This window comes from Pieris brassicae, chromosome 4 (assembly GCF_905147105.1).
Source record: "Pieris brassicae chromosome 4, ilPieBrab1.1, whole genome shotgun sequence".
Lineage (NCBI taxonomy): Eukaryota > Metazoa > Arthropoda > Insecta > Lepidoptera > Pieridae > Pieris > Pieris brassicae.
The window spans coordinates 22,180,304-22,289,345 of NC_059668.1; the positions used below are offsets into that span (position 1 = coordinate 22,180,304).

General features: G+C 33.2%; 10 protein-coding genes and 1 long non-coding RNA gene across 13 annotated transcripts; 7 read left to right on the forward strand and 4 right to left on the reverse strand.

Annotated features, from left to right (window-relative positions):
- Positions 1-818: 818 nt before the first annotated feature.
- LOC123708757 lies at positions 819-31,869 on the forward strand. Of its 3 annotated transcripts, none has more exons than XM_045659622.1 (5): positions 819-939; positions 26,090-26,163; positions 29,203-29,387; positions 29,876-30,224; positions 30,823-31,869. In XM_045659622.1, exons 2-5 carry the CDS (start codon positions 26,140-26,142, stop codon positions 30,877-30,879), a joined length of 615 nt encoding a protein of 204 aa, XP_045515578.1. In that variant the 5' UTR covers positions 819-939; positions 26,090-26,139; the 3' UTR covers positions 30,880-31,869. The 3 variants fall into 3 exon arrangements, with proteins under 3 accessions (XP_045515578.1, XP_045515580.1, XP_045515579.1); XM_045659624.1 differs by having other exon boundaries at positions 853-939; positions 26,095-26,163; XM_045659623.1 differs by lacking the exon at positions 819-939 and adding an exon at positions 2,077-2,094.
- A 13,273-nt stretch (positions 31,870-45,142) lies between these two features.
- LOC123708552 (cuticle protein 7-like) lies at positions 45,143-50,204 on the forward strand. Its single transcript, XM_045659322.1, has 4 exons — positions 45,143-45,191; positions 47,843-47,989; positions 49,717-49,813; positions 49,981-50,204. Exons 1-4 carry the CDS (start codon positions 45,177-45,179, stop codon positions 50,139-50,141), a joined length of 420 nt encoding a protein of 139 aa, XP_045515278.1. The 5' UTR covers positions 45,143-45,176; the 3' UTR covers positions 50,142-50,204.
- Positions 50,205-54,075: 3,871 nt separating this feature from the next.
- Positions 54,076-57,499, reverse strand: LOC123708861. The gene is made up of 3 exons (XR_006753661.1): positions 57,022-57,499; positions 55,901-56,082; positions 54,076-54,175 (listed from the first exon to the last, which is right to left on the reverse strand). It is a non-coding gene; the product is annotated as an uncharacterized LOC123708861 (long non-coding RNA).
- A 3,817-nt stretch (positions 57,500-61,316) lies between these two features.
- On the forward strand, positions 61,317-65,239 carry LOC123708569. Its single transcript, XM_045659343.1, has 4 exons — positions 61,317-61,677; positions 61,761-61,838; positions 64,050-64,146; positions 64,217-65,239. Exons 1-4 carry the CDS (start codon positions 61,654-61,656, stop codon positions 65,203-65,205), a joined length of 1,188 nt encoding a protein of 395 aa, XP_045515299.1. The 5' UTR covers positions 61,317-61,653; the 3' UTR covers positions 65,206-65,239.
- Positions 65,240-71,189: 5,950 nt separating this feature from the next.
- Positions 71,190-73,159, forward strand: LOC123708414 (cuticle protein 19-like). Its single transcript, XM_045659107.1, has 5 exons — positions 71,190-71,201; positions 71,381-71,537; positions 71,725-71,801; positions 72,392-72,558; positions 73,048-73,159. Exons 1-5 carry the CDS (start codon positions 71,190-71,192, stop codon positions 73,157-73,159), a joined length of 525 nt encoding a protein of 174 aa, XP_045515063.1.
- A 474-nt stretch (positions 73,160-73,633) lies between these two features.
- On the forward strand, positions 73,634-74,827 carry LOC123708416 (cuticle protein 8-like). Its single transcript, XM_045659110.1, has 5 exons — positions 73,634-73,651; positions 73,723-74,067; positions 74,107-74,136; positions 74,206-74,372; positions 74,608-74,827. Exons 1-5 carry the CDS (start codon positions 73,640-73,642, stop codon positions 74,825-74,827), a joined length of 774 nt encoding a protein of 257 aa, XP_045515066.1. The 5' UTR covers positions 73,634-73,639.
- A 2,517-nt stretch (positions 74,828-77,344) lies between these two features.
- Positions 77,345-78,581, reverse strand: LOC123708151 (G-box-binding factor-like). The gene is made up of 4 exons (XM_045658690.1): positions 78,561-78,581; positions 78,048-78,488; positions 77,751-77,917; positions 77,345-77,459 (listed from the first exon to the last, which is right to left on the reverse strand). Exons 1-4 carry the CDS (start codon positions 78,567-78,569, stop codon positions 77,390-77,392), a joined length of 687 nt encoding a protein of 228 aa, XP_045514646.1. The 5' UTR covers positions 78,570-78,581; the 3' UTR covers positions 77,345-77,389.
- Positions 78,582-82,337: 3,756 nt separating this feature from the next.
- LOC123708417 (cuticle protein 19-like) lies at positions 82,338-84,731 on the forward strand. The gene is made up of 4 exons (XM_045659111.1): positions 82,338-82,469; positions 82,958-83,119; positions 83,987-84,153; positions 84,665-84,731. Exons 1-4 carry the CDS (start codon positions 82,338-82,340, stop codon positions 84,729-84,731), a joined length of 528 nt encoding a protein of 175 aa, XP_045515067.1.
- Positions 84,732-85,243: 512 nt separating this feature from the next.
- On the reverse strand, positions 85,244-85,965 carry LOC123708165 (cuticle protein 7-like). Its single transcript, XM_045658706.1, has 4 exons — positions 85,940-85,965; positions 85,615-85,758; positions 85,376-85,542; positions 85,244-85,307 (listed from the first exon to the last, which is right to left on the reverse strand). The coding sequence occupies exons 1-4, from the start codon at positions 85,949-85,951 to the stop codon at positions 85,244-85,246; spliced, it is 387 nt and encodes a 128-aa protein (XP_045514662.1). The 5' UTR covers positions 85,952-85,965.
- Positions 85,966-88,972: 3,007 nt separating this feature from the next.
- Positions 88,973-90,726, reverse strand: LOC123708164 (cuticle protein 7-like). The gene is made up of 4 exons (XM_045658705.1): positions 90,677-90,726; positions 89,584-89,727; positions 89,332-89,498; positions 88,973-89,062 (listed from the first exon to the last, which is right to left on the reverse strand). The coding sequence occupies exons 1-4, from the start codon at positions 90,686-90,688 to the stop codon at positions 89,002-89,004; spliced, it is 384 nt and encodes a 127-aa protein (XP_045514661.1). The 5' UTR covers positions 90,689-90,726; the 3' UTR covers positions 88,973-89,001.
- A 1,782-nt stretch (positions 90,727-92,508) lies between these two features.
- LOC123708419 (histidine-rich glycoprotein-like) lies at positions 92,509-104,459 on the forward strand. The gene is made up of 10 exons (XM_045659115.1): positions 92,509-92,530; positions 92,694-92,837; positions 92,910-93,076; positions 93,352-93,388; positions 96,014-96,157; positions 96,230-96,396; positions 96,611-96,668; positions 101,315-101,458; positions 101,526-101,692; positions 104,399-104,459. Exons 1-10 carry the CDS (start codon positions 92,519-92,521, stop codon positions 104,457-104,459), a joined length of 1,101 nt encoding a protein of 366 aa, XP_045515071.1. The 5' UTR covers positions 92,509-92,518.
- The last annotated feature ends 4,583 nt before the right edge of the window (positions 104,460-109,042 follow it).

A 109,042-nucleotide genomic window follows, 5' to 3' on the forward strand; every position in this document is an offset into this window, starting at 1 on the left:
TACGGTTGTCATCTTTTCAAAGTAGACGGGGCGTGAAGATCTCTTAGCGTTGCAAATTAAATGTGATCAAAACGCGATTCGACTGTTTTATGGAAGGTCTCATCTTGCAAAAAAAAAAAGAAAAAAAAAATATTAAAAATATACACTAATTCAAAATGATGATGTCAAGATTATGAATACTCAAATATTAAAATGCGTTCGTTATTTTATAGATTTCAAATGATGTTTTTGCAATTTAACAGAAGCTAAAGATGAAATAAGGAGCAGTGTTGGTCAAGTGGCTTCAGCGTGCGACTCTCATCCCTGAGGTCGTAGGTTCGATCCCCGACAGTGCACCAATGGATTTTCTTTCTATGTGCGCATTTAACATTAGCTCGAACGGTGAAGGAAAACATCGTGAGGAAACCGGCTTGCCTTAGACCCATAAAGTCGACGGCGTGCGTCAGGCACAGAAGGCTGATCACCTACTTGCCTATTCGATATGCAAATGCTCATGAAACAGATACAGAAATCTGGATTCAATCTGGAAATCAGGATCTGGCGCCATAAGGAATTCTAAGGACTAATACGTGTTATCTATAATACCTAATATTTCCTAAAGAACACCACTCAACAAAGTCTAATTACAAAATATATTTACGAGAGCTAACTAAAATATACCAAAACGAAAAAAGAATATTCCCCAAAATTTATCTATTTTTCATACATCGCAAGCCCTCTAAAATTGAGATTAACGTTCATAGGACGCACCTTTCTTGATTATCTGACCCTGGTCTTGCATTTATAGCTTATTGTTTCGTAAATCTTTATCGGTTATCACGCGAATGGCAAAGTATGCGCGATGGACAAACAGTTTACAGTTGATGCTCGCGCGTCGAGGAAGACACATTCGTTGCTAGTCCAGTGTACTTGTGATTTGTGTTTCGCCGGTGTTTAAGGGTGCGTCGAGTTTTTCTTACTATGAAGCTTATAATTGAAATGCTTAATTCGCTGTCTGTGACGTATTTGATGAGTGGAAGTATGTCGATTTATTGTGGTAATTGAGGATTTAAATTGACGGTAGTTTTAGGCGTAATTCGAATTTCGAATCAAACGAAATTTAATGTTAGACGTATTCATTTCGAATGTCTAATACCGTAATACGATATTCTCAAGAACAAATTATAGCAGCTCATGCATGGGTTTTGCGTTTCTTTAATGTTAAGACATTTTTTATGCCTCTAAAAATTATTTCACTTATAATCAAAAAAATCGTTGTTAGCAATTTTTGAATTTCGAACTTAATGTTTAACTATATTTTTATTTCTCGTAAAACAATTTATTCAGTACTACTCACCTTAATTAAAGTTATTGTGTGTGATGCACGAATAACAGACACATACAGGTAATCTAGGATTTTATTTCCCTACACACAGTATACTTATACACGATTATAAGTATACTGTGATATTTATACACGAGATTATCGTAAGAGCCGGCTTCTTTGATATTTGCACACTAATACGTGACTAGACTATTGTTACGTTTACATAAAAATATCTTTTATCTAGACAAATACCAGTAGCTGCATAAGCTCAATCATAAAATACAGTGTACTTGAGAATGCTTGACCGTCTTATAATTTTTTGTTCGTAGATTTTTGCAACGAATTGGTCTATTACAGTGAACCTGCTAGTATAAATTATAATCAAAATATCAGAAGTTATTTTAAAGTAAAAAAAACATTAATTTATTACCATGTAACCGGTGTATTAAAGTATCCGTATCAGTCTACACTATTATATCTCGAAGCATTTATAATATTAGCTTACGGAAAAAAACAACATCAAAAAATCCTTTAGCAACCTAGTTATATAAGATTAAATTTATTTATATGTGTTTATTTAAATTTAGAATATTTTAACCACTGTGTAACAGAGCAAAAAGTCATGTAATTAATAGTTTTTGTCATCGCTCATCCTCCGCATCAAGGAAGTAATTAAGGGTTTTTTCTGAAGCACATAAAACAATGTAATTACCTAGGACCTATGTATATAATGTATTGTTTGACTGACATAGTAACTGTAGTGTAATCCTAGCAGTTGCAGAATACACGTGAGTTATTTCAGATTCAAACAACAATTATCACAAAAGATTTTTAAATATAGTGTTGAAATGTAGATTGAAAATTAACATACATTAGAGTTACGAGTTACAAACTCATTAAAATAATTGTTAAATAAAAAAAGTAATAGAAAAATCTTGCGTATTAGTATATAGTCAAAATATGACCTGGCAATACATTAAATTTTGAAATGGTCCTTATAAGCAGTCGTGATATCTGTTGTATGTATGTTTTTTTAGAATAGCAGTACTTAAATTGCCTGTTTAGAATGTCCGGACTTTCAAATTTATTAACAAATCTGCATTTTAAAATAGAAATTAATGTAAAGCTATTAACATTTAGTAAATTGCGAAAATCCGAGTTCTTTAAATGTTTTATCAATTTGTTAAATCACTCTTTCTCTTAACTTTGAAATAAATAAGCTTACGTTCATCATAAGATTTTTATATGATAATCTGTATAAATCTCATTACTGAACGTTAATAAATGAAAAAATAACCTACCATTACAGATTACTACAACGTGGCAATTACTTACATTTATATCACATACAAACAATACATACACGTAGAAAAATCAACATAACATTAAACCGGAGTAGAATAGAATATTGAAGTTCATGCTTCTGTCAGTTCACTCAACGGACAATTATAACGTCTGTCAATGTCATGTGTGCCTTATTGATTTATTTCAAAAAAGTTCTTATATGTCTTCTCCGGTAATCTAATTAGTAAATATTTTTCTGATACACGCAATCTATAGATAATCTTTTACTACGATGATTTTTAATTTATGGTGATTAATGAAATTAACGAACGTCTTGTTGTATCTTAAATATCAGCTACCTTTTTGCTAATTAAAAACTCGACAAGTAAAAACTGAATATAATATATTTATAAAACTGGTATTGGCCAATGAACTGTAGATTACTTGTAGACATACATATCTTAAACACACACGCCTTTTGTTTTACCACACTCTCACTAATAGTGTGTGGTAAAACTACGCATTTCTGTAGTTTAAAAGATTTTAATATGTTCGACAAGAAGAGACTAATTAGTTTAATTTAGAGTTGTCTAGTTTAATTATTCTACCTTTTGATTGTTACGATTCGTATATTTGTTACGTTCATAATGCAGACACAAAGGGATTAGTTTAAACAGGATTTTACTCGCAATTTCTTATCTTTCATTCTTGTATCTTTAAATATTTTATTTAATAAGCCTAACAGGATAAATAAGCATCCATTCCGTATTGAGATTATAGGATATTTTCCCAAAAACTTTTTGTGTGACGTCCAACATTTCAAGACGCACATAATGTCAGAGTATTATGATATTACTCATTAATAGAATATCAATAAATTTAAACTACTCATCGGTCTTTTTTCATCACAGCGTAAACATAATTTAACAGAAAGAGACGAATGACTACTGTATTGAGTGCATGATTTATTTACGCGTAAAAACATCAGAAAATGAATAAATATCAACGCAAATGATAGTGGGTTATTTTTTTAATTGTAATACAATAAACGAATGATACATCAAGATTTCCTGGAACTTTCGAAATAATTTTAAAGAACCTTGGTAATTATATAATTTAGCTAAAATAATACACATAATTGTTAACAGAAGCCGATAGCGTTATTCAATACATCCTAATACTATAATATTACGAAGAACCTTCTATAAATGACACGGTCTAGATATTGAGAAACAAAGTGATCAAATTTTGACATTTGATTCAACGATAATAATAACGTATGCAATCTATTATTCAATTAATAGACTCTTTTAGGCTACATTGTGTCCCGGGATTCCCTAAATGACGTCTATTTTGTTGATCATAGATTTTAGGGGCAAAATTTACTTGATAATAAGTTCGTAAACTATAGTGACAGGTAAAATCAATATGACAACTATTTAAACAAATAAGCTAAACTTCCGTCTATTCAAACAAGGAACATCTAAATACGTTCACCGCTGTCAAATCCTTTGTTCATATCTCACGTTTAGCATCTACCATTTATGGGAAGAAAGCTTTTCCCTGTAATGGGAAAGTATCCTAGCCAATGTTATTTAAATGAGGAACAAGATAGTGCGTTAGTTACGTCAACAAGTAGATAAAGACATGACGTTGGACAACGTTGTCGGGATCCTGGAATTGGTACACTTTCACTGAATACACTTTGTAGGAGAATTGTGGACATTCTCATACATATAATGGTGATGGCATTTTTACTTTTATGACAACATACGACGATAACATATACGTATACTAGTACTTCCTAGATATTCATTACCCGGTCGATTGGTTGGAATTTGGATTGGTTACACAAAAAATTAACGAATTGTAAATTCTTTTGTTTAATCACGAATTTATTTATCGCAATTAGCCAATTTTAAGGTGACTGACAAAACATTTTTACAATGGTATTCTTAAGCAGTACTTGATACCAGGTTTGCTACGAAATTGATCTACTTTAATATATAAACCCTCGGTTTAGTATAAGAATTAACGAACACTTATTATATTATGTGTCTCTCAACACCTATTATAAATAATATTTAATTTCATATTATCTATTTTCGTCGATATATTTATATGAAATCATATTTTTATAGATTGTGGGTATAATGGGTTGACTTTTTATATAGGACAAGGTCAGGAGTCTTACAAGTTGTTAACTGGCGTCACCGTACATGGACACAATGCCAGAAGGCTCGCAAAGGCGTTGGGTTTTTAAAATTGGGACGCATATTTCTCGACAAACTTGACCCTAAAGTAAGTTAACTTCAGTGATACATGGCGCGAAACGTTGTGAATAAGTGTACAACGTATTTAGTATGTACATTCTACATACATATTTCTTTATAGCTAGGATATAAAACTATCCGTATTTTTATATAACTGAATAATTTGTTTGTTTAAACGCGGTACCGAGTAACAAGCAATTAGCTGGTTGAACCGCTACGCCACGCAAATACATTTAAAGGATTTCACATGGTTATTGACAATTTAATAGACCACATAAATATGCTAAACAGATACACCTTAAATTTGTAACAAGTGAAATAGTATTGGCTAATCTAATTCCTCGGTTACACCTTACTTAATTTCAACACAAGTCTTCCCAAGCCCACGACGTATAATAATATTAAATCATGATTTAGCAACATTGTAGGGGCAATAAATTTATAAAGATTCATCGACGTATGCAACTCAGATGTTATGTTATAGTTATGATATAAATTATTAATTAAAACCTGCGTTTAAGTTCGTATAAAATTACGGAAATTCTGTAATTCCCGGCGAATAAACCATTGTGATTCGGACACAGCGAATTCCATTTGAACTTACAGAAATTCAATTACAAATATCCGTCCAAGCTTCATCGGATTAGCTAGACAAGAACATATAAAAAAATCAAGCATAAGTAAGAATACATTTTCGTAATGATGGTAAAAACTTAATGGTTTTCGTTTATGTTAAATCGAAAATCAAGAGAACGTTGCACGACAAAATATAAGATATTTATTTTAGTATACCCTCATGTTTTGTAGGCGAGTATTTGATCAGTGAAAATTCGTTATTGGAATATATTTCCTACATTTGGATTAATACTTGCAGCTGATTTTAATAATAGGACCTCAAGGCAGATTACGAAATAACACCCGTTAAGAACATGTACGGTTGTGTCAAATAACTATATGCTATGGATAGTGTATATCTTATAGAGATTTTTTTTATATTAGACATATACAATGAATAAAACAGGAAACTCCTGAGTCACGTCCTGTCCAGTTACTGAGATATCATCTGCATTCTACATCAAGTAATTCTTTAATAGCTCGCTTAAGATAATACGTTGTAAATAAATGTTTTAAATACGTAAATAGTCATAGACATTTTTTTCATTTCAAATAAAAAAAAATACTGCCTTTGTTGCTTAGGTTGAGCGTGACGGACCACGTGAAACTTTTGGTGCGATTTCCGGTGAAATAATATTTGTTTTGGCTTGTTGAAGACACCAAACAGTTATGTACCACAAATAACGCTCGGTGGCCCTCGATACACAATCTAATACTAGAATAATAAGTCCTGAGTACATACCTCGTTACAAAATCTTCTTACCAGGCAGAAAGGCACACATTTTATCAGCCGTAAGGATTTGGAGAAATTCTATTAGTTTGGGAACAAAGAGAGGTTGGACTGATATTAGCCAATACTGTGCCTAACGATAGTTCTCAAAGACGTAACTATTATCAATTATAATTAGCAAAAAGTATATATCTAAATAAAAATGTGTCAATAACGTAACCCGAGTAAATCTCAACAATGACACAACTAATAAATGTGACGATCGGCCGAGGAAAAAATATTTGGGATCACCCTCATCAAAAATTATTAAATCGAAATTATGTATTTCGAATAGCCAGACTGGTCAGGTACATTTTTTTTAATCTGGGGGATAAACTTTCCAATTATTTTTTTACGATTTAAATGCCCATATTTTTTTTGTAGATAGTACTCACTAAAATAAAAGGGTTTTGCATAGTTTTAGGTTGCGCAAACTTACGGTTCATGAGATACATTTTTTTAAACTTTTCATAGAAATTAATAATAATAATAATAATAATCTTTATTTCTTCTCTCACATATACATACATAGAAGGTTATTATGATTAAACTAAGATGATAACATTTGGATGTGTATGTGAGAGACTGGTCTCTGTAACAGGAGACACCAAACACCAAGAGAATTGATAAATAACACGCAATTACAAAATATATTTGACAAATAATTGATGTCAAACGTCAATCACTTAGGGTTCCGACAATTTTGAAAGTATCGATACTACTCAGGTATCGACGATAAACTTTCTAATATGGATCATCGATTTAAATGCCCATATTTTTTTTGAAGAATTTTGATAAATCATTTGGATGCATACGAAGAACTACTAACTGCGATTAAATATTTATATAAAATATAATAAATTTATTTCATTGTTTGTAAATTTCTGTATTATCTAATTCTTACTACAATTAAGTGTTTACTTATTCAATATCCAAAAAGTACCCAAAACCGAATCAGAGCACCCCGCTATCCACGTGGTCTTGTCTGCCCTACCCCTAGATTGTATATAAAAGCTCGGAGCGCGCAGGAAGAGGAGGCAAGGGTGGAGGGGCTGCATTTCCCGTAGCGCCGGAGCAGTTCAAAAACCAATTATTATCTATTGTTCGGTTAGGTTAGGTTAGTATATTAATATTTTTTTTAATAACTGTTTCTGGCGCGTGAGAGTGGTATGGGGTTATTATTCTAAAACTTTAAAGTTCAAAAATTAGGAAATAATCGGTAAATATAAAAAAATCGATTTTACATGCTAAAATTCAACGATTTATTAAAAAAACGGTTTTTATGTAGAATGTCACATCTCTAATAACCGATAGAAAAGTAGAAGATGTACGGTTTGTTTACGAATTTGAATACATCACACAAAATTTTAAATCATTTTTTTTTTAATACTTAGACGCAACTCTGGCAGCAAAAATCACGTGGAGGTGTTCCAATCAAGGTACAGAGTATCTACATAATCAGTATCATCGAATTTGGGCAACGGTTTCTAAATCCCCCCTCCCCCCTAAAACCTCAAATATCGACGGTCCATATTGGAAAGTTTAACCGTAAACTTTTAATTACTAATTACTAACTCTTTGCATATTTTGATACAGATACCGCCAAACTTTTTGAGCATTAAGCAAGGGGTGGGGGAAAGTATGCGCATCGTACACTTGTACACATACAAACACACAAACGTACCAACTGATTTATACGTCACTCTCCCGCCGCCGCGCCGAAGCGATACCTAAAAATCGCAGGTGATGACATTTATTCAATATGTTTGCCAGTACCTATACATTGATTTACTTAGGTGCTTATATATAATTATCTACGAGATACTTACCATAATGGTAAATTTGTCGAATCAAGGCTCCACCTTAAAACAGCTCAAAAAAAGGAGGTGCATGGCTTTGGTCTACATATGAGAACAAAAAAATTCATCACGAGCAAAAACATCGATCTATACTTAATTTTTTGGCAAGTTTAGGGTCGTTGACCTTGGTGACTTGTAAGGACGTTTTTTTTACTAATTACTATTTACCAACTTTAATTACGAAGTTAGAGCTCAATTCACTGGAAAATTTCTAATACTGTTATGCTGTTATGAATGTAAACTTGTCTTTAGATAATTATAATTACCCTTACTGTAACTGAAACAAGGAAGTCGAATGTCGAATGAGCCGTGTTATTGTATAACGTATAACCCTGAGCAATAATATTAACGATGTTTATTTAAACACACTTAAATTATAGAAACAAACAAAACAAACTATACATTGACACTAAATTAATGAACATTCAGCTGGTGTATATGTCGCAGTAAAATAGTTAAATCAGAGAGTTAATTGAATCTCTAGACAGTTACTTAAATGTCGATATTCAATCAAGTCGCTAGCATCTTGATTTAAATAAAGCAGCGTCGAAAACGTTTAACTATCTGTCTGACGGAAAGCCAGCGTGTTGATTAACAACGTTAAACAAGACTCTGCCATGATTATGTTATTTCGGTGTGATCGTGTAGAACTGAGAGCTTGGATATTCCGTGTTTTGCTTTATTGTAAATGGTTAGGTTAGGTTAGTCTTGTTGCCTAGTAACGTTTAGGAAACTCGTTAAACATTTCGTTCACTCACTTGTCTGATGACACTTTAGCGACTTGATTGAATATCGATCTTTAACTAACTGTCTAGAGATTCAATTAACTCTCTGATTTAACTACTTTACTGCGACATATACACAACGTGCACTTTAGTTAGAAAAAAAATACGTAACCAAATACATAGAATCTACCTACAATCAGAACCGAAGACGGTGTATATGAACCGAGTCTTTACAAGAACTTGTCTCCTGAGATACGGGAACTAGTAGGCCGTTTCGAATACGCCTGCGAAGTTATGGTAGATGGACTCTAATCTAATAACAGCGTACGATGCTCGACGGTGGTGTGATATGTTTTACTTTTTATGTATATAGTTTTCTTATGTAACATATGTGTTTCAAAGACAATAAACTTCTTTATACCTTTGTATTTATGCTGGTGGCCAGTACTGGTGATTTTACTTTTCACCAGAAAGAGGCTTTACCTTAAATTAGAATTATATATTTGTCTATCTGTTCTTTGGCGTGTGCCCAACACTGAGTCATACGCTGACTATTTGTATTATAATGCTGGAAACCGGTAAGAAAAAGAGAAGATAAATATTTTCAATGAGTTAAAATTATACATAAAAACATACATGTTTCCACCGGCACGCTTTTAATATTTTTGTATGTTCACCAATTTGTTTATTTGTATCATGTGTTTGTCCTGACCTTGTGGTTCAAATAAAAAAAAGCTAGCCGAGCAAGAGAACTTGATACATATACAGATCCTAGCGTTAGAACCGATCTACTAGAAGCCCTTTGTGTGTTCGTTTCCGTGCCTAACGCGTGTCTAATCTAGTTATAAAAACTGTAATAAATAAGAATTATACACTATTGGGAAAATTATCTACATTGATTTGATTTGTAAATAGTGTACGATGTCCAAAGTATTACTTAATAATTATGTTCAAATCAACGGCGCTCTAATTCTTGTATTGCGCAGAATGCCTCAAGTATCCATTATATGCTAATTGGAAGACGACACGCAAAATTGCTCAAACTTTGTATTGCTAAGGTCTATTAAATCAAATAAATTCCTCATTACGTTTTAACTATTACAATATCCTAGTAAAACATAATATTTTAAATCTATTTGGGTCTAAGGCATGACTACTATATATAAGAAAGATATATACTATATATCAACATGCTTTCCTTCATCGCTCAACCAAATGTTAAATGCGCACATAGAAATTAAGTCCAATATTTAAACACATGTGTTTTCTGTGTAAAAAAATACTGAATGGTTAAATTGTAATCATTTCATAAAACAAACAGAAGCTATACTATATATATGTATATAACTACTCTATAGTTTTCTGTTTCACATTCTTAGTCCCCAGACAATATTTGTCAAATATTACTTCAACTAACTGCCAATGGCATATTAACTCTAAAAATACATTTGTATGCATCGTAATTTATTATAAGCTAATAAATAATATTAAAATGCTTTTATCATGCGTTGCTATATAAAGTCTATTATAACTATGGATTGTTTTAATTATATAATTGTACATTTAGTTCAACGCACTTGTATCATAGTATCTAAACTGCAAAAAAGTATGCTCACACGCATCGTCATAGTATTTGAAAAAGTTATTTTGTGTCCAAATGTTAATTCCCTTTTTGTGTTATATGTACTGTATTATGCTATTATTATTATAACTGTACGAATATTAATTCCCAAATTAATATAGATTTAATGATTGGAAAATTCGCTTCAAAACATCGACAATATGTCATAAACGAATTGTGTTTCGATGCCCTTCGATCTTTCACATAACTTTCTTTTGTTTCTGAAATCTATTGCGCAAGTCTTTATCACGATAAACTTTTAGCCCCAAATATAAGTCATTGCGTAAAGCCAGAAGAGGAACGTGTGGCGAATCTTAAGCCCAGATTGCGTCGTAATGCAATATAGTGATTTATTTAAACGCGATAGACATAACATATCGTAAAACGTTAAGCGGGAAATACTTGTTTATTTCAGGTATCGAATCGATAAATTTGGATGATATTGGTAATGGGTACGTCTTAATTCATTTAACAAACAATAGATGGTGTATAAAACGCGATAGGAAGTCCTAGAAACACATAGTCCACGCCTTACGTCCAGGCCGAGCTCCGCGTCTCACAGGACGCCTCTCACAGGACTCACGCCCTTGTGCTTGTCGCGAAAAACACCCCTTTCCGGAGCTATGTTCGCCAATCAGCCCGAGCTAAAATAATTAATTAATTAAGTAAAATAATTCGATATACCGTATGTGTCCTTCTTTTCGGTTACTATAATTTTATTTATGTTGTTTTCGTTTAAACATAAGGACTTCCAATCACATATATTATATTATTAGTTACACAGCGATCCAAACATACGTATAGGTATAGAAACGCGTAACTTGTATTTACTAAAAATATTCTAAGAAAACAAAATCCGATCACAGATTTTAAACCTATTTGTAATTCCGCGTTCATTTCGTAAGAATTCAAGTGTCGTGATAGGTTCGGGATGAGTTAAAGTCATGCAATACATTTAAGCATTCTCTTAGGTATAATATTACAAAACACGGATAATTGAGCCTATACGATTGCAAATCTATTTGACCTTTGGCCCGTAGATGGAGATAGCGTGAAATATTTACTAAGTGCTGGAGAGCGGCCGCACTACGATTCTTTGCAGCAATTAAACGCGAATTGTATTATTGTTCAGGTTAAATGTCAAAGTTAAATTTTTCAACCATTGATCGTTAACGATCGTCCGGTTACGGCTATTCTATAACGTCTATCCACGAGCTTTATTCAAATTTAAAATAATTTATTCATATAGGTATCACAATGTACACTTATGAACGTCAAAAATGAAATGTATATGAAATGCTTCTAATTTTACATTTACTGCCAGTTCTCAAATTAAGAGCGATCAAGAGAAAAACTAGCAATAAACTCTCCGCCACTCTTTTTAATCGCCAAGTTTTTTCTTTAAGCCAACTCAATACAAATATATTTTTGTATGGAAGACTTAAAAGTGTTTCATCAATCATATGCTTGAGAAAAACTGTAAAATTTTAATTAAAAAATGTATTAGAGGGCAATCTTCATTTCGCCTTACTATACTAAGCCTACCTTTTTAATAGACTACATACCAACATATGGTACATTTTGCTATGCTATTCCATAGAGACCGTCTACTTCCGAAACAAATTAAAACAAATTTTATATTTTCTAAATATCTCTCCATAAAAACCAACCTTCATAAAAATACTCGAATTGGTCCATCCGTCTTCTAGTTTTGCGATTCATTTTTACTTTGGTTTTTAATTTATTTCGAGCAGACCACTACTAAGTTAGATTGTGACTAAAATGCCTGGACCGTAGTGCGTACTCAGCATAGCATACATTGCACAATTTTATAAGGAGCGAGAGCCTTTAATTAAAGCGAGGTAAGTGATGAGTCGGCATGTTAGTGAACATGTTTCGTCGTGTTCGATACCGTTAAATAATAAACAATCGTGCTTGGACGACACGTAATGTTACTTGACCTCTATGACCAAATAATTACGTAATATTCTGAATTGAATAATACTTATTTACTCCGCTGGCTTTACGGTCTCCAGCTGCAACAGATCCTCCTCCACTCTGTCGATCCAGCGGTACTTAGGCCGACCAGTACTCCGACCACTAGCCTTTTTAAGGATTAATCGGTTGTCTGTGCCTTATACTATACGTTTTAGGTTGTTTTCCCGGTAACAGTCGAATCACTTGACTTAAAGTCCTTTGTCCCCCAAGTGGGGCAGAGGTCTAGCGTAGAAAACCTGCCTGATCGGTCCTGGGCAACTCTCTTAATTTCCACGTCATTCCAGGTCGATTATGGGCGGCCACGTTTCGGCCCGGTTACACACATATATTTTACAACCATCTTCCAATTTACCATAACTTTGTTTATCATGCTCTTAATGAGGTTTAAGTTTCTATTTAGTTTTAGTTATTTATTTTTATATTTTGTGGTTGCTTGTTTAATTTATTCCCTTGCTAGCTTGCTAACGTTCTGACATAATTGACCTGTATGTGTGTAAAATTTGTGATCTCATATTTTCTTGTATAATTTTATGCATAGACATTGTTTTGAACTTCTATATAAATAAATAATGCAACCATGCCTTCATCACAATAGTGCATTGTTAAAACAAAACATAGAATAACCACCTGGTGTTGAGTGGTAACGTCGCTCATGGACACTAGCCCTGCCACTAGCCCGGCCTATTAAGATGTAGTACGCTCTTTTCTTGAAGGACCCTGAATCGAATGGGTTCGGAAATACTTTACTGGGCAGATAGTTCTTAATAGTGGTGGTGCGCGCCAAAAATGTCCTTCGAATGTCAAGGTGATACGGATGGTATTTTGTATTCTGCCTTGAGGTCCGAGGATGAAACTCTGCTGCATGTATTAGTCCAAACAACTCCACTGAACACTCCATGGTAAATGCGGTAGAAGATTTATCATTGCAAAGATTTGTAAATATTATAGTCTGCAAATAAATTTAATATGAACTCAATTATAAATATGGCTATCACAAAGAAGTCAAAAAGAGCAGAGCATAGACAATTGTAGATTTACGCAATTCACGGTTATTCATCAGTCATTGACCTCCACCTTCTTCATCAATTAAATAACATTAAAATTATTTGCATAATATATACAATATGCAAACTAGTACAACTATTCTGTCTTTCCATGAATATCCATGTTCCATAAAAATAAAAACAAAACAAAATCATTTAGGTAACACAATGTACACTTATGAATGTCGAAAACCGAAATGTATATGAAATGCTTCTAATGTTAAATTTACTGCCAGTTCTCCAATCAAGGGCGTAGAACGGAAGAGAAGAACTGGCAATAAACTCAAACTCAAACAAAAACATAACTTGTAAAATACCAATATCGAATTATTAAAAATCTGAGATGAACGTCGGTTAATTTATTCCGTCTTAATTTATAAACTAAACTCTGATTGTTTTCTAAATATTAAGCCTCTACGTCTGCTAGAAATGCCTTAGAGTTTCGATAATCAGTCAGTGAGTGACAATATTAAGAAATTTTACTAGTTATAAGTCTAACATTAATGAAATTTTAAATATACCGTATTTATATAGTGTTAAGGGACTAAATAATAATAATCAATGGCGCTACAACCTTTTTCGGTCTGGGCCTCAGATATCTGTATCTGTTTAATGATCGTTTGTTAATCGAATATGCAAGTAGGTGATCAGCCTTCTGTGCCTGACGCACGCTGTCGACTTTTTGGGTCTAAGGCAAGCCGGTTTCCTCACGATGTTTTCCTTCGCCGTTCGAGCTAATGATAAATGCGCACATAAAACAAAAATCCATTGGTGCACAGCCGGGGATCGAACCTACGACCTCAGGGATGAGAGTCGCATGCTGGAGCCACTAGGCCAACACTGCTCAGTTAAGTTCAGGGACTAAGGCTTATCATTTTACCCACAATGAAGTTGTAGGTGGTCATAAATGTCCTGAACTACTTGGATGATACATTACACTGATTTTACTTATTGCATTTACTGCAAATTTTGATTTGTGCGCATTTAACACTTTCTAGGGCAAAGACAAACTAACTAATAACTATAAACGTAACTAATAACGAAAAGACGGCAACGCACTCGCTAGCCCTCTGGTATTGAGCCTGCTGACCGTTGGCAAGATAAACATGTGAGGGCTGTATCATTTACTATTTTATTAATATTTACTTATAAGATGAAATTGTCCTTTGCAATCTTGATACATTATGCACCACATTCAGATTCAAGGCGATTATGTATCACAATTGTTTTTACATAACAACAAGGCAATATTTATTATTTATACAAGACAAGTTGTATATTACAATGCTAATTTAACATATAAGTACTGGAATGTATACTATTCCTGTCTAATATTGGTCATAACACAAGAACATTAATTAATTAAAATTGTGATTTTTAAAACAGTGAGTGAGCGTGAGTGAAACAGATTTGTTTTTGAAAAAATATGTATTTATTCTTTATAACAATTATGTGTAAGATTTGGGAGATTAAAGTAAAATATCCTATACATAATGTCTACAGTATAGAACTGTTATTTAAACATAAAATGATTTAAATATAAATACTATACTCAAATGCTGTTTACATACTAACTATTACATGCGATGGCCTGATTCCTATGAAGATGTACCAATAGCCCTCGTATAATTCCTCTTGACGTTAGGCGGTGAACTCAAAAAACGAATAATATTGTGGAAATAGCTATATAGATGATTAATGTTTATTTTATTCACGGAATCACGGTCAGCGAGTCTTCTAAATGTATATTTTGCCCTTGCTATGTGAATCTAAACGTCTTGTTTTAAATGATGTCATGAAGTACAGTTTTTTTATAGTTTGATTAAAACAAAAAACTCCCTTGAGCTTTTTGTTATAGCATTAAAAGTGGGTATGTTGGCGGTTATAAATAGCGTACATATGAATTAGACTAACGTAATAATGTGATGTATAAGTGTGTGAACGTTTTTAAAACAAACTACGTCGTGTGAGTGACGAAGCGTTTCTTACTAGTTCTCGTCTGTTCTGTAATGTGACACCTGATATTCAATGTAAATATAGAATATTGTTTTTACACACTCATAAGTTAACAATAAGTTACCTAGATTAAAAAATATATTTTGATTTTGATTGTTATTGCGATTTACTAGAGAATTGTTGGCCTAGTGGCGTCCATGTGTGACTCTCATCCCTGAGGTCGTTGTTTCGATCCCCCAGCTGTGTCCCAATGGACTTTTTATCTATGTGCGCATTTAACATTCGCTCGAACGGTGAAGGAAAACATCGTGAGGAAACCGGTTTGCCATAGACCAAAAATTCGGTGTGTGTCAGGCACAGGAGGCTGTTCACCTACTTGCCTATTAGATTGACAAATGATCATGAAGCAGATACAGAAATCTGAGACCCAGACCTATATAGACAGGGTTGTAGCGCCACTGATTTATATTATTTTATAAACTATTAATAAGATACATGTACAGTTAGAAATAAATAAACTTATAAACGAAAAACTATTGAAGTTTTAAGCAGTGCAATAAATAATCCAATTAACGTGTGGTATCACTTGTGACCTTAATGAAAAGTGCTATAATTATGTAATTATAGCTGGTTTGAGGCGTTGACATTATTTATGAGTAACATTTGATATTTAATGTTAAGTTGAATTTTAATTATTTAAACCAATTATAGTAAATGGTGGACTTTTATCTAAAGTTACAGCCAAGTTTTGAAGTTTATTATATATACATCACCGGTAAACCTAAACAAATTACCTATTTACCTGGGAAGAGAAGATAAAATAAATAGTGGGGAACTAACCTAGTAATACGAGTACGGGGGTATACCTAGTATACCCCCGTACTCATCAAAAATGAGTCTTCGTTCTAGAACGAGTTGCGGAACTATAGAATTCGAGAGCAAGCGTGGAAGGAGAGAGTCACGATATACTTTTTGCGAGTACCAAGTACAGATACCGGCAAACTTCTTGAGCATTAAACAAGAAAGCGGGGGAAAGTTTGCGCAGCGCGGGGCACAAACGACAACTGACTGCGGGACTCAAACCAATGACGCGATCGACGCGTCACTCTCCCGCCGCCGCGAAACACTGCCCCCCGAACCCCTCCCAATGCCGTGACACCTAAACATCGCTTCTGCACACGCAAGGGTATTCGTTCAAGATGTTTGCCGGTATCTATACCAAACCAAATTTTTCCTTTCGGCTGCTTTAATATTGATCCTAAAAATACATAACATAACGTTATGTTTTAGTAGAATATTAAAAAATGCACTTTAATTCCGTACTATAACAATTACAACTCATATCGGGCCTTAACCTTGGGTTAACCCTCCTGAACTTTCCATATGTTCTTTGCTTCCTCTAACCATTGCTACCCAGAAACTTTTAGGATGTCAGCTCCTCGCATTTTTCGGTCTTTGAAAAACATTTTTTTTCCCGTCCGGATTCCGGCGGTCCATATTTCGTCTGTGTAATCTTAGTTCGACACCTGATCTGGTAACTTCGTATTTTGTATATCGTTTTAAATGTGAGGACACTCCGCTCCATTACTCTCTGTGCACTAGTCAGGGTTTAGTAGTGATGGAAAGTTGGAGGTCAAAATCCAAATATTACTTAACCAAAACAAAGAATTTGCTTGTCAGATAAGTTATAGATAATCTTTGTATACAGTATTTTATATAGTATTTGCAAGTAGGTTTACTTTCAAGTATAAAAAAATATATATATATTCAATATTCAAGTACAGTATAGTATGTATGTATTACATTAAGTTTATGTTATATTTAATCCACAATCTCCGACGGAGTGGTGCCTCCTCCAAATTCTTCCATTTGTCTATCATCTTCTAAATATATACTAATATTTGTTAAGGCTTCTACTTTTAAGCTGCAGTAAAACTATTGTGTTTACTGGCTACATCTTACTCGCACGATTTTAAAGACAAGAAAACAATATTCATGGCGTGTAATTTAGTAAACCCATCCTCCCGAATCTCTCTGTTCGTAGTTTCAAATATATAAACATACAAACGGTGGAAAATGAATACATAGAAGTAGAGCTCGCAACTCTATAAAGCGCAAATTCGGCCCCACATGGAGTTGGCACCAGGTCTGGACAGGAGCGCGCCATGCCCCCGCTTGAGTGTATACAATAAAATTCGAATCATTTTGACGTCAGTCTTTCCAACTGAGCATTTCTTAAGACAATCTTTGCTGCACCTCTGCACCACCGCTGTCCATTGAAGTATTTCCAAACCAATTCGACTTAGGTTCAAGAAAAAGCGTACCAGTTCTTAAAAGTCTGGCAACGCTCTTGCGAGTCTTGATCAATTACTTATATACACTAACAGTTAAAATATTGTGCTTACAATTGTTAGGAAGGAAACGTTATTTAAAGTGTTGATATTTTTTTTGTTATTATAATCATCCATTCTGAATCTCTACTTCTATAAATCTAAATAGCATCAAAATCTGTTGCGCAATTGATGTGTAGATAATGCATACGACAACGGAACCATATGCTTTTGTGTATAACTATGGATTCTGAGATAGTCAAACTCTCCAGATACAAACTCACACATACATAAAAATTACGTTAGTCCAATCGGATTTCGAATCTACAAAGCCTATTATGAACTCGCAGCTATAGAACTCTCGAATAAATACCCACAAATACCCATTCACATACTCAACATTCACACATACTTAATATCTCGTATACGACTTGTGTTTTGATTAGTTGTACCAAGACCTACTTTTTCTTTTGTTTTAAACATGCACCATGCACCACGGAATAATTATCAAGTTACCCATAACACACGCTTCCTAGTGTGGGGACTAGCGATGTATGCGATATTATGTATCATAGAAGAAGTTCATAAAAAATGCAAAGACACGTACGTGTTACAAATTAGCAAATTATTTATGATTTCGTTTTCCTAATTCCTTGCAAAAAGCGCCAACATAATGTACAATCTGATTTCTACAAAAGTGCAGCAAAAACTGTGAACACAAATTTATTAAGTGGCAATTTGTAATTGCACTTGTCCAATGACCAGTTCATTATCTACGATTTAAATGTATAATGTAAATATCAATGCTTTTAGCGTCTTGCGGTTTTTGTTGGTTGGCATTTTGTATTTCCTGGAATTGATGATGTTTGGTCAATAATTATTGAAGGTTAAGAAGCATTAGATGATGTGTAATACAAATGAATACAACCAACTTCTATTAAAAGCCACAGGCTTAAGTGGTATATTATAATGTTTATATCAGAATGCCTGTAGGTTTTGCTAAACCTAGTGGCATAAAAAACAGGGCCTGCATTGGTGGATTGGATTTACCAAGTATCTGTATGCAAGTATATCCATTTTCGGAAACTTATACTAATAATTGCGATCTTGTACACAATTTTTCTGTGACTATGTGAAGTTGGTATGCCTAAGTTCTTTTTTGTTATCAATTAGTCTTACAATACAAATCATCAGCTGTATTCTAACGCGTGCAATGTGGTATGTGTGAAAAAGTCTTTAAGTTTATTAGTAGTAGCAGAATACTGCCCCTGGAAACCGAATCACGTAAGGCCCATAAAGGGGCAGCACAATTACTTCTATTTGCTACAAATGATATGTATAATTAACAACGTAAATGCAATGTAAATATAATTGGTAGTAAGTAAGTCTTTGACTGTACTCTGTGATTACGTGGAATAATAACTACGTACAAGACATTATTCTAGACCCAACTTAAGAAATAAAGACTATTTCAAACTGTGGAGATTGTATATGTTAGAAGAGTCTACTTATTCTTGTTTATTTAGTCCGTAAATCCTACAGCTAACATATGTGATATTTCATAAAGATACAATTATACTAGAACTAATTAAAGATGTGATGAATATGGAATACACATATGAACAAAAAGTTTGAAATATTAACAAAAGGAAATAAAAAAAAATGTGTGCGTGTACACACGTGAGAAGTGAAACTTCTTTAAGATCTTATTTTTCGAAAAATGATCTACTATTTGTAACTTTACAGAAATTGGTTAGATAAACTTTAACAAAAGGCTTTTATTAGACATGAATGCAAATAATTATTATAGCAAAGATTATTACAGAATTTCATTAATTGTAATAGAATTATTACTATCATTGTTATCGTTATTATATACTTATGTTATTAATGGCTTCGAATATCTACGAATCAACCGTAGTAGGTAAAGAAGATGGCGCGTAACCGAAAAATGTGACGGTAATTTTTTTTCCAACGCCGATAATGAAGTTTCACTTCCAAATACTATACAAAAAATAAAAATTATTAATTACAATTAAACTAATATGATAACTCATATGGCTATGTTGTAGGATATTGTAAAAGAGTAGGTGTGTACGTGTGGGGTGTGTAATAAATAAAATATAATGTCATCTAGTGGCAATAAATCGTATTATTTTCGTCGAGGGTATGTTAATATAATGATAAGGAAGTTTGATAAGATTAAGAGAAAAATGGTCAAGATAGAGACATTCGGCAATTGGATGAGGTGTTATTTATTTATTTATAATAATTTCTGTATACATTTTTTGATGTGTATATTTTGTAAAGATGGATGAAAGTTTCAAGAAATACATGAGGCTTAATTATTGTTAATGTTAATGCAAACTTAACTAAGCGTTTTCTAGGACAGTTGGCTACGCAGCACCACAATGCCCACTGAAATATTTTAAACCAATTTGACTTAAGGTCCATAAATGGTAATGCTCTACAATTCCTAACCAATAAAAATAAAAATAAATAAAATTAATTAATGGCGCTAAACAGAAATCTGAGGCCCAGACCTAAGGGCCTCACATGTCTTTATCTGTTTCATGATCATTTGGTAATCTTATAGGCAAGCAGCTGATCAGCTTTCTGCGTCTGACGCACGCCGTCGATCTTTTGAGTCAGGCAAGCTGGTTTCACCACGTTTTCCTTCACTCTTCGAGGGAATGTTAAATGCGCACATAGAAAGTCCATTGGTGAACAACCGGGCTCGAACCTACGACCTCAGGAATGAGAGCCGCACGCTGAAGCCACTAGGCCAACACTGCTTCCTAAACAATATTCCGGAAACATTCTGTTCATGGGAATTTGTATCATCTACCATCGGGTGTCATTTTTGCCCATTTGACTATTGCATAATATATGTTGCTCTATTATCTAACATTATAATACATGTATAATGGACATTACCATACTGGTTGCTATTTAAATCAACAATTATAATTAATTCGTAGAAATGCGTATTGTAGGTGTAAAAAATGCGTTCATTTTGTGACAAAGAATGTATGATCACGTGATACTTGAAGGTTAACTCTTCTTGTTACACAAGTAAATTTCTTAAGGTAGCTCTCGCCGCGCACCACCACTATGTGGAACCAGATCCCCACTGAATTTCCAAACCAATTCGACTTAGGGTCCTTCACGAGCGTACCAATTCTGATAAGGCAATTGCCAGCTTTCAGGCAATGTCAGTGTCCCTGGGCGGCGGTATCTCTTAACATCAGATGAGCCTGCCCGTTTGCCTCTTGTTACCTCAAAAAATAAAGCTAGAAAGTAAACACTTGATATTGTCATTTTGAAAGTGCTGCCAAAGTGATGATTTTACACAATAATACAAAAGTAACAGGAATTCAAAACAATTGGTAGGAAAACAGCAGCTGTCCCTTCCATTATTGCGATTCCTGAAGAACGCTCCACTACACTAAGCCAGTACATAAAATCCAAAACGTTTTTTACCTATGATCCCATATGTCACAGCCGAAAATTAAGCTAAAATATTCGGCTTTAAATTGACGTATTTATTTGGTCCACAACACTTACATACATAATGAAAAATGCTCACTTAAAATATGCCAACAATATTATTACACAATAAACTGCATATAAGCCCCCGAATATTCAAACAGTACACGTTCGTTCCCTTGGAAAACATGTGAATTAGTTGGCATCAAAAAGAATTTCACAACGCAAATACATTACCGACATATGATATTTATTACACACGCAGCAAGAATGTAAGAATTCGATTCCTTCCACGTTTAGGGCATATGGCAGAGCAACATCTGCATGTAAAGAGTGTGCAATAATTTCGATTATCATTAATTATGATTTCGATTCGTATCTAATATGGCATAGCCAGCCAATTAGATCTCCTACGTCCTATTTCACATCATTAAAGTCATATTTCTGTCCTCACGAAGGCTACGGAATGTGGTATTTATTTGGAGACCTAATGTTTCGGAATGCTGTGAACTCCTTAAGCGTGGTATGGAACTTTTTGAATATTTTCTGTTGTCACGTGACAGTGTCTCTTGTCCTTCAGGTCGTAGGTTCGATCCCCGGTTGTGCAATGGGCTTTCCTTCTATGTGCGCATTTAACGTTCGCTCGAACGGTGATGGGCAACGTCGTGAGAAAATCGGCTTGGCTTAGACCCAAAAAATTTGACAAATAACCATGAAACAGATAGAGAAAGTTTTGTTTATTGGCACAGTTGTGAAGTGCAAGCACAGTTCTTCATTGGCCTCTGATGATAACTATAAAAATAAGATATATTAATTATTATACTCTGGGGACGGAACAGCGACATGAATCAAGAAATCGAAATCAGGAGGAACGCGTTATTGTTTTGTTGAATCTTATTTATAGTTACGCAAGCAGTGTTTATGTACAGTTAAATTATTTAATGTTAAAATCATCTTAACTGCCATCATTACAAAATATCTCATATAAAACCGCATTATATAATTTAGAACAGCTTAGTTAAAAGCTGTTTATGTGTTATTAATTCCTTTATGATAATTATGAACATATTTAGACTACTTCTAAGTAATTAATTTTAGTTCCTCTCACCGTATTAACATGTCTTAATGGGTATTTCAATAATATGATAGTAGAAAACTTCGTTGCTTATTACAAACATAGTTCATTATAATGTAATACATATACATGTGTGTAGTCCATCCCCTATAACGCGTCTAAATCTACTTATGGATCCCTGTAGATACCTTTTTATGTTCATGGATTGTTGCAGGCAAAATCATTTTCAACAAACACAAATACCTCAAATCATTCCTTGAACTGAACTGTATAAAAAAGGTGTCAAACGCGATATCTGTTCAAATGACGCCATTTTTGTCTTACACCCGTTGAACTAGGCATTGTTTAAGCATTGTACAAGTCTTCATACTAACAAATCACTTGTTATAACATCCGTAATGGACTAATTAAGGATTTATTTAGGAATTATTAGTAAAAAATGAAAAGCTTATACGATGTGCATAAATCTTTATTAGTAAGACTAATAGTATTTATTACAATATAATAATTGTTATAATGTTTTAGTTTCACAAAAAAACGCTTTAGTACCGATACAGCTTGTCCCAAGACTTAACATAAAGCTATTTTTCAAAAGTCGTCTTCGGCTATAAATAAATAATAATATGTCCGGACAACTCACACAGATTGCTATTTCTTGAAATTTGACGCAAACATTTAACGTTTTTCCTATCTTTCAAAATACTATGTTACTTAAGAAACATTATTATTTATTGTCTATCCTCTCGATTGGGATAAAACAAAAGAGAAAAATTCACATTTGAGTCGGTTCGATTCCCAGAAGAGACAAGTTATTCTTAGAAAATATTTGAATGCGGTAATACTGACTTATCAAAATAAAATAAAGACTTCTTACAGCAAAAGATCTTATCTACGATATATATGCTACTTTCCCTTTATATCCCATAGTTTTGAGACGGCCTGTAAATAGCACACATAAGGATATCTTCAAATTATAACAATGCTCCGAGGGTCTGCATGGGATGAAGCCCGTTTGACCAAGTATTTAATTTATTATAAATTAAAAATAGTAGAGTTGTCCTAGTGGCTATAGCATGATCCCTGAGGTCGTAGGTTCGATTCCCAGCCTTTGTTAATGTGCGCATTAAACATTCGCTCGAACGGTGAATGCATCGGAATCAAATATTAGCTAATCACAAAGCGATATTCAATTGCTTACCGATTTGGAATAACAAATCGTTGACACAGTTAACTATTATATTGGAAACAACATTAACGTTATAATTTAATAGTTTTGATCAAGATAATAATACAATGCACCATCAAACTTTGTCATTGCCAAGTATTTATAACGCATCTGAGGAGCGGAGATTATATGTCACAATAATAATTCTTGAGAAACAATAAATTTAAAGGGCCCTTAATAAGCGATTATAAGATGCACGATTCATAGTTAAATATACATTAATTATTAATAAATCAGTGGCGCTTCAACCTTAGCTCTGGGCCTCAGATTGCTGTATCTGTTTCATGGTCACTTGTCAATCTAATAGGCAAGTAGGCGATCAGCCTCTTGTATATGACACAGCCGTCGTCTTTTTAGATATAAGGCAGCCTCATATTGTTTTCCTTCATTGTTTGAGCGAATGTTGAATGCGCATAAGTCAATTGGTGCACAGCCGGGTATGGAACCTACGACCTTACGGTTGAGAGTCGCACGCTGAAGCCACTAGGTCCCACACTTAGACGGAACAGTTATACTTGAACATATATATATATATATATATATTTGTGTTTTGTATATATTGGTTGGGACTGAAAAAGTCTATGTTTAATTTATTAACAAAAACATACATCTATTTTCCCCCATTTGTGTTTTTCCGTTTATTTGTTAGCACTATCTGCCAATCTGATCTTCAATAAATCACTGAAGTTTTTAGAGTTTATTTCTTATTTTATAAAAAAATAAAAAATCACCATTAGATCGTCTAACAAGCATGCAGACTTTAACAAGTTAATACGCGTTACTTCAACTGAATAATAACGTCGCTATTTATGACTTTTGCATTCATATACAAATGAGTTACTATAAAATGATAATTAATTCGATCAGAGGCATAGTTTCAACACAAGTTTAATGTATGCAAACAGACGTCCTTCAAAGCCATCTTTAAAGCCTTTATTTGATGCGAAAGTCAGGTATATTGCATAAGTTCTTGTCATCTTTAAAATAGTACTCCTGTCGATTTCTACATATAATGTACCTATAAAAATTAACTATGACGATAAAATATATAGCATCAGTATAATAAAGGTATTATAACACTATGTTTACTAATTTTTATAACCGTTTAGGTAATAGTTTCGTTTTGAAATTGTTTAATATATGTATAAATGTCTGTTGTAATGATGTACAGACGTATTAATAAACATTTTTAAAATGTGTTAAATTCGTTTAAAAACCAAAGTGTCGTGTAATCTTCTATGTCCGCGTATTATGCTAACAACAAAAGTTGAATTAGCCAGTGTTCTCAATTCGATAACAATACATTTAAATGTCAAACAGTGTAATGTTATATTCCGGTGTATGTCAATCTAAAAATACTACTGAGGGACTGGCTTATGACCACACCTTACGCAGTGTTTACGCAGCTGCCTCTGAGACATAGTATGTAGTTACAAACTTTATTCATTCTCCCACTGAATCACTCACTCACTCACACATTTGCACCCACACGCTCGCACACAAGCGTGTTGATAACAGTTGAAAAATCATGTGTACTTAAATGAATAAACACAGTTTTATTTATTTCTTTATGAAGCTTTCTTTACTGATTATGTCAGTTAGACTAATTCATTATATTACAACTATACAAAAGTTTATAATGAGCTTCTAGCAATTAAGTCAAACAATAACATATTTAGCAAGATCAGTACCTAAACATAATTGACGAAATAATCGTTATACTGGAAGTTTTTTAACATCATCTATCGAGAAAACGCAAATCCAATGTAGTTATTATGATGTCTATAACGCTTATATTACGTGGTACATAAAATGCATTAGAATTGGGATTTCAATTGATGTTGCGGTTACGCAGCTATATATCTATTTTCTTTTAGTCTCTGTAAATATATATAAGACTTTTTCTATGTAGAATACTGCACAAGGTTTGTAACATGAGTTATTTTTATGATTTAGATTCCACTTATATACATTAATAACGGATATTTTGTTCCAAAGGCATTAAAATAAAAAATAAATGGTTTATGGAACACAAGATACGGGTATCATTTATTCCACGTCATTAAATTTGAATCGGTGGACATCTCTTCTCATCGGCAAAGAAGACAGACGGTGTATACCGAGAGAAAAAGAGGGCGTAAAAAATTCTCGATACTCTTTTAATATAGCAAATCATCATGCAAAATGACTACGGCATTGACACAACTATTTGTAGTGTGAATAATTTGTAATTTTTATATAATTCTAAAGTCTATGGCTAAATAATTCTAAATTAAAGAAACTTGCAATAATGCAACTGTCAAAACCTTTCAACAACTTCGTGACTGGTGGCTGACTAGTTGTAGACAATTATGACAGCGGATAACACTTTTAGTGACAAGCCGTATGATTAAGAATAATGCAATATATAATGAAGAATGTCTATAAATATATTTATAAAGTTCTGTGGAAAAACTGTATTTTAAATTTTATTTAGTGTTTAACTGTACTAATAATAATATATTGTTTTCATTTGTTTCAGGACAGGTCAAGTATTTAATGAAGCGGTAATCTAAGGAAGCAAAATAAAATATGCAGTCATCTTTAAAATTGCAGGTAATATGCATATAAGTAATGCCGTAACATAGACGTTATAAGATTCGACTATTTAGAATAAGATATTTTGCTTAGATGATATCGCTCTTTGTTACACGGCATTTTATATTGAATACCCTCACGTAATTACTACAAACGTGGATTATTATATAGAAAACGATAACCACTGAAAATAGCATCCTTTTGACGACTAATCCCAAATTTAACTTCGAATATTTAGTTGACTAGAAGCGCGACGAACCCTGAGGTCTTGGGTTTTCACCCTTGCTTGTGTCTGCAATTAACACATTCTTAAATAAATATTATCAACGCCAAGTAAACGCCAAATATTTTTTTAAGCCCGTAAATAAAGATCTCTGATGAATACACCTGTGATGCATTGTTTTCTTAATTCTATTCAAGAAGATATAAACAACTTATCGTAAACAAAGGTAATATTATTTGCAAGAAAAGTTACCTCTATTTAGTACATGTGAATTTGAATGCAACGAATCACCACATCAAATTAATTATGAATAGAGAAACCCATTTCCACAGAATAAAATTTGGCAACGCACTATTAGATAACCTAATAGATTCATCAAGATTTAGATAAAATGTTGAATTTAATAACGTCGTTACAAATCCACAATTCTCCTCGGATGTGCTAACTACACAACAACAATGGTGATTGTTGTTCTATCTATGTATCTATAAGAATATATACAGTCTGTACATAGATTTTTTTAATTTAGTACAAGCTGGCACTAATATTGCCCTTACATGGGTCTTTGCAAATTTAATATACTTTAAAGCTTACCTACTAATTGAATATTTAGGACTTATGATTATCTGCTTAAAAAAAATATTTTTTTATTTGTTATCTCTGACCAATAAAAGAGTTTCTTTTAATAAATAAAATACATATTAAGTAGTTTTTAGTGCAATTACTCGATCAGTACATGCAATTTCTTGTTGTTTTGTACCTGACATCAATAATATAAATATGCATTTAGTAGTTACACAAGTAATTATATTGATAATTCATCTTTATAAGCAGATAATCAGCGTTCTACAAACACACATAGTCAATTTGGCCGATTTCCTTTTGCGTATATATAGAAATTCCCCTGTACACGGGCTGCAAATGCACCACCTCTTGGTCCATATGCGTTTACTTCTACGATAACAACATCAAACAGTGTATAACCAAAATACCGCGAAGTTTTTCGTAACCAGAGAATAGACCATAAATTTAAGCAATATTTTATTAAATCTACCGTTAAATAACCACTTTGAATGCGTTTTAATAATTGGCAAGATAACTGAGATTTGACCTTTTGTTTTGAATAGATATTTTTCAAGTCGATTGTTTAAAAGCAACATTTAGTTTCTGTCTAGAAAATGTATTTCAACGTGTTGCGAATTAATATTGGGCTATCTTGGTAATTTGTACAGTTTATCTTTTGTGAGTGATCTGGAACTATGACCAAATTGTTATATTCCTATATTTGTTAGTTAATAAATTGATAAACAATTGTGTAGAGTCCATTACTGACTTTGTTTTTGTTTCAATTGTAAACATCGTTTATTTTATTATAATGTCCTCCATTCCTGTAGACTGTAGTTCTGGCAGATCATACATATAATTTTGATATGTAGAAAACCAATAAATATATATAATATACATGTACTTTTACCGTATCTATTCATGGTACCTTCTGACTCCTGAACATTACATAAATTTACATCTAATGGCGTCAAAAGTTCTAAGAGAAATAGAAGAAAGTTTTGATGTTTCCTTTATTTATAACTATACAACTTTCTGAATAATTACAACTAATGCGATAGTTGTCTATCTTTTAAAAAATACATTTACAATGCTAAACATTTACAACTTAACATAATTTATATACCGCATTTAATGTCGGGTTTGCGAATTTCGCGAGAACATCTATTTTTTCGGAACCAGTATAACGTCGTTGCTGAGGGGGCCTGGTGCCTACTGCTCGACACTAATACATTTTTATATTATTAATTAAGGACAGTATTCTTTATTAAAGACTAACATATCCCGTAAATCAATATTATAGTTTTATATTACTATACAAATTACGCCGACAAATTGCTCTATTCACACGCGCTTGTTGAAATAAATTTAATAGACACACAGTTTTTTACACACACAGTTGTCCCAATATTTAATGTTGTTTATTTTATTTTGGGGGTTTTATGTGGTCGGACATCGAGGCAGAACACGAAATACCACTCGATCGTTCCACATCTGAGCCTTTTTAAGGCAGTTTTTGCCACGCACCACCACTATGTGGAACCACTGAAGTATTTTCAAACCTATTCGACTTCAGGTCCTCCAATCTGTAATAATTTAACTGAGCGAACCAATTCCTAAAAGGCCGACAACGCACTTGCGAGCCCTGTGACATTCAGATTATTAATGGTTCATATCACTTAACATCAGGTGTCACTCCTGCCCGTTTCTATAAAAAATGGTAACCCTTTGTCTATATATACATTACGCTTACGTGTCCACATATTACGGCACCTTTTTGCTAATTTTGTAGCCTTAAAACAATGATGCGTATTTAAAATATATGTATGTAGACTGATTAGCTGAACTTAATTTAAGATTAAAATAAAGTAATACAATATGTACAAAATGAATGATACGTTGTACATTTAATTAGCTTAATTTATTTTCTTTAATTTCTAGAAATAAATATTTGACAATCCTTTTCCATTAGTGACATTTTTGTACATTTTTTAATTACGTCAATCGAAAATTGTGAATTTATCTTGTCGAAGCGTACTCTTTATTTAAATACGTATGGACGGGTTGGACATTAATGTTTGACAATAAAACCTTAGAACATTTTGCATAGTGTTCTTTTTAATTCTGTTGTTTTGAGAACTTTCCAATGTTTTCATATGTATTCTTCTATTCGGGACTAAGAAAATGTCAAACAAAATAAATGAAATCTTTACAGCCTAGTTATAAGTGTTCGACTGGTTTTCTATATTAACATTTAGCATATGTTACAGTTGTTGACTTGCCTGGCATTGTACGCGTGTAGCGTACAGGCGATCATGGTTAAGTTCGGCACGAAGGGTGGTCCCATAGAACCTCCCACGCCGGAGCCACAAATCGCTGCGCCTCGGGTCTTCCATGCCCCAGCGCCAGTCTGGGAGGAACGAACTAATGACACACCGGATCCTAACGCTCATTGGTATTATATTCATTACACACATATGTAAAGTAAATACTATTATAATGTTAATATATTCCTGACATTTACATTAAGTGAGAAATTACGTTTAGGAAGAAACGCGTTAAAAAAAAGTCTTATAAATGTTGGCATAGTAATTGCAGCAGCCTGCCGCTATCAACACTGGGGTCGTAGAGTCGACTCCCAGCTGTGCACCAATGGACTTTGTCTATGTACCCATTTAACACTCGCTCGTACGGTGAAGGAAAACATCGTGAGGAAGCCGGCATGCCTTTGACCCAAAAAGTCGACGGCGTGTCAGGTACAGAAGGTACCTGCTTGCCTATTAGAAATTAAAGAAATAAATCTGAAGCCCAAACCTAAAAGATTGTAGCGACCTTGGTTGGACAATTTTTTATATGCCTGTAAATTATCGAGTATTTGAGCTACGTCGTCAATTAATTAGACTTGCCATTGGTTTATTTATTTATATAATTAACTATTTGCAGGCGACCCTTCATCCCCAAACAGACATACACTCAGGTTCTGTTTAACGCACCAACGACTCAGCAACCAATCAACAACGCGCAACGCTTTGTGAACTTGTATGCAGCCAGCCAACCTAAAACAAATGAATTCAACCCTTCTCAAGTATTAAGCTCTCAAGGTCTTCCCGGATTGGGTCTTCGGTACTTTGTGCCCACCTATGATTGGCAGAAGAAAGACTACAGGCAAGAAGACGCAAGACATAATCAGGTGGAAACAAACCACGTGGAAAGTTCGAGAGATTCATCAAGCGATTTGTTGTGGAAATATGAAAAGGATGCCGTGAGGAGAACTCTTAGGAATGCTTTGGAGGTATGTTGTTAATGAAAAAATTTACAAGAATTATTCGATTCAAAGATACTTTAGTTCAGAAAAACTGAAGTATTGGTTAGTTGTGGACATCGTGTTGTCAAATTATTTAAAAATAAGCTACATATAAGAAAAATATTAGTGGTGGTTTTACAATTATAATTATTTTTTTAATATTTCCATACAAATCGGATCCGATTATTTCTTACTAAACAATGAAGGATATATGTTTAGAGATGTTTATGTTATATGAAGAATGATGTTTATTTCAAACAGTATTTACAATATGCCTAATCTCCATAGTTATAATAATTAATAAATAGGAAATTAAAACACATTTAAAAAGTTTGGTCCCTGTGGCAGTGTCCTTTAACAATGTCAGAATTTCCACCAGTTTTCGATCTGTTCTTCTCAAATTTTCTTTTACATAACAATAACAGTAGTCCTGATGTCGCTGTAGCTACCGTCATTATAAACCGATTACCAAACGTTACCGTTTCTCTCCAAAAACAATTCAAATAGGAAGTTAACAATTTACTTCGTTTTTCAGCAAATAATTAGCCATAATGGTAATAAACTAATAACTTATTGTTTTCTTTAGTCAACAGTTCCTGTGTACCAGTGGCAATGGCCGGCGTATGTTCAACCTCGACATTAATAATACCTTAAACTTTTAAGCTTCATTGCATTATCCTCGCATTCCGTCATTTTGAAACAGGATAAAATATATGCTTTCAAATATAGTTGTATGTATAAAAAGTGTTTTAGACGATTGCGAAATCCATATTCAATACATAATATATGTTGTTCGTGTTGTTACGTTCTATAATGTTCGAGTACAAAAATACAATCACTTTAATAAGATTAAATTGTCATGCAACAAGGTGTTAACATAGCTGATAGAACAATAGATAATATCGCCAAAACGAGTATGATTTTTTTTAAATCAGTGAAGACTCTGGCAAGAAATGTTTTCTAGAAATTAAATTAATCGTGTCGTATGTGTAATAGATTAGACAAACGTTATAAATTTCGTAATTTTCGAGCCACACGTTTAAAACGTAATAGCGTTATACAAAAAATACATTCTCAAAATATTATGGTAAAGTAATTTGGGGAATGGAAAAATAGAATTTTAAGTACTGTGATGATGTAGACTATTTAGCGTAAAAAAGAGTGCCAGATAGTAAAATTAATCATTAACTAAATTTTAAATATATCCAAGCATTTTTGTCATATAAAAACTAATTCGTAAGCAACAATCCGTTGAAGTAGAAATTTTGTGTTTTAATAAGTTAGGATTTGTTTATATATTTTTAATAATGGGTACATGCGAAAAAAACAAATAAGATAGGAAGGGCCTCCGGACCTGTGATACAGTTAAACATTTATAAAGTTATGATCATGTTACTTGGGGCGCGCATGCGCATATAGGCAATATTATTCTTCGTTTATCTGTTCGGTAACAATCGGTACATGTCTATTACGAATACGTTAATAATACTTAAGATAAATCAATTAATGAACTGTTGTCGTTAATTTCACGCCTATTTTTATATGTAGCCGGGAAATTCAAGCAATTTTTTTATTTTGGCATTGAATAAACTGACTATAAATGACAACAAAAAATATATACAAAGTTATATGCGATTACAAAAACATAATTAAAATTATTTCAAAATTCTACTCATTTTAATTATGTAACAATGTAATAGTAATGATGTTCCGTAATAGCCATAGAAAATTTCTACAATTGACGAAAAATATGTCATTACCGAAATGATGTATTGTTGAGTTTGATCACGAACCGTATCAAATTCTAGTATAATGTTCTCGTTTAAAATACATTTGTAAAAGTTATTCAATGTTTAAGTTTATTCCCTTAGTTATTGTGATATTTACGATAGATTTATGGAATGTTTATAATTTAAGATATTGTAAATATGTATAATAAATTTTTATGTCTTATAAAAGATTTTTTTATTTTTTATAATTAATACCAATGAGGTATGCCTTTCACAATTTCTGTAAAGCATTTGACAGGAGAAAATTTCCTTTCCTTAGAAAGTTTTTTTTGTAATTTAAAAAGAGCATATATATCATTTAGAACACTCATTGTTTCATCAATTGAAAGACTTTTAGTCCCCAAAACTACACACTGTTATAAAAGACGCGCAAAAACCGGTGGTAACAGGTTGCCTGATACAGATGTTTCTGACCACGACGCGAAGACATGAGCTACCGACTGAAGCGAGAGATCAAACTCAATCTTAAAATAACTTTATTCATATAAGTAAACAAGTATACTTATGAACGTCAGAAAAGAACTTAAAATTATTGATTTACAATACTAAATTACATTTACTAACAGTTCGCAAGTCAAGAGCGTAGAGCGGGCAAGAAGAACTGGCAAACAACTTTCCGTCACTCTTTTTAATCGCTAAGTTTTGAGTCAGCCACTCTTTTTAATCGCTAAGTTTTGACTCAGCCACTCTTTTTAATCGCTAAGTTTTGACTCAGCCACTCTTTTTAATCGCTAAGTTTTGAGTCAGCCACTCTTTTTAATCGCTAAGTTTTGAGTCAGCCACTCTTTTTAATCGCTAAGTTTTCAGTCAGCCACTCTTTTTAACCGCTAAGTTTTGAGTCAGCCACTCGTTTTAATCGCTAAGTTTTGAGTCAGCCACTCTTTTTAATCGCTAAGTTTTGAGTCAGCCACTCTTTTTAATCGCTAAGTTTTGAGTCAGCCACTCTTTTTAACCGCTAAGTTTTGAGTCAGCCACTCTTTTTAATCCCTAAGTTTTGAGTCAGCCACTCTTTTTAATCGCTAAGTTTTGAGTCAGCCACTCGTTTTATTCGCTAAGTTTTGAGTCAGCCACTCTTTTTAATCGCTAAGTTTTGAGTCGTACAAATTGGTCGAACTGGAGCAAATCAAACCCAAGGGTTTTTGACCATTTAAGTATTCGTGAAATATATAAAAAGCTTTATTTATTAAAATTAATATCATTAAATGATCTTTAGACGTATTTACGTTTAGTTGGATACTCGAAACTCAACCACTAAAGTTCGCACTCGAATTTGTATGTTTATTGATGTTCTAGAAAATGGGTCTAAGTGGTCACTCCTAAGTGAATTAATTATCTAAAATCAATTTGGATCCTGATATATCATAGTACTATGAACAAATTTACAGAATCGTGCAATTATTTTATACCTATAAATTATTAATTAACGATTCCTAATAACCAATTACACTATTTGGCGCGAGCCGAAGCAGAAAGGTCAAGTGAGCACAAGTATAGAACATAAATTACTACATACAGAAGTGATAAATTATTTCAAATAACTGGTCATTATATATAATTATTAAATCTATTAACGATTTGCAGGTCCGAAGTATTTAGAATTATTCCCGGATTCGGTTTCCCACGCTCGCTATTTTATTAGATAACTAAGCTATACAGCTCCTTAATTAATGATAAAAAGAAGGTTATACTGGTCTAAAACCAGTATGTTGGAATTGGAATATATTTGAATACGATGATCTATTTAGGTGTCCAATCAGATTTGATACATTTCGTGTCTGTCTAATGATTTTTACAAATAAAAAAAAGCACTCGATTAGGCAGATCTATGACCTGCCTAGGAAAGGCTTCGCGAGTAGAAGCGAACTACTCTGGTAATATCCTCATGCTAATTATAGAGTTGTAGTTACCTCTTGGGCTATTTATCTTTCTGACGTATTTGAAGATTTTATGGCAGTATTAAGTGTCAGAGAATTAGTAGAATTTCTAGTTTATTCTATGATTTAAGAGAACATTTCGGTTTTAGAGACAAAGAAAAGTTAGCTTTCTCTTTCTACATAAACACAATACCCACAATTATATGGTAACTTGATCCATGTAATAGGAAGACACTATTTATGACACATGGACTTTAGCTCAAAAATATTTATTTTCTCTTTCACCGCACACACTATACAGATTTTAACAAGATGATATTACCGTTTTGTTGAATTTTAATGATGCCAAAATTTTATAGTATAATTGTGATAAAATTAATGTTGAAAATAATAATATCGTTATTTCTATTTGAAGTATATATTTTTATAGGTCACGTAGAGATTACACACGATTGGCCCATGCCATGACCAGTCCCACCTTGGGTTTTGTTAAGCTTAGAGAGATTTATCAGTGCAGTGTCAAACTAAAGTGACTGAACTAAGTTCTTTTGTTTATTGACCACGACGTAATGACGGTTGACGGATTATGAAGGCTCTTGTCTTTGTTACCAACTTCCGGAAATCATAACAAAATACATCGTTACAACCTTTTTAAGTCTGGACCTCAGATGTCTGAATCTTTTTTATGATTGTTAATATAATAGGCAAGCTGACCAGCCTCCAGTCAGGCACAAGTGGCTTTCCACATGTTTTGTTCTCATGTTTTCCTTCACGGTTCGAGCGAATGTTAATTGTGCACATAGAAGTCCATTGGTGCACAGCTGGGGATCGAACTTACGACCTGGATGAGACTCTCACGCTTAAGCCAACACGGCTCGTCGTAATCTATGATATCAGTAGTCCTAGCATTTAACTGAACAAAACATGTAACAGGATCCCGACTGATACAATAACTACAAAGAAATTACGAACAAAAGCTTGGTGTATACCACATCTCGTATTATGCAAAGCGAACTGAAACGCTTAAGGTGTCGAAGATAATTAAGGCTCAACTAGGTACATATATCTTTCAACCGGAAACAATTAAAGTTATGTCAAGTAGAATCTAGACAGCATAACAAGGTTTGGGGCTACACAGCCCCAAACCTTGTTATGCTGCATTGAAGTCGAAAGCCAGCACAGATACACATCTGTGCTGGCTTTCGACTTCAATATAGAGTTGTGTGTGTGTGTGAGTGTCGCGCGAACCCTTAGTTAAATACGAGGCATTTTGAGAATTACGAGATATTTCGATTACATAGACGCTGTATTTAAATGCTGATCATAGATAATGATTTAACTTCTCCGCGATGCACACGTCCTTGTTGTTGTAAATTTAAAAATTGATTAAAAGATTTACAAGTTTCATTTTTTATTAATTAATTTAAAAGTCACGCAACTTATGATAAAAATCGTTTTTGTATTGTTTTGTTGAAATCGCGTGTATTGAAGGGATCCCACGAATTATCACGCTTCTTAATTGGTAATCTATATGATGACCTGCTAGTAATTAGATAATTTAAGTTGCCATTTATATATTAATGCATATAGAGGCCAAACTCTGTGGGTTTGAAAATAGCTTACGTATCTACAAAAATATTCTTGGATTGATTTCAATGCTTCTGAGATTTCTACTATATTTATACTATATCAGTAGGAAATCATGTTTCACTTTCATATATTCACTTTCGATAAATGTAAACGCTCTTGTCCTACCTCAAATATGATAATTAACAGTTACAATATTTTTTCCTCCAAAATTTATATAACTTCTTCAATACAAGAGTGACCTCGTGAGTTGTGTCCTGTGAGTTGTGGTCTACTCGATTGTGTGGTAGACGGTTCAGTTGGTGATTGTGCTGGTTAGAAGCATGGATCAGGTTAGCACTGCGCCTTCTAAAGTTCTCATATTAATTTCACACATGTGTCACTTTTTGTAATATATTCATAAGTATTGTCCTCTTCCAGTTGTAATATGTATGATTTTAGGAGAAAATGTAAAATATTGCACAGGTTTTAAAGATTTTCCTCTACTTAACATTTCTCATAACAGTAATATAATTGCATCTTTTATTTGTAAACTAAAACTACAATGTTTAAATGAACCACCGGAGCCCAGCAATTATATCTCAAAGGATAAAGTTCTATCGTTGTTAACTTTCATTTATTTTACTTAAAAGCAATAACAATCTTGTGATTCCTCTAAAAAAACTCATAATACGAATGTGTGAAATATGTTATTGTATTTTAGAATATAAAAAAAATATTTTATTCGCGGTCACGTAGGTGTATTCAATAGAAAAGAGTACAAGGTCTATTGTGGCATCGCATTAATTGCATAATAAAGCGATCAGCGTTGACAACTTAACGCTATAAGGAATCTCTAACACAACTTACGTTAAAATATCTATAAACAGTCAATAAAAAAAATACGAATGAGTGTCGCCTACAACCTTTTTACGTCTGGGCCTTAGATTGCTGTATCTGTTCCATGATCTTTTAATAGGCAACTAGGTGGTCAGCCTCCTGTGCCTGATGTTTTCCTTCACCGTTCGAGCGAATGGAATGCAAATGGAATGAGTCAATTGGAGATCGAATCTACGACTTCAGGGATGAAGGTCGCACTCTTATGCCAATAGGCCAACACTGTTTAAATCAATAAAAATACCATATAAAAACCTTTGAAATTTGGTACTTCTTACAATGACATAATTAATAACCAATTTAAAAAATCCAAGCGGCTTTTTTATATTTTTACTTGAATGGATAATTGAACTTTGATGTCACGTAATTCTCTATTATTTAGCTACAGCAAAAAAAAACAATATTAAGTTTTAATATTATACACACTAATGAATGAATTATTAACAAATTTTGTAACTATTCAAATAGTAAATACATGTCATATTTATTTTCAATCATCCTAAATCTGTTGAAAATTCTACTGCAGAACTGGGAGTAGGAGGAGGAGCAGTGCTGGGACTGCTTGCTGGACTCGTGAGATCTACTTAGTATATCAGACTTAACAGAACTACGTGTAAATGTTATGGTAACCATCAACCAGCCAGTGAAATTGCCACAGTGTTTTATTAATTTTTAATTATTTTTTATAATAATTACTTTTTCTTGACAAACGAGTGAGCAGTTCTTTTGTGTTGCTGAAGGTCCAGCAAAACTATTGAGGTTAATAAAATTGATTATAGTTTAAACTTTAATCAATTAAACAAATTACATTAGAATGTGAAGTGGTAAAATTGCGTCAATTTCAAAGTAAAAGGAATCGATTTCACGACACATGACTAGACTTTATCCCATATTTGACTGATCCGTCTAATTATGCAGTCTTATGTCATCAAAATAGGCTTTTATGGTAAATTAGCCTTTTAGATCCGTGTAGCTAGGATGTGGTTTCTAATCGTTTTACTAAGTAACTTTTATTGCGTAATGTTTAGCAAAAAATCGAAAAATACATTTTTATATGTAAAATCCAGATATCTGATACAACTTCTGATTACATCTGTATTTAAGTTTTTTATACCTAACTTAATATCAATAATTTAACTGTTACCTCCTGGAAGCTTGCTCAAGTGCGATAGCCGAATCGACTCTACTAACTATCGAACAATTTCGGTAACCTCTGTTCCTTGCAAGATTGTGGAGCATTTATTGAATAATATTCAGAAGAAAAAGCGATATGTTGTGTGTAATCGATCTAGTGACCTTCAGACACGCATCTATCCTACTGGAGGAGGCCTTGGGATGCCATTTGCTATATCCCTTGACATTACTAAGGTCTTCGATGAATTTTGGCTCGCAACCCTCTTACGCAAGCTGTAATCATTTTGGTTACTCAATGCTTTCTGAAAATGGATTACAGATTTCTTGTAGGAGCGCTTACTTAAGGTGATCATCGAAGGCTGCTCTTCTGATCTAGTGGCTGATATGCTGGTACCATAAGGATCTTGTCGTTCTGCGACTCTCTGAAATTTCTGAAATCAAATATCTTCGGCTATGTAAATCACGAAACTATCGTTGAAAGAGATCTGTCAAACACTGGAGCGCAGAGAAACTATTGCATTCTGAAAGAGAGGCTGTGGTGGAACGCAAAAATTGAAACTTAAATGAGGTTTCGGATTGAGGTGATGAGGACCTACTTTAATACAAATAAAACGGAGGCCAATCTAACGAGTTGTAAAAAATTTTTTTGGAAGTTAGTCCAGCCTTCCGGGGTATAACTTTGGAAAAAGCTGACCGTCTCAAGTCGCTTGGCATTACCCTGACGTTCAATCTATTGGAGCTTTGGACGTTTTATTCACTCTATAGGCAGGCAAAACCCTTGATATTTTGTCACAGTTCTTTTCACCGTAACACCTTCTTAATCTTTGTCAAGCTCAAGTCCATTCGTGTCTGAAGTCCTCTCTGGGCCACTGCTGCCAGATGTCATCTGAGTTCCTTGGATGTAGGAGAGGCATGCTAAGCGAATAATAGACGACGATTTACATCCATCTTCCCTAGACAGTTTAATATGGGTTAATTCTTCAAACAGTTTATATGAGGTATAACATTATATATTATAATACAATGGTTCAAACTAAGATATTTGGGGATTAATTAATACATAGTCGTCGTGATTACTATAACAACCCTTTTAGGGTCAGAAAAAATTATAAGGTTTTTCTAACAGTAAAGTTTTGTTGAAATTAGAATTGTTTTACTAAGTTAAAGGATTTGCTTGCATTCATCACTTTGGTTAGTTTATAGTTAAACAATATTATTGGTTACTAATAATTAAGCTTATAAGTTGAAATTTCATATTAAAATAGAAATGCTGATTAATTGTTAATTAAAATTATGAATTTATGTACAATCTCATTCACCTTTAATGCCACAATGGTATTATTACTTGCAATTAAGTATCATTACAAATTACATATAGATACAAGGATACATATAGGTAGGATACAAGAAGCTTAAGGTGTAAAATTGTGATTGAACTTTTATAAAATGGAAAGAGCAATGGAAAAATTTATATTTTACAGTGAAACATTAACCATTAATATTGGTATTCAGCTGTTGAAAATATTATTAATACAGCCATTCACGAATTTCCGGTAAATATTAGCTCCTTATAGATGAAATTGCGTTTTGACGTACTGGTCACACAAAAATTAACTCTGATGGGGCAGTCGAAACCGCCTTCAAGGATTTTATTTATTTCCGTCCGAATGTTTTTTTTTGTAAAGGAAACAATGAACTGATAGGATCGCAACCGTGCATAGATAGCAATGGTACATACGTTTTTTGTTTACAACAGCGAATGAACTTTGGGTGTATTCCATCATATTTTTCCATTATCTGACGGAGTAGGAAGATCTGATCAATAGCACTGTGACTTCGCCTATATATACAGTGAAAGTACCAAAAGATTTTTTCCACAAATGGTTCAAATCCTGTTCGAGAGTATATGTTACAGAATTGTTTATGCCGTTGGGAGCAAAAAAAGTTTTTACATCTCTTACCTAGAAATAATTAACTTTAAACTGCCATGCCATGGCTAATGGCACAATTGAAAAAAAATTCTATAAAAGCAGCGCAATAGTTGTCAGTGAAATATGTTATTTATCCGAACTTAATTTCAGTTACATCAACAAACACAAACGATCTGATTTGTTAGATACGAATGCTTCCGGTGAACGAATGTTTTTTTAATTTAGCCCGAATTAACATATTTCTTATGTTAAATGAATTAATAAGTGATAAATATAAAATGCATGAGCCAATCTGTTGTAAGTATTGCATCATTTGACCATATATTATTACGGTACAATTTGTCAGGCCAAAAAGGGGTTTTGTCCGAAAGCACAAGATGAAAAAATAAATTGAAGGTAACGTCACAAGCTAATAATTTTTTAATTTTATTGACTCGTTTCCGTTTATATCAATGAAAATATTATTAACTTTGAATATACTTACTTATAAAATGTAATTTAATTTGAACTTTCTTCGATATAGGAAATCAACAAAACAGTCTTTCTTCCTTGATTTTAGACGATATTTGGCTCTCCTATAATTGTATTCACATTCGTTCAGGTTACAAAATTCAAACAGTCATAAATAAATTTTAATTGACTTGACTCGTATAGATTGGTACATATCGACAATAAAAATAAACATTATTAATAAAAAAACATTTAGAACAAGTCTTTTTAAGATCTAGGTGAGATTAGCATTGATGAATATTTCTATTTGATTATGTATGTCTTCCAAAAATATATTTATTATTTATACTTTGCCGCGAGGTTTCGAAATTATGTATTTCGAACAATAAGATACACACTTAATTCATAATCAAATCAATATACCGATTATACTTTACAACTAATAAATATCTAATACATTTTTAAATTCGTAACATCATTTACGTAGATTATCCGACATTAGTAATTTAAAAATACTCTACAGGTATAGCAAAAATTTGAAAATTCTTGAGTTCAAGTAGGTAATGAATTTTTTTTTAATTAGGCCAGGAATTATTAGCTTGATTATTGTTTTGTTTAAAATGAAAAAATACACAGCATTCTTCTATAATATTTAAGATTTATATTTAGAAGTTCAGTGTCTAGCCACTATACTTGACGTAGTTTTGTTGTGTGGCAGCAACATAATTTCATATTTTGGAGTTCCGACTCGGTCAGGACAACATACAATTACCCATGGGTAAAACATTATTTTTGTAGTAATACAAAATTTTTTTGTTCTATCATCAATAGTTTTCACAGTGCAGGTGATGACAGATTTGTTATGGATGATTTTTGTATTGAAAAATATAATATATTCTATGTCAATCAATAAAGACTGTGCTGTCTAATGGTAAACTAATATTTGTTCCTCTTTATAATATTAGTATAGGTATAAATAATGTTGGGTGGCGACATCTCTACAAACATCTGTAAAACTGTATGAACAATCTTATAAAATGTACCTACGAGTTTTGCCCTCAGCGTGTTATTCAATCAGAAATAGTTTGGTAGATGGAAGATAGATGGCGGTAATAACAATTCTAAAAAAAGGTGTATGTTTTGAAATTTATTTTCATATTTCAGTACATCATTTTCTAGATTTGATAATAGGCATAACTTTATTTCAACAAACATCCTTACACTTTGCGGTTCACGTATATTTATATATTTTATCATAGCAAGACATGTTTTAAAGTGGTTCAACATGTTTTACCTTGTATGTGAACAAATGATATATCTATGGACACAGTAATATTTCATAGTCAGCGTTAAAATGTTTAACAAAATGAAAATATTCTGCCGGCAGGTTAAACCCGTCATTAAAACATCCAAAGATAATATTTAATTATTTTTTACATAAAATATTTCTACTATATAAGAGAAAATAGTTAAAAACATAACTCGTTTCAAGTACACAGCAGTCGTAGTTAACGAGTTTCTTCTGTTATTGAAACAAATGTGTATCACTCACGTGAACCTAATTCAGCATTATATCATTGTATTGTAAGTCATGTTCTTGCTTCTTATACAAATAGGCAATTAGCGATTCTGCTTTGATTTATTGGATATTTCGTTCGTAGGATCATCAACCGTCTTAATATTCCAGTAACATACGTTTGATATGTTTTATATACACCCTCACGGACATACTCTCACTTTCATACCATCACACAAAACAGCCGAACTAGGTATTACTTAGTAAAATGTATTGAATAATAATTATTGATATTTCTAGTTGTACAATAACGCATCTTTGAAGATATAACATCTTTAGTATAATTTGTTTCTTGTTACATATAATTTTTGTTATCCTACCGGATTGCTAAATAAATAAATGTGTTGTTTTCGCGAAAAGCAAGGATATTTTTGCTAATTACATAACCAGTCTTCAGAAAAGATGTTTGTTGCGTACTTTATTAGCACTGTCCATTGAAAGTAGGGCGGTGGTACTAAGTTGGTATATTCACACGGTCGGCACTAAAATTTGACCTTGTGTTGTATGGTAATTACTGAATCACTGTATGGGATACTTGATGAATGATATAAAAAATATAGACCTATGATTTAATAAACATTATAAATAGTTTTGATTAAGTAAACGTTGTTTTTATACAAATGTACAACGTATAAATTAAACACGTATCCACAAAATTTTATCACAGGCCCATGGACTCAGATTTCTGCATATGTTGAATTGATTATTAGGTTTTTACCGACAAATAGGTCTTCATTGCTTGACCTACGTATCTGATTTTGAAGTGTGATAAATCGCCTTACATTATGACCAACACCACTGTTTACTTTTCTTCTACAATTATAAAATTTTCAGAAAACTGTTTGCGTCAGAAATAAAACCTGAATTCAGAAAACCTGATAAAATTGTTTGTTAAAAGACAGATTGTGTTAGTTTGATGTTTAGTAACAAATTTTGAAAATATATATTATAAATGGACTTTAGAACTTGCGTCCTGTGCCAGATCCTTCCAGCTGAGGGTAACGCTTAATAAAGTCAAAGTCAAAAATCATTTATTCATATAGGTAACACAATGTACACTTATGAACGTCAATAAATAAAAATACATTAAATGCTTCTAATTGTACATTTACTACCAGTTCTCAAATCAAGGGCGTAGAACGGAAGAGAAGAACTGGCAATAAACTCTCCGCCACTCTTTTTTTCAAGTTTTTTTTTGTATTACACAACGTTTGTAAGGAGCTGTAACCATCACACCGTGTTCCACACAAGAAACGCGTCCTGCATTAAAAGTATAACGCCACAGGGATCAAACTTTTTAAATTTATTTTAAGGATATTAATAATATAAATACTTTATTATATGACTAAAGAAACTTCCACTATCAATGGAGTTGTATAAAGCTCTTAATTTAGAAATGATTTCATTACTGAAATGTATATGATTGACCTTTGTTCAGTAAACTTTTGGATATTACTAGCAAAAGCATTGCTGAAAAACCTATATAGAATGCTATTAAAATGATCCAATTCTATGTCAAAGGCAAGTAATTCACTCCAGTCTATGTCATTAAGTATATAACGTAACGACAAAAAAATCCTTTATAAAATTTCACGGGTTTTACAGTTCACGGGTTGGCGCAGGTAGGTAAACATTTTTAAACAAAAGTCACTTTCAAGGGTGGACGACCGTCAATTCGGGACAACTCATCACCTGAATCTTCCGCTAACACGTTTACTCTTCTGTAACTCGACTCTTCACCGGTAATGACTGCATCTAATAACTTCCCGATTTTCATTATCTTATTGTATGGGCCATTATACAAGGCCTGCATTATTTAAGGGCATACTTATTTATTTATTTATTGTATAAGTGTTCTTAATATAAAGGAAGTTGGTGTGGTGGAAACACAAACTGTACACAGTTTTTCTATCCAACAGGACGTCGAACATATTTAAATCATTAACATATATATATATACTAAGGCCAGTGACATATAAACTGTAAATTTATAACAATCAAACCATTCAAACGATTTAAAATTGCACGTAAAACGTCACTTAGAGAGGATTTATGGATAGCAAAGGATTCTGTTGAAATTTGGCCATGTTAATAAATTAATAAGCCTAATTAAGTACTTAGATATGTTGATGGGCTTTCAATTTGGCTTGGCTTGGCTATGTTCAGATAGAGAATTCTGATGATCGAGCGAAAACTGGATATCCATAGTTGCGCGCATCACACTTTGAAATCACTTCTCCTTCAGTTTTTTTTATAATTTATGAATCGGTTTTTGTTCTCTTCGTGCTTATATTATTCATTCTTGTATTAAGTATTTCTTAAGTACAAATAGTTCGATGGAATTTAAAAAAACAAGCTTTATAGTCAAATAGAGCTTGTTCCTGATACGAAAATACATATATTTCCTCTCTTTGTAATAATAAATAAAGGATTTTGATGTGAAACATCTATAGCTATACGATGTTATATATATACAGTGTATATGCAGTAGTGTGTACGGTGTGGCGACGTGTGTGTGTATCTATAATATTTTTAATTTGTATTTAATGAAAATAAATGTTTATTCATTAAATAGTCATCGATATCTGGAAAAAAATCGTAATATTTTATTTTATCATTATGACATATTTAGTTCCTATCACAATATGTTCTTTTCCGCATATTACTTTTACAAAATAATGTCGATGTTTCACATCTGCCAGGCGTCCCGTGACGGCTCATATTTTTTTTTTCTCGACTGTATACACACCTATATATTTCATCTGAAAAACTAAATATGACAACACAAGGTTTGTGAGATATTGCGTATGCATGAATTATTTAAAACGTGATGTCTTTGGTTTTTTGTTAGCTTCTGCAACTGTAAGGCTAGCCATTGAACCAGGCTGTTTTTTGCTTCTCATAGCAACACCGATTTGTATTAGGAGAGTTGTGTAAAAAGTTTCGATAAAGCTTTCGACAACACTACACCTGCACAATTGGCTTTTAATATTTTTTTTAATAATAATAATATATAGCAAAATAATAATAATAACATTTCACCCATTATCAATTCATGATTTAAGCCTAAAATTATAATCATATTCATCTCTATACTAGCAAAAATCTTCCACTTTCCACCACTTAGTTTGTTTAGAATGATTTTCTCTAGACATCGAAACAAGTATGACACCTTAAACAGAACATGCAATGGCAAGAATATTATACGACTATTAGCTGAAAAAACAATGGCGCTACAACTACTACAGCTACAACCTTTTAGATCTAGACCTCACATTTGTGTATCTGTTTCTCGACCATTTGTTTTCTATAATAGGCAAGTAGGTGACCAGGGCTGACCAGCCCTCTGTGTCTAACGCATCTTTACCGTACGAGCAGACACATTGGTACACAGAAGTGATTCGAACCTACGACCTCATGGATGAAATTCGCACGCTGAAGCCACACACTGCTCGTTAGCTTCGTATTACCTTATGAATAATATACAATTTAAATGTAAAGAAACAATTCGTTTGTAATAACATCAATTATTTTATCTTAATATTATTTATTGCAAACAATTTTTACCTGGTACTTTGATTTGCGTTAAAAACTACCAATTTACGAATGAGTAAGCTACTATGTGTGGTGTAATCAGTACCTTATATAAACTGTGCTACGGATCTTTTATTATCAGTATTATTTCTACTCCCAGTGCTACTGAAGACGAAATCAGTGTTACAATGCTTAGTGTTCAAGTAAGTGTAGTGTGAACTCTTGTTTATTAGTAGTTTTGTTGTAAAATTAAATAAAAACATGATCAGGTACAAACGTTAAAATTAAAAATAAATATAGGTCTTTACAAGAGATAATAAAGATGCATCTGTGTCATTGGTAATTTTATCTTTAAATAAGTAAGTGATAATGTTTTTTTTATATTAAATAAAACCTACAACACGCCGAGCTTAATAACGTTTGAACTGACTACTCTTGTAGAGTGGAATGAACAAAAATCGTAACTTTGGAATTAGTTGACTATATAAATCACAAAATATATATTTAAGACAACATCTAAAAAATAAATAAACAATAATAATATTACAAAACCACCGCATTTTAACCGCGTATACTTATTTGAAGAAGTAGCATTGGCACTTGGTAAGAACAAGGTAAGAACTGGCATTTAAAGCAATCATTATCAACATCTTGTGTCTACTAACTACGACTCTATCTATCTATCTAACTATCTAGAGTCTGTACGAAAAGAGAAACGGCTTGGAAGTGTTACGAACAAAAGTATTTTTTTATTTATTAATTGCACAAACAATTACTTAAAACGGGTAAAAATCTTGCTTACAAAATGTTTTATGTTCTTAATATGGCGTTTGAGAATTTTTCATATCCTTGAAATTTATTTGTACAAATTTAAAGTATATATAATAATAGTTAAACTAACATTTATAGAAATCATATTCATCATAAAGTATGTACGAAGTGGCGTGGGAGATACACGAACTAATATTTTGTGGTTAATAATTGGTCAAAAAAACATAGGCTTACAAAAACGTTGTACCCGTAATAAAATGGTTGTAATGTAATACTTTTACTAAAAAATAACACACCATGAATACTATTAAATTAAACTTAACTATAAGCAGTAGTTAGAGTTAACTATAAAGGTAACATTTTACAAAATTCAAAATGTCAAAACACAATTTAGAACTACTAATACAATATAAATTATTTGCAGAGATGTCGAATAAATGTCAATAAAATTTTTATCTGCCACATCATTTCATTTATTTACGTTTAAGTTCTTCATATTGGTAATATATAATACATAAAGACGGTCACTGTCAAACTATAAGAACGTAAAAGTGTTGTAGTGTTCCTATTTTTTTTGTATAGACTTTGGTGGCGCTTTAACGATTTGTTTGATAAGTAAGTAGGTTTCTGTGCTTGACACACGCTGTTAACTTCAAAGACAGTCCCAATAGCAGACTAGTACTAAGTAGCAAAACCGTATTTGATTAATCATCTAAACAAGTACTGATTTTAGAATAAAATACATTGGTGCATAGGAAGAGTACGCCCAAATTCCAGGTTAAAAGTCGCTTAAATTACAATGCTCTGAATTAAACTGAAAACAATAGATCTACTATGCTTTGATATGGATAGGTCGTTACTCTAATCTTATATGACATATATCTGGAATTTTTACACACGCAACAATAGCAAAGTGCAAGTGTCTTGATTAGCGGAAGTCGATCACATTTATCATTTATTACCTATACACTTCCTGCGTTTGTTTTTTGTGAGCCATTGTTATATTTCAAATCTTAAACGTAACATAAACTGCATTTTGAGACGCATTGTTTTGTTGTATAGCAATTATTAGTGACCTTACTCTTTATATTTAACTTGTACATTACACGGCTTTGTCTGTATTACGTGATTTCGAATAGAAAAACTGGATGAAACGTTTAAAGAACTTTTCATTACAAAATGATAATTTTTGTTTATATGAGTTACTCAATATTTATTAATTTACTTATTTTCTAACATTACCTAACCTAATACAATAGAAAACTTATTTATGCAAAAATGTAACTAAAAACATAATATGAAGAAAACAAGAATACATAAAACTTTAACATTTTTATAACTAATATATACTTATAAATAATGCAATTCTTGTGAATCCAGCCAGTGTGCAACTTAAAATATCCGTCTCACCTGGAATAATATTTTGGGTGCGCAAGACACGTGTAAATGTCGCTTCTCTGATATTAAATATTATGACTATATACAATACGAACAAAATGCTTTCTGGGTATCATTCTAATTTTTATTAAGGCCCCGTAAAATTAATTAATAATACTAAAGCCCGTTAAATTTTTAAATTATTTTATTTATTTAGAACCTATATCATAGCTACCTTTAATAGCGTGGATCGGAACCCTTCACCCTTCAAGGCCTCCTTCAGCTTTTTCCAACTTACTCTGTCATTAAATTACATTCCAGTTAGTTAATGCTACACCCTCCCTCGCGAGGGGGATGTTTTATCCTGTTCGGGGCGTATGCCCCCTTCAGGTGGTGTTTTTGTTCGCGCCCTGCTGATACAGAGCGGTACGGGGGCGGGCATATAGCCCTTGGTGAGGGCTGCGGCGCGCAGCCGTCATTAAATTGGTCAAACACGCTAGATTTGGTATTTCCTAAAATTAGTTTCCTACACAAATTTAGGTCTTTCATTAAAAACTACTCATCACAAAAGGACGATCTCTGTACGCGACTTAACATTTTAAATTAAATTATTTTATAGAGTTTGAAATTTCATTTATATACCTGTATAAATGTATTATTTTTATGTTATTAAGTAAATTCCTAATATTGTAATTTTTTATTTCAGGTTGTTGGCCTTTTTGTTTTGTGTGCAGTTGTTCACTCTGGCTATATTGGCAGAGCGAGTAGGAGGGGATATAGAGTAGCGGACATTCAAAGCTATCCAGAGTATAACCAAGTAGCAGTTCCAGTCACTTCAGCTGGATCTTACAACGTAAGACATCAAACAATATATTTTATATTCATTAAATGCGAACATTCCAATATTTATATCACGATAATGAGATAATCTATCCCGATTGTATAAAAAGCAAACAAATTCTTTAAAAAAAGTGCTTGCGTACAAAGTACACATGTCAGAAAAAAAAACCCCATAGATGACTCCATGTGTTTGAAAATCTATATTCACACTGTATACGTGCTAATGATAATATAAGTAAATAAAAAATCTGCGTTTACTGCACAAGACGTTATGCGACAGAATTGCCATCTAAAGTTCTAATATGTTACTGAATACATCAACTAATATCGTGTATTTTTTCTCAATCCCCCTTTCTCACTCTCTCTCAATCGGTCTCAATCGCTCTCTACCTTTCCTACCTTCGACACGCTGCACATCTTCGTGACGTTTTATCCGTAAAAAACATACCGAAAGAAGTTTCACTTCAAAAGCGTGCAACGCGCACGCAAGCCCTCTGGCATGGTGTGTCTGCGCGGCGAGCAAACGTTGATAACTTGACATCAGGTGAGCCACCTGCCCGTTCTATAAAAAAAAAATGGCATATATTGAGACACAAACTCTGTCAATACGTGTTCTTACCGAAATTAACGAACCTTAATAACGAAAAACAGAATTGAAGAAATTGAAGATTTTTTGTTATTGTATGGCAAACAAAATCCTATTTTATCTAAAATTATTTGGAATTTGAATTCCAGTTTTTCATTGTTTTGAAATTTATTTATTGTATTATATATTCGTTAACAATTAATTAGTGTTTTTTTTCCTAAAACCTATTATTTAAATTTTTGACGAAAATGGTTAGAAAACACTGTTCTATAACCTATTCCACATTAATAAAAACGGGTATAAATAAATTCAGGACAGCAAAATATCACACACCGTGACGTAGTTTGCATCACTGTTAATATGCGTAGCTCCATAGACCGTAGCAATTATCGTGTTGACAAACTTTATGCAAGGTCGGAAAATACCAATTACAGTGCTATGGAATCGAAATACTTTTATTGTCAACATATCAATCATGCTTAAGATCCCCGAATAGGAGAATAATTAAAAAATCGTCTATGCCTTAAGATAGGAAATTGGTAATTGCGTATCTGCAAACATACTTGTGAATGACTTTTACCAATTATTGTGCGTTACACCCATAAGACCATGAATGCACTTTCACTTATGTTTAATTACTTATGTATATATAATGTTTATGTATAAAAGTGGTGTTACTTTTGAGTGAAAGATATGTTCTTAAAACTAATAAGTTTACGGATATGCGGCCTATTGAAAATACACATAGTTTAACCACTACTTGAAGATTGACTCTTGCATGCTTGATGACGCGTTTTAATAGAGATAATGGTTAATTGTATGTTTGTTTGATTACATGCTATGTATCTATAATATGACTTTTGATTTCTAATGATTCATATTTATGATTCATTTAATTATCTCTTTGTTCATCACATTAAAACTGATTCACATAGTTTTTACATATAACTTTAATTTGAATATTTTTTTAATATGAAAGATTCTATTGCGAAATAACATAATAGAGAGAGAAGAGAACAATCGTTTATTATATATTAAATGTTATGTAAGTAATTATTGCATAGACAGAAGAAATCATCAACAATTTTCCTATACGTACAAACTCTTATGAATTATACATTTATTAAATCGGTATCTTCATGTTTACATTTCAGTCTCCTCCTAAATACCAGTATGATTACTCAGTTAGTGACCCCCACACCGGAGACCACAAAGCGCAATGGGAGACTCGAGATGGTGATGTTGTTAGAGGTAAGAGATATCGATAAACTGTACTCCTGTAAAAAAAAAATGTAATAGGAGGCTAACGGCCAGGAAGCTCACAAAGAAGAAGGCAGCATTTCGACATTGAAATATATAGCGCCATCTATTGAAATCCACATTAAAGTACTTTCTAAATCAACTCACTGTCTTTACAGGCGCATATTCGCTAGCGGAACCAGATGGCAGCACTCGCATAGTAGAGTACACGGCAGACAAAATCCATGGTTTCAGAGCAGTCGTTCGGAAAATTGGTTTCGCGCCACATCCGCAAGGTTACAAGGAATTGAATTCAGTTGATTATTACGGTTTCCACTAGATGGCGTTATTTTGCTGTAACTTTTATTTAAGATTAAGTATTTATTTATGGTAGTTCAATAAAGGTTTCAATTTCAATAAGTGTTTATAAATTTAAAGCAAATGATAATTGCGCTACATCATTCGATCAAACCAAACTTTGTTACGGGTATTTCAACGAGTATGAGTTTGTAACTTTAGGGTGTTTTGGTTTAGGTTGATTGGTCCTTATTTGGTTAAAATAAAATTTCCTAATAATTCGTTGAGAAGAGGTGAAGATGGAATGTGGAATGTGTTTAATTTTTAAAAACTGTAGATTTATATACAAAAGTTACCCTACACTGGCCACTAGTGGTAACATGTGGTACCAGGATGCGAAGGGTGCGTAAACGATAAAATCGCGGCGCGGCAAAAAGTTGTCCTTTCCTATATACATCTCGCCTAGCGCGGTGTTTAGGGCTGCGCGCTCTTTGAAGGCGCTCAAAGCCCCAGGGCCCGACGGCATCCCAAACCTAGCCCTGCGACACCTATCCAAAAGGATGCTTGCCTCGTTGGCACGCCTATATACCGCCATCGCACGCCACACGCACTTCCCCGAATCCTGGAAGGTAGTAAAGGTCAATCTCCTCCCGAAACAGGGTAAGAACATCCTGCTCCCAAGCAGCTACAGGCCCATCTCCCTGCTGTCGACGCAGTGCAAACTGTTTGAGGGACTCATGCTGCCACACATACATAAGCATTTCACGCCGCGCCCTGAGCAATTCGGCTTCCGAGCGGAGCACTCGACTACACTCCAACTCACGAAGGTACTGCAGGACTTCACCACAGCCCTAAACAAAAAATGTGCAGTAACGGCCGTGTTCCTAGACATGGAAAAGGCCTTCGACAGAGTCTGGCACGCCGGGTTACTAGAAAAAGTGAAGACTCTGGAACTACCACGGAGGCTTAGAGCCCTGATATGCTCCTATCTCCGAAAGATCGTTCTTCGTCTCGGTCGAAGACGCCCGCTCCTCTCAACGCCCCATCGCAGCAGGAGTACCGCAAGGCAGTTGCCTAGCGCCGACACTCTACTCAATCTACACCGACGACATCCCCGCCACGGGAGGGGCGTCGGTCGCCCTGTACGCAGACGACACCGCATATTACGGCAGCTCCCTTCACGAGCGACACGCCGCGACAAAGGTACAGAGGGCGCTGGACGCTCTCCCTCAGTGGTTGGACGACTGGAGGCTGGCCGTCAACGCAAATAAGACCCAGGCGACCAGCTTCCCGCCTGGCAAGAAACCACCACCTCTTCAGCTGCTTGGAGTCGAGATCCCATGGTCCACGGAGGCTTAATACCTAGGCATAACGCTAGACAGAGGCCTGCGCTTTAACGCGCACATCAACAAATCAACCGGGCGCGCAAAGGCCGCGGCCGCCCGCCTACGCCCTCTGTTCAGCTCTACAATGCCAACCCAGAGGAAAGTGGTCCTCTACAAATCCTACGTACGCTCGCACCTAACGTACGCGTCTCCGGCCTGGTACGCACTCACCTCGGACACCCAGAAGAAGCGCCTACACGCCGTGCAAAACAAAACGCTGCGACGAATTGTCAACGCCCCGTGGTGCGTGCGTAACACTACCATCGCCAGAGACCTTCGCATAGAGGATTTGCACACACACATACAACGCCTGTCCAGGGGCATGTTCGACAGAGCGGACCACTCCCGAGTGACGCACCCAAACCAGCGCCCATCACACCCTACCGGTTGTTTAAAAAAAAATAAAAAATAATAATAATAATATAAAAGCAACCGGCTCAACCTGAGCCCCGCCCAACCCCGACACCACCTCATCTTAGTGAGGTGCGAAAAAATGAAACTCCGCGAAAGGAGGCAACTCCCACGCGGCACCCCGTGCAAACTACGACGCGGGATTGATATCCAATAGTAGTTGTCCTTTTCTGCGCGCAACCGTCGAAGGGTACGAACGTGTTCTTCTCAGAACAGTTCAATACCGTGGTCTTACGATAACGCCAATTAACTGTTCTTTACAGAACAAATTATTGTTTCATGACGATAACGTTTACAACTGTCCTTGTCAGGACACATCACTGTTTCATTACGACACGTACTAATCACCTACATAACTATTCTACCACAAGTTCTTTAACATTTTAGCAGTTCTTGTACATTTATGACTCGTCTGTAATTTTCGATATCTTCATGTATCGGTAATATGTACTTCTTTCGTCTTGTTTGGAAAGATACCTTTTGAAAAAGAGCAATTGTAACAGATATCAATAGGAATACCGAGTGCGGCAAGTTACCACAGACTCTCTCAGATCTCTTTTTGAGGAGGTAGATTAAAGCCTCATATTTTTTTGACACAATCGGTAAACTTCTAAAGAATAGTTCAAACTGTTATAATGCTTTGTCGTGAAGTATGGTCAAAAGTATTTAGGATTTTTTTGCATTAAACTTTGTACTTCATTTATGTAGATAGTAATTGTAGGTATTTCTTTGAATAACTGTTTTTCAACAAAATAACCTCATAGTAGTGTCGATTTCAATTTTCTGTAAGAATTAAATTTTATGTTTTTAGTGTATGTAACAGGCTCTCGTCTGAGGAAGATTATTTGATATAGATAACGTTACTGCTTCATTTATAGTGTTGTGCGTGAAGTCGGATCAATTTTTAAATTGATAGGAAAATGGATGGTTAGTACAAACTTCTTAAGGGGAAATAGGGTTATATTACTAAACTTAGTAGTGGAAAATAATATATAATTTTAGTGTCCATATCCAAATTGGTCGACTTCATTAGCAATGAGAATTGCAAATCTAATTGAGCGCATTCATTAAAGAAATGCATTTTAAGATTAAATAACATTTTAGTATGAGTAGGTGAATAAAATAAAATAATTGTATAATATTGATGCGACGAGTCGGGTTCAAGTCTGAAATGAGTTGGGCCAAAATCCTTGTATCTACTCCGTACCGTCTTTAATTGAAGTATGATAGTTTAAGCTTGAAAATTGAAAAAGCGCGGTACTATTTTTTTTTCTAAAATAATACTTTAATTAAAATAAAGATTATTTCTTTGTAAATAACAGTATTAATAGACAAATTAAATATAAACATAGTGTATAAATAATAAAAATGGAAGGAAACGAGGGGGGCGGGCTTGACCCGCCCAACTCAAAAAAGGCACCACGACGGCGGCTCGAAGATCCCCAAAATGTTTCTGATGCTGGCGGTGAGAAAGACTCGTATATCCCATATCTCAAGCCTAATTAGAAAATAGTATATCCTAAAAATTCTATTAATATGGAATTTAAGGTTTTTATTGAAAACAAAAATATTCAGGACAGGCTGGGAAATAAAAGCCCAATATATTTAAACCACATATTCTCCGAAATTAAAGGCGTGGTGGCAATAAGGCGAATTAGCGCAAATAAAATTATTGTGATATTTAAACAACATAATACAGCTAATAACTTGATACACAATATAAGTTTTCTTGAGAAACATGATATGAAAGCATACATTCCAGCAGCTCAAATTGAAAAAACTGGTATTATCAGATTTGTGCCTGCAAGTATATCAAATAAAGAACTATTTACTAAAGTAACTTCTACAAATTAAATAATTGCAGTTAGGAGATTTATGAAAAAAATTGGCAATGAATTAGTCGGAACACAAACTGTTAGTATCACATTTTTGGCAAACTCTTTACCTGAGAGTGTCCAATATGATTTATTTTTTTACAGAGTGTTTGAATATATACCTCCTCTCCAACAATGTTTCAAATGTATGAAATTTAATCATTATGCTAGAATTTGTAATGGCAAACAGCGTTGCTTTATTTGTTCAGGTGAACATTCTTATAAAGACTGCAATAAACAAAATGAGACTTGCTGTGAAAATTGCAGTGGACCTCATTTAGCAATATCCAAAATGTGTCTGATAAAAATGAATAAAATCCTAGAAAAGAAAAATAAAATAACATATGCAAGCATTGCCAGCACAAAAGATAACAATGAGTTCCCTCCCCTTCCACCACGCTCCAACCCTGTAAATAAAAAAGTGTTTCGTGTAAATAATGCACCCAAACATGTAAATAAATCTGTAAATATTAAGCCTGTCTCGCAGGCTGTAAGTATTAATGATATAAAATCACAAATAATTGCAAACAGTGATGTACTTATGGCCCTGGTACAAACACTGGTTCAAATAGGTAATAAGAATGATAATGATCCTATAACTACAACATTTATTAAAGATATACTTATTAAAAATTTGTCAATATAATGGATACACAACCATATACAACATCGTTTCTACGTATTGCGCAATTTAATGTTCAAGGTGCAAATCATAAAAAACATCTTACAAAATTCTTAAATGAAAATAATATTGATATTTGTTTACTAAATGAGACATGGTTAAAAGACCATCAATCTTTTTATATTTCCGGTTATAATTTCTACAATAGAAATTCAAAAAATCCTCGTAATGGTGTAGGAATATTAATTAAACCATATTTGAAACACAATGTTATAAATACTACTTTTTATGAAGATATACAAACTATAGCCATAAGTATATACACAGAAAATACTACACTGTCTATTCGTGTGTAATGTCCTCCGTCACTTAGGAGTATAAGAATGAATAGATTGCACAATATTATAAGAGAATTACGAAAGCCTCTTTTTGTAAGTGGTGATTTCAATGCACATCATATTGCTTTTGGATGTATGTCTACGAAAAGTCGAGGGAATAACTTATATAATATAATTGATGAATGTGATTTATGTATTTTGAATAATGGTAGCTTTACTACAGTAAATTATCCTACACGCAACCCCTCAGCAATAGATGTAAGCTTTGTTAGTCCATGTGTGGCTCCTCTATGTGAATGGTCAGTACATGATGATGCTATGGGTAGTTATCATTATCCAACCATAGCAAACATTACAATGTGCATTGAAAGATACACAATTAATAAACATGTTGACAGATTTTTATATAATGAAACAGATTGGACAAAGTATAGTGAATTGTCTGGTTTGGTCTTCCATGACATGATGGTTAGCGAAGAGAGTCCAATGAAATCTTATGATGAGTTTTGTAACCGGCTCAATAAACTCCAACTCATGGCAGTTCCTAGATTCACTAGGACTAACTTTAGGAGTAGACCACCAGCCCCTTGGTGGAACAGTATATGTGAACAAGCCGTAATACAATCTTACAAAGCCTTGAAATTGTATAGAAATGATTCAACAGAATATAATTACATCAACTATAAAAGATATAGATGCTTTAAAAAAACGCACTATAAAGGAGCAAAAAATAATCAGTTGGAATGGTTTTTGCATTAGTTTCAATAGAACTACACCCATCAGTAAAATTTGTAATCTCAATAAAAAGTTTAAGGGTATCAGAATTGGTAATAAATCATATAGGGATGAATTTGTAGAGCCACTTTTAGATAAGTTATCAGATAGTAACAATTTACTTGACCCAAATTCATTAGACAATTATTTTAATATTAACAATGAAAATCCTCAATCTCAATTTTTATTGGATTCTTTTTCATGGTCTGAACTTTTAATGAGTATACAATCTAGAAGAAATACTAGTCCTGGTTTAGATGATTTTCCATATTTATTAATAAAAGATCTATCTGAATCTGTACAAAAGCTATTTTTGGATGTTCTTAATAATAAAAAACTCATACCAAGTTCATGGCAAATTCAATGTGTAATACCTATATTAAAACCAGATAAGTCACCTGAACAGATCAGTTCTTATCATCCAATCTCGTTATCATCATGTATTGGAAAAATATTTGAAAATATGGTGAAATCTCGACTTGACTGGTATGCAGAATCCAATAATGTCATTCCACACATTCAATATGGATTTCGCAGAGGAAGAAGTTGTGTTGATAGCTTCATTTCTCTCATATCGGATCTGAAAAATGCAAAAAACAATAAATTACACACAGTTTGTGTATTTCTAGATGTGCAAGGTGCATTTGACAGTGTGGATCCTGGCATACTGGTGAAGGTACTCAGTAATTCTGGTATACCTGGACAATTATGTAAATGGATTTATGATTTCCTTAATAACAGAATACTATATGTTAGGCATAACAATATCTTATATGGACCTAGAACTGCATCAAAAGGTACTATACAAGGTGCCACATTATCACCATTGTTGTATAATTTGTATACTTGTGAGATATGTAAATATGTTAATATTAAAAATGTAAATATACTTCAATTTGCAGATGATTTAGTGTTGTATAGTTCAGATGTAAATTTAACAGTAGCCATTGAAAATGTTAACACTGCCTTAAGGCAGTTAAATAATTATTATCAACACACATTAAAATTGAAAATAAATGCTGGCAAAAGTAATTTAATGCTATTTGGAAAGGACAAACCAATAGTGGATGTTGTCTATAATGGTGATGTCATTCAAAGAGTCACCTCACAATTTTTTTTAGGTATTATCATTGACCAGAAATTGTCATTTGAAGAACATATTAAATATGTATCTAGAAATGCATTAAATGGTGTTAACATTTTAAGATGTCTAGCAGGTGTTACATGGGGTGCAGATACCAAAATACTTTCATTATTATATAAATCTATTGTAAGAAGTCATTTTGATTACAGTTCTTTAGCTTATTTAAACAGCACTCATGTACATAAATTGGATATATTGCAGAACAGTGCTTTGAGGATCATATCAGGAGCAATGTGTTCGACTCCCATAAGGGCCATGGAAGTCGAAACAAATATTATGCCATTGATATTGAGACGACTTATGCTTGCAGAAAGATACTGCCTGAAACTATTATCATCAAATAATACCCAAATTATAAATAGGATAATACCTCACCCAATCAATATAGATGGTCCACTCACTTCTCCAAATGATCTCCTGAGAGGTACATCTCCAACTCTGTGCCAGATCTTCTTAGAAATACAATCTCATTATTCGAACATCAAAAAACTTTCACACTGGTCGTGTTACAATCATTCATACAGTTGTATCACTCATCCTATTACGATTTTATCAAATTCAATCGAAAATAATTCAGATTTACTGGCTTTTATAGAAGAAAATAACAAGTATTATACAATCTACACTGGTGGCAGTAAAGGCAATGATTTTGTGAGAAGTGCGGTATATGATTCCCAAAAAGATGTTGCTCAAAGCTTTGCTCTCGATAAAAAGTGCTCCATATTTACAGCAGAGGCATATGCAGTTTTTGCCGCCTTAAAATCTATAATTTCTATAAATAATTGTAAATATTTTCTAATTTTGACAGACTCTTTGAGTCTTTTAAATAGCCTTAAGCATTCTTATATTAATAATTTTAAAACTAATTATATTATTTATTTAATTAAAGATACTGTCTTGCGGTTGCATAAAAAAGATATAACTATTGCCTTTATGTGGGTACCCTCACATAAAGGTATTACTGGTAACGAAAAAGCAGACAAAGCTGCATATGAAGGCATTAACACTCTTAATGTCAGAAATGTGGTACAGGTTCCTATGACTGATTATTATTATTATGTCAATAACTCGATAAAAAAATTATGGACAACATTATGGGAAGAAGATCAAAAATTGAAAGGAAAATGGTATGGTAGTATACAGGAAAATTTACATATAAGACCCTGGTATGATGAGTTTAATTTTTGTGTCAAATTCTCCCCTGTGTTTTTAAGTATATATTAGTAGTGTGATTTGATTCTGATAGAGTGATTTTTATTACACTAAGCCACTGTATTCAACTTCTTCTAGACGTCTATGTGCGCTTTAAACACTTGCTTATACGGTGAACGATATCATCATGAAGAAATCACCATGCTTTAGATACAAAAAGTCGGGGTGTGACAGCCACAGGTTTGATTTTGGCAAGGCCTATGAGGTAATGCCAATGGTGTTTTTAGCTATTTACACATTTTGGAAGGTCGGTATGTCACTCAGAATCATTTATCTACACAAAAATATAGGTTTTTACGCTACGTGCGTATTCGATTGACATGTCGTTAAAATAACAAAAAGGAAACAACAAGGAGTATTCATTAATCAATACATTTTAGTAAAACTAGGTAAATTAGCAATTGCAAATTTAAATTAGTTTTAAAACACGCTAATAAATTATGATGAAATTTTTTTGTGGATTACGATTACGTCGCTCCGTATCGCCAACAATGTCTATGCATTTGATCAAGGAAATTAAAACGATCACTACTAGGCATATTGATTGATAATGCTGTCATCATAAATTCTTACCGCTACAATTAATTTAACTTAATGAATCGTTATAAACATTATTCAGTAGTTCCAATGCATGTTTGTACCATTTTAATTATAGGATTATTAATAATTTAATGTAGATGAATACTTGGGACTGTAATTGCATTTTTAATATAATATTATAAACAGCTAATGTCCTGTACCTCTTATATACATGCGATATTCCTGAACTAGAAGATAACATAATCGCGACCTTTGATTATACTGCAATCATATCTACGTTGGCTACTGAAAAGAAGGCGATGGTAAAACTACAAAAGGCTATAAATACCATTAGCTTGTCAACCAAAAAATAGCGGTTGAGACTAAATCAATTCACATAAACACGTAATAAGAACTAGTGATTTAGTGATAGTGTACGTTAAAAAATATTCAGTGCTAAACAGTGAGTGAAAAAATAGAACACAAGAACAGAGTGTCTTCCCTTTAATTGAGACAGTAAGTAGTGTTTTTGGACACTTACTTATGATAACAATCAAAATCAAAAGTTTTTATTTCAAATAGGCCTTTGCAGGCTCTTATGAAACGTCTAGTTGCACGGTTCCAAAAAGTGGGTCTCATGGAGAAGAACCGGCAAGAAACTCCATGGACACTCTTTTCAACAATGGTTTAGCTTACAAAGACTCGGTTACAATAGTAATAATCGGCTGAGAAGTTTATATAATGCAAGGTATACAGAGATTCTATACAATGCAAAAGAAAATTGAGTTTTTACTATTAGTGTAAAATGAGATACACACACTTGCACAGCGCAAGTTGCCAGGGAAGCCGCACATGCAGAGATGAATTAGCGCCATACATCTTTATCGTCAACATAGTCTTGGATTTTATAATACGTTTTTTTAATTAGGATTCCTTTGATGACGTTTTTGAACTTTTTAGTTGTAAGATCAGTTACACACTTCGGTAGCCTGTTGTAGAATCTGACACAATTACCAAGAAACGATTTATTCGATTTTGTTAATCTGTATTTTGGGACTACTATTTTATGCTTATTCCTGGTATTTATAGAATGAATAACACTTTTGACAGTGAATTGATGCAAGTTTTTACGAACAAACATGATATTCTCTAGAATGTTAAGGGAAGGCAACGTGAGTATATTAATTTCTTTAAATAATTCTCTCAGAGACTCGCGGGGGCCAAGATTGTAAAAATCTTTTTAGTAAAGTAGCTTAGACTTTAATGACTTATTAGGCATAATTTAGGTTAGATCGTAATGTTCCATGATGTAGTAAAGACACATGTTAAAAACAATAAACAGCTAATGTGTTCTAATAGATAATATTTGTATAGGTACTAAATCACAAAAAGTTATCTCTGTCTCAAATTGTGTTCACCCTTTGACAAAAACGATACTTAATTCAAAAGGTGCGGTTAGACTGCTTTTTAATGAATAAATTAATTATTCAGAGTTCAAGAGACATTGTTTATTCTATAATCTGAGTTCAAACGCACATCACACAAGAAGCACACAATGTTGTGTGTAGATGCTCAAATGCGCATTAAATCACAGTAGATTCAATTGAAACCTGAATAAAGTGTAGTGAACGATAAACTTAATTTCACTAAATAAACTAAATTTTCTCTGTCAATTTGAATTTGTATCGATTTGTATCGAAAAGTTGTATCGATTTAGTTGTTGATGCGTATATCAAATCTAACGTCGTGCGTTAAATTACTGCAATTGGTTTTCGTAGTGTGAAGGTACATCTTGAGCCAATATTGGGCCTTGAATGACTTGTCTATTATCGAAGACACAAATGTAATCTGTGGGAGCTATAGATCATAGTACCACTTGTATTTATTTAAGGATCAAATAGATTTATAACAAAAAGCGAATAGCTAATAATATTTGAGGATTCATTAATATTCATACGAATAATGAATCGTTGCAGACTCAGTTCAATTATTTTCCTCATGTTTATTCAGTGGTTTCTATTAAATTGCCTAAAACGTGATACGATCAGTTCTGATATATCCGTATTTATCACATCATAATTCGTACTTATTGGCTACTTGTTCCGTCTTTTGTTTGACTTATGTTTTTTATTATAAAAAATCCTACCTATGACAATTTATTGCCCATATCGGATTTAAGAATAAATAGATAAATAAAAACATATATTCCAATTGTGATTACATATTTAGTCATTTCTATGCACACTATGCGCTCTTGTTCTCTACATTAAATTTCCTCTTATGCATAGACGTAGCAATCGGCATAACAATTACTATACGTTGTAGGTAGAAAGTAGCTAAGAATTTTATTGTGTTATGTAAAATTATTTAAAAAAATACAATTCGGTAGTCAAATACTTTAATTGAACATATAATTCAGCTCGATTCGATCCCCAACTGTGTACCGATGGACTTTTTTTCTATGTACGCACTCGCATTCGCTCAAAATCTAAAGGAAAACATCATGAGGAAATCGGCTTGCCTCAGACTAGAAGTCGACGGCGTGTGTCAGGCACGGGAGGCTGATCACCTACTTGCCTATTAGATTGACATTATCATGAAGCAGATACAGAAATTTAAGGCACAGACAATCCAAAAATATATATTTAACTATATTCACTCACACAATTAAACATTTATTGCTTCAACTTCCACCACCAGGCATTGGAGTAAGAACAAAAGTGAAAAGCTACTAAAATTAACAAAAAAAAATTATATAAAGGTGTTACCAAAAAATATAAAATATTTCAGATAAGCTGTTCCAGCCTCATTTAGATATTTATTTCATACAATATATTCGTTATAAGAGATTATAAACTTCTCTAAGCGTGAATTAATTTTTGCTATTCCAATATTTTATTTTATTTTATTATAAATATTTGCAACATTAAAAATCTTCTCATTATAATGATAGATTAACATTTAATGTTGAATTGCGTTAAAATCATTGATTAACTAAATGATATTATCAATTGGGAAGCGTCTTTCATCCGGGGTTGGATAACATTGTGATTCTAGACAATAAAATAATTATTCTAGCCACCCTCTAGTGATTTTTATTGTTGTGTGCGTAGACGCACGTGAAGTCAACGATGTGTGAGTTTATAAATAGGTAAGTGGTGGACATCGGTGGCCATCTTCACGTTCAACCTTGGATAATGGACAGGTTTATGTTGATTTTCGCGAAGAAATAAATTTGTGACTGTGAATGTTAAATCTTAAAGTGATTTTGTGATTATGGCGAATCTAATTCATTTCTTGGTAAGTGATAATAATGGAGATATATTTTTTTATTCATAAAAAAAATAAGTATAGATTGTATTGGGATATTATTTTTATTACAGGTACTTTTTGGATGTATACTTGTGTGTATATGCCAGGATTACGATGTACAAGAAACCTTAAGCCCAGAACAAAGTGAAGTGAGTATTTTAAGTGTTTCAATTTAATTCCCGTATTATCCCTTAGGATATTGTATACAAAGAAAAATACTTTGTTTAAAACTAAAAGTTTTAACGTCAAGAAAGATACTTAGTTCACATAATTGATAATCATGAAAATTCAATTCTAGTAAAAAAAAATTGAATTTTTTATCCATTAAAAATATTTATTTAACAAAAATAAATAATACACTTTGAGATTGATTTGAGAGTGATGACCATAATTTTTAAACCCATGCCGTGTATTTGAACCCTAATCGTGTGTATTTTTCGTACTAAGTATATATGAACACGCTCACACGTCAAAGAAAAACAAACTAAAATATAGACCTCTAATAAATTTGCCGATAAAGGAAGAATGAAACAGACGAATTGTGTCCTATGTCTTTGGCATAATTTACGGGAATTCATTTCGTATTGGTATATTAACAAACTCACAATATTAAAATAAACCCTACGTAATAATATGTCGTGCTTTAAATGCCTAACGAAAGTAAGTCAGTGTTGAAACATTCAACCAGTTGGTGTTGTTCACCCACTTTTCTCTTTACCACATGTATTCACTATTAAATGAAACCACTTACATTACTGCAATATATATTTTCGATACAGGTACAATGCTATGTGTAGTCTGGCTAAGCTTCTTCGAAAACCTTCTCTAACTCGAAAGTTATAGCTCAATTTGTAATTTAATGTCCGTCTCTGAGGGTTTGTGAGGTGTCTTGGATCATCTCACCTAATACCCCATCATACCCTCTATGTACGGTGATTTTCTATGGGCATTACTGACATATATAATTACGTATAGCTATCGTATGCCAGGGATCTTCAGGTAGAATGGCCAGAATCTCGAGAGGTTCCTACGAAAACATTTTTACGTTAAATAGGTTTAGAAGGACTTAAAGGGTGGTAACGCAAGAGATATGTATAATATTGTTGATTTTTCACGTTCCTCACATCAACACGAACTATGCAAAAAAACTCAGTTTTATCGTTTAGCCCGGACATACAATTACCAATATTTAAGCGGTGATTTGTTTAAGCTATCGCGGCATATTGTTAATACTCCCTGTATTAAGAATATGTATAGAAGTTAATCACCTGCACCATGAGCACATATACACCCTCACTGTCACAGCCGAATTAGGTATTACTTTTTTATATATTGTATATAATATGTATTGAATCATTGGCTATATCTTTAGTATAATGATAAACGTTATGATTTCTCCACTAAGAAAAAGAGAGTGCAGTAATCTGTCATATTAATTGGACTGCTATAAAATTGTTGCATAATTCACGCCTAATAAATACGTATGAAATTGAAAGTCAACGATCCGCTGTCATTGACATTGAATTACGATGCGCACGCATCGCTCATCTTGAACTTGGGGATCGCGACTTGTAAACGTGTTTGCAAACATAGTAACTAGTTTTTATGTGTAATTAAACCTTAAAATGACGTACCCGTATTCGGCAAATAAGTATTAGGTGATGATTGGTTAAATATAGTTAGTATGATGCTTAAAATTTTGGCTTCAATTTTAATGCGGTTTTTGTACGGTCAAAATTGTGGTTCTAAACAGAATATACATAAAATACTACTCACGTAATGTGCTTATTATTGCCATTATATTTAAATAATAAGTATTTGGCGTGACAAAATTGAAAGTGTCGAAAGTGTTGCCTATTACACTAATGAAATTGACAGTGATATTCACATCAAAGCACTTATATTACAATTTTATTGAGATGATTAATAAGCAGTTAATTATTCATTTTATTCAACAGCCATTACACATGCGATGAATGTCAAAACGTAAATACGGGATTGTACACGCGATGTCTTACGTATTTTCCTTTTCATAGTCTATAATTAATTTATTTTATAGGGAAATCTAAAGCGGTGTTGGCCGAGTGAATTCAATGTGCAACTTTCATCAGGTCGTAGGTTCAATCTTCGGCTATGCACCAATGGACTTTCTTTCTTTCTATGCGCGCATTTAAGATTTCGAACGGTAAAGAAAAGTATCGTGAGGAAACCAAAAAGTCGACGGCAAGTGTCAGACACAGGAAACTGATTACATACTTACCTATTACAGTGGCAAATGAGCATGAAACAGATCCAGAAATCTGAGGCCCATACCTAAAATGTTGTAGAGCCACTGATATATTTTTATTTTTATTTTCTAGGTAAATCCAAGCTATTCGTTTGGTTATGGAGTCTCCGATGCGCAAACCGGTGATGTTAAGACTGTATGGGAATCAAAAGACGGTGACACTTTTAAAGGTAATAAACATATTTTTTACTGGTATGACAAACGCTATAGGAGTAAAAAAATATTGTATTTTTTATTCAGGTCACTACAGTGTGATAGAACCAGACGGTTCTATGAGGACTGTAGAATATTCAGCGGGACCTGATACAGGTTTTACAGCTCTCAACAATGATGCTAACCAAAAAGAAGCACTGGATTCTCCACTACCAAATCCAGATTTAATGGAAGACAAGGCACTCCGAGATTACGACAGATACTATGATTTCTCTGAAGACGCAGATCTCGACCCACCTTATAAAACGAATGAAAAGAAAAGAAAAAGATATCCATATGAAACCCAATATAACGATTATTCTTTTGGTAAGCGTCCCAAACATCCTACAGACTTAGATGCAAGTGAATATACTCACAGCATTAATATTAAGCATCCTCGCGATGATGGATTGGACTCCCCTCATAGTCACATGGGATATAACACAGATCCAAACTGTCATAAAAAACATAAGCCGGAAAGTAATTACTACGGGAATATAGCAGATTTAGATTTTAGAAAACAAAAATATCCCCCTTACCAAGAGCCGACCAAATATGATAGTGACAAATACAAGTCTGAGGCGTCATCCATAGATTCCGAGAAATATATCAATAGCTACAGACATGGTTTCAAACCTCAGAAACCTGATGAATATAATGAACCACAAACAAAGTATGGATATCAAAACCTTCACGATTTGCCACCACCAGACAGTTATTCTGATTATTTGCCTCCTCGGCCCAAGAAAAAGTTTAGGCCACACAGAGTTCCGGATTCCTACGATCCTGAGAACTTGGACGATTATGTTCTGGTTCCAAAAAGGAAATTGAAAAAACCTCAGCGTATAGTCGACGATTACCAACCAGAACCTGAGGAAGATTTCGACCATCGGATACCATACTCAGCCTATGATGATGAATATGAAGACGAACGGTACCAACGACCATCACGAGGACCCCAAAAGGAAGAGAAAGTTGTGAAAAAAATAGTGAAAAAGAAACCAGTTATAAATATCTTAGACATATTTGACTTATAATACAAATTAGGTTAAGGTCTTTGACTGTGTGAGTGTATGTGATCCTATTTATATTATATACAAGTTATTCTTACTTAGTAATAAAATTGTTTGCTTTATGAAATAAGTTATCTTAATTATTCTTGTTTTAATTATGCATACAGACTGATTTCTTATATTAGTAAAACGATTATTATTGGTGTGTGTTTTTAATTGAAATGCATTTCGCCATAATAATTATTACATTGGTATCATTATACAATTAATCTCTAAAACAATACTAATTTGCATAATATACGTTACTGAACAACTTTTTACAAACTACAAAATTTAATACGGTTTAAAATAAGATGTAATAATACCTGGATATCTTATATCAAAAATTAAAGTGTTTTTAGGTCCAATGAACAAAATGAAGGCTGCAGTAATTTACATAACATATGGTCTGAATTGCGTATCAGATTACAATTGTGTCGAATGATTAAACAGTATACACCAATTTGTTGCCTTTAAGCGCAAAATCATTTTTTTGTTAATCTAAATAAACTTTAATAATATCTGAACAAATATCTAGTAAGAATTATCAGATTTTATATCTAAGCTAATTAATAGATTTTTTTTAATTTAATTACAATTATATTGTTATATTTGATACAATGTAAGGACCTTTTTATATACTCTACTAAGACTATTAAAAACTTATCATGTAAATAAAATATTTTAATTATTTTTAGTATTTTATTTTTGTTTTACTTCAAACATCACAAATTTTACAAGATATTTATGAAAAAATGTTATAGAATGAATATACACGTGTGAAAATGACATGAGAATATTAAGAAGGCGCAGCGCTAGCCAGATCTAACTTTCTAACAATCGACTAGTCCGCAATATGGCTGCACACAACTCACGAGGGCGCACGTGTCAACCAAGCATCTGCAGAAAATAAAAATAATGTCAAATAACTTAACACAGCAAGGTTTATAAAATAAAAATGTTACAGAAGGCAAACGGGCAGGAGGCTTACCTGATGTTAGGTAAGGCTCGCAAGTTCGTTGCCGACCTTTTAAGAATTGGTTAAAGGACTTGGCGAAATATCTACATGGAGTTGCTGCAAATGTTCACCGAGTAATTTTTTAACATAGTTTTATTGTAAATCCTTTATAAAAAATAAAAATAAATAGATTTATTATTAAATATAAATATGTGTGGACAAAAACGGACATATTTTTCGTTTCTTTAGCTAATTTTTTTCTCAGCCTTTTATAATAAAGAGTACATATACTTTGGTAATCACAGCTTAACAGTACTAAAGAAGTCATCGCGTCAGTCAAACATCAATTACAAATATTAATTAAAATTTGACGAGCGCTTGCGCAAGCTCACAATGATAGTGAAAGTTACGAAACTGGAACAAGCGGGAGTGTTGCTCTCGTTTCGCTTGACAAGGACGTTTGGGTTATTTCTGATACATTTTTATCAGTTAGGTCGATATAACGGTAAAACGTTTTTATCAGAACATTTTTTTGTACATTTGTTTTATTAATAAAGCGTGTCAACTTAGTTCCTAATTATATTAGCAAACCATACGTAGAAATGAGACATGCTTTGTGTGGGTTACAGATCTTCAAATAAATAAGGACCTGTAATATAAAAACAATACATATGTCGAATACCGTCATTAAATGCAGCTCTAAATCTTATCGTTTTATAAGCCAAATACGATAAAATTCGACACAATATCTCACGAATGTTTGTACGTAATGTATTATTGAACACATGCGACATTCACTTGTGGGCGCGCCCGTGACACCGCTATTGTCGCAATACACATGTGCAAACGCCGCTCTTTGCTCTCAATAAACCCTTTGTTTAAAATTCATATGGAATGTGGCGCTAATGTATGTTACATTAATATGAATGTAAGGCTTTATATTGCAAATTAACATACAAAATATTACTCTTAAAGTTTTGAAATGTGAATGAATATCTGTCGGAAAGCTTGAAAAAGAGATTTCTGCAATACTAGCAAATTTTGCCTAAAGTTAAAATCTTACACAAAGTCAATCAGCAAGTCTCAAATATAAATAAAAAAATGGTGTTCATAAAAATATCGACCAAGGCCGGCGTAATGTTGCAACAACCTTACGGATATAGACATAACAGTTCATTTCATGGTCTGTGTATTGGTTATAATCTGGGCTACACATTGTTAACGATAAATCTCCAAATTAAGAAAATTACGCGAATATTTTTTCACGTAAACTTTTTCACTTTAACACCATCACACAACACAGCCAAATTAGATATTGCTGGTTAACTGTATTGAATATCTTTATTGTTTTTTCCTGTTTGTACCTTTTTGTATACATTATGTACGTATTTCATCTTTGACTATAGTATAATTATTTTTGTAATACTATATGTTTAGGATTACGAAATAAAAAGTAAAGCGAATTATATAGAAAATAAAAGTGAGTTGTATGAAGTTGTGTGAATATTCTTCTGCAACATAAACTATACCAATGTAACGCAGGGGTAACAAATTTACTTTCGTATAATAACTACGTTCGTATCATTTGCAAGAAGCACCTGTCACGAGCAAGTGTAACACTTTTGCAATTTCATAACCGGTTCTAATATTAATTTGACATGTTTACATAATCAACGACTATACTGATATATGGTATAGATATGTGGCTTTGCCTGGGTAGAATTTAAAAGTTATATTAGTTATTATTATATATTATCCCACAGGCAGATGTATTTTTAAGTATTGCAATACATCGAGGTAATGCTGCCAGCGTTGAAGATAACTGGCACAGATACCAAACTTGTAAAATTTGTCTTAATTTTCTAATTATTTTTATTACTATGTAAGTTAAGAATATAGTAATTTTTGTGTTGGAAATAAATATAAATATTAGTTATTAATTGGAGTTTTATCGGCAACTTCTTAGCCTCTTTATAAAACCTAAACTACTTGGTGTCTTCCTCTCAAATGTAAATTCTATGTCATGTCATGACAAGATACAATGGAGTACTTTAGTCAACACGACGCCATTGCACTATATGTTTCTTAGTAAGAGGGTTATTTTCCTTACCGTCGTGGAAAAGTACAAAACAGAACGAGGCTGGGAACTTAACCTAAATTTAAAAAAAATTGTATATGTTAATACGTTAATGTAAATGAGCTGTCAATATAACTCAAATAAATTTTTATTTGAGTAGAATACGATTATTTTATTAAAATATAGCTTTGTAACATACACTCTAGATTTAGCATTATGTACGATGAGTAGAACTTTAATAAAAAAATTAAATAATAATGACGTTAATCAGAACCAGCTGCAACACGAAATAGAGTCGGTCTGAAAAACATAAAACCCAGATTGTAGCCTGATATGACATTAACTGAATTAATATAGTATAGGATAAATCATAAAAAAATGGAACCTTAGTTTAGGGGTTTAACTATATATACAGACAAACTTTCTCATTTGTAATATTATGATTGGGACCTTGCAAATAAATTTGAATTCGAAATTAATTTATGACTTTCCGTGTTATGTATTAAGCGTTATTAGTTTTCATTCTACTTATGTAATATGTTATTTCGTTAGACTAAGTTTAACCCTAACAGTAACGCTCTGGATGTTTTTGGAACTCCAGGATGCAATTGTTAATACTAAGTTTAACAGGACCTTTTCTATCCTAATCCTAAACTTTTTGTATTTAATTCGCGTTTACAAAACTGGGCTGAAAGTTGTTAGATCAATTATATAATTTAATACGATTCCAATTTAGTTTCGATTCATAAATCTAAGCTAGCATTTAATTTAACTTGGTTTATTTAATTTTGATTTAAAATTAGTTTAAACATAATATTTGATTCCTAGATCTACTGCATAGTGAGTCTCTTCTTTATTATTCAAACAGAGCTTAATTTAATTTTATTACTGAATTAGAATAATATTATAAATTCTGTATATATTTTTGTGTTATTTGTTGAATTACGTCTTTAATGTTGTTGTTTCTTAGTTTTTTTTTATCTTCTCTTTCTTTGTTGTGTTGTGTAACTGTTAAAAATTGTAATTGCTGCATTTTCAAGTCAAGTTTTCTGTTTCTTGCCTGATGTTGTACTTTATATACTATTTTATTATACAATTAACTAATAAGCATCAAGTATTATTTTTATTTGACAGCGATTGTTGCAATTCTTAATGAACGAAATAAACATCTTAAACCATAGATATTTACAAATTACTATAATAACGTACGAAAAACTATCTCTGTATCGTGGCGGATCGATATTTTGATACAAGTTGGATCACAATGGGTTTTAAGTCTTAATAAAAGGTTCCTTAACACATTTAATTTTACGGCTCTTGGCATTAATACCATATTGATACAATACTCGATATCACAAGACCATAGACAGAAAATCCACCAAAATGGATAAACGAAGATGCAAAAATCATTAATAACTAGAACTTTACTGTAACTTACAGAAGCGTTTGATTGTGATTTTCCCGGCTTTTTATATCTAATATTTACAATTTTATATTGATTATATTAAAAAAGTTAATGTAAAAATTATACTCTATTTCTTCAAATTATTTTTGTCAATACAGCGAGGAAAAGATACAATAAATGCCGTCCACATTAAAGGTGCCATAAGGATCAATCATTTTAAATTTGTTTTAATTTTATATTTATCAAACTTTATTTATTATTAGTAGGTTAAGAATATTGAATATTTGTGTGTTGGAAATAAATAAAAATAGTAATTTATAAGTACATCCATTTCATAATCTGTAATATAGTTAAAACATAAATCACTCAAATCTAACCTGGTTTTGTGTCTAAATACCTTATCAAGGGTGGAAATTAATTGGCTTTTAAAACTTCAATAAATAAACTATAGACAATAAATGCGAGCAAAAAGCTAGTTGACGGCAACTATAGGTTTAATTTATTCGGAATTCTGTTTTCGTGTGTGCATTGGACAATATGAAAAGTAATTCTTGGCTAAATTGTCCTCGCGTTGAACATAGCGTGGATATGGCTATGAGGGTTATAACTTAGACTTGAACAAAATAAATGATAATACATCCACTGAGACCAGTTCGTGTGATATATTGTGTCGATCATCGTGCGAGAAAACATTAATTTTGCGCATCCAACGTGTCCTATACAACAAATATGATAAAAATAGCATCATCATCATCATTGTTTATGCAGCCCTTTGTGGCCCACAAGTACACTTCGTCATCGCAATGGATGGTGGTGACAGATGATAGACAGTGGCCAACATCGAACCACTATTGTTTCGAGGTCCTTGACAACTCCATCCCACCAACATAGTCTCGGTCTACCGGGTTTTCTCTTGGGTTGTGAGTTCAGTAAGGACCTTGGGGTCCATCGTCTTCGCAAACAGGATCAAAGTTTCTTCGAAGAATCTTCCATTCGAATATTAGGAGAGAAATCTCGTCTGTCTTGCTAAGGGGCCAGGTTTCAGAAGCATAAGTGAGCACTGGTCGCAGTAGAGTTTTGTACAGAACAAACTTGGAATTCTATCTGAGAAGTCGTGATCGGAAATAACTATGAAAGCCAAATGATAAAAATAGCAATCACAAAAATATATACCATAATAACTAAATTATTTGTGATATTTTTTTAATTAAAAAGTTTTTACTTCAGAAACTCCTGTTCTGAAATATTTGTATAGGGACGGCATTTGATACTTTCAAATCATTTATATTCAACACGGTTTTGTCTTCTGTTTAATCTATGTAATATTAGATTGGACCATATCCTTAAAATCGAATGGTTTAGGTCCCAGCATTGGAAACTATGATACCATTGGCGATCCAAGGTACGTACCTATAAACATATGTCCCTATAGCACTAATCTAGTCTAGTATATAAGGGCCAGTAATCAGACATTTAGGCACATATCCAGTCCTAGCTTTCTAGATCAACGTCTAAGTTAGAAAAACAAAATGTTTGCGAAGGTATTTTAAAAGATAACATGTTTCCGTCGATATTTGTAATTATTAAAATGTTCTATATTTTTATAACTCAGATAAATTATATAAGTTCCAAGACAAAACAATAATTGTTTCTCACGAAAATCGAACCTGGTTAACAAAAAGTGTAAGCGGTAAACAAATTAATGTGTTTTTTTTTTCAGGCCATAGTTGCATGTGCGCTGCTGGTGGTGGCGCAAGGAGGTTTGATAGCTTCCCCTCATGGCGCCATCTCATCTCAAAGCATTGTCTTGGGCCACCCAGCACCAGCTGTAGCTGCTGCACCAGCTTATGGATATGGTGGTCTTGGCTATGGACTAGGTCTAGGTAATATATGAGAAGAAAAGGCCATATTGACTGACAATTAATATCATCAGACATATAACTTTTATGTACGAATATAAATTGTTTGCAACTTCACTGATCAATATTTAAATAACTTATTCTATTGGATGGGCAACGATGTGTCTAGTTTACCTGCCTTACCTATTTTCAAGGTCGGTTACAGGTCACGGAGCCGTGGTTGCGCACGCACCGATTGTCCATGCACCTTTGGCCCACGCCGTTGCCCCTGTTGAAGTATATGTATGTATTTTTTACTAACCGAGAATGTCAATGGAAACCATTACAATTATATGACTACCAATATTTAAAAGGGGGAACAAATCAGGTTAAAGGCTGTGTGCCGAAGTTTTAAACATATATCAAGGCAGAATACATAATACTTATCACCTCGACGTCCGTCGTTCCACGACGTTTCTACTATGTGGAACCAGCTGTCAAATGAAGAATTTCCGAAAAAAATTGACTTAGCATCAAGAAAAGAGCGTAGCAATTCTTAAAAAGCTAGCAGCAGCTTCTGATAATATGGGCGGCGTATCACATAACATTAGGTAATTCCTGTCCGTTTGCCTCCTGGTACATAAAAAAATGCATAGGTGATAAAAATTAACTTATAATATACATTTCTAATTAAAATAATACGTTACATTTCCTACCACTATAAAAATCTTAGATTGGCATATTGGCACGTAGATGGCCATCGGTTATTTGTTCAACCACGTTCTATACTAAGGAGTCTTTGGGTTACCATGATGTTGTAATCGCGATGAGTAAGATAGATACATAGATAAAATTACACATTTGAAATAAAACATTTGACAATATCACAACAGGCCCACCCCCGCTACCAATTCAATTACGGTGTAGCCGACGGCCACACTGGTGACCAAAAGAGCCAATGGGAATCACGGGATGGAGACGTGGTCAAGGGTCAGTACCAGCTAGTGGAACCTGATGGTACCATCCGCACTGTCAACTACTCCGCTGATGACCACAATGGGTGAGTCCAATAAATATCTCCAATAATCCTCTAGGCTTATACGGAATGTACGTGTACAAAATTTACTATTTTGAATTGTTTATAATATTTAATCAAAAAAATTGGAAAAAATCTGACTTACATTTACTCGTGTTCTAATTAGAACCGATACATATAAAAATATAAATAAAACGAAAAATCTAAAAGTTAATATGAATATTTATTCTTCAAAAAGACGTATATAGTTACCTGTTTCAAGCGTTAGAATTACCTGGAGATTAGCTCCTACTTAGACTTAGATTAGTACATACTTACGCTTAACATTAATAGATAGTGTTTTAGGTTACCTACGACGAAATTAAAATGGTATATTATATATTCATAAAAAGCAACGTAGTTGCATGTTTATTACTAGGGTTTATATATAAGCATAATATATACTCCTTTTTATTGTATTGGTTGTACGAAAAAAAACTCTAAACCTAATGATTTATTAATATATAATTCCAGATTCAACGCGGTGGTGAGCAGACAAGGACACGCAGCGCATCCTGGACCTGCAGTCGCTGTAGCGCACGCTCCCCTCGCATATGCCGGTCATGGCGGTCTTCTTCATGGATAGACGACTTAATCTACTTAGGATAAGCTTCTAACGATAAATGTATGCTTGGTTATGGTACAACGAACGCTTAAAGGCACAGCGTTTCATAAGGTGTATCTTCTGGGACGTAGGCCCAAAGTCATATCGCTCCATTCGAGTCTTGACTATTGTATTATATTTTCTAGTAGTTTGTAAGCTTTCATGTTTTTTATTGTTATACATTTTATGAAACGTTAGACATTGCCTACGGGGTGCTGAGGAGACTCCGGTTAATACTCGGTGTTAAATATATTTTTTTCATACATACTTTCGTTTTTGTCTCGAAGTGTGCTTTCATAAAGTTTGAAGCAACTATCTCGAAAATTAAACCCGTTTCGTACCCTACATTACGTGAGGACTGTATGTAATATCGCCTTAAATGAATAATATAAAAGCTCAGGGCTTTTTAAAAACGGTATCAGTTCTCCTTCAAAATCCTTCAGCAATTATCAAGAACACAACATGATATCGAAAGTAAGTATTTATTTTTAAAATTGATGATCTATGAAACAAAAGATATATGTAAAGCAATAATTAATTTACAGGTGTTTCTTCTCGCCGCTGCATTCATTGCAGTGAATGCACAAGACCACTATTCGTATGGACACGCTACATCCTCTCAATCCATAATTCGTCATGACAATTCGCAAAACCACAGATACAACCAACCAATAGCGATCAACGCTCCAGTATACCAATCTACCCCCCTTCAATCTGCTTTAACTGTACATCATGCCTCTCCCATAATTTCTCAGGCTGCCCCTCTCATTTCTCACTCAGCCCCTGTAATTTCATCTCATGCACCTATCATTTCTCATTCTTCCCCTTACATTACTCACGCTGCACCAATTGCCCAACATGCCATTCCTACTCGCACCTACGCTTCCCCTGTTCTTACTCTTCAACATGGATCTGGTCTTTACAACCAGCAATACGCACAGGGTCACCAGGAATATAACGTGAGTTATCAATTTTAAAGGATTTATATAATTTTATCAGGCAAGTAATTTAAATATATCTTCTTCCAGAGCTACCCAAGATATGAATTTTCATACGGCGTGAACGACCCTCATACTGGTGATATTAAGTCTCAGCACGAGGCCCGTGATGGCGACCACGTCACTGGCTCTTACAGCCTTCATGAAGCTGATGGCTCCGTGAGAACAGTACACTACAATGCTGATGCACACAGCGGGTATGTTTTTTTAGCTTAGCTGTTTATAATGTAAATGATTCATATTTTCATCATAAAATAACAGTTGTGAGACAATAATACCCTTTTACTGCGTGAAAATCTGTCTCTTAGTCTCTCTGCCTGAAAGTCTCTTTTATCTCTTATATTGTATCTTTCCTAAGTGTATATTGTAATTTTCACAAAACATACTCAATATATAGTTTCATTTTCTTAACATACTAATTTTTTTTTTCAGATTTAACGCTCAAGTCCAAAACTCTCAGCCGTCCAGACATGCTACTCCAGTTGTCTCTCATGCATCGCCTATTTCTCATGCTGCACCTGTCATTGCCCATGCTGCTCCCATTATCTCACACGCTGCCCCAGTTATCACTCACGCTGCCCCTCTATATACTCATGCTGCACCAGTCTTAACTCATTCCGCGCCCATTGCTCAATATTCCTCCTACCATTAATCTAGCAAAATACTTTTTAACTTCAATAAATCTAGTCTTGTTATATTATTTTTTTTCTTTTATTTCTTTCTATGTGTTTTTGCTATTTCCTATAACATAATACCTAATGAAATCATGTATTTTTTGTTTATTAATTATTTGAACTTTATTTGAACTTATAAACATCAATCATATTACCAGATCAATGTCACACACAATATCACACATACTACCTACTGAAATCATGTATTTTTTGTTTATTAATTATTTGAACTTTATTTGAACTTATAAACATCAATCATTTTACCAGATCAATGTCACACACAATATCACACATACTACCTACTGAAATCATGTATTTTTTGTTTATTAATTATTTAAACTTTATTTGAACTTATAAACATCAATCATATTACCAGATCAATGTCACACACAATATCACACATACTACCTACTGAAATCATGTATTTTTTGTTTATTAATTATTTGAACTTTATTTGAACTTATAAACATCAATCATATTACCAGATCAATGTCACACACAATATCACACATACTACCTACTGAAATCATGTATTTTTTGTTTATTAATTATTTGAACTTATAAACATCAATCATATTACCAGATCAATGTCACACACAATATCACACATACTACCTACTGAAATCATGTATTTTTTGTTTATTAATTATTTAAACTTTATTTGAACTTATAAACATCAATCATATTACCAGATCAATGTCACACACAATATCACACATACTACCTACTGAAATCATGTATTTTTTGTTTATTAATTATTTAAACTTTATTTGAACTTATAAACATCAATCATATTACCAGATCAATGTCACACACAATATCACACATACTACCTACTGAAATCATGTATTTTTTGTTTATTAATTATTTGAACTTATAAACATCAATCATATTACCAGATCAATGTCACACACAATATCACACATACTACCTACTGAAATCATGTATTTTTTGTTTATTAATTATTTAAACTTTATTTGAACTTATAAACATCAATCATATTACCAGATCAATGTCACACACAATATCACACATACTACCTACTGAAATCATGTATTTTTTGTTTATTAATTATTTGAACTTTATTTGAACTTATAAACATCAATCATTTTACCAGATCAATGTCACACACAATATCACACATACTACCTACTGAAATAATGTATTTTTTGTTTATTTATTATTTTACTTTATTTGAACTTTTAAACATCAATCATATTACCAGATCAATGCAATGCAATTTCCTCTCAATCGAGTAGTTTGCGACATATATATATGCTCAGCACATAACTCACGAGAGGACTATTTGTATTGAAGAAGTCGCCCGAAGAAGTGGTTCCGTCAAGCAACCGCGAGTGAACGCTGTAAATACATAATTATACAGGAATAAAAAAATAATAGCAAATAAATTAACACGAATCTAAAACGACTCGGCAATAAGTCTCGATGGAGTTGCTGAACTTGAAGCACTCTTGTTCTTAGTAGCAACATATACATACTTATATTGAACGCGTCACGCCTATGGCGAAACTAAACAATACTTATCTAACCGTAAGAAATTCTGCATAGAGTGATGTATACGTCAGCGCGGTTTGTTAAATACGGTCTCGTGTGCGTTAACCTCGTTGGACTGTATCGGCTTCCGCGTCTTCTCCTTTCACCACATTCCTTTAATTAATTTGTGAAAACATACGCAACGAATTATGCGTATGTTTTACATATTTGACGATTAGTTTTATAAGTTGACTAATGATCTGTGCACTTCGATGTTGAAATGATATTTGTTCAAGTTACATAAAGTCAATTACTTTGATTGTAGTAGACTTTTTCTTTATCAATCAACAAGTACATTTGAAATTTGTTTCAAAATGCGTTATCAATCTTGAATAAAAGTTTCATTTGGTTTTCATTTTATGATGAGGAAACAAAAGCTATTAACATAACATAAAACGGTTCCTGAAACCGCACTCAAATAGATGGATTTTTGTAAAAAAAGTACACTAATTTTTATCACTCTCATACAACAAAATAATAAATTTATAAGGAATTAATTAAAATTCGGTGCTTTGCTAATTAATGCTGAAGAAAGTGCCTATGTCTGGCTATACTTGGAAGATTTAGATAGCTACGCTTATTAAATAAAGAAAAACTGAGGGACTGAAATGTACAGCCTTGTACATAGGTCTATAACTTAGTCACATTTAATTAGTCAGTGAATTAAGGAAGTTTAATTAAAAAATATTCTGATTGGATTTAAAGTGAACTTACAAAACTTTTTACTAAGTGGTATAAATAACCATTAATTTCTAATTAGCTACCATAAGCACAGCCGTTTTTGTGTTTATATTGGATGATATATAAGTAGAAGAAAAAAAAAATCTGTTAAGTACTCTTTGTTCTAGCGTATTGTTATTTCAAAGAATAATATGAGTTAAAATAATAGACCCAAATTTATTATATATGCTCTATATTAAAACACTAATAAATTACACATGTATCAACAATTAAATAATAGGCAAAAAAAGTTATAGCTAAAATTATCAGTTCTGATGATGAGTTTCGATGTGGACATGTTGACCTGGAGCCGAGTGTTTCACAACTGCATTAAATCTGAAATGACATAAAAAAATGATATAAAAACCTTTTTGCATTCATAAAACAAAATTATATTTAAAAATTGCATATAATTGTTATATAACCAATGCTACGGGGTTTATTATCTTGTCCACGGATTATTAAAATTGGTATAATATTTTTTTTTATTATTCATTTAACAGTATTGACAAATTGTATTATTGAATTTTAGAAAACCAACTGAAATGTCGAGTTATTTAATCATAATGAATTCCCTTTGATAATCGAATTTTTTACATAATAAATATAATTATAGTATTTGCTTACCCATGATGTTTGTCTGAGCTGTATTCGACGGTTCTCACAGACCCATCAGCTTCGTGAAGAGAATAAACTCCCTTGACACTGTCGCCATCTCTCACCTCATGCTGGAACTTATTGTCTCCAGTGTGAGGGTCCTCTACTTTGTACTCATACTGATACTTTGGGTAAGCCTGTAAATAGATACGATAATCTAATTTGGTATTAAAATATATGAAGTGTGAAGTGTGATACGAATGAAATGAATGGAAAGTTTTAAATGAGAGGCGGATATCCGTATACGAAATATCGAATCAAACTTACGTAATAGTCGATAGGCTCGTCATGAGAATGGGCTTGGGTTTGATGGTAGACAGGTGTTTCCTGTTCCTCCTGGGAAGGGTACTGTTGGACAGGGACATGAACGTATTTGATCTGTGGCTGGTGCTGGGGTGCTGGATAGTGAGCGTGAACGCTTTTGTGGGCTTCCTGTGCGTGTTCATTAGCCTGGTAATACTGCTTGTATACTGGTCCTGGTGTCACGTATTCATAGGCTTCCTGTGATTGAGATTCTTCTGTCACAGCTGGATAGTGCACAACGCTCTGTGAGGAAAGTGGATGGCCATGTTCTGCTTGTGCTTCTTCGCGTATCGGTGCCGGTTCATTGGCATGTTGAGGGTATCTATACTCTGCATGTACTGGTCTATATCTGTAACCATGTTCCTCGGCGAAACAGGCCGCAATAATTGACGAAACAACTAAGATCTGTAATAATTATAATAGGTTAGAATTATTTTAAAAATATTAATTAAATTATTTTAAATGGTTTAGACGTACTTTGAACATTTTGAACCTTCTTCTTAGACCTCGGCAGTGAAACTGTTGAATTAGCATAGTTTTAAACCTCAATATATAGTGGAGACGTTACGAGAGAGAATTGTATCAATCTAACTGCTTGGGGCGTCAAATTTGTAACGCGCAGCACGCTTTGAGTCTACATGACGTAATTTACGTAATCAATGTGAAGGTTGTACAGCGGATGTTCTGAACAATGATCCTTATAATTAAATGAATTGGATTAAGTTCATTTCCTGTTGAATTACTTTTTTTTAAACAACTTTATTTTTTGATCTTTTAGCATAACGATGATTACGAACCGCATTTATTGCATTAAATTATTGTAGGCTTTATAATGACAAGTATATAACATAGTCTCATAGTATGTACTATGTTATATGATTTCGGATGAAACGTGAAGCATTTTTTCTATTAAGTATTGGTTGAAATTCAGGTTGAAGTTTTTGAATTAAATACCTTTAATTGTAATGATGAATGAACAAGGAAGTTAAAGTGTTGTCATACAAAAAAAACATCCACTATATAGGTATTTAATTCAAGTTTTTCTTAGAATTAAAATATATTTTTTTCCTAAAATTACGTATTTAAAAGAATATTTAATTATGCTTATGTAATTTTACTTTTATATATTTTATTATACTTAAAATACATATTTCTACCAGGTTAGATTTACGTATATGATTGCATAATGAATAATTAATCTTAAATATAACAGCTGTTCTTGTAAGGCATAAATTGTATTAGCCATTACATTTCAAAAAGAAAGTAAACACAATACTTTAGTTAATTTATCTCCTATAAATTAGCTTCTGTCCGCAGTTTTATCAGCCATCAATATTTCATTTAAATCGATTAACAATTGATTGACATTAAAAATAACACACAATTTAACTCACTAGTGACTTATGTGAGAATGATATAAGAAAGTATTTCATTAAAAAAATTGAGTAAATTAAGTAAAAAACAGTTAATAAATATAATTTATAAATAATATTACAATTTTACTAGGCTACACAATATACAGACGTCGTCAGGAAGTCATTTTATTTGTCACCGTCTGATGTAGCACTTGGCGGAAACTTCATTTATTTATTTAAAGAAGAATACATACAGGAGTTGCTGTAAAGTTTCAAATAAAATGCGACTAATATATGTGTAGGTAGTGTGTATGATCTTAAATCATGTGTTTGAGGTATCGATTTATTTTGCTTATCTGCCTACAGGTTTAACCGCGTAGAGGCGGAATAATTGAAGCGGAAAGATTAAAGATATCAATTAAAGAGTGTTATGAAAATTTGAATTACGCGTTGCCATATTATTTGCTTACGTATCTGTAGTTTCACAAAGTAAAAAACAAGTCCAAAGAACAAGTCAGAGATGTTTGAATAAAACTATTTTTGTTATTATATAATGTATGTATTTTGCATTATATAATATATATTTTGTGAATGTGTTTATTTCGTGTCATTTGACTAATGTCAACGAATAGTATGTATGTACTACAAACCAAACTAAAGAAAACTTAATTACGGGCTAATTTTATTATTAACAGACCAGCGTTGTGTGCATTGTGGCTTCATCCCCGGATGTGGACCAAGGGACTTTTTTTTCTATGTGCGCTTTTAAAATTCGCTCGAACGGTGAAGGAAAAAAGGCGGCGTGTGTTAGGCACAGAAGACTGATCAATTACTTGCCTATTAGATTGGCAAATGTTCATGAAACAGATACCTGAGGCCCAGACCTAAAAAGGTTGCAGCACCATATGTTTATTTATTTGTAAACGTTTTAATAAATTTGCGTTTATATCCGTTAAAGTTAATATAAGTAATACAAACTGAATTTTGTACAATTTAGACAATTATGAATATATAAGTGTGATTTAGAAATTGCGTAATATTTTCCGACAAGCAAAATGCAAACCCCAAGCTTTAGTGCTCATTATTAGTATTCAGAGCAGATTGAAATCTAGTTTTCTATCTAAATACAGCGGAAGATACACTATGCATTTTGAATTAAACAAACGTTACAATAATAAACGACGCTAACCGTTTAGAATATATTTAGAAAATACTTAGCATTTTTTATATCTTGATTGTGTGAATAAATTCAGACCACATATTTCGTATGGTAAACTCTTCCTTTAAACCGTTCAGTAACATTCAATTTTCTTAATTTAATATTAGCTGTAGACAGTGATCATAAAATATATAAAAAATACATTGTTATAATAAAGTTTTTATTATTTAATGACGCAATGACTACTAAGTCATGGACATTAAAAAATCTTTTGCAATTGTTTATATAATTTATTTTCATATACTGCTATAACAAGCAAGCTATAACTCCCATTTTAGTAAAGTAAACTAACTTTTAAATTTATCTTAGGAGGTGTTGGGTTCGATCGCAAGATTTATTATTTCGGGTTAGCAGGCACATACAACAACCTATTTCAAGTATAACAAATACTAACAAATATAAACTAAAATAGCATTTTATTTGCATTCTATCATAGATATTCTCCTTCTCCGCCAATGCGCTATGCAAAAACCAGCTCTGGGATACCACAAAAAATTTCGATTGAGATGTATAAAAACTAACCATGTCATTGCCATGACGTTCTCAATAACTACGCGACAATTCATTGACCCCATAATTTGAATACTTTAAAGTATTGATATTGTTTTACACTTCTGTAAAAACTAGTACCAGAGGCTGATATATTAAGCACATAGATAGGAAGATACTTAACTTCTAACAAATATTTCATAACAATTCTAGATGATTGTGAGCTTGAGAAGAGTGAATATTTTAATGGAATCTTGTTGTTAGTCTGAACGGCCTTTCGCGAAACAGCTCCTACTGAGCTGTTTCGCGAACGGCTGGAATAGGCTTTTTCTGCTACTAACGCGAGGGTGGCTCCTTTGAGACTTAGGCGTCAGCTTGGGCCTCCGTGGGGTGGTCAATTGCAGGCCAGAACCAAAGTTCACTGGAGAGAGCGAAGTGCAAAGTAAGGGTGTTGGCTCTGCCTCAATGATTTTAATGTGTCACTACTGTAGGAAGAGTGAGAAAAAGAAAATTTTTAAATGAATGCATAGGTACATACCTAGTTCAAGTTGAAGACTACGGGGCTTTATACTCCAAAAGCTTTTGTAATAGATACCAAAGAAGTTATTAAATTTTATAATAATCAATCTTAGAGATATTGTTACGTTAAAATTAGTTATTAAGTGTTGCCAAACAAATGTTGGCGACGTGTTTTGCAACGTCATACAATGTAAGTTGCAAATTTTTCGTCACTGTTACAGTAACAAAATAACTAAATAATTGTATATAGTCTACAGTCTGTCTGAAATGAAAATATTTTCATATGTCGAATAAATCAGTTTCAGATAAAAAGGTTAAATCGTCTGTATGTAATTATATAATAACTTTAAATTATTTAGCAGGAAAACTTAATGGTAAAGTCCTGGAAGCTGCTGTTTTTCAAGGATTATTGGTATCCTGTTAGGTAGACTAGGTTTTTTGACTTTTTAGGGTGTGTAAATTTTTGTTTTACACACATGACCCACCTATTAAATTTTATAATTCGAGTAAATTATAGATGTTATGAATCTTTCCCTACAAATATTGTTGGCTATAAATAATCTTTCTATACATAAACAGCTAAGGAAACAAACATGTCCATACTAACTCGGTTACAGGTGAAAAATTGACTTTCGGCAGTTTGTTATCAATGCATCCTGAGTTTATTTGGTGATGCAGAGATCCAGAAAGTTTAGAAAAACATATCATGACTGGCCGAGTGGAGGGCTGCAATACTCGCTGGACGGAACAAATAAATGCCCTTACATGTCTTACCATCATCCAGGCGCAGAAGTCGAAGACAGGGTACAGTGGAGGAAGTTGTGCGGCGCCACTAACGAGACCTTCAGAAATGAAATATACAAAATCATAGTATTGTAGTTGACAAAAAACGACAGTGTTTGAGTTAATGATACATTATCAATATCGCCTTAAAAGTCATATGATTAGTATCCAAAAAACTATTAAAATTTTGCCGCGTTTTTGCAAATATTCATTGGTAAGCTTTCTTATTATTCAAGTGGTGCCTGTATAGAGTTGTTCAAGCCAGAGCAATCACTAGTTAAGAATGCAAGAGTAAACATTAGTGAAATCAATATCACCTTGATCGATACCTTTTTATTAATATAAAAGACAAATTCTATGTCAACTGCATCAGTTCACAGTTGACTTTGGCCGTTTAAATTAACTAAAATGTTTTCCAAGGTATATAGCTAATATTTTTTACATCAATTACTGACATAAATTTGCTAAATCTGGCAATCCTGGCATTGACATAAAACTAAACATTTCAGATAATCCTCGCTGCTCTGGTAGCTGTGGCGGCATGTTACGAGCATGGTCATGCACCAGCATACTCCTCGCAGCATATTTCGAGACACGACGGCCCAGCTGAAGTGGTTCATGTAAAGGGATACGATCACGGCAAGGGGCGTTATGACACGGTTGACTACCACGTAAGTATCGTTTACATTCTCTTTGGTGTTTAAAAGATTCTTAAAGGCAAATATATTTAAATTAAGTCGGTACAGAAATAAGACGCCTTAAGAGAACTGCCTTTTAAGTTAACATACCTAGTGTAGTGCAAGTGCGGTATCACATGGACATAGTGTCAAAACATTATTGAAAACTAAGACTGTTAATAAACATTACCTTAATTTAGGCCATTCACTAGTATCGTATTGTCAACATAATATTACTCATAAGACATAATTATTGTATAGGCTAGAATGTCGAACACTCTTTTGTGAATTTTACAGTTGGAAAAAAAGTCCCGTGCGACAGGATTACAGTGAATTGGCATTTGTCGCATCTTCTTTGATAATATGACAAAAGTATAAATAAATTCAGGAATAAACGAAAAAAGAACTGTGTATTTCTATTGTAATACAGTTTTGGGATTGTACTTGTTGTGATCTAAGTTTTTCCAGCACTGCGTTCTTTCCTTCTGTAACTTCTGATTCTGGCGTATGCAAGTTCCAATGAACTTTAGTTTGCTCGCCACATTGGGATCAGTGCCAGTATTAGTGGTATTAAAACAAATATCGACTCAGAATCCGTCCTAGGCGTCATAACAATTTTATAAGAGTAGCTTCAGGCTTTGAATAAATCTTTTAAATATTTTTTTATTTGGTGGACCAGGCCCAAATAACTTTGTAGAAGTAGCTTTAGAAAATGATAGCCTTTACATAATTTTACATTGTATTAAGTAATAAGTTACTTAGTAAACGAATTACGCTTGTATATTAATTCACGTTGCAGTAGATCTTTCAAATTAATAAAAATAAATGAATACATAAAACTGATAAAATCATTGATTCCAGGCATACCCAAAATATGCGTTCGACTACAAAGTAGAAGACCACCACACAGGAGATATCAAGTCCCAGCACGAGGTTCGTGATGGAGATGTTGTGAAGGGAGTGTATGCTCTGCACCAGCCCGATGGCTCTGAGAGAGTCGTACACTACCACGGAGACAAACACACTGGGTAACTATAACTCATAATAATACAATCGCTATATATCTAAAACGTTTCTATTTTCTACTATTCAATTGATAACAAAACATTTTTCGACCGTACCCTCAACAAACGTTCGTCGGACCACACTTTTCCACTTTCTTATAGTTGTCTGTTATGAATTCAAACTTCAACTTTAGCTGCAATTATATTAAACTTTATTGGAAGTAGTTTGAGCGGTGTTGGCCTAGTGGCTTCGGCGTGTGAGTTTCATCTCTGAGATCGTTTGTCCCATCTGCGCACTAATGGATTTACTTTCTATCTGCGCATTTAACACTCGCGTACGTTGAAGGAAACACTATGAGGCTTGCCTCAGATCCATTAAGTCCACGGCGTGTATCAGGCACAGAAGGCTGATCACCTACCTGCCTATTAGATCGAAATTCTCATGACACACATACAGAAGTTTGAGACCCAGCCTTTTAAAGGCTATCTATCTTATCCTAAATTTGACATATACTAATATTATCCTTTTTTGCAGTTTCCACGCTGATGTGAAGTATGGCACTCATCATATTGTACCAAAACAACACGACGGACATTACTAATTGTAAATATTGATAACCAAAACTGCTGTGATATTTTTAGATATTTTGTAATATTTGTTGTATTTTAAAATCTATTAAAAAGTTGAGAATAATAAACTTGTATTATTCTATATTCAAAAAATATAATGAACGTATTGTCGGTAATGCTAAAGAAGCGAATTAATTACTGAACTGAAGTTTTGAAGGTTTTTATTTACAACACCATACAGTACTCAACTCTTTCATAATATAAATTAAGGTGTACAGCTTTGAATGCTGTACCACCAAAATATTCTGTAGATATTTGCTGAATCAAAATGGTGTTAAGGTGCAACAATGCAACAAATGAAAGAGCATATGTCCAAATGAGCTATAGTCGCTTAAATTTATAAATTCACCTGGCCGATTGATGATTTGCCTATTTGTAGTGATATTAGATACTATTTTATCGATTTACATTGTAATTTACCATAAAAAAACATATATTAATAACAAGATTTATTTTATCTCAAACAATATAAAAATATGGAAATTTAATAATGGCTATGATGATGGGGAACGATGTGATGAGTCCCAAATTTTACGTCCGCGTGAAATCTGCAAAGTAGTGAAAATATAGTATGCTTCATACTTAAACTATTTTCTTACATAGATATAAGATTTACCCGGTATGGTGGTCTCCATGGTAGTGGACGGTCCTCTCGGACCCATCAGGCTGATGGAGAGAGTAAACGCCCTTCACCACGTCTCCATCTCGGTGCTCATGTTGCGACTTCATGTCACCCGTGTGATGGTCTTCCACTTTGTAGTCGAATTCATATTTGGGATGAGTCTGTTTATCAAAACTATATAATTAGGAACTAGAGTTTCGAGTTAAACAGTACAAAATAAGTATTATAGTTACATGATAGTCGTGATGTCCGTGATGGCCGTGGACAACTTCAGGATGTCCATCGTGTTTAACGAAATGCTGGGAAGAGTGTGCATCACTGTGGCCGTGGCCATATTGCGCTGTCACAACAGCCAGGAGAGTTGTGATGCATAAAACCTGTAAAACGCAAAATTTATAACAAAAACAAATTTTCAAACAATCAAAAATCATATTTCCGGAATTAGCTTCAAAATAGTAGCATCCTCTTCCAGTCTTCTCTAAGCTTATGCATATAGCAATGCTTATTTAATTACTTATAGCTATTTTACAAATTATTACTTTCAAGTATCAAATGTACCTTTGCAATCATTTTAAGATATTTGTAGCTGGATAAATTTTGTATGAAAGTGTAATGACAACTGATACATGTTAATCAATTTCACGTCTTTTATAATAAAATACTGTGTGATATGATCAAGGTAGCACTGATTTCACTCTAATTTGTTTTCTACAATGTTAAGAAATTGTTACGAAAACAATGTTCATATGAATTCGAAAAAATATCTAGTCATTATTAAATACTTAATATCGAATAAATATTATAAATTAGTTTGATATAGGCTCATCTTCATGCTGCGACTCGTATTAATCCTTTCATAGCAGACAAAGTAATTGTGAGTGCTTTGAAATATTTATCATTCGCCAGTAATTAACGAAAAACAAAATCCATGAATTACACGACTTGTGCACTCATGGAAAACGGTGAGTATAATGTTCGTGAGTCATTTAATACTGGAGTGTCACCATGCATTAAAGGCAATGATGTTCCTTGCTTTGACCATCACACAGGAGACGTTTAGTAACAGCTCGAGCACCGACATGGAGATGTGGTGACGGTCTGGCACTACCATGGAGACCGTTACACCGGGTAAGGCTTCACTTGTTTTCATTGTGGTAAAAAGAGACAGATCAATAAACCTCAAGTTTAAATTGTTGGAATGAATAATAGCGTTGAAGTTCAGTAATTTTTTGGACTGAGCTCTCCGATTATTATACTTAAACCAAATTTAATAAAGCAATTATGATTCAAAATTTCAAAATTCAGTCCACGCCGAAGTTTAATACGGTACCCACATTGACCAGAGTCATCATCGTCATCATTAATGTTGGTACTAATGATAACCTTTTTTTAAACGTTTATTCATTTTTGTTATCAAAGGAAATTCATATAGAAGCATATAGATCCTTTGAAAAATGTTTGTCTTATATTATTTTTTTTATCTCTACGATTAAACCCATAACATATCTATCATGATAACATGATATAATCATCATTTGTGAGAGTGCAGTGTTAGTGCAAGCAGTGTTGGTCTAGTGGCTTCAGCGTGCGACTCTCATCTCTGATGTCGTAGGTTCGATCCCCGGCTGTTCACCAATGGACTTTCTTTCTATGTGTGCATTCAACATTAGCTCAAACGGTGAAGGAAAACATCGTGAGGAAACCGGCTACTCTTAGACCCAAAAAGTCGACGGCGTGCGTCAGGCACAGAAGGGTGATCACCTACTTGCCTATTTGACTAACAAATGATTATGAAACAGATACAAAATCCGAGGCCCAGACCTAAAAAGGTTGTAGCGCCATTGATTGATTTATTTTTTATTTTAATCATCATTTGTAGGCCTTTCGAAAGCTCAGAGAATACAAGGTGACGATGTTGCTATAAAAATCCCATCACGAATTTTCTATTTGCTATATTTGTCTGGATTATACAAAATGGTAATGGTATATATTGGCTTCGTTTAATGCTTTTAGCGGTGATAAAAACGTTATGTTTGTGCAAAAGTTCCCAAAAGTTGTAGAGAAAAAAATATAAACGGAAAATAATGGCTGCCATACAAATTTTAATGAAATGAAGTCTGAAAATGTATTCAGCTCCATTAATTGACTCGTGAATTAAATCAATATACTTGAAAATTTTGTCCTGATCCCTCGTTTCATTCTTCTACAGCCCGCGCAATCGGTACTACGCGGAATAGTGGTATGGGGGGAGCAGATCAAAAAATGTATGTTTAAAGAAGATCTCTCTCGGACGTACACCTCGTACGTGAGATCAGAATTACAAAGAAAATATTTCTTGGGTATTGTTTTTCAATCTGAATCTCCCTTTTTCGTTAGTTTACCTGAATCGTTAGTTTACCATCTCCACCCTCCCATTTCCCGCATCCGGCCAAACGCAACTACCGTGCAATTGCGATATTCTCAACTCAAATGGGCTTTGACCTTTTCCCCTAATTCAAAGGTAAAGTGGCCTCCAGCCTGCTACACAGCCATATCGGTGACCGCTCGATAAAATGGTTTAACAGAGGATGAAAAGTGTCGGACAAGTATTTAAAAGCATTTACATATTTAGAGGGTTTGCGGAATCCCCTTCTTCCTAATGTGACCTTTTCCATGAATCCATATGTTATATACTGTCTAACACTGTACATCATCATCTCCAAAAGGATATTTATTTGGCCTTCTTAATTGTGGAACGTTAAACACACACCTGATATAATAAATACATTACGAATGAGACCATTGCCTAAATAGGCCAAGAACATAGTGAAAGTTTAAGAGTGGAATAAAAAGCGATAATATGTATATATATATTCGCTAAAGTTATTGAACTATATTATTCTATTATTTAAGGGACGTTGATGATCAAGAGAATAAATTATTAGTAGCCGAAACTGAGGAAACCAATCAAAAAGGAAGATGACGTTGGAGTGTCACAAGATCTGAGGAGATTGAATTTTTTTGATGTGAAACATCTATAGCCGCACGTAAAACCGTTTTCTACGATGGTATATATATACAGTCTATATGAACTGATTAAACGAATTAAGTAGTCACGATTTGAAATAAATTCGTAAATTTTTGTATTTAATGAAAATGTTTATTCAATAAATAGTCATCGATATCTGGAAAAAAATCGTAATATTTTATTTTATCATTATGACATATTTAGTTCCTATCACAATATGTTCTTTTCTATATATTACTTTTACAAAATAATGTCGATGTTTCACATCTGCCAGGCGTCCCGTGACGGCTCATATTTTTAATTCGTATTTCTACCAATAAAACAAAAAGGAAAAAATGACTAAATAGTCTTAGACTATTGGAATTTATTAGTTGGAAGTAATGAGGTGGAAGGTTGGAATTCGTTACCAATTAAAACACACTGAGGAAAGAGTATTTTAATTAAACATTTTTTTTATGAATTAGTAGGATTTTAAGCAATTGCCCATCTGAATAAATGATAGCAAGAATTAAAAGAAATTAATAAAATCAACAATTTATTCTTTCAGAAATACACAAATATTATATACAAGATAACATAACATGAAGTATTGTATTAAATAATTCAAAAACACTTAATGGTGATGATGATGAGGAACAATGTGATGAGTTCCGAATTTGACATCTGCGTGGAAACTGCAAAGAAAAGGAATTATAACACCAACCATTATAAGTAGTTTTGGTGTTGGGCGAGCATTGAATTTCATATATTTTTTTAATGGCAGTATTCTTCAAGTATAGTATATATTTATTATTTATGAAGGGGGCTAGCAGCTCACCCGTTTTAAGGATGTTAAATTACACCGCCGCCCATGGACACACTGCCAATTGGCTTGCGAGTTTCCGACCCTTTTGTAGGTCAGAGATCCAAAATAATTTCTGATATATTTTCAAAAATTAGTCACCCAGTGTGATGGTCACCGTGGTAGTGGACGGTCCTCTCGGACCCATCAGGCTGATGGAGGGAGTAAACGCCCTTCACCACGTCTCCATCTCGGTGCTCATGTTGAGACTTCATGTCACCCGTGTGATGGTCTTCCACTTTGTAGTCGAATTCATATTTGGGATGAGTCTGTTTATCAAAAGTATATTAATTAGCCGGGGTACAGTAAACGAAAGAAGTAGTTAAAACAGTATTGAAGAAGGATTATAGTTACATGATAGTCATGATGTCCGTGGTGGCCGTGGACAACTTCCGGGTGGCCATCATGTTTAACAAAATGCTGGGAAGAGTATGCATCACTGTGGCCGTATCCATTTTGCGCTGTGACTACAGCAAGGAAGGTTGTAAAGCAGATAATCTAGAAAAATACATAAAATATGTTATTAATATATAATAATTTAAAAACTAAGTTAAAAGATGTTCATGTAGAGTTGTTTCAAAAGCCGGGTTAATTTTTTTCCATGTTTATTCTTTTAATCTGTTTCACCATGTGGTCTATGTGCAAAATGGTCATTAGTAGAAAAAAAGAATCGAATGGGCCTGGGAAGTCGAACCCGCAGTCCATCTAGATTGTCGCCAAAAAGAACAGTGCGACGCGTCTTGTAATTTCTAGGCACAAACACGCCCTAGTTTATCCAGGTCCAGGGATCGATGCGTCTAAAAGCAGAGATGCTGATGCTTCTCAGCAAGTACTGGAGGAGACCTCCTCCAGGTCAATATATCAAAGCGAATGAGGTGGTTTGAGAGTGAACCGCGCTTGATCCATGGGAGATCACAAATCAGTAATACCCTGTGAGAACCCACGGCGTATAGTAGATCGTGTGATGGGACGCGAACGGGGCTCCACTGTAACAACGCCTCGTCGAGAGGGAGTGTTGGTAGTGCCATGGGTTTTTATGGGTGCCATGTTTTATGCACAAATAAGGGTTTACAAATACATTTTCTAAAGTCGAAAATAAAATTGAGATCGATCTATGTAATTTATCTTTACAAAAGCCTTACATGTAGCTTTATTTTAAACGCGTGATTGAAATTTATCTATCAACGAAAACCCCAATATTAAAAAAGCTAATTATTCCATATCGTTGACATATCAGTATCTCTTATAGTATACAAGAATTATTCAATAAAAAATCAACAAAATATTAACTAAATTGAACATATTTAGTGATTTTTGATGATCCTAAAGGATTCGGCGGACCGTATACTATATATTTTTTTCTCTTATAAGCTACCTTTTTGTTCAGAAAATTAGAACACCGTAAAGTTAAAAACACACACAGTACGAAGCTGAAAATACGGCTTACCTTTTGCCACATTTTGCACTGTTGTTTACGAGAGTTCGGTAAATTTGTGATACATATCAAATTAAGCACGAGACTTTTATAATTCAATTTTAACCGCTATTCAATCAAGGTGATATGACAACACCGGTCGTTAGATATAATGAAATTTTAATAACGGAGATTTATATGATATTAAAAAGATTTTTGCTTATTATACCAAAATAAAATTATTTAGCGTGAAGATCTAACGTGGTCTAACAAAATAATCTTCGCTTAATATGTTATAAAACTCAAATACTTTTTGTTAGTTTCTCGTACACAACTACTGAACTTAATTTAAAAAAAAAATGTTGTTTGTTTAACACAATTTAAATAAGTAAAAGTTCCAAGATCTTTAATTCTAAATGAAATAAAAAGTTTTTTTAGTTACGATATAGTGCTGAAAATTTTACCCAGAACCGAAACCATAGCACACATCAACTAAAATGTTCAAGTCTATGTTAGATATTTTCTTTTTATTTATTAAGAAAGTTTTACAGCTTAACTAACATACTTACTAAATAATAAAGTTATTTTTACACCATTAAACAAATCGTTATACTCGTATAATTAAGTACTTAAATAAATGGATTGGTAAAAATGAAATCATTTTAATCCAACTAACCAAAGCAATATTCTGATTATATTAGTTAAGGAAAACTAATGGTAGTAAAACTTATGATATACTATTTATCCCACTGAGAAAAACAGATGTTAGAGCTCTCATGTTGAGGCAAACAGGTCAATATCAACAGTTAAATTGTTAAGCTCACCCGCCTCCCTAACCATAAAGCCTTTCCCTCTGTAATTAGTCTTAACTTAAGGTGTAAACGAGGGCATATTTTTTGCGTCCTGGTAAGAGAAAAAAATCAGTGACGCTACAACCTTTTTAGGTCCGTGCCTCAGATTTCTGTATGAGTTTAATGATTTTTTTTTGTCAATCAAATAGGCTAGTAGGTGTTCAGCCTCCAGTGCCTGATACAGGCCGTCAACCGTTAAGTTTCCTCACGATTTTTTTCCTAAACGTTCGAGCGAATGCTAAATGTGCACATAGAAAGAAGATCCATTGTACAAGAAAGTGCACAGCTGGGTATCAACCCTATGACCTCACATGAGAGTCGCATGCTTAAGCCACAAGGCCACCACTGCCCATGGTGTGGTATGGTAGGATTATTTACGTTACTATTACTATGTGGTCTAGGCCGCTTATGGTGGCAAACATGTAGTATAATGTGTTGACTCGTTTCCGCACTTAGACGCCCATTTGGTCCGTTGTGCGTTAAATCCTGGTTTATTAATCCAGCCTATCTTCTTCCAAAAGCTCAGAAGTTTCTTGGTCAGTTCGTAGGCTTCATGGAGATACCTCACTTCTCCGATGATTTCTGGTTGTTGGGAGCCACAGCCAGCATTCCAAGGACAAATGTTTATTAACGAGGCAGTGGCCCGTAATTGTCGAAATCACTATTTAAGATTAATTATGTTGAGTCTTAGAATTCATTTTTTCACTAGCGGGTTTGGAATTTTGTGGATCATTGGTGAATCCAGGTTCATACTATTACGTATATACTATACTATTAGGTATATACTATACGATTTATAATATTTATCCGTTATTAGGAATTTAATGCCTAGATATTTTTCAATGCATATGAACATAATTTTCGTAACAATTTCTAAACATTGTAGAAAACAAATTAGAGTGAAATCAGTGTTACCTTGATCATATCACACAGTGTTTTATTATAAAAGACGTGAAATTGATTAACATGTATCAGTTTCAATTACACTTTCATACAAAATTTATCTAGCTACAAATATCTTAAAATGATTGCAAAGGTACATTCAATACTTGAAATTAATAATTTGTGAAAGATATAAGTAATTAAATTAGCATCTCTCTAAGACTGGAAGAGGATGCTACTATTTTGAAGCTAATTCCGGAAATATGATTTTTGATTGTTTGAAAATTTGTTTTTGTTATAAATTTTGCGTTTTACAGGTTTTATGCATCACAACTCTCCTGGCTGTTGTGACAGCGCAATATGGCCACGGTCACAGTGATGCACACTCTTCCCAGCATTTCGTTAAACACGATGGACATCCTGAAGTTGGCCACGGGCATCACGGACATCACGACTATCATGTAACTATAATACTTATTTTGTACTGTTTAACACGAAACCCTAGTTCCTAATTATATACTTTTGATAAACAGACTCATCCCAAATATGAGTTCGACTACAAAGTGGAAGACCATCACACGGGTGACATGAAATCTCAACATGAGCACCGAGACGGAGACGTGGTGATGGGTGCGTACTCTCTGCACCAGCCTGATGGCTCCGAGAGGACTGTCCACTATCACGGAGACCATCACACTGGGTAAGCACTAATGTTTGAATATAACTTATGTAATTATCGGAAACGGCTTGACTCGGTCGGCAACGGGTACACGAACCTATCGGCAATGTAAGTCTCCATGGACGGCTGTGTCACCTTTAATCCCAAAAACGGATGAGCTGCCGGCTCCCTTAATAAATATTAAATAAACTGGACGAATGTAATATTATAGAGTACAAAAAAATATGAAATTCAATACTCGTTTTACACGCTACTCATAATTGATTAATCTTGTTATGTATAACTTTGCTTTGCAGTTTCCACGCAGATGTAAAATTCGGAACTCATCACATTGTTCCTCAACATCATCACCATTAAGTGTTTTCGAATTATTTAATACAATACTTCATGTTATGTTATCTTGTATATAATATTTGTGTATTTCTGAAAGAATAAATTGTTGATTTTATTAATTTCTTTTAATTCCTGCTATAGTTTAGTCAGAATATCGGATAATTGCTTATATAGTAGGATTATAAGATTATTCATACAAATGAAAATACTCTTTCATCACTGTAAATCACATGGTAAACAAATATGTCAGAAAGAAAGGCTTCTTTAGTAAAAAGAGATTCAGTGTTTTAATTGGTTCCGAATTCCAAGCTTCCACCTCATTACATCCAACTTATCAATTCCAATAAAATAAAACTATTTCTATTTATTTTATTGCTAAAAATACGAATTAAACAAATTCAATCTCCTCAGTTTTTGTGACGCTCCAACGTCATGTTCCTTTTTGATTGGTTTCCTCAGTTTTTCGGCTAACAATACTATGTACTCTTGATCATCAACGTCCCTTAAATAATATAATAAAATAGTTCATAAGTTTAGCGAATATATATACATATTATTGCTTTTTATTCCACTCAGGGTTATACAGTATATTACGTATGAATCAAAGAAAAAAGGTCACATTAGGAAGAAGGGGATTCCGCAAAACCCACTAAATATTTGGTTGCTTTTAAATCTTTATTCGACACTTTTCATCCTCTGCTAAACCATTTTATCGAGCCGTCACCGATATAGCTGTGTAGTGGCCTGGAGGCCACTTTACCTATGAATTAGGAGAAAAGGTCAAAGCCCCTTCGAGTTGAGAATATCGCAACTATAGTGCAATAATAATCAATCTCCCCCAATACCACTATTCCATGTGTTACCGTATCCGCGAGCTGTAGAAGAATGAAACGAGGAGTCAGGACAAGTCAAGTATACTGATTTAGGAGTCAATTAATGGAGAATTAGTCATTTTCAGATTTAATTACATAAAAGTTTGTATGGCAGCCATTATTATCGGCCGCTTAGATTTTTTAAAAACAACTATTGAACACACAAAATGTCTTGTTTTTTTTTAAATATTAAGTCTCAGCGCTAAATTGCATAAATCCAGGCAAACACAACAAATATAGAATCCGCCATGGCGTTTTTATAGCAGTATCGTTATGGTATTTACTGAGCTTTCGAAACGCCTACAAATGATGATTATATCCTTTGAGAAAGTTTAAAAAAATGATTCGATTGTTATGGGTTTAATCGCAGAGATCAACAAATGTATGCGTGTACTAATGTACACATGTAAGAAGTGAAACTCTTTATGACCTTATTTTTCGAAATATTATCGACTATATGAAAATTTACAGAAATTGGTTAAATAAAGTTTAACAAAAGGCTTTTAATATCATAGACATGAATACAAATAATACAATTATTTCATTTTACCTTATTATTACTAAGATTATTACAGAATTTCATTATTTGTAATTGAATTATTACTATCATTGTTATCCTTGTTATATATTTTTGTTATTAATGGCTTCAAATCTCTTCGAATCAACCGTGGTAGGGACAAGAAAAATATGGCGCGTAACGGAAGAATGTGACGGTAATTTTTTTTACAACGCCGATAAAGAAGTTTCATTTCAATTTAAAAGAATCTATATGTTTCCTTTGATAACAAAAATGTATAAACGTTCAATAATAGTTAATCATTAGTACCAAAATTGATGATGATGACGCGGTACAATGTGATTTTGAATTATAATGGGTTTAAGTATAATAATCGAAGATACCAGTCCACAAAATTACTGAACTTCAACGCTTTTATTCATCACAACAATTTAAACTTGAGGTTTATTGATTTGTCTCTTTTTACCACAATGTAAACAAGTGAAGCCTTACGCGGTGTAACGGTCTCCATGGCAGTGCCAGACCTTCACCACGTCTCCATGTCAGTGCTCGAGCTGTGACTACACGTCTCCTGTGTGATGGTCAAAGGCAAGGGTAGAAGTAGGTACATCATTGCATACAGTGCGTGGTGGCACTCCAGTATTACGTGACTTACAAACATTATACTCACCTTTTTCGATGAGTGCACAAGTCGTGTAGTTCAGGGTTTTGTTTCCCGTTTATTACTGGCGAATGATAAATATTTCAAAGCACTCACAATTACTTTGTCTGCTATGAAAGGATTAATACGACTCGCAGCATGAAGATGAGCCTATATCAAACTAATTTATAATATTTATTCGATATTAAGTATTTAATAATGACTAGATATTTTTTCGAATTCATATGAACATTATTTTCGTAACAATTTCTAAACATTGTGAGAGTGAAATCAATGTTACCTTGATATCAAATACCATATCACACAGTATTTTATTATAAAAGACGTGAAATTGATTAACATGTATCAGTTACCATTACACTTTCATACAAAATTTATCCAGCTACAAATATCTTAAAATGATTGCAAAGGTACATTTGATACTTGAAAGTAATACTTTGTGAAATAGCTATAAGTAATTAAATAAGCATTTCTCTAAGACTGGAAGAGGATCCTACTATTTTGAAGCTAATTCCGGAAATATGGTGTTTGATTGTTTGAAAATTTGTTTTAGTTATAAATTTTGCGTTTTACAGGTTTTATGCATCACAACTCTCCTGGCTGTTGTGACAGCGCAATATGGCCACGGTCACAGTGATGCACACTCTTCCCAGCATTTCGTTAAACACGATGGACATCCTGAAGTTGTCCACGGCCATCACGGACATCACGAGTATCATGTAACTATAATACTTATTTTGTACTGTTTAACTCGAAACTCTAGTTCCTAATTATATAGTTTTGATAAACAGACTCATCCCAAATATGAATTCGACTACAAAGTGGAAGACCATCACACGGGTGACATGAAGTCTCAACATGAGCACCGAGATGGAGACGTGGTGAAGGGCGTCTACTCTCTTCATCAGCCTGATGGCTCCGAAAGGACTGTCCACTACCACGGTGACCATCACACTGGGTGAGCATATATGTTTGAATACATATATCAGAAATTATTTTGGATCTTTGGCCTACGAAAGGGTCGAAAACTCGCAAGCCAATTGGCATTGTGTCCATGGGCGGCGGTGTTATTTAACATCCTAAAAACGCGTGACCTCCCAGCTCCCTTAATAAATATAGTTGACGAATATTACTATAAAACAATGAAATGTTATAATTATTTTTCTTTGCAGTTTCCACGCAGATGTCAAATTCGGCACTCATCACATTGTTCCTCATCATCATCACCATTAATGCTTCGGAATTATTTAATTCAACACTTCATGTTATGTTAACTTGTATATAATTGTGTGTTTCTGAATGAATAAATTGTTGATTATATTAATTTATTTTAATTCCTCCTATCATTCAGATATCCAGATATCAGTCAGATACCCAATTGCTTAAAATTCTACTAATGCATATCAAATGTTTAATTCAAATACTCTTTCGACACTTTAAATCACATTGTAAACAAATATGTCAGAAAGAAAGGCTGCTTAAGTTAAAAGAGATTCAATATTTTAGCTGGTAGCGAATTCCAACCTTCCACCTCATTACTTCCAACTAATAAATTCCTATAAAAAATGCACTAAACTAAGAAAACACTTTTTAAATTGAAGCTATCCTATTAGCTTCAATTCGTTTAAAAAGCGTTTTCATAATGTGTAAAAAATATGTTAACAAAATACTATGCACTAAACTAATCATTGAAGGCAAATCAGGCATTGATTTTTTTTTAACACTAAAAACATAATCGTGGAAATGTTGACATACGATAGCACCTTTTTAATCTCCTCATTTGTTCTGACAACCTTCAACCTCATCATCCTCATCTTTTTGATTTCGAGAATTTTCCTGAGTTTTTTTAAGCCACCAATAACTTTGACTCTTGTTTGATCAACAAAATCGCATACATGACAATTTTAATAAAACTAAGGATTCAACTAACCTGTTAGATATTTAATAAGTTTATCTATATATATTTATTATTGCTTAGTTTTGAATGTCTTCTTAGCCTGTTTAGGCATCGGTCTATCTGAAGTAATTTGCAATACATTGATTAAATCTTTGTGTTTAGCATTTCAATTCCAAAAACAAAAAGCCCTAAATGAATAAAGCGCTTGAAATTTGAGAAATTATTGTTTTGATTAATTTTTTCACTTATTCTTTGTTTGTTGTGTTTGTTATTGTCAGGAGAAGGTTCTTATGAAAGAAAAAATTAAGGAAAAATCCCGCAAATTTTGAAAATTTAAGAATACTTAACCACCATATTAAGTAATCATGAATCATCTTTTGCAATTTACACTTTTGAAGAGGATGAGAAGAAAAATGACTATCGTTTAAAAAAACTGCTTCGATCGGAGTTATTATATTGATAAAATACAAGAAAAATAATTATTGCAGTCGCTAATTGTTTGTGGAAATGAAAATTCCTGTTTATCACATGACCAGTTTTGTGTCGCCTGTTCCCATGTCGGAATACCAACAAAACTATTTATATACGCGACAGAAAATCAAACAAAGAATGTTGTATATTATAAAGCATTTTTAGTTAATTATACCGATTTGTAATCAATATTCATAGTTAAGACAGGACAACGTCTGTCGGGTCCGCTACTTTTAAATAATTTCATTGACACGCATTCAACATTTTAGAACTTATATTGAATGCGAAGTTTAAGTGTTCTTGTATAAATAGCTAGATGTTGCTGGCCTGCACGATGCCCGTGAGATGTTGATGGGTTAGCGGATTATAGCATATAAATTTATGGAAAAGGTCGCTTTTCCCAAACGGTCGAAGGAATTCCGCAATGGCAATCCATTTATTTATTCATATTTAATTACATTAAAAAATTACATAATAAATAAAAATTATAAGGGATGCAACGGGCGGCCTTATCGGTATCTTCCAGTGATCCCTAGGGATCCCTAAGCGAAAAAACTAAAAAAAGAAATATGATGAGAGGAAGAAGTCCATTCCCATATCTTATAAAAAAATTATTGACCATGTGAATTCTCTCAATCTTCCAACACTTTCCATACTCAGCTAAATTCTTATGTCGAGGATACGCGGTACAACAAGGTGGTAGTGTTGCGGTCTGGTCCCACATCTATAAATTAGGGTAAATAATATTGCTATATCTGTGAAAGGTTAAAACGGCTTCAAATTCGACCGCTTTGTACTCCCATTTTCTTAGCTTGAGGCTAAAGGTTCACTGGGCGGCACGCCGCTCTCGCGTTTTTGGACTTTGTTTGAAGTCATATCACCTAAATTCATATTGATTAACAATGATTACGCCATAGAAAATTTATGGAATATTTTCTTTGGAATTTATTTCTCACGGAGGGATGGATGTATGAATTGACACGAATGACTAAATAAGACCCTCTTCTGGCAATTTCGATTTGTTTCATACCACCGCGATACTCACAAGTGGGTCAAAATAGGCGTTTTGTGGGAAACGAATGCATTTGATTGACTTTTTTAAAGAGTGAGAAAGACCAAATTTGTAGGGCAGCCATCATTTTATCGTCGTTTATAATATTACAATACCAATTGTTCAAATTTTTTTACAACTTTTGAGAAAACACATTCCGAACGTAAAGGAATACAAAAAGTTTTCCTTTCGCCAGGCTGTTGGCGTGTCTAGGAAAGTAAATAGAAAGTTCCAGATTTAAAATAATTAAAAATAAATGAATAATTCAACTGCTTTAGAGTATTTGAAACCTATAATTACATCAATAGGGTTTATATCCTTTGAAGGAGCTTAAAAAATATATATTTTGTTTGTTATGGTTTTAATCGCAGCGATATAAAGAATTACATACGACAAACATATTATAAAGAATCTTTATTCATTTTCCTTTGATAACAAAAAGTTATAAACGTATAAAAACAGATAAACATTCGTAGAAAATTAATGATGATGATGATAGGGGACAATGTGATGGGTCCCGAATTTCACGTCGGCGTGGAACCTGCAATTATAATTGCTTTGTTAAATTCTGTTTAAGTTTAATAATCGAAAAGACAACCAACAGTTTTATCACAATGTAAACACAATTTGTCAGAATGTCAAGACCTTATTTATAAAAAATAATCTTTATTTATACGAAATGAAACCTTACCCGGTGTGATGGTCTCCATGGTAGTGCACGGTCCTCTCAGAACCATCAGGCTGGTGTAGAGAGTAGACGCCCTTCACGATATCTCCATCACGGTGCTCGTGCTGCGACTTTATGTCTCCTGTGTGATGATCTTCTACTTTGTAGTCGAACTCGTATTTGGGATGAGTCTGTGAAATGTATATTAACCCTATAATAACTGAGAACTGAGTGAAGAAATATAAAAGTTTTTAAAGTTACATGGTAGTCATGATGTCCGTGATGGCCGTGGACGACTTCTGGGTGTCCATCGTGCTTAACGAAGTGCTGCGAGGAGTACCCATGGCCGTGGCCATACTGAGCAGCGACCACAGCAAGGAGGGTCGTAAAGCAGAGGACCTGTAAAGAATATATAAGTAATTGTAATTACTAAGGAGTTTAATAATATTTTTTTATGTCCCGTAATTGTCCGAACGATGTGTATTTTGGAACTCTTTAAGAATTTATTTTTGAAAAGTAAGTCTTATCCGAACTGAATATGGTTTTAGTAAAATATTTTTTTATATTTACCTTTGAGTACATTTTTAATATTTTACTACTTGTCTCAGATAAAATTCAAACTGATACATAATGTATTATTTTCATGTCTTATATATCGATAGACAATGCAATTCATCAAGGTAAAATTGATTTCACTCTTAATACTTGGGCACAAAACCGCAACGTGTGTAGAAACTTTAATATAGAGCTTGCAAAATCTTATCAAAGTTAATTGCTTTTGTGTCTATTTTTAATATTATGACAAGAATGTTATTAAATGTATATTTACTGAAACATTTTTAAGTAATCTGAAATCAAATGTTTCTGCGTTTCATTTTCGCGCCATTTCGTTACTTTTATGTATATCCTTCTTGCTTGTTGTAAATTTCTATGGTCCATTATAATGGTATGTAAAAATTGTAACGTCATATTTTCTTGTGGTTTTAATCATATATGTAAGAATAAATAAATTAAGCTTCACGCCCGACAACACTAAAAAATTTAGAATTTTGCCGCCTTTTTTACGTATAAACGAGTACGTATATGTCATGTGGTTGTGCCATTATCAAATATATTAACTTCAACTCATACAACGAAGTTTTTTTAAGAACGAATAGAACAGCAGTAGCAAATAGCTTGAACTCAATGTATTACACTATTGTAACGAGTTTCCTACAAACTGTACCACTGTAAACTGTCTGAAAAAACGATCCAGCCTCCTGAAATCGCGAGTAACATTACGCAAATTACAAACGGTCAGAAATCACATTTCAGCTTGCTGAAAACGTCTCTAATTTAAAAATCGAGACTTATTGCAGTCAGCCCGTTTCGTAACACTATGTTTTCATTATACATATATATTTTACTCATATTAAAAATGTATGTAACGAAAATTTTCGTCATGAGTATGAACAACAATTATGTTGGTGAAATCGATATTGTCTTGCATAGGTCTCCTTGAGTATTAGATATAAAAGATTGATTTTTATTGTTGTAGATCATTCTATAGAACTATTTCAGTTAGTCTACCACAACTACAACATCTAAACTCACAATGTTCTTAAAGGTATTTTAATTATACTTAAAGCATACATTTTTTGAAAAGTAGTTAAAATTGAAATCTTTTTAATATTTAAGAAAGATCTCAGGTATCTTTACATACCTAATATGTTTTGAAGCCATGTTTATAACTATGTATTGGTACTTTGTACTATTTGAAGAGGTATTTGAAGTTGATTTTATAATTTCAGGCACTCTGCTTCGTCTCCATATTCGCAGTAGCGTTGGCCCAATATGGCCACGGGTACGGCCATGGTTACTCCTCTCAGCACTTTGTGAAGCATGATGGGCACCCCGAAGTCGTCCACGGTCATCATGGACATCATGACTATCATGTAATTATCATACCCTTTCTATAGCGTTTTGCATCAAGCCTCCGTTACTGAGTGTATGTTGTTACAGACTCATCCCAAATACGAGTTCGACTACAAAGTTGAAGACCATCACACAGGAGATAGGAAGTCACAGCACGAGCACCGTGATGGAGACGTAGTGAAGGGCGTCTACTCTCTGCATCAACCTGACGGTTCCGAAAGGACTGTCCACTACCACGGAGATCACCACACCGGGTAAAACTTTTTTATTTCAACGTATAAACTACTCGTGCTTCTGCTATTCAAGATATTTCGTTTAAAGTACCTATGATTATAATTAAAAGCATTAAACAAGCTCAATTGTTGTAAGCTTACCAATGGTTTAACTATGTTAATTAACTTGGCTTCACTTCTCGTTGAAATAGTAAAGTCATCGAAAGCTTGTCATGATCCTATTAGTCTTTGGATGATTGAAACATCCCTCACTGGGGAACAATTTCACTACGAACTTTTACTTTTTAGAAACTAAATAATTATCATAAATTTACATTGCTTAGTTTGCTACTAACTTGTAAAAGTGCAAAACAACCTTCTCTTACGAAGTGTCGTGTAAGTCTTTTGGTAAAATAAATAATCTAAACAATTATAATTATAACCTATATAATATTTTCAGTTTCCACGCTGATGTGAAATTCGGTACCCATCACATCGTCCCTCATCATCATCATTACTGAGAAAGGAATCGCTGTTTATATGATTTTTGTTACATTTTTATATACCCATGTTTTCAAATAAAATGAAATGAATTTAATATGTATGTTTTTATATAGCCAATAAACATTGAAATTAATGAATATAATATGTTATGAAGCTTAGAATACTACAAACGTTGTGCATTTTGACATTTAACGAAAAATAGCTATAGCAAAAATTCTTGCAAAATAATAAGAGAATTGTCTTTTAAAAATGTTATAATATTTCATAAAATAATATAGATTTAGATATATCCTGACTAAGTATTTGTAGTCAAAAACATATTTTTCTTGTCGAGTATAAGTGTTATTGATCATATACCAAAATATTTGTCAGAAACAGATAACCAACTATTTGTCGACACGAACTGTCATTTTCATTCAAATTATGTTTTCGACTTTCTTCATACACTATTGTTAAGGTATCGTAACTAAGCCCCCAATATCGCAAAATGCTAACTTGTTATACTATACGTGTCACACCACAATGGCTAAGTATTTGTTGATATTCAACTCAAAAGCACCGTGCAGTGCGTATAATATCCTAATAGTGTGTCTAACGAGATGAGATATGATTTAGACATTCTATGCTAAATGTAGCATCACAAATCGTGGTCATTATTGGCTTTTGTTTTAATAAAATATCACATAATACTTTACGTTGAACTGCGTAACTTAAAATCGTTTGGGTGTCAACCGAAACCAGTTTAAAAACTTTCATTATTACAATTTTGTATTGAAACAAAAAGTATATAAGCTGTAATTATAATCAAGTATGTACCATTAACATATTACATTGCAAACAGTCAACTTACGAATCAAATATGTACTTCAAGGTATATAATTTTTTATTACTTTAACATCGATGGAATTTTGCAATGAATCAATGGGTATCATTACAAATATTTTTTTTTTAAATGTAGTTTATTACGCTTTAGAGAAATCACGTTTTGAATAAACTACTTAAAATAATTCCGAAATTTGTGTGTACAGTAAACGCCTGGATACGGAACAATTTTTTTATCAATAACTCTTCCATTTGGCATTAGAGTCCGACGTAATATTGAAGCTGTAGCAATCAATATATATCAATATTTTAGTTTTATTTTAACTCTTATTTCAGGTCCTAGTAATTGCTGCAACCATCGCTGTCGCCGCCGGGCAATATGGATACAACAATGGCTATAACCAGGCTTCCCATAATCTTGTTCAGCATCAACCACAATACGCTGCTGCTGTCCAACAAGATTACCATGTAAGTTATATTTAATTACAATTTTCCTATAATATTCCAGGTGGGGCAGGAACTTACATGTGAATCTATGAAAATTGTAACATAGTTTTGTTTTGGATACTTAAGTGAAAAGTTTAAGTTGTCTTGAAGAAGAGATAATAACATTGCGCCTTTACTAATAAATGGGCAAAGTTTATAAAATACATAATAACATTAATAGTTAAAATGTAACTTTTATATGAATTTGTATTGTCTCCTTCCAGGATTTAAAGTAATAATTGATAAACATCAATTATCTAGACTAATATTACAAAGTAGTTAAGAATAGTTAGTTTCTTTCGATAAAGGTGCTTATATGAGGAAAATTTGCGGGATAGGTTACTTAACGAGAAAGGCAAGACTGTATAACATCACACTACGTAAGAACGCGGGAAATTACACGTTTGAAATAAAAAATAATCATTTACATTATAATTACATATATAATTATTATGATTTACAGGAACCAGCTCATTACTCTTACAACTACGGCGTTCAGGACCCTCACACCGGTGACTTCAAGTCTCAGCACGAGTCTCGTGAAGGAGACGTAGTTCGCGGTGAATACAGCCTCCACGAAGCCGATGGTACCGTCAGACGTGTAGAATACAGCGTCGACCCACACAGCGGGTATGTTTCTATTATCAGTATTTTGATCAGGAAATCTCTAATACTGAAAATATTTATTTGTGTTTATGTAATTTAGTAGACTTTAGTAGAAAATGGATCAGATCAGGTTAAGACCAAGTTCACTGTAGACTTCTTGACACGAAGGATGGGCACGACAGAAGTTTTCCTTTATTAAGAGGACATCTGACTGAATAATCTTGCTTGTAAATTAAAAAAAGTATAAAACACACGTTCCTATTATGGCAAATGTATATGTTGATATAATGTTTCTATTTATGAATGAAAATATAACCTTTGATCTTTCAGATTCAACGCCGTCGTACATCGTGAAGGACAATCCTCCCACCAGGCCCCAAACTCCCACTAAGCAGCAATCTAGTCAAACTGTTATATATTTAATATAAGCTCATTAAATTGTTTATAAAATAATATATTTCTAATTATTTTTCCTTGTATGTGGCAATATTGCAGATTATAATTATAGTGCGAACATATTCCATAAAAGTATATATACTTGACTTCACTTAAAAAGTATATAGCCATAAATAACCAGCAAATAGAAAAAAAACGACAACACACGCAGTGTTCATGGATGGCCATAAGTAATAAAATAGCGACTCTATAAAGCAAATAAAATTAATTAAATTTTGGATTTTGGTAACACTGAATTATTCATAGAAGTTATTGCGCGCGACTTATTATCTGAGCATTATGTATCTGTATATGAATAACCAACATCTCGTGATGATGTGATATACAATTTTATACATATTGTTTGTAAAAGCGAAAGTAATGTATCGCGCAGCCCGGATATACTTGCCTTGTGTAAGCTATCGTGGAATATGGTTAAGAATATTAAGAATATCCATAGCGCAGAATCACCTGCATCACGAGCATACACTACATACACACTTTCACGTACTTACCATCACACAACAAATTAGCCAGCCAAATTAGGTATCTATAAATTAAATGCATTGAATTTTTTTCCATCTCTGGCTATATTTGTAGTGTAATTGTTTATTATTATATATTTTTTGACTGTAGGATTACGAACTAAATAATTTTGAACCTTGTGTGCGAATCTTGACTTTCGTTCTGTGCGTCCAACTCTTGTGTTAACACCGAGAAGAAATCGTCATTTCTGTGCTTGACACCAATCCTAAAACACTTGCCTATAAAAATCAATAAAATTGTACGATAAATCTAGCCAAGACGCGGTGTCTCTTATTATTATTTCCTTTATAACCAACACCAAATTATTACTGTATATAATTATATATTCATTACGAACCAAATAACGTATGTTATGATCATTATCACATCCTATACGGCTTAATCACTTACTCTTACGTGGTTCAACGGTAATTATAAATAATTGAGAGAAATCCTACATTTCGATGTTCACCTTGTTGCCAACAGTATAAAATTGAAAAATAATCCTTTATCAACACAGTTTAATATTTTACCTAGGACGTTAGAATCTAGTGAAAAATGTTCTCAAAGGTGACAATTTTTTTTTAAGTTCGAATAGTTCAGAGTTCATATATCGTTGATTAAATTACACGTTAAGCTCTCTTAGTAAAGCCCATAGGCATTTTCGGCGATCTTTAAGTAAAGTTTCATGAAGCATAAGTGTTAGTTAAATTAAAAAGTAGTGTCCTCCTCCTTCAAAGGCTGCCCTACCTGCCCTGACTGCCCTTTTTAGGCGTTTGCCCCCTATATAAAAAAGTGTTAATTTCATAATTGGAGCAGATTACCGGCTCGTTATCGAACGTAACTTTTACTGATCGATTGTATCCGGAGTTATTGGAGAGTTTTTAATAGTTTTGAAGAACGCAAAAGCCGCATTGAATATCATTAAAATCAGTTCAACTGATTAAAGGTTATGACACGTATGAGAGATCTTGTAATAAGGATTGTCAATTATAAAATCTAGGTTAATTTGTTCAATCAACAGCCGACCTTTGAAGGGAAATAACGTATTTTGCAACCGTTTTCATAAACCCTTTGTTATTTTAAATGATACTCATTATGTCGGTATGCACTTGGACGGTTAAATTTTGAAATATCTCTAAAACGATTTGACCGTGTATAATTAGCTGAAGTTTGGATTGACTAGGAACAGAGCAATTAAAACAACAGTCTCATATGTAAAAATTATAGAACTTTGCCTTTTGTATCGTATATATTTTAATGCATTGTGAAGTTGCGGATCTCAGCTAGTATGTATACATGATGTCATCTTGTACAAAGAATATTTATTACGAAAAAAAATGTTGCCTTCATCACGCAAAGGCGTACACGCAATAGATGTTATTTTAATAGGCGAACATTCATTATTTGAGCGTTCAAAACAATACTTGTTTTATAACAAGGTATTTGTTATTTGTGATTTAGAAGGTGCTTTGTTTTGCGTCTGTCATCGCGGCTGTGTTTGGTCATTACATACCAAACCATGGAGCCCAATCCGAAGCACGCTTGATCAAGTACGATGGTCACCCAGAAATAGTTCCGGTTGGAGGATATCATGGACACGGACACCAGATTGACTATCATGTATGTAATACTTTTATTTTTCGCTTTTCCACAAATTATTGCCTTTAAATTAGAGTACCTACTGGTCATCATAGTTTTAGCCTGTTGACGCTGGACATAGGCTTCTCATTTTTCAATGTGGTCTCTACGCTTTTTCTCCACCATTACCATTTCACCTGTCCACCAAGTGGAAGGCCATCCTATGCCAACTACCTGTCTCCACTCATGGTCTTTTTTGACCCATCTGCATTCGGTTCTTCGTAATGTATGATAGCGATTTTATCGCAAGCACTCAACTAAAATGTTTTTCGGTTAATGCAACACTTCATTCAGTTTCATTATCGGACGTCAAGGCAAAATACAAAATACCATCCGTATCACCTCGACGTCCGTCGTTCCACAACTGAGCGTTTTCTAAGGCAGTTTTTGCCGCGCACCACCACTATGTGGAACCAGCTGCCCACTGAAGTATTTCCGAACCAATTCGACTTAGGGTCCTTCAAGAAAAGAGCGTACCAATTCTTGAAAGGCCGGCAACGCACTTGTGAGCCTTCTGGCCATGTGAGTGTCCATGGGCAGCGGTATCGCTTCACATCAGGTGAGCATCTTGCCCGTTTGCCTGCTATTACATAAAAAAAACTGAAACATTTGATTCACGTCCATATCCATCCTAATGAAAAGCATGCTGAAGGTCGTACACTGCGTGATCAATTGGCGTCTCTAAAAAAGAAAACATTTTAACTATGTTAATGTATTAAAATATTTTAATTGTTTAAAAATTTAAGGCCGTGTGTGAAATATTTTTTCAATCTAATCAATATTTTTACGCGATACACCTGTAGGCGTGTTATAGCCATTCATTGACGTGATTTCATAACAACCGGTTATTTTAGATGTGGTGTTATTTCTTATAAATTAAAGATTAAAATTAACCCAATAAAAATTTACCAGCAGTGAACTTAAGAAGAGCAGTGTTGATCTAGTGGCGTTCAGCTTGCGACTGTAATCCCTGGGGTCGTAGGTTCGACCCCGACTTTGCGTCAATAGACTAACTTCTATGTGCGCATTTAACACTTGCTCGTACGGTGAATTAAAACATCGACATTCAACAGCGTGTGGCAGGCACAGGAAAAATAAACGGATTCCGAGGCCTACCTGACCTATGAGATTGTAGCGTTACTGCTACTACTATTAATTATTACAAAAAAAAAATTTGCAGACGCATCCTAAGTACGAGTTCGATTACAAAGTAGTAGACCACCACACCGGTGACATTAAGTCCCAACAGGAGCACAGAGACGGTGACGTGGTAAAAGGCGCATACGCTCTTCACCAACCAAACGGACTGGAGAGGATTGTTCGTTACTACAGTGATGATCATTCTGGGTAAATTTTTAAGAAATTTCTATATTATTTTATAACAGTATATAATAAATTATACACAGCTAAAAGTAATTCATAACTTGCACACTAGATATCGTTATCTCATTACAATTAAACTTTAAAAATAAAAATGTGATAAATTCAGTGAAACATAGTAAAATTCAAAATCATTTATTCATATAGGTAACACAATTTACACTTATGAACGTCAAAAACAGAAATGTATTTAACATGCTTCTAATTTGACATTTACTGCCAGTTCTCAAATCAAGGGTGAAGAAGGGAAGAGAAGAACTGGCAATAAACTCTCCGCCACTCTTTTTAATCGCCAAATTTTAGTTTTACACAACGTTTGTAAGGAGCTTACAGTAACTATTGGTTACTGAAATAGTAATATAGTATGTTTAGTAGTGCTGGGGTTTGATTCCCGCTAAATGAAAGCCACGAGAGCGGAATAAAATAATGTATTAATAAGACTGGAATATATATATGAATGGAATTGTATATTTATTTTAACAAAACAATTGAAGTTGTAATAAATAAACATTTGTTTTCAGATTCCACGCAGATGTAAAATATGGCACTCACCACGTCGTTCCTCACTACGCTCCCCATGGTCACTACTAACTTATAAGATTATATTTAATTTAATATTACGTGAAAATCATCAACAAACAAATAAATGTTTAAAACGATACTTCTAACTTTTGTATTTAAATTAAATTATTAAATTATAACTGTATATATCGAACATGTGTACAAGCTTTGAAAGTTAAATCTTTTATTTATTCTAAACCCACTTAATATTGCAGTGCAGAGTTCAATTCAGATCCTATATTACATTTCTTATAAGACAATAATAATGACGATTTCATTAATATAAAAATGTATTCTACACAGACTAGGGGCCGGTTACACATCGTACCAGAGCGATAATGAAATAAAAATATGGGCACCGCCGCTAAAAGTTTTAATGCAACACGATTAATATTTTTTACAGGCAGCTATGTCTGAGTGAAACTAATATTA

Coding starts and splice junctions, on each gene's coding strand:
- LOC123708757 (XM_045659622.1), top strand. CDS start 26,140: ATGCAGTCATCTTTAAAATTGCAG. Junction 26,164..29,202: donor AGTCATCTTTAAAATTGCAG/GTAATATGCATA, acceptor CATATGTTACAG/TTGTTGACTTGCCTGGCATT. Junction 29,388..29,875: donor CCGGATCCTAACGCTCATTG/GTATTATATTCA, acceptor AACTATTTGCAG/GCGACCCTTCATCCCCAAAC.
- LOC123708552 (XM_045659322.1), top strand. Junction 47,990..49,716: donor CTTCAGCTGGATCTTACAAC/GTAAGACATCAA, acceptor TTTACATTTCAG/TCTCCTCCTAAATACCAGTA. Junction 49,814..49,980: donor AGATGGTGATGTTGTTAGAG/GTAAGAGATATC, acceptor CTGTCTTTACAG/GCGCATATTCGCTAGCGGAA.
- LOC123708569 (XM_045659343.1), top strand. CDS start 61,654: ATGGCGAATCTAATTCATTTCTTG. Junction 61,839..64,049: donor TAAGCCCAGAACAAAGTGAA/GTGAGTATTTTA, acceptor TTTATTTTCTAG/GTAAATCCAAGCTATTCGTT. Junction 64,147..64,216: donor AGACGGTGACACTTTTAAAG/GTAATAAACATA, acceptor TTTTTTATTCAG/GTCACTACAGTGTGATAGAA.
- LOC123708414 (XM_045659107.1), top strand. Junction 71,802..72,391: donor TTGCCCCTGTTGAAGTATAT/GTATGTATTTTT, acceptor ATATCACAACAG/GCCCACCCCCGCTACCAATT. Junction 72,559..73,047: donor TCCGCTGATGACCACAATGG/GTGAGTCCAATA, acceptor ATATAATTCCAG/ATTCAACGCGGTGGTGAGCA.
- LOC123708416 (XM_045659110.1), top strand. Junction 74,137..74,205: donor AGGGTCACCAGGAATATAAC/GTGAGTTATCAA, acceptor ATCTTCTTCCAG/AGCTACCCAAGATATGAATT. Junction 74,373..74,607: donor AATGCTGATGCACACAGCGG/GTATGTTTTTTT, acceptor TTTTTTTTTCAG/ATTTAACGCTCAAGTCCAAA.
- LOC123708151 (XM_045658690.1), bottom strand. Junction 77,918..78,047: donor ACGAGCCTATCGACTATTAC/GTAAGTTTGATT, acceptor ATCTATTTACAG/GCTTACCCAAAGTATCAGTA. Junction 77,460..77,750: donor AGCTCAGACAAACATCATGG/GTAAGCAAATAC, acceptor ATGTCATTTCAG/ATTTAATGCAGTTGTGAAAC.
- LOC123708417 (XM_045659111.1), top strand. CDS start 82,338: ATGCAGAGATCCAGAAAGTTTAGAAAAACATATCATGACTGGCCGAGT. Junction 82,470..82,957: donor GCGCAGAAGTCGAAGACAGG/GTACAGTGGAGG, acceptor TAAACATTTCAG/ATAATCCTCGCTGCTCTGGT. Junction 84,154..84,664: donor CACGGAGACAAACACACTGG/GTAACTATAACT, acceptor CCTTTTTTGCAG/TTTCCACGCTGATGTGAAGT.
- LOC123708165 (XM_045658706.1), bottom strand. Junction 85,543..85,614: donor ACGGACATCACGACTATCAT/GTAACTATAATA, acceptor TTTGATAAACAG/ACTCATCCCAAATATGAATT. Junction 85,308..85,375: donor CATGGAGACCACCATACCGG/GTAAATCTTATA, acceptor ACTACTTTGCAG/ATTTCACGCGGACGTAAAAT.
- LOC123708164 (XM_045658705.1), bottom strand. Junction 89,499..89,583: donor ACGGACATCATGACTATCAT/GTAACTATAATC, acceptor TTTGATAAACAG/ACTCATCCCAAATATGAATT. Junction 89,063..89,331: donor CACGGTGACCATCACACTGG/GTGACTAATTTT, acceptor TTTTCTTTGCAG/TTTCCACGCAGATGTCAAAT.
- LOC123708419 (XM_045659115.1), top strand. Junction 92,838..92,909: donor ACGGACATCACGACTATCAT/GTAACTATAATA, acceptor TTTGATAAACAG/ACTCATCCCAAATATGAGTT. Junction 101,459..101,525: donor ATGGACATCATGACTATCAT/GTAATTATCATA, acceptor ATGTTGTTACAG/ACTCATCCCAAATACGAGTT.